Source organism: Piliocolobus tephrosceles, chromosome 15, assembly GCF_002776525.5.
Source record: "Piliocolobus tephrosceles isolate RC106 chromosome 15, ASM277652v3, whole genome shotgun sequence".
Taxonomy (NCBI): Eukaryota; Metazoa; Chordata; class Mammalia; order Primates; family Cercopithecidae; genus Piliocolobus; species Piliocolobus tephrosceles.
Window position 1 is genome coordinate 48,596,564 of NC_045448.1, and position 144,179 is coordinate 48,740,742.

Consider the following 144,179-nt stretch of genomic DNA (forward strand, 5'->3'; position numbering starts at 1 on the left):
ACTCAGACCTTTCCCAAACATACCATGGTCCCTGCTGGTGGCAGAGGGTGCCAGCAGATCGCAACCCCACCTCCATGACCTGGTTGCTACCCTGGGTAGAAGTGGTCACTTGGCAGGGGCAAAAAGAGGGAGGCTGGGCAGGGTTTTGGCTGCCGGAACATGGTAGAGCCAGCAGCTGAGAACCCCTCCTGGGAGGCAAGGAGATGGCAAGAGGGGGGACATGTGTGAGCCAAGGTTCCAAGCCCCCATCATATGCTCCATTGTCCCATCAAACTTCACTTAAAAACACGAATTCAAAGATAAAGGTTACAAAGATTTTTAAGGAGACTGCAGACATTAAACCCCAAAAGCAGGGCCCTTCTGAGCACCAGGTTCTATGGAACTGTACTGGTTACACCTATGAAACCGGCCCTATCTACTGAACTATATAGTTACTTCCTGGGCATGACAAAAATGAGATCACAGATACCTGTGTATATTTACAGGTATGTGTTTATATCTGCTCTGAAATGTCTTTTTAGATGAAAATACTATGACTGGTAGGATTCAAGATAAGGTACAGTGCCAACCAGTCAAAATGATGAACGTAATTCTTCCATAAACATACAGCTTTGATAAAGAAACAGATGGGAAAACCTTGTGTACAAAAAAACTTTAAAACTTCTAAGCATTTTTTGCTATTACATGAAATACAGATAATTATGTGTCTGATTTTTGGAGTCTCTCAGTCAGTTCTTCAGTCACAAGGAGTCATCAATTTATTCTACTACCTAAAATGTCATTTCTTTTTCTCTTCCACATTCCATTTAGTAGTAATCCTCACCAATCCTCAATGCCCAATCAAATTTCACCTTTTCTTCAAGGCCTTCTCCAGCTATCCCAGTGTTATCCTTCGTTTGTTTGTCTTTTTTACCACTGGTTATTGCTGATTACCTTCCAACAATATGTGTGTTGCGTTTCCAAACCAGACCTTTACTTTCTTTGAGGAGAAAATTGAGATTCTCTAGTATTCTCTGTGTTCTTTATTTCTTTATCTCCCTACGCAGGGTTTAACAGTCTGTCCTGCATTGTGTATACCTAATCACATTCTTTTTTTGAATTAGGGCTCCAAATTGTCTACATTGTTAAGAACTTGCTTAAATGACAGCAAACTCTCTATTGGAAATAAGAGGCCAGCAGGAGATGAGGCTGTATGTGAACATAAAACCTTAGACCAAAAATCATATTAAGCAAAAATGTGATGCAATCTAAGAGAACATGATCCAGTCTCTCACACAAAGGGCCAGCACCTTCCACTCCATCCTCTCCCCATGGCTCTGAGCACATGCTGTGGTGCCAATGCCTGTTTAACCCTGTAGGCAATGTACTTGACCTCCAAGCACTTCTGAAACTCCACTTTCATGCTAACTATGAATGCTTTCCTTTTGCCTTCTTTTCTCAAGGCTTTGCTCACTGTTTATTAAGGAAACTAACCTCAATAAGTGAGTTAATGAAAGATGGAACAAACCCTACCGATTTCTCCCTTTTTAGGTGATGTCATACATTTGTAAAAGATGTTTTGGGGAGTCAGATTCTTCACCCAAAAGGAGCACTTTCATTATGCACTTTTATGGTCCCTCTCCCAACACTTACCTTGATTACTTGAACAGGTCCTTATTAATTCTGCTAATCCAACACCTAACATTTTTCTTATGTAACCCTGCCATGGGAAGCCTCCATTTTTGCTCCATGCCTACCTTAAAGTAAACATCAGAACATGTTCAAATTCCTTCAAAAGAAAACCCACCCTTCAGCCGGGTGCAGTGGCTCACACCTGTAATCCCAGCACTTTGGGAGGCTGAGGCGGGTGGATTGTGAGGTCAGGAGTTCGAGACCAGCCTGGCCAATATGGTGAAACCCCATCTCTACTAAAAATACAAAATTAACTGGGTGTTGTGGCACACACCTGTAGTCCTAGCTACTCGGAAGGCTGAGGCAGGAGAATCGCTTGTACCTGGGAGGCAGAGGTTGCAGTGAGCCGAGATCATGCCATTCCACTGCAGCCTGGGTGATAGAGCAAGACTCCATCTCAAAAAAAAAAAAAAAGAAAACCCACCCTTCAAATATTTATAAACAATGGAGATTTTACTGAAGATTTTGAAAAGGAGCCAAGGGAGGGCTTTATAAACCACACTCTACAGTATACAACTTTATTAATACCCCCTTCATTTTTCTTCTTTTCCCTGTTCCACCAGTGGGGTGGGGTGGGTAGAGAGTTTCCTATATTTTCCCATAAGGGCCAATTCACCAATCATCCCCTATGCGCTGCTATTCCCTTTCTCTCATTTCTTCACTGCAATAGTCCCTACACAGGCCACTGGCCTGAGGATGAGTGCCTCTCAGCCAATGTATCAGACTAGGCAGTCCTAAAAATAATGCATATTTGGAAATAAAGTTCTGTTCTGTTCACAAATTGGGGATTGCTAACGACTAGAAAAGGAGTGGAAATGGTATAAGTACTATCATACAACATGACGAAGATGAACACTTAGGTGAGGAAATGTGCACATCAGCTTAAAGTAGAGTTATATTTAGGACATATGGGAATTTTTATGTTAGTATGAAGAAGAAATTAGAAACAGGAGTAGAAAGAAAATGGAAAACCCCTCAATTCATGTAATTATTTGCTTTCTTAAATGATTGTCAATTTGGCTTAGTCTTCATTCAAATAAGACAGCACAACAAACACATGTAAAACTAGTAAACACAAAACTAATTAATTGAATCAGCAAATATTTGTTAGGTGTGTATTATAAGCCAAACAGTGTTCTAAATGTTTGGAACGCATCAGTGAAGCAAATAAACACTGTAGCCCCTGTGAGGCTTATGTTTTAGGAGGGGAGACAGAATTAACCAAAATATAATAAATATGCTACATAATGTGTTGAAAGATGATTGCTGTAGGAAAAACAGAGTACAACAAGGAAAGGGGATTGAGATTCCTGGGTTGTGGTTGCAGGTATTAATAATTTGTAGTATTAAATAAGAAGGGCAAGGCAAGCCTTATTGAGTAAGTAAAATTTGAGCAGAGACTTAAAAGAGATAAGAGGGTTAGCTAAGCAGGTATCTGGGGGAAGAACATCCCTGGCAGAGAACATGGCTCATCTGGCAGGTTGTGCATGGCACTGTCAAGAAAGAGCAGGGAGGCCAATGGTGTGGGGAGAGGTAGTCAGATCATGTAAAACTTTATGGGCTACTACAAGGACTTTGGTAATATCGTTCTCAGTGAAATGGGGAGCCTTTGAAAAGTTTTGAGCTGAGGAGTGACATGAACTGACAGATTTTAAGAGGATCACTCTGGCTGCTGTGTTAAGAAAATACTGCCTGGGGGCAAAACTAGAAGTAGGGAGTTAGGAGGCTATTCAAGTGAGAGGCTATTCAGGTGAGAGATGACTGTGGCTTTGATAAGGGTGGTGGCAGAAGAGGTAGGAACAAAGGGTCAGATTCTAGATATAATGTATTTTGAAGGTATGAAAGAAACCAAGATGGCTCCAAGGTTTGAACCTTATACAACCAAAAAGACAGACTGAAGCATTTGACCATCATTACTAAGAATGCCTTACTCTAAATAAAATGCAACATCACTGTGGAGCAAAAAGTTGTATTTGTTATAATTTGAAATCTCTTTAATACTCACTGCTTTTCCTGAACATTTAGCCAGGATTCAAACCCTATTCTGTCTAGGTCGAGGGCTTTTAAAAAACTGCACACACAGTCTCTCCATTTGACTGCTAATTATGGAGGGACCAGAGAAGGGATATTGAATTTTAGCATTTTGTTGTCCCTAAGATTTTAAATGTATATACTTTAAGTTCTGGGATATATGTGCAGAATGTGCAGGTTTGTTACATAGGTATACATGTGCCATGGTGGTTTGCTGCACCCATCAACCTGTTATCTAGGTTTTAAGCCCCGCATGCATTAGGTGTTTGTCCTAATGCGCTCCCTCCCCTCGCCCCTCACCCCCGACAGGCCCCTGTGTGGGATGTTTCCCTCTCTGTGTCCATGTGTTCTCATTGTTCAACTCCCACTTATGAGTGAGAGCATGCGGTGTTTGGCTTTCTGTTCCTGTGTTAGTTTGCTGAGAATGATGGTTTCCAGTTTCATCCATGTCCCTGCAAAGGACATGAACTCATTCTTCTTTAGGGCTGAATAGTATGCCATGGTGTATATGTGCCACATTTTTTTTATCCAATCTATCATTGATGGGCATTTGGGTTGGTTCCACATCTTTGCTATTGTAAATAGTGCTGCAATAAACATACGTGGCCATGTGTCTTTATAGTAGAATGATTTATAATCATTTGGGTATATACCCAGTAATGAGATTGCTGGGTCAAATGGTATTTCTGGTTCTAGATCCTTGAGGAATCACCACACTGTCTTCCGCAGTGGTTGAACTAATTTACACAGCCACCGACAATGTAAAAGCATTCCTATTTCTTCACATCCTCTCCAGCATCTGTTGTTTCCTGACTTTTTAATGATCGCCATTCTAACTGGTGTGAGACGGTATCTTATTGTGGTTTTGATTTGCATTTCTCTAATGACCAGTGATGATGAGCTTTTCTTCATATGTTTGTTGGCCACATATGTCTTCTTTTGAGAGGTGTCTGTTCATATCCTTTGCCTACTTTTTGATGGGGTTGCTTTTTTCTCGTAAATTTCTTTAAGTTCTTTGTAGATTGGATATTGGACCTTTGTCAGATGGATAGATTAAAAAATTTTCTCCCACTCTGTAGGTTGCCTGTTCATTCTAATGATAGTTTCTTTTGCTGTGTAGAAGCTCTTTAGTTTAATTAGATCCCATTTGTCGGTTTTGGTTTTTGTTGACATTGCTTTTGGTGTTTTAGTCATGAAGTATTTGCACATGCCTATGTCCAGAATGGTATTGCCTAGGTTTTCTTCTAGGGTTTTCATGGTTTTAGGTTTCACATTTAAGTCTTTAATACATCTTGAGTTAATTTTTGTATAAGGTATAAGGAAGGGGTCCAGTTTAAGTTTTTTACATATGGCTCGCCAGTTTTCCCAGCATCATTTATTAAATAGGGAATCCTTTCTCCGTTGCTTGTTTTTGTCAGGTCAAAGATCAGATGGTTGTAGATGTGTGGTGTTATTTCTGAGGCCTCTGTTCTGTTCCATTGGTCTATATATCTGTTTTGGTACCAGTACCATGCTGTTTTGGTTACTGTGGGCTTGTAGTGTAGTTTGAAGTCAGGTAGCATGATGGCTCTGGCTTTGTTGTTTTTGCTTAGGATTGTCTTGGCTATATGGGCTCATTTTTGGTTCCATAGAAATTTAAAGCAATTTTTTCTAATTCTCTGAAGAAGGTCAGTGGTAGGTTGATGGGAATAGCACTGAATCTGTAGATTACTTTGGGCAGTATGGTCATTTTCATGATATTGATTCTTCCTATCCATAAACATGGAATATTTTTCCATTTGCTTGTGTCCTCTCTTACTTCCTTGAGCAGTGCTTTGTAGTTCTTGAAGAGGTTCTTCACGTCCCTTGTTAGTTGTATTCCTAGGTATTTTAATTTCTTTGTAGCAACTGTGAATGGGAATTCACTCATAATTTGGCTCTGTTTATCTATTATTGGTGTATAGGAATGCTTGTGATTTTTGCACATTGATTTTGTGTCCTGAGACTTTGCTGAAGATGCTTATAAGCTTAAGGAGTTTTGAGGCTGAGACGACTGAGATGATGGGGTTATCTAAATACACATTCATGTCATCTGCAAACAGAGACAATTTGACTTCCTCTCTTACTATTTGAATATGCTTTCTTTCTCTTGCCTGATTGCCCTGGCCAGAACCTCCAATACTATGTTAAACAGGAGTGGTGAGGGAGGACAGACATCCTTATCTTGTGCCGGCTTTCAAAGAGAATGCTTCCAGCTTTTGCCCATTCAGTATGATATTGGCTATGGGTTTGTCATAAATAGCTGTTATTATTTTGAGATAAATTCTATCAATATCTAATTTATTTAGAGTTTTTAGCATGAAGGGACGTTGAATTTTATCAAAGGCCTTTTCTGCATCTATTGAGATAGTCATGTGGTTTTTGTAATTGGTTCTGTTTATGCGATCGATTACTTTGATTGATTTGCATATGTTGAACCAGCCTTGCATCCCAGGGATGAAGCCGACTTGATCGTGGTGGATAACATTTCTGATGTGCTGCTGGATTCAGTTTGCCAGTATTTTATTGAGGATTTTCGCATGATTTTCATCAGGGATATTGACCTGAAATTTTGTTGTTGTCCCTCTGCCGGGTTTTGGCATCACGATGATGCTGGCCTCATGAAACAAGTTAGGGAGGAGTCCCTCTCTTTCTATTGTTTGGAATAGCTTCAGAAGGAATGGTACCAGTTCCTCTTTGTACCTCTGGTAGAATTTGGCTGTCAATCAAGTCTGGTCCTGAGTTTTTTTTTTTTGGTTGGTAGGCTATTAATTACTGCCTCAATGTCAGGACTTGTTATTGATCTATTTAGAGATTTGACTTCTCCTGGTTTAGTCTTGGGAGGGTGTGTGTGTCCAGGAATTTATCCATTTCTTCTAGATTTTCTAGTTTATTTGCATAGAGGTGTTTATAGTATTCTCTGACGGTAGTCTGTATTTCTGTGCGGTCAGCGGTGATATCCCCTTTATCATGTTTTATTGTGTCTATTTGATTCTTCTCTCTTTTCTTCTTTATTAGTCTGACTAGTGGTCTATTTTGTTAATATTTTTAAAACACATTCATTGATTTTTTGAAGGGTTTTTCGTATCTCTATCTCCTTCAGTTCTGCTCTGATCTTAAGTTCTTTTCTGCTGCTAGCTTTTGAATTTGTTTGCTCTTGCTTCTCTAGCTTCTTTTTTTTTTTTTTTTTTGTGATGGAGTTTCACTCTTGTTCCCCAGCTGGAGTGCTGTGGTGCAGTCTTGGCTCACTGCAACCTCCGCCTCCTGGGTTTAAGCAATTCTCCTGCCTCAGCCTCCTGAGTAGCTGGGCTTACAGGCATGCACCACCATGCCCAGCTAATTTTGTATTTTTAATAGAGACAGGTTTTCTCCATGTTGGTCAGGTTGGTCTTGAACTCCTGACCTCAGGTGATCCACCCGCCTTGACCTCCCAAAGTGCTGGGATTACAAGCATGAGCCACCGCACCCAGCCTTCTCTAGTTCTTTTAACTGTGATGTTAGGGTGTCAATTTTAGATCTTTCCTGCTTTCTGATGTGTGCATTTAGTGCTATAAATTTCCCTCTAAACACTGCTTTTAGTGTGTCCCAGAGATTCTGGTACGTTGTATCTTTGTTTGCATTGATTTCAAATAACTTACTTATTTCTGCCTTTTTTTGTTATTTACCCAGTAGTCATTCAGGAGTAGGATCTTCAGTTTCCAGGTAGTTGTGTGGTTTTCAATGAGTTCCTTAATCCTGAGTTCTAATTTGATTGCATCATGGTCTGGGAGACTCTTTGTTATGATTTCCATTCTTTTGCATCTGCTAAAGAGTGTTTTACTATCAATTATGTGGTCAATTTTAGAATAAGTGCTATGTGCTGCTGAGAAGAATGTATATTCTATTGATTTGGGGTGGAGACTTCTGTAGATGTCTATTATGTCCACTTGGTACACAACTGAGTTCAAGTCCTGAATATCCTTGTCAATTTTTTGTCTCGTTGATCTGTTTAATATTGACAGTGGGGTGTTAAGTCTCCCACTATTATTGTGTGGGAGTCTAAGTCTCTTTGTAGTTCTCTAAGGACTTACTTTATGAATCTCGGTGTTCCTGTATTGGGTGCATATATATTTAGGATAGTTAGCTCTTCTTGTTGTATTGATCCCTTTATCATTATGTAATGCCTTCCTTTGTCCTTTTTTATCTTTGTTGGTTTGAAGTCTGTTTTATCAGAGACTAGGATTGCAAACCCTGCTTTTTTTTTTCTTTCCATTTGCTTGGTAAATTTCCCTCCATCCCTTTATTTTGAGCCTATGTGTGTCTTTGCACGTGAGATGGGTCTCTTTAATACAGCACACCGATGGAGTGTGCTGTATATTTTATCCAACTTACCAGTCTGTGTTTTTTAATTGAGGAATTTAGCCCATTTACATTTAAGGTTAACATTGTTATGTGTGAATTTGATCCTGTCATCATGATAATAACTGGTTATTTTGCACATTAGTTCATGCAGTTTCTTCATACTGTCATTGATCTTTATGTTTTGGTATGTTTTTGCTGTGGCTGGTACTGGTTTTTCCTTTCCTTCAGGAGCTCTTGTAAGGCAGGCCTGGTGGTGACAAAATCTCTCAGCATTTGCTTGCCAGTAAAGGAGTTTATTTTTCCTTCACTTGTGAAGCTTAGTTTGGCTGGATATGAAATTCTGGGTTGAAAATTCTTTTCTTTAAGAATGTTGAATATCGGCCCCCACTCTCTTCTGGCTTGTAGGGTTTCTGCAAAGAGATCCGCTGTTAGTCTGATAGGCTTCCCTTTGTAGGTAACCTGACCTTTCTCTCTGGCTGCCCTTCACATTTTTTCCTTCATTTCAACCTTGGAGAATCTGACAATTATGTGTCTTGGGGTTGCTCTTCTCGAGGAATATCTTTGTGGTGCTCTCTGTATTTCCTGAATTTGAATGTTGGCCTGTCTTGCTAGGTTGGGGAAGTTCTCCTGGATAATATTCTAAAGTGTGTTTTCCAATTTGGTTCCATTCTCTGCATCACTTTCAGGTACACCAATCAATTGTAGGTTTGGTCTTTTCACATAGTCCCATATTTCTTGGAGGCTTTGTTCATTCCTTTTCATTCTTTTTTCTCTAATCTTGTCTTCACGCTTTATTTCATTAAGTTGATTTTCAATCTCTGATATCTTTTCTTCTGCTTGATCGATTCAGCTATTCATACTTGTATATGCTTCACGACGTTTTCGTGCTGTGTTTTTCAGCTCCATCAGGTCATTTATGTTCTTCTCTAAACTGGTTATTCTAGTTAGCAGTTCTTGTAGCCTTTTATCAAGGTTCTTAGCTTCATTGAATTGGGTTAGAACATGCTCCTTCTGCTCAGAGGAGTTTGTTATTACCCACCTTCTGATGCCTACTTCTGTCAATTCATCAAACTCATTCTCCAGCCAGTTTTGTGCCTTTGCTGGAGAGAAGTTGCAATCACTTGGAGGAGAAGAGGCATTCTGGTTTTTGGAATCTTCAGAATTTTTGTGCTGGTTTTTCCTCATTTTCGTGGATTTATCTACCTTTGATCTTTGATGCTGATGACTTTCAGATGGGGTTTTTGTGTGGGCATCATTTTTGTTGATATTGATATTGCTTTCTATTTGCTGGTTTTCCTTCTAACAGGCAGGCCCCTCTTCTGCAGGTCTGCTGGAGTTTGCTGGAAGTCTACTCCAGACCCTGTTGCCTGGGTATTACCAGCAGAGGCTGTAGAACAGCAAAGATTGCTGCCTGCTCCTTCCTCTGGAAGCTTCATCCAAAAAGGGCATCCACCTCAGGCCAGCTGGAGCTCTCCTGTATGAGGTGCCTGTCCACCCCTGCTGGGAGATGTCTCTCAGTCAGGAGGCACGGGGGTCAGGGACCCACTTGAGGGGGCAGTCTGTCCCCTAGCAGAGCTCAAGCACTGTGCTGGGAGATCTGCTGCTCTCTTCAGAGCCAGCAGGCAGGAACATTTAATTCTGCTGAAGCTGCGCTCACAGCTGCCCCTTCCCCCAGGTCCTCTGTCCCATGGAGATGGGAGTTTTATCTATAAGTCCCTGACTGGGGCTGCTGCCTTTCTTTCAGAGATGCCCTACCCAGTGAGGAGGAATCTAGAGAGGCAATCTGGCCACAGTTGTTTTTCTGCGCTGCAGTGAGTTCCACCTAGTCCAAACTTCCAAGCAGCTTCCTTAACACTGTGAGGGGAAAACTGCATACTCAAGCCTCAGTAATGGTGGATGCCCCTCCTCCCACCAAGCTCGATTGTCCCTGGTTGAGTTCAGACTGCTGTTCTGGCAGCAAGAATTTTCAGCCAGTGGTTCTTATTTTGCTGGGCTCTGTGGGAGTGTGAACCTCTGTGCAAGACCACTTGGCTCCCTGGCTTCAGGCCCCTTTCCAGAGGAATGAATGGTTCTCTCACAGGGGTTCCAGGTGCCACTGGGGTCCAAAAAAAAAAAAAAAAAAAAAAAACTCCTGCAGCTAGCTTGGTGTGTGCCCAAACAGCTGCCCAGTTTTGTGCTTGAAACCCAGCGCCCTGGTGGAGTAGGCCCACAAGGGAATCTCCTGGTCTGCAGGTTGCAAAAACCGTGGGAAAAGCATAGTATCTTGGCCGGACAGCATAGTCCCTCATGGCTTCCCTTAGCTAGGAGAGGGAGGTCCTGGCCCTTGCACTTCCTGGGTGAGGCAAAGCCCTACCCTGCTACTGCTCACCCTCCATGGGTTACACCCACTGTCTAACCAGTCCCAATGAGATGAACAGGGTACTTCAGCTGGAAATGCAGAAATCACCCGCCTTCTGCATTAGTCTTGCTGGGAGTTGCAGACCAGAGCTTCTCCTATTTGGTCATCTTGCCAGGTCCCTGTCCCTAAGATTTATTGAATATTAGGTTTGTTTCTTTTGTTAGCAATTAGTATAGCTTTAAATGTAGCTGTGTTTTAATGACGTTTCATTGGTCACCTTCTGAGCCCTAGATGCTTTATTTACTTATTTTGAGATGAAGTCTTGCTCTGTCGCCCAGACTGGAGTGCAGTGTCGCAGTCCCAGCCCACTGCAACCTCTGTCTCCCACGCTCAAGCAATTCTCCTGCCTCAGCTTCCCATGTAGCTGGGATTATAGGCATGAGCCACCATGCTCAGCTAATTTTTTCATTTTTAGTAGAGAGGGTGTTTCACCAAGTGGGCCAGACTGGTCTCAAACTCTTGACCTCAAGTTTTTGAGACTCCCAAAGTGTTGGGATTACAGGTGTGAGCCACCGCAGCTGGCCGCTTTAAGTGTTGGGCTTACAGGTGTGAGCCACCGCAGCTGGCCGCTTTATTTTTGAGTTGAAAAATGTGATCTATATCAGTGATTCCCAAGTTTTTAAAAATGTGTACTCTTTCAAAACAGGATATATCTCATCCCTAACATGAATTCATTGTAGTAGTTCTCAATGAGGTGGAGCTGGAAAACAGCCTGGGAGTTTAACAGACCCTGGGCCTGAAGATTCTATTACTTCTGCTCATTCTGTGAGATCTGTGGTTTCCAAACTGCGTTCTTGGAGGAACACTGAATAGACATGCCTGGGCTTTTCCAGCCCTTCCCTGCCTTCCAGCATCCTCCCATCTTCAATCAGAACAGGTCTACTTTGATCTATTTTATGAATTGGGCTTTATGAAAGATTTCATTCAAAGAAAATGAAGCAAAACAACTCCTCCATTTTAAACCATCTGAAAACTACTGTACTAATTCATTGTTTCTCTTACTTTAATGTATATAGAATTGACAAAAATTTTCTGCTCGACCAAACTTCTTTCAGTATATTTGTACCCTTCCTTGTAAAGTCCATTTTTAGCAAAGAACTCTGCTAAGTCAGTTTAGCAAGAACCTCTCCCACCTTTAGCATCTGACTGGATTCCTCATCCTCTGCTATCCTCCAGAGGATGTCTGATTATCCTGGCCTGTCTATAGCAGAAGAAACCTTCTTAGGTCAGTTTAGCCATAATCCTCCTTACTGCCGATGTTTGCTCTTAGTAATTTTCCATCCACTGACCACCTACCTGCTCCTTGGCTATAAATTCCCACTTGTTCTTGCTGTATTCTGACTTGAGCCCAGTATCTCATCCCCACTGAAAATCTCATTGCAGTGGTCCCTATACCTATCACCATGGTTCTGAATAAAGTCTGCCTTACCATGCTTTACCAAGTGTCATTGAATAATTTTTTCTTTAACAGAATCATCTATGAGATTTTTTTAAATGCAGGTTCTTATTCACTGGGTCTAGAATGGGTCCAGGGATTTTGCATTTCTTTTTCTTTTCTTTTACTTTTTTTTTTTTTTTTTTTTTTTTTTTTTTGAGACAGGGTCTCACTCTGTTGCCCAGGCTGGAGTGCAGTGGCATGATCTCAGCTCACTGCAACCTCTGCCTCCTGTTCAAGTGATTCTCCTGCCTCAGCCTCTTTAGTAACAGGGATTACAGGAGCGTGCCACTACCATACTCGGATAAGTTTTGTATTTTCAGTAGAGACGGGGTTTCACTATGTTGGCCTGGCTGATCTCGAACTCCTGACCTCAGGTGATCCACCCGCTTCAGCCTCTCAAAGCGTTGGAATTACAGGCATGAGCTACCACACCCAGCCGGGATTTTGCATTTCTAATAAACTTCCTGGTGATGCCAATACTGCTGAGTGTGCTCGGGCCACAGTTGTAGTAGTAGGGATCTGAACCTTAGGGGTTTGTTTTGTTTTGCTTGAGACAGAGTATTGTTCTGTCACCCAGGCTGAAGTGCAGTGGTGCAGTCTCGGCTCACTGCAATGTCTGCCTCTCCGGTTCTAGCGATTCTCTTGCCTCAGCCTCCTGAGTAGCTGGGACTACAGGTGTTCACCACCACACCTGGCTAACTTTTCATATTTTCAGTAGAGATGGGATTTCACTATGTTGGCCAGGCTGGTCTCGAACTCCTAACCTCAAGTGATCCACCCGCCTCAGCCTCCCAAAGTGTTGGGATTACAGGCGTGAGCCACCATGCCTGGCCATGAATCTCACGGTTTTAAAAAACCTAATATTTTTTCTACTCACCCAGAGAAAGTGTTTCTTATCAAAGATTTCCCCACAGTGGTCTTAAATTTAACAAAATAGTAAATTCTAGAGTTTATTGTCTCCTGCCTGACCAAGTCTCAATCTATCTGCCTCTTTCTATTTATCTGTCTCTTTCTCTCAGTATCTTCTCCCTCCCTCTCTCTCTCTCTCTGGAAGGTAAACAATATTTAACCTTGTGGACATGCATTTAAAAATCTTTGTACATTCAGCAAATATTATGCCTCAGCCAGTTCATCTCAGCAAGAGCTATGCTTGGAGGGTCTGGGAAATTTGCCACAAGTGAGTTATTTAAAGGCAGTTACAGGTGACACGCACTCCTAAATTTAGCATCTTAATAAAGTTCTCCAGAGTAAGAAGTTACTGTCTTGCACCCTTTCACCCTTTGTGTAAAAAATGTAGCATACACTTGAGACTGATTATTTTCTTTCCTGTGTTAGCTTGCAACCTGTTCCTTTCTCAAATACTTCCTCAGCCACTGTTTCTTTCCCCAATATTATCCTTTTTTTTTTTTTTAAGAGACACAGAGGGGTTATCCACTTTCAGAGCTTCCATTACCATAGCTGACTCCCTGTAAATCTTTATACAGCTCTACACCTCCACATGACCTGTTTACTGCAGGGTCAGCAAACTTTTTCCTTTTTTTTGAGAGAGTCTCGCTCTGTTGCCCAGGCTGGAGTGCAGTGGGGCAATCTCGGCTGCCTCCCGGGTTCAAGTGATTCTCCTGCCTCAGCCTCCCAAGTAGCTGGGTTTCACAGGCATGCACCACCATGCCCGGGTTATTTTTATATTTTTAGTAGTGACGGGGTTTCACCATGTTGTCCAGGCTGGTCTTGAACTGCTGACCTCAGGTGATCCACCCGACTCGGCCTCCCAAAGTATTGGGATTACAGGCATGAGCCACCGTGCCTGGCCAGCAAACTTTTTCTGTAAAAGTCTCCATAGTAAATGTTTTCAGCCTACGGTCCATTGGTTTTCCGTCTCAGTTGCACAACTCTGTCTTTGTAGTGCCAAAGCAGTCATAGATAGTATGTTAATGAATGTGTGTGGCTATGTTCCATTAAAACTTTATTTACAAAAGTGGAAGGCAGGCTAGATTTGGCTCCCAGAGCCATAGTTTGTTGACCCCTGATGTACAAGCATGTAGAAGCTGCATCACTCTGATTACAGCTCCTGGGAATTTGGAAGTGGGACCCTGAGGCTGTGTTAGGTAATAACTGTGGGTTGCTAAGCAGGAAAGTTAGACAAAGTGGGTTGGTGGCAGAGGTGGAGAGCCAAGGCCCGTATCTGGGACAGCCATAATGGGCCACATGTAAGCATATAAGTGAGCAGAGAGTGAAACAGACATACAAAGAAAAGCCAAGACTAGATGATGAGAGAGAGAAAGGGGAGAGTTCTTGTAATGTTGGCTGTGCTTCCCACAGTTGTGTCTCACATAATCCCTACCTATTTTTATATTTATTTATCCTTTACTTTAGCCAGCTGGCATGAGTTTCTGTTTCTTGCAACCAGATAATCCCTAACTTGAGCAACCTTTTATATTCCAGACATTCCAAATGACTGGCAGTTCTCTGACTTGAATAATCATGCTCTTTCCCCACTAGGCTTTGCTAGATATGGTTCCACCCCTCCTTCTACCACTCCTATTCCTACCTCTACTCTATATTCTTCTCTCTTCAATCTTTGTTCAGACATCTCCCTGAGCTGAGTTAGGACTTGATTCCCATTACTACTTATGTGAAGCTCTATCACTGCACTTATATACCACTATTATATTTTCAGATTTGCTTGCCTGTAGTTTTAACTACTGTTTTCATCTCTGTACTAACTGCAGGGCTTGGAACATAGTTTGTAGTTAATATGTTTATTTAATGAATGAGGTAAAGGTACACAATCTATCTGTAAAATAGGGATAGATTCTAAGTAGCCTGAAGGCTCAGGATCCTCTGATACCCTTACCAGCTTCATGAGTCAAAGCAGAAATAACATAAACTAATGAATTTCTTCATATGTAAAGGACTAAAGAAAAGTATTCCATATGTCCTTATACTTAACTTTGCTAATAGCGTTGTTCAGACCTATAGTCACTGAATTTTTTGTCTGCCTGTTTTATCAGTAACTGAGTCTGATAACATCTCCTCCTAAAATTGTGGATTTTTTATTCCTTGTAGTTCTGTAATTTTTGCTTTATATACTTTGAGGCTATGTTATTGGAGGAATACAAATTTACAATATTTTTATCCTCCTGGCAAATTAAGTCTTCATTATTATGAAGTCTCCCTTTCACTCCAGCAGTACTTTTTTTTTTTTTTTGAGACCAAGTCTCGCTCTGTCGCCAAGGCTGGAGTGCAGTGGCATGATCTCTGCTCACTGCGAGCTCCGCCTCCCAGGCCCATGCCATTCTACTGCCTCAGCCTCCCAAATAGCTGGGACTACAGATGCCCGCCACCACACCCGGTTAATTTTTTTGTATTTTTCAGTAGAGACGGAGTTTCACCATGTTAGCCAGGATGGTCTTGATCTCCTGACCTCGTGATCTGTGGACCTTGTGATCCGCCTCCCTCTGCCTCCCAAAGTGCTGGGATTACAGGTGTGAGCCAGCGTGCCCGGCCCCAGCACTTCTTGTCTTAATATCTACTTAATTTAGCTATTCTAGCGTCCTTTTGGTAATTTTGCATGGTTTGCTTTTTTCCTATTTTTTACTTTTAAACTTTCTGTATTTTTATATTCTAGATTATGTCCCTTGTAAACAGCATGTGGTTGGGTTTTTATTTTTGCCCAGTTTGACAATCTGTGGTAGTTGGTTACGTCAATTGGTGGCCCCAGGTTCATCCCACTTTCCAGTATTTACACCCTTATGTAGTTTCCTCCTGACTCTAGGCCTGTTATTTCCTTTATCTGATAGAATGTAACAGAAGTGACAGTGCGTTAGTTCCAAGCCTAATCTTATTGGGAACTCTGAGCTTGCATGTAAGAAGTCTGCTATCTTTCTGGAGAGGCTACATGGATTTGCCATGTGGAAAAGAAGTCCTAGAACTACTTGTAGAAAAATGAAAGAACCCAATCAATTGTGAGAACCAAGGCCCCACATATATGATATCAGTCAAGCTGTTCTAACCCCTGGCCATTGGAGCCATCCTAGCTAGGTGCTAGACAAAGAAGTAAAGAAGCTATCTAAAACATTTCAGCCCCAGTGGACATCACCCAGAGAAGAAAGACCCTTCTCCATTATGCCCTGTTGAAATTTCTGACCCTTAGAATCTGGAAAAATAATAAAATGGTTTTGATTTTAAGTTACTAAGGTTTTTTTTGGAGACAAGGTCTTGCTATGTTGCCCAGGCTGGAGTACAGTGGCGCCATCTCGGCTCACTGCAACCTCCACGTCCTGGTTCAAGTGATTCTCGTGCCTCATCCTCCTGAGTAGCTGGGACTACAGGTGGGTGAAACCACATTTGGCTAACTTTTTTGCATTTTTAGTAGAGATGGGGTTTCGCCATGTTAGCTAGGCTGGTCTCAAACTCCTGACCTCAAGTGATCCACCTGCCTCAGGCTCCCAAAGTGCTGGGATTACATGTGTGAGCCACTGTGCCCGGCCAGTTATTCTTTATACTACTGTTCTTTACTTATTTTTTCTTTCTTTAACTTCATATTCTGTTTCTGATAATTCCTGCATCTGAAGTCTTTGATGATCTGATTATGTTAACTCTAGCTGGGATCATTTACTTCCTGCCTATGGAATGCCACTGTGAATGCTGTTTTGCTCCTTTGGAAATTCCTTAATTTTACTTTCTTTCTTAAAAAATATTTGTTTCAGCCCTTTAAAGTTATCATTCCATCATTTTCTGGCTTCAGCTATTTCTGTTAAAAAATCAACTGCAAGTCTAATTTTCTTTTTTTTTTTAAAGTCCTCTCTTTGGCTGCTCTTAAAGATTTTTCTTTTGGTCTTCAGATTTTAGCAATTTTTTCATGATGTGTCTATATATCAGCTGTGTGGATTAAAAAAATATCCTGATGGAGATTCACTGGTTCAAATATTATTTAGGCTGAATACTTTTTCCTTTCCTTTTGGAATGTCATTTATGTTCATATTAAACTTCCTTACTATATCTTCTATGTGTTCTACATTTTCCATCTTTTTTCCTTTTTGTGCTTCATTCTGAGTATTTTCTTCTGACTTACCTTCTAGTTCACTAATTCTATCTTTATCTGTGCCTAATATGCTCTTATACCCATCATTGAGTCTTTATTTTCAGTTAGTAATTAGTAATTTTTGTTCCGAAATTTTCCTCTGGCTCTTTTTTCAAGTTTCTAGTTGTCTGCCCAAATATTTAATCTTGTGTTTGATTTATTTGAACATAATAGGCATTGTTATTTTTAAATCTGTACCTGATAATTTCACTATCCGACCCCTTTTGGGTCTGTCTTTGTTCTCTGTTGTTTCTGCTATATTTATTTCCTTATGTAACTGACTTTAAAAAATTGTGTACAAGGCATTGTGGTTTCAATATTATCGTAGAAATTATTTGAGGCCTAGAATGATATTATTTTACTCTGGAAAGGATTTTAGTTTGCTTCTGCCAAGTGCTTGTGGGCATGAGCTCAAAGGAATTATCCTAATCCAGTTTCAAGGTTGAGGTGATCTGAAAATGAGCTACAGACCTTTTACTTTTATGATGGAGCCCTTTGAATTCCTAGTCCAAAGCAAGAGGCCTTCAACAGAGTCCACCTCTTTCTCCCTTAGTATGCCCTGAACTCAAATCTCTGTCCCCCATTCCTGCTCATCCTCTCAGCAGCCCCCTATGGAATGGACCTCCATCATTCTCCAGATCATGGCCTGGTAATTCCTCATTAACTTTTTAGCTTTCTCATGCCTTCAAGCTGATATCTTTCATATTTTGTTGAAGATTCATCCAAATTGCTCTTAATACCAAGGATTACAAAAATGTAGGTATCATTAAATATAGGTAGTTGCTTTTAAAAAATGCATTGAAAACAATCCTTCAGGAAAAAAAAAATTAGACTGTTATTCATAATTCTAACCTTTTAGCCCAAGTGGCAGACCAGTATTTAGGAATATTATATACTAGTTCTGGTATCGTAAAATTTGAGATTATTTACTTATTTTATTGACAAACATTACTGAACATCACCACTGTACCCGAAACTCTTCTAAGAAATTAGATTATAGAAAAACATGGTTCTTGACCTCAAGGGGCTTGAAGTCTTGACTCCTTATTGACAAACTGGTTTTTTTAGAATCATCAATTCATGATCAAAAAGTCTTCTGTTAAATTTATGTAGCATTATACAACGATAAATACATTTAAAACATAAACAAATATTTGAGCTTCTGTCACTTTTTAGCCTAAGCATGGGGGGCATTTTAAACAATATATTTTCTAATGCATTTGTCTTCCAGTAAAGTTTATCACTGAATATGTTTCTTTGAAATATTTTGGAGACAGAAGAATAGTAAGCTTCACAAGAGATCTTAGAGCCAGGATCATCTTTTTCCTAGAGTTCACTTCTTGTTTCCTAGCCTTTTTACTATTGCAAACTCCCGGGAAAAGTTATTCACTCTGACTTGTCATTATCTTTAATCAGGGTTTTTCCTCGGCAGATGTTCAAAGTCCTCTAGAACAACCTGTAGGTATACAAGTATCCCTGGACTGTAAACTAAGGGCATAACAGATTTGCTGAGACCTCAGCCTTACTCACAAAGATTATTTAAATATGCCCAGACTTTCTGGGTTGAACCAGTCGGTAAGAGGATTAGGAGAGGGAATTTAGAGAATGAAGGTATAGTAGATTCATCATTTGATCGTGGACAAATTACGTAACTTTTCTGGATTTGTTTTCTCATGATTGATTGAGTTTCTGGATGATACATCTCTGAAGTATCTTCCAGCTCTCAAATTCTGTGATTCTTCTACAGTTAAAGAGGACTGCTTAGCCACTTGATTTTTAAATAGATGGATGGCACGGTGCAGTGGCTCATGCCTGTAATCCCAGCACTTTGGGAGGCTGAGACAGGGAGATCACCTGAGCTCAGGAGTTTGAGACCAGCCTGGCCAACACAGTGAAATCCTATCTCTACTAAAATTACAAAAATTAGCTGGGCATGTTGGCGCACGCCTGTAATCCCAGCTACTCTGGAGGCTGAGGCATGAGAATCGCTTGAACCCAGGTGGCGGAGGTGGCAGTGAGATGAGATTGCGCCACTGCACTCCCGCCTGGGCGACAGAGCGACAGACTGTCTCAAAAAAATAAAAAACAAAAATAATAAATAAATAAATAGATAAAGAGCAATGAGGAGAAAGATAATTAAAGTTCAATATATCAAGTAAGATATTAGTAAAATAATTTGTAAGAAGATTAAGATATATTATGTGAGTAGCCACAACAATGGCTGGCAGAGATAAAACAAGACTGAGGTGTGAGGAGGCTGTGGCTCCTTTGTGGTTCTTTCAATCCTCCCTTCATTCTTTCCCCTGTTCCCTCTCTACTACACCCTCCTTCCAAGAATTTCCTTCAGTATGTCCTCATGAGTGGGCAACAATGATTGCTTCGAAGGCAGAAGTCACAACAACTCCTGCTCCAATTGAAGCACACTGTACATTTGCCTTGTGGCCTCCAAATGCAGCTGTGAGGCCCTTCAGGACAGTGCAAGGAAAGACAAATGGAACTGGTAGATGACTAAACAAATTACATAAATGCAGCAGCATTCCATCTGTGGAATGACGGGATCAAATGTTTACATTTTAAAAATATATTCTGATGTCCATAATTCTTCTGTAGCTGTCAGCCCCATAGCCTGACTTGTTTTATTGTCAGCAGGTAGCTTGTTTCATACACAGCTCACCTTCTACTCAGAGGCCGCACACGCAGTGAACATGCTCAGTCAGTATCCAGGCTTCCTATACCTTTTCTTTTAGTCTACTTAACACCTTTGTGAGATAGGTGTCACTACTCTAGTTTTTGAAGATATTGATAAAGAAACTCAGAGATTTAATTATCAGGATCATATTCGCAGCAAACGAGAGCCTTAGTGCTGCCACTTCTCATACATTTGACGGGTCATTTTTCTAAGTCTCAGTTTCTGTATCTGTAAAGTTTCCACTTCTAAGCCTCAGTTTCAGTATCTGTAAAGTTTCCATGAGTTAGATAGGGTTCTCAGATTTAGTAACACAAACCAAAACAAACAGGAAGTATATCCCAAACGGGATATACTTATATTTTTAAAAAAATCTCTAATTATATGAAATTCAGGTTTAAATGGGCACTCCGGTATTTCATGTGGCAAGGCTATGTTATTATTGTGGATATGACAATGGATGTGAAGTCCTTAGCTTCTGTAAATATTATGCATACTAAATTTTGGTTGATCCCTAAGTCTTTTTTTCCCTACCGCAAACACACTGACTTGTTTTCACAGAACATTTCAGTCAAGCAAGAGTAACACTATTTTAAGTTACAGCAATGCTTTACCGTTCCTAAAGCGCTAAAGCGCCTGGGCAATAGCGGAAGGCTCTTGCGGAAACCCATGTAACTTGGGGTGTCGAGGCCGGTCTAAGCAGTCGGGGCACAGGCAACGAGGGCCGTCCTGCCCTGCGGCAACCTAGCCCCGCCCCGCGCCTCCTCGGCCACTCAGCGGCCGCGCCGCGCCGCCGCCGCACTCCTATAGGTCCTTCCTCGGACAGGCGAGGCCTTTCCATTTTCCCGCTTTCCCCTGCCCTGCTCAGCCCGAAACCCACACCGGCCTACAGCGCCTCCGCCCTGCTTTCCGTGTGAGCCCCGCCCTTCCGGACTCTGCATTTCACCCCCACCCCAGCCGCCGTGCCGGGCAGCCAGCCGGATCCCAGGCCCGTCCCTTCGGTAGGAGGTGGGCGGGAACCAGGAGCGGTCGGCCGAGCCCCCTTCCTCTGGGTCCCGGGAGGCGGGACTGGAGGGAGAGGCGGGGCTAATCTCCTTGGCGCCGCGTTGCCATGGCAGCGGGGAAGGGGAAGGAGAGGGAGGGGGAGGAAGCGAGCGCGAGGGGGATGTGGTGCTGCCGGAGCCGCCACTGCAGCTGCTGCTGCCTGCTCGTTGCCGCGTCTTCCCGGAGGCGACTGCTGGAAGCTTCAGGGAGCAGCTGCGGGGCTCTGCCATATTGTGTCTTCCCTGGCCCGTCCCTTGCCTCCCGGCCGGTCGGCCGAGCTGACGGTGAGTCCCGAGCGGAGCCATTCCCTCCTGGGTCGGCGCCGCCCCGGATCGGCGCTCCCCGCCTCAGCCCGCGGCGCAGCTCCCGGGCGCGGAGGCAGCGCAAGCGACCCGCGCCAGGCGTGGGGCGCGGAGGCGGCTGTCCCGTGACGCGCCCGGACATTTTTGTCCCATGAGGAATTTGCGCCGGCGCGGGGTTGTCCCCGGCGCGCGTATCGGGTGGTGTGTGGGCTCCGGGGGATGTCGAACTGAGGGGAGTGTGGCTTGTGAGGAGTTAGGAGTTTTTCCTGAGAGGTAATGACCTCCCGGGAGGGGCTGTCGCGCGGCGGAAACCGCGGCGAAGGGTGTCGTCTCTCCGGGAAGGGGTGGAGGGGGCCCCGAGGACCCTCAGAGCTCGGCTTGGGACTGGAATCTGCGGTTAGGAAAGTACCCGAAGCACCTCGGAGCCTTTGCAACGCCCCCTCTCCTGGCTTGAAGTGGAGCGAGACCTGCCGGGCTCGGAGTCCTCGTTCGGCCCCTGTTGGGACTGGGTGGGCCCCGCCAAGTAGTGCCCGGGGAGGTGCCGGAGGCGGCCAGGCGTTGTGGTGGGCAGAGGCGGGTTCTGGGTGTGTGTGTGGAGTGGGGCGACCCCAGCACCCTCTTGCCCCTCCACCGCCTCTTGGGGGCCTCCGAGGGTGGCTGTCTTGGGAAGGAGCTAATGTTTCAGTGCTGCAATATGGACACTTCCTGATCGCCGCCTCCTTTGGGGCCGTGGTTACCTTTGCCTTTCAGTCCTCTCTTTCCTGGCAAGGTGAGAGGTCAGCGGTGGGAGAGGCCCTTCAGCCTTCCGAGTTTGCCCCACTGCAGCAGCAGCCTGTATGGAACCCGGCAGGACGGTGGTAGTTAGGGGAAAGCAGCCCAGGTCCATGTGTTCCGTACTCCATCCTCCACTCCTCCTTAACTCCACCCCCTTTTGCACCTTTGCAAAATGCCTGTGTTCCCACCGCAGCTCTCGGGAGTTGGGGTGTCTGCTTCGCTGAGGAGCCAGAAGCAGCCACACTCTCGCAGTGTTCTTGCACTGGATTTCTGCTTTAAAGTCTCCTTACAGCAGTCTCTGAACTTCATTTTCTTCCTACTGGGAAAAGAGTTTTAGCTGCAAAGAAATGACACAGACTTTCTTCCACCCCAACTCCTAGGTGAGGGGAGGAGGGCGGTTAAGTATTTCCAGGTTAGTTGAAGCTGTTTCTCGTATCTTTTTTCTGATTGTGACAGCCACGTGGTCGGCTGAGTGTAATAGAGTGCACTAGCGGCACTAGGGGCTGAGGTTTCTCTGGTAGCCAGGGGCTTTGTAACTGTGCTGTCGCTTTGCTTGTACATTTATCTTGGTGCTTTCTTAGATGGCGAAGAGAAGGAAGCTGAGCCATTAATGCCTGTACCTGTTCCATCCGAATCTTAAGACTTACCTCTGTTACCTTGCAGAACTTCTAAGGTGTATACTGACGTTTTTTGCCATTCTCTGCTGTTTTGATGATCCATCTTTAAAACCTCAGCATTATTAGGTACCATCATGGAGTGATGGGGAATAGTAGATATAGAGCATTATGGAGTTTGCCAACTTTGGGAAAAAATATTACTTGAATTTCAAACCATTAATGAGAGATTCTAATGTAGTCAGAAATAATTGCATTATCTGGAGGATTTCTTTTTGATAGTTTTAGAAATATCTCAGGTTTTGTTTCTTTTTTACATAAAAATTGTGATCTAAACATATGTAAATAAAATTACCAGTGAAAATACTTTTTTAGGGATGAAGTAGTGATTTGATTGGTGTATATGTGTACTTTTTAAGGCTTTTTTTTGAAAAAATGTGAAGTTAGTATGAATGTTAACATGAACTGATTTTAAGAGAATGAAATATAATTTTTAGAATATATAAAAGTAGAAGGTCAAAGAGTTGAAGATAAAAAATAGACTTTTGGAGAGTTTGGAAAATTTTTGAATTTAAGGACAATCTTTGTTTACTAATGCATTGTTTCATTTTGCGAATGCTTTGGTAGATTTGAATTATTTCTGTAATGTATGTTTTTATTTGAATCAGTTTTACTTGAAGAATGTTAAACCACAGGAACCATTTAAAATCTGCGCAAGAAGAACTGTATAGAGAAGTTATAGCAACACCATTTTATTGGGATTTTAATTACCCCATAACAATGGTGCTCAATAGATAAAGATATTGAAGTGGTATCTAGGCCTCAGGGCAGAAAAGACAATACAATTGATAAATAAGTATATGTGCTAACCACTGAGAGCAATTTTTAGTTGAGAAAGAAAAGTAAATGAGGTCATAAAATACTTAAAGGCTAAGGCAGGAGGATCTCCTGAGATCAGGAGTTCAATTCCAGCCTGGATAATGTAGCCAGACTCTCATCTCTTGAAAAACGGATTGCTTAACTCGTGCCTGTAATCCCAGCACTTTGGGAAGCTGAGATAGGAGGATCACCTGAGGTTAGGAGTTTGAGACCAGCCTGGCCAACATGGCAAAACCCTGTCTCTACCAAAAATGCAAAAATTAGCTGGACCTCGTGGGGCGTGCCTGTAGTCCCAGCTACTTGGGAAGCTGAGGCAGGAGAATCGCTTGAACCTAGGAGGTGGAGGTTTCAGTGAGCTGAGATCATGCCACTGCACTCCAGCGTGGGCAACGGAGCGAGACTCCGTCTCACACAAAAAAAGAATTTTTGAAGGGTTGAGAACAAAGACTGATGCTTTGGAAAACTAACATTTAAAGGAGCTTTTGCTTTGGTCATATGTGACTTCAAAATTAATGCTACAGATGTGTGCAATGCTTATAGTAATGCTGGAGTGCAGTGGCGCCATCTCGGCTCACTGCAGCCTCCACCTCCCGGGTTCAAGTGATTCTCCTGTCTCAGCCTCCGTAGTAGCTGGGATTACAGGCACCCGCCACCACGCCTGGCTGATTTTTGTATTTTTAGTAGAGACCGAGTTTCATCATGTTGGCCAGGCTGGTCTCCAACTCCTGATCTCAGGTGTTCACCTGCCTCAGCCTCCCAAAGTGCTGGAATTATAGGTGGGAACCACCACGCCCAGCTTATGGTATTGTTTTATTAGTAATTTTATTTCATAAATGAGAATGCTATCCCTGTCCTTTCACTAAAGATAAAGGAATCAAAAGAATGTTTATTATTATTTGCTTCTAAGGGATTTTGATTCATATATACTTTATTTCCCTTATCCTAACTTTTCTATTTAAATAAACTTTTTATTTTAGAATAGTTTTATAGTTACAGAAAAGTTGCAAGCTAGTAGACAGAGTATACTTCACCCAGTTTCACCTGTTCAATTTCCTGCATTGCAATGGTACATTTGTCACAATTAAGGAAACAAAATTGTTACAGTACTATTAACTAGACTACATACTTTATTCCAGTTTCACTAATTTTTCCCTAATGTCTTTTTTTTGTTCCAGAATTTCACTTTCTGTGACTTTTCTTTGTTTTGATGACTATGACAGTTTAAAGAAGTACTTGTCAGACATTTTATAGAATATCCCTTAATTGAGATTTATCTGGTATTTTTCTGATGATTAGACTGGGATTATGAGTTTTAGGGAGGAAGATAACATAGATGAAGTGCCAACCTCATCACATCATATCAATGATACAAACTAACAACATGATAAAACTGATGATAATTACCTTGATCATGTGGTTGAGGTCTTTGTGGAGTTTCGCCCACTTTCCTGCCTCCTTCCAATCTACTCTTCTGGAAGCAAGTCGCTAAGTACGAAGCAAGTCGCTAAGTACGTGCCATACTCAAAAGCCTTAACCTAATTTTGATTCATGTGTTTTTTAATTTCCCTCAACCTAATTTTCCTTTCTATAAACGAATATTTAAAGTTGGACAGATATTTATTTAGTATCTATTGTATGTAGTTGCTAAGAATACAGTGGTGAGCAAGAGAGACATTTCTCTTCTTCTGGAGCCTGCCTGATTTAAATATCACATAGGATGTGTCTCCTCACCTTAGGTCCTGATTTTGTTGACAGTTTATAAACATAAAATTACTAAAGCTCTAAAAGGCTAAATAATAAAAGCTCTTGAGTAAACATTTAGAATATATGCTATTAGCATAAAGTTTAAACAGACGTACCATAAAAATAGACATCTCTTTGCTCCTAGCACAGATAATGGAAAATTACTTTGATTCTTCCCAAGTAGATATATTACTGTTAAATCACTGGGATAGTTTAATTACTGTTAACTATCTTCCTATCTTAAAAATGTTTACAGGTGTTAGAAGAAAATTCTTGCCTTCTTGCTAGTATTTTTACAGGTATTGGTGCTTCTGCCGCTCAAAAGCTTTTTTTTTTTCTGAGAAGTTTTTTGAAAGGTGTGTTGGAGAAAACACATGGGGAAAACAACAGGGACCCTGGTCTCTCTATGAGAAGCCATGCTTATTTATTTATGGAAAAAGAAAATGAGGCTGAGGAAATAAAAAACATTAACTAAAGTTTTCAAAGTGATAATAAACGTTTTTGGAGGGAATTTACTGCGTATTTAATAGAAGAGTAGAACAGTGCTGCCATCCTAACGTTGGAAATGTTTTTGGGAATGTTTTTAACTAAATAATACCAATTTTATTGGAGAATAAAATTTTATTAAAGACTTATTAAGTAAAGATTCCAGTTAATATTTTTCTGGTAAACTGGGTTAACTACAAAACACTCTTACTTTGAACTCTTAATTGAAATTCTTTCTAAAATATGTCATTAATACACTTTAAATTGTATAGCTCATTGAACAGAATTTTTATATATTTAAATTCTTTTTTTTTTTTTTTTTGAGGCAGGGTCACACTCCTCAACCCTGCTGGAGTGCAGTGGTACAATCACAGTGCACTGCAACTTCCACCTCTTAGGCTCAGGTTATCCTCCTGCCTCACCTACCAAGTAGCTGGGACCACAGGGACGCTCCACCACCCCTGGCTAATTTATTTATTTATTTATTTTTTTGTAGAGGGGAGGTCTGACTATGTTGCCCAGGCTGTTCTCAAACTCCTGGGTTCAAGGGATCCTCCTACCTCAGCCTCCCAAAGCGCTGGGATTTTAAGCGTGAGCCACCTCATTGGGCCAATATTTACATTCAAATTTTGTATTGATACCAGGTTAGTGTGGTTATTCTGAGTTTTGTATATAACCTTGGAGATAGAGAATTGTGGAAATTGACACATTTATATCCTTGTAGTTTTTTTCTTTTCCTTACAAGAGGAAATAGGAAAAAAAGGAGAAGAGATTTCTTATAATTAAGATTTTACTGATCCTTTTGACTGCACCATGCCTTTATCCAACCCTTCCATCCTTAAAAATTCAGTTTAAATACTACCTCTTTCTATGCTGATTGAACAACGATTATTAATAATCATAGCAACAACTGCAATCTTTATTGTGTCTGCTGTGTACTGGCATGGTTATATTATACTGGACACATGAGTATATAATTTAATTTTTTTTTGAGATGAAGTTGTGCTCTGTTGCCCGTGTTGGAGTGCAGTGAGTGGCTCCATCTCGGCTTACTGCAACCTCCGCCTCCCGGGTTCAAGCAATTCTCCAGCCTCAACCTTCCGAGTAGCTGGGACTACAGGCATACACCACTGTGCCTGGCTAATTTTTGTATTTTTAGTAGAGATGAGGTTTCACCATGTTGGCCAGGCTGGTCTTGAACTCCTAACCTCAAGTGATCTGCCCACCTCAACCTCCCAAAGTGCTGGAATTACAAGTATGAACCACTGCACCTGGCCATAATTTAATTATCAATAATGCTGTAAGGAGTGTCATATTCTCATAAACAGATAATGAGAAATTGTGTAAATGCAATACTGGGTATTTACCCAAATCTCTCAGACTTGAAAAAAAATCATTAATCTTTGTACTAAAATCTGAAGTCTTTAAAAAAATGAGTATTTGTTAGGATGAGATGCTTACATCTTGATCTGTTCCTAAGAAGGAGTAGGGAAGAATACAAGATAGGGAGAGAAACTAGTATTTATAGAATGCTTACTCTGTGGCAGGAATGTTGGTACTTTATTGTTTTAGCAAGTTAAGTAAGTGGTGTTATTCCCTGGGACTCAAGGAGGTTCAGTCATTTGTCAGAGATTGCATTAGTATGTTGGTGGATGGTCGGTCAATTTGACTTGAGAGCCTTTCTGTTTCACTTTTCTCTTTTTTTTTTAACTTGCCCCAAAGCAATGAAGATACCGTTTCAGTTTTCTAATACAGCATCTACTACATTTATTCATTGATTTAAACATTTAAATGTTCACTACATGTTATGGTCTGTACTAGAGCATATAAATGAATGTATTGAGTTCTGCCAACAAGGATTTAGATTCTAGTGTAGTATTTTTTAAATGGGTGACTGAATTGGGGTGGAAAATTGTGACCAGCTTTTCTTAAAAAACAATCTAAAAAAATTTTAGTACATTTTATGTGGTAAGGGTAAAAGTATTGTTTCATGAAATTGTGACCAGCTTTTATTAGAAAACAATCTAAATAAATTTTAGTACATTATATATGGTAAGGGTAAAAGTATTATTTCATGAAATTTTTGTTTTAGTTATATATGTATATATATTGTGGGTCTCCATGAAAAAAATACATTTCTTATTGTGGGATAACATTGAAAGTTTGAGAACTACAGGTCTAGTGGCTGAGATAGAACTGTAAGCAAATAATTATACATAATTATAATAGCAAGTAAGTTCCTTTTTTATTTTGAGACGGAGTCTTGCTTTGTTGCCCGTCCTGGAGTGCAGTGGCGTGATCTCGGCTCACTGCAATCTCTGCCATTGGGGTTCAGTCAATTCTGCCTCAGCCTTGGGAGTAGCTGGGACTACCAGAATGAGCCACCATGCCTGGCTAATTTTTTCGTATTTTTAGTAGAGTTGGGTTTCACTGTGTTGGCCAGGCTGGTCTTGAACTCCTGACCTCAGGTGATCTGCCAACCTCGGTCTCCCAAAGTGCCCGTATTACAGGTGTGAGCTGCTGTGCCTGGGCTAGAGGTAGTTTTAAATTAATGTCAGCAGCAGTTTATTTTCCTAAATTTTTTTTTTTAATTGTAAAGTGAAACAAATGCAGAAAACCACACAAAACAAATGTGTAACTTAGTGAATTATAAGGCTAGCACCTGTGTAACCCTGTCCTTTAAAAAGTAAGCACTGTCCTGGTTTTTCTGAAAATGAATTACGTTTTTGGTTTTATTTTTCAAGTATGTATCCCTAGATGCTATAGTTAAGCCTGCTTTCTTGCTCATGCTCACATTCATGCAGATTCTTGCACTCCCCCCTCCTTTTTTTATTTTTCATTAAGCTTTCTTTCTTTACACCTTCTGTTTCTCTAAGATTTTATCCAATACATTTTTTCTCGTAATCCTTTAAGTCTTCATTTCTAAAATGATTTTTTCCCTTTTATTTTAAATTCTTTCTTGAGCACCTCATTTCTTCTGAGCTTTTCTAATTCTGATATATTTGATATATATATAATACTATGTATATCTGATATATGTATTTCTCATATAATTTTTTTTAAGTTTGCTTTGAAATAGGAGTTCATTTTTATCTCTTCTATGAGCATCTCTTTCAGACTTGCTTTTATTGTTTATAGGGATGTTATTTTATTCTCTGTTTCTTTTTTTTTTTATTTGTAACTTTGGGATTCAATCTCTTGAAAGTATGAATGCTTTCATTTATACTGTGCTAGGAATAAGATGCATGTAAGTGAATAATTGCATTATGAGACATATTCTTCTAAACATACATCAAAGGGTATTATGAGAACACAGAGTAGGCACTTACTTTCTCCGAAGTGTAGGGATTGGATAAGGTGGACTTTAGTCATAATGGAGGTTTATTATTGGTATATCAGTATTTTTTAAATATTGTTTTTTTCTTTTTTATAATATATTTTTCAGGGTACATGTGATATTTTGGTACATGTTTACAACATATAATGATCAAATTAAGGTAATTAGAGTTCTCTGTCACCTGAAACGTCACGGTAGTTCTGATTTTAGTTTTTGAGGAACCTCTATACGGTTTTTCATAATGGCTGTATTACTTTACATTCCCACCAACAGTGTATGCTCATTCCCCCTGTCTCCACATCCTTGCCAGCTTTGTTATTTTTTGTCTTTTTGATAAATAGCTTTTCTGACTGGTGGAAGATGGTATCTCATAATAGTTTTAATTTGCATTTCTCTGATGGTTAGTGATGTTGAGCATTTGTTTTCATGTTTGTTGACTGCTTTATGTCTTGAAAAGGAACTGATCATGCCCTTTGCCCGCTTTTTGATAGAGTTGTGTTTTTCTTGTTGAGTGTCTTGTAGGTTCTGGATATTAGTCCTTTGTCACATGTATAGTTTGCTAATATTTTCTCCCATTCTGTGGGTTGTCTCTTTATTGATTATTTCTTTTGCTGTGCGGAAGCTTTTTAGCTGATTAAGTCTCATTTGTCTGTTTTTGATTTTGTTGCAGTTGCTTTTGAGTTCTTAGTCATAAATTCTTTGTTGAGGCCAACGTTCGGAAGAGTTTTTCCTAGGTTTGCTTCTAGGATTTTTATAGTATAGTTTCAGGTCTTACATTTAAGTCTTTTCTATAGCTAATTTTTGTATGTGGTGAGAGATGGGTCCAGTTTCATTCTTTTGCATATGGCTATCAAATTTAGTAGTGCTTTTTATACAAATTAATTTACTGTTGACTTCCTTCAATTACTACTTTGAAATACTGTTCAGATGGAATTAAAATAATATTTTAAAAGTTTTCTTTTGCTATACTATTGTCAGATATCATCAACTATCTCGTAAGTAGAGACCTGAAATTTAGAAAGTGAAAAGATCACAAAGTAGAACGGAAAACATAGTATAATGCATAGTATTCTGTACGTGAATGATAAATTGCTCAGTAATTATTATTTATTTATTTTTGCGACAGAGTTTCACTCTGTCAGCCAGACTGCAGTACAGTGGCACGATCTTGCTCGCTGCAACCTCCTCCTACTGGGTTCAAGCGAGTCTCCTGCCTCAGCCTCCCAAGTAGCTGGGATTACAGGCACCCACCACTTTGCCCAGCTAATTTTTGTATTTTTAGTAGAGACAGGTTTTGCCATTTTGGCCAGGTCTTGAACTCCTGACCTCAAACGATTTGCCTGCCTTGGCCTCCAAAAGTAAATATTTTAATGAATATCATATTTCATCTTTCAATTTTTTTTTATTTCATGTAGTTTGATTAAAATGGCTTCTTTGATTAGTTAAAACTTGATGTGGTATGGTTTGGGTATAATTTTTCTTTTCTATTGAAATTGGCAGCAAGTTAGCGCCAGGTTGTGCTTGCTTTTGAAGTACTCTGTTTAGGGATATTGAGTCCATTGTTTTCTATTTTCTTTCTTTGGTTAACAATACTTTTGACTTGGTGTGTATTAAGTATCTTATAAAATAACTTTAGTGTTTCTGAAGTGATCTCATGTCTTTTGTTTCTTTTGCTCTCTTAACATAAATAACTACAGTAAAAAGAAGAAATGTAAATGTAGTTCGAACATGGAGAGATTTAAAGACTCTAACAGAAAAAAGCTGGGGGTGGGAATTACGTGGAGGAGTTGTTACTAGACCTTAAATATTAGGGTTTGACTGAATGATGATAGGGAAGGTATACAATCCAGTGGTTAGAATATCAAAAGCAAGCATGTAGAGAAATGTATTTGAACAGAATTAGTATAGTTTGGACTGACTTCTAATACAGAAGCATTAGCTTGAGGATGTAGATACTGAATCATACTGATTTTTGCTTGTTTGTTTTTGGTCTTTGGTACTTATAAAGCAATCTAGGCAGGATGTCAGGCTAGTGTAGTAGTGAATAGTGTATACTCTAGAGCCATACTTCTTTGGAGCACACTGTTTAATCTTTCTCTGTATGTGTTTCTGCATATAAAATAGACACTAATAATGGCAACTACTTGACAGGGTTGTTATGAATAAGATTAAAAGAGTTAATACTAGTAAAGTATTTACAACAATGCCTGTTACCAATAAGCATTCAATGAGTTTTTTTTAATTTATGAAAGTACTAGCTCTTTCATTCTCTGTGTGTGTGTATTTGTAATGTACACATACATGTGTGAATATGTATGGACTATAACGTGAGTGTATGTGGAATAGATACAGAGGGGAAATGTAGATCTCACGTGTATGTATCTATAGGAAAGCTAGTAATATTTGAATTTCAGTTTTGATTAGAATTTATATTATTATAATAAAGTCTAACATCTCATTTTACAGATGGCAAAATTATGTACTAGCAGAACTAGAGCCAAGATTTGCCAGACAACAAATATTTGAGCAATAAACAAAACAGACAACTAGCTCTGCCCTTATCAAGCCTTCAGTTAGTCAAGAAAGATATGTATTAAACCATCTCATCTGTGGCAATTGTTATCAAAAAGTTAACGCACTGTGGGAGAGTAGAACTGGGGCTCCTCCATACTCTGGGATTTTAGAGAATTCTTCCCCCAAGATTTCTTTTTTTTTGAGACGGAGTCTTCCTCTGTCACCCAGGCTGGAGTGCAGTGGCGCGATTTTGGCTCACTGCAACCTGTGTCTCCCAGGTTCAGATGATTCTCATGACTCAGCCTCCCAACTAGCTGGGATTAGAGGCACATACCACCATGCCCAGCTAGTATTTGTATTTTTAGTATAGATGGGGTTTTTGCCATATTGGCCAGGCCAGTCTCAAACTTCTGGCCTCAAATGGTCTGCCTGCCTTGGCTTCCCAGATTGCTGGGATTACAGACATGAGCCACCGTGCCCGACCTTCTTCTCCCAAGATTTCCAAGCTGTGGTGCGAGTAATAAATAGCAGTTAGCCAGGGTTAGGTGGAATGAAGAGTGTTCCAGGCAGGAGTAGGATGTGTATAGGCTCTGAGAGAGGAGAAAGCATGGTGTATTCAGATATCTGAAATGAAAAGAACAAGGAAAAGGGTGGCAAAAAATGTGTCCTGAAAAGTTAGAGCATGGCTAAAATCGCAGGGTCTTGTATACAAGGTTAAGGATTTTGACCTAAGGGTCCCCTTGATGGATTAAGCGGGAAAGGGACATTGCTAGATTTGCATTCTGCAGTATTACATTAGCTATATTACAGAGAACAAATTAAGAGAGAGTCTGGCATAAGTGTAGGGAGACTTAATTTAGGAAGATACTGTAGGAGCTACTGTGTGTGGTTGTGCAGAACACACCATAGGAGTTTCCATTCATGTATACTGGTTGAGCATCACTAATGCAAAAATCCAAAATCTGAAATGCTCCAAAATCTGAAGTTTTTTGAGTGCCAACATGATGCCACAAGTGGAAGATTCCACCCCTGACCTAATGTGATGGTTTGTAGTCAAAATGCAGGTGCATGGTTTATTCAAACCAACACATGGTTTATTCAGCATCTCTAAGGGAAAAATAAAATTACCTTCAGGCTGTTTGTATAAGATATATATGAAACAAATGAATATTATGTTTAGACTTAGGTCTCATCCGTAAAGTATCTCATCATGTATATACAAGTAAATATTCCAAAGTCCCCAAAAATCCCAAATCCAAAGCATTCTGGTCTCAAGAATTTCTGATAAGGAGTGAGTATTCAACCTATACTACCTTTGCAGTGGTCTGGATGAAAGATAATGTTGACCTAGGCTATAGTTGTGACAGTGAAAATGGAGAAAAGTGGACAGATTTGAGAGATATTTCAGATTTAATGACTCCAAAAGTTATCTCCAGACCAGATCTCTTTCCTGAACTTTAGATCATGTATATCCCAAATGCCTGTCCTACTTGGATATCTCACGAACATCTCAAACTCAACAGGTTTTTTAAAAAACAAAAAAAAAACAAAGCAAAACAAAATACTGCAAACATTAATCTGTCTCCAAAAAGAAAAAAAATTAGTCGTTTTCTTTTCCAGTATTTATAGTAGCAAATAGAACTAACATCCACTCACTTGCTAACCATGTCTGCTTAGTAGTGACCACTAGACTACTTAGCTATATGTAGCTGCAGTTGATAATGGCTTTTTAGAATTTAGGTTATATTCCATTCCATGTAAGTTTATTTAGAAACATTTATTTTAGAAAGTGTTACTTTCTAAAATGATCTGGATATAGTCTTTTTTTTTTGAGATGGAGTTTCACTCTTGTTGCCCAGGCTAGAGTGCAATGGCGTGATCTTGGCTCACTGCAAACTCTGCCTGCTGGATTCAAGCAATTCTCCTGCCTTAGCCTCCCAAGTACCTGGGATTACAGGCATGCGCCACCACACCTAATTTTGTATTTTTAGTAGAGACGGGGTTTCTCATGTTGGTCAGGCTGGTCTCGAACTCCCCACCTCAGGTGATCCACCTGCCTTGGCCTCCCGAAGTGCTGTGCTGGTATTACAGGTGTGAGCCACCGTGCCCAGCTGGAGATAGTCTTTAATAACATGAATATCTTTAATAATTTTTTAGCATAAATATATTTTTAAGTCAGGGTACGTATGAGGTTAATGTAACCCTATTTAAAATCAACTTAATTTTGTGTTAATTATATTTTTGTTTTGTTTTTAGAATTACATATAAAATCAATATATTAAACCAATCAGTATAGAGTCCTAAGTTTTACTCTTGCTTTCCAAATTTGACATTAGGGCTGTTAGTAAGATATTGTCTGCATTTATTAGATTTATTTCTGATCATGAATATACTTTTAAAAGATGCTTCTTTTCAGTGGAGCAATTCAATTGGCTATAGATGATTTAATGCATGACAATGACTTATATTGAAGGCATTGAAATATTATACATAAACAAATTTTGATGACAAGACCGCTTGTTTATATTCAAATGCCAATCAAATTTGTCCTTTAGGACATTAGATCTGTTGACTTTTTAGGTTTCTATAACTTTGTTCCTTTCAGTGTTGTTTTTCAAATGCAATATAGTCATCCGTTGATATCATGGGGGATTGATTCTGGGACCTCCTGAAGATAGCAAAATCCAGAGATGCTCAAGTTTCTTGTATTACCTGGTGTAGTATTTGCATATAACCTACCCACTTCCTTCTATATACTGTACTTTAAGTCTCTAGATTACTTATAATACCTAATACAATGTAAATCCTACATAAGTAGTTGTTATACTGTATTGCTTAGGGAATAATGATAAGAAAAAAAAGTCTATATCTGTTCGTTACAGACACAACCAACCTTTTTTTCCCCCAAATATTTCTGATGTGCAGTTGGTTGAATCCATGGATACAGAACCCACAGATGCAGAGGGCTGACTATACAAGTCTGTCAGAAAACCAAAGTGCTGGTTGGCTAATAATTGGTCACTGTATGACTTAGAGTACAGGTGATATTACTTCTGATTCTAGATGGTAAGTATATTTTTCTCCTTATATTTTTGTTCTTTGATTTCTGTGCTGTCAGTTTTTTTCTGCTTTTAACTTAGTTGTGTTTAGATGTGGCATTGATAGCAATCCTGAAGTTTAAGTAGATGGGTTTTCTAAGTCAGATTTACTCTAAGAGCTAGTAGTGGTTCTTTTTTGTCATATTTAGTAACATGTCGGGTATATAAGTGCTATGTTTGAGATAATAGAAGTTTATGAATTATTTAGTTGCCAATTTTTTTTAACATTTATTAAAAATAACCATTTTTCTTAAAACAGTTTTCACTCAATTTCGATCTTTTGTGGTACTGCTTTTTGAAATCCGTGTTTCTGTGAAAGGGAGGAGGATTATGTGCTAGGGACTCATTTTAATGTTTTGGTCTTAATGCAGAAAACATCAGGTTGGTAGGTTATTGGTTCATTTTAACTTCCCCAAGAAAGGGACGAATGACTACACTTTTCTTTTTGAGACAAATACTACAACATTGTGTAGAGGAAGTCTATATACTATGTACAATTGACAGAAAATTATTAATATTTAAATAGAAGTGGCATCTAAACACATGGTTTACAAATTGAATCTGGGCAAGTTAGTATAGGAGAAAAGTGAATTCAGTGAAAGGTTGCCACACATATTTTTTTTTCTTTTGTTTTAGTTTTAAGGGTATCTGCTTTTAGTATGAGTTGGAGAAAGGTTTTCCCCCCACTCACTTTTATTTCATTTTTTACTCTCATTTGAGAAGCAATTTCTCCACGAGACAGATCTTTGACCCTTTTGTATTCTGCACTCCCATCCCCCTTGACTAGAAAATGCAGCTGCACACATTTTTTGTTTACAGACAATGGATCACATGCTGTGTCACCTAAATCTATGACCAAGAGGCAGTTTTATCCCTAAGAGACCATAATGCTTCAGTTCTCCTGGATGCATGACATCATGTAGCATTATAATCAAATATACATCTTTTTGCAGTACATTTGGGATTTGATTTTACCCTGTAATCTCAGTATTGGATTTTATGGGGATAGACATTATTTATAATGAAGAATCTTAATCAAAACAAAAATGTATTGTTAAATCAGTAGGAAAGGTTGTGAGTTCCTTCCTTTTATATAGCTTTTTTTCTTACATGAGATTTACCAATGTTTTTAGATATTCTGAGATTATAGAATATCTTTAAAGCTGTAGTGGTTGTTAAGTTTATTACACAATGCATTGCAGATAATGTACGTTCAGTAAATACTAGACTTTATTTTTGCTACTGACTCGACAAATTAACAGGAAGAAAATTGTTTTCCTTTTTTGAGTGTGAGAACCAACCTTAATTACAAGGAAAAAAATAAAAATAAAAAATTGTTTTCCTTTTTAAAAATGAGGAAGTCTTCAGATTTAGAAAATATTAGTATCTATAAACTGCTAAAATATATTATGTCAAGTTTATTGTAATCTGATTATACTTTTGAATAAATCTGGGAAATACAGTGCTGTGGCTTCCAGGCTTGAGAAATGGTACCTTATTATAATTAATAAATATGGTTCATTCCTAAGAATATTGGAGGTGAGGGAAGGAGAGGAAAATTGAATGGAAATTTATTTTATTACATATTAAATCTTAGTGGCAAAGCTTAAATAAATTGCAGTGAAGAATTGAACTAATTGCTAGGCAGTTTCCATAAAATTCACAAACATTTGGATTTCTGGGCTTTGCCATAGCTCTGTAGTAGACATTTCTTTTTCTGTGAAAAACATTGTTTAGTGATCTGAATTCAGTGAATGACTATCTCTTTCCCTTTACTAGGATTATCTTAGCCTAACTCAATTTGTTTTTTTAATATTGGTTACTTGAGAGTGATTGGATAAGAAAGCCACAAATCTGAGATGATGCCTGCCTTCTGGTTGCTCTTTTGACATTTGTGAAATTGATTGATTTGCTGATGACATGCAGTTAAAGTTTCCAAATATCTTAAAACCACCTAAAAAGAATTAGAGATTGTAAACTTTTAAATTAAGTATAACCAAAAAATCCTATTTTTAGATGCTTCAGGATTCACATGTTTAAGTATTTAATGAGACTGATTTTAAGTAAGAAGCTGGAGTAGTAGGGTCAAAATGGTGAGAAACAATTTTATCTGTAGGCTAGATGCAGCCATATAGTTTGAGGTTAATTATTTCTTGCTTAAAGCCTGGGACTGGCTACAGTCTTCCTCAGGCCTCTTGGTACAGTTATTCAAGTGTTGGTTTCAACTTCTTTCCAGTTCTAGTAGAAATAACAGATGGCATGGTTCTTTTTCACTCCATGTAGTAAAGCTTATTAGAAATAGCACAATTGATGTTCTTCATTACCCAAAGAGGTAATAAGGAAAGATATTCAGTGACTGGCCCAAGGGTACAAGGAAACACTAAATTTGCCTAAGTTTGCTTTGGGCTATCCAGAATTGACTATTGTATTTTGTTTTGATCTGAGTCTTTTCTCAGTGCTATATTTTATTTCCCAGTAAGAATTCTTAGACAATATAATGGATGAAATATAAATTTTAAAAAATTAAACAATTATTTAGAAACAACATAGATTTAGGACCCTAAGAACTATAGTATACGTAAGATAGAAACTTAAATAAAATTGAAAATGTGGCATGAAGAGATTCAATAATAAACCTTTAAAAGCACTTTTTAAAGGTATTGAACTCATAATTAATCGAACCGAGTTAATTGCAGCTATGCTTTATTTGCTGTGGACCTATGTAAGTTATTAAAGAGTACACTAAAAATCATTTATGTTGGCCAGGCACAGTGTTTCACACCTGTAATCCTTATAATTAGGGAGGCGCCAAGGCAGGAGGATCCTTGAGCGCAGGAGTTTGAGACCAGCCTGAGCAACATAGGGAGACCCTGCCTCTACAGAAGTAAGAAAATTAGCTGAGTGTGGTGACACACGTGTGTTGTCCCAGCTACTCAGGGAGCTGAGGTGGGAGGATCACTTGAGCCCAAGAGCTTGAGGTTGCAGTGAGCTATGATCATGCCACCGCACTCCATCCTGGGTGACAGAACCAGAAAAAAAAAAAAAGAAAGAAAAAAACTCAGAACCTTTATGTTCCTGAGAATTTCTGAACTGAGCTGGATTTTTTTTGGTCACTAAATAAATTTTATATTCGTATATCCATATTTTTAATGTACTCTAGCTGCTAGGCTGGAATTAACCATGCTATTTATATATTTTTCTTAGATCTGCCTCATTTGTTAAAAGTATTATCTCAAAAATGTATAGAAAATTATTTTGAGTATTTTAACTTAAGAATTCTGAAACAGAATAGTACATTCTAAATTAATTGGATACAAATGAATGTAACTAGGAAATATTTATATTCTTGTCCAGTTTTGATGATGCCATTACATTTGTTGCTGTGTCTTTTCTTTTTATTATTGAGAATGGCATTAATAGTGAAAACTCATGATTATTTCAGAGGTAGTATAGTTATTTTTATTGTTCATAAATTCTTTTGTGTGTGTGTGAGAATGTTGGGATCAGACAAAGCTGTTAATTAAGTAATTTAGACCTTTCTTGGCCATTAATAACAAAATATTAAAAGTTTGTATGTTTTAAGTTCTTTTGGATTATTTAAACTACAAGGATTAGAAGAAGGGTTCTATCATGTTGCATGATTGGCAAAATACCTGCAAGCAAAGTGCATGGAGACAAATATAATAAGGAAGTGAAAGTGGAATAATAGAGAAAATTATGAAACACGTATTGTGGCACTCTTCCAAGAAGTCCTGATCTCATTTGGCCACCTCGTCAGTGGATGTCATTGGTCGTGAGGGAGATCTATCCTTAACACTAGACAAATATTTTTTTAATTTCAAAACTTCAAAATACAAAGCCTTGTTACTGATTTTGTACCCTAATTTTTATATTTGGAGGTTATAATATTTATACATCTACTTTAGGAAGAAAGCTAATAATTTTAAAATTTATAATAGTAATAACCATCATTACTGTCTCTGCAGCTAGTATTCATTGTATACTTACTCTGTACCTCTGTTCTAAGTGCTTTCTTTTTGTTGTTTAATTTGTACTAAGAATCTTATGAAAGTAAGTAGTAGTATAATTCTAAATTGATAGGTCTCATAGCTTAGTGAAAGGCAGGGCTGAGATTTGAACCCAGGCAATATTTCTTCACAGCTCATGCTGATAATCCCTTGCTTCACTGTCTCCAGATGTAATTAATATCAAGATAAATGATTTAGATTTTACTTTTTGAATTTTTAAATTAATGAAGTTCCTTATCCTTCACAATTTCAACTTCAAGTATATTGCCTCCTCAAGTTTCTGCCCAATATCTCCTAGTATTATGTATGTTAATTCCTTTCTAAAGGAAGAAGGCTTTCATTTTATAAATTATATAATATTTACCATAGACTCTAACTATGACAACAGAGCCATGCATGTAGTAGATGCAAGAAGTTTCTGATTTGAAGTCTCTTAGAAAGGAACCAGAAGAGGTTCTTCAGAATAGTATATCTCTTATACATCTCTTTCTGTACCTATTATCTACATTACTAGATGCGGAGATACTATAATCGTGGTCCAATATAGCTAATACTTTATCTTTAGCATTTAAAATTCCTATATACATTTTATATAGATTTAAATTTCTATATTTAAAATTCCTATACACATTTAGGTACTTCTGACATTATAGTAATTCATAATACATTTCCTTATCAGGAGGTTACTTACTCTGTATCCTCAACTGTTAAACCACAGATAGACAAAAAAGAGACTTATAAGTATTTGTGGGGGTGGGGGAATCAGAAAGTTTATGCATTAAATTCATGTCCCTTAAGGTGGGCTCTTTACCCTTATTAAGATTTTATTCAGATCTGTGGTGTTATGTGAAATTTACCTGGCTTTCCATTCTGTAACAGATAATAAATCGATAAGTCCATTTCCATGATTTAGAAATCCAAAATCCTCTGGAAACCAAAAGTTTTCTTGACCCTTATAGTGGTAAAACATGATCTGAGTGGATATAAGGGTATTGGTGGTCTTTATTTACCCCCTTCTTAGTGTGAATATACATTTTGCCACAGAAATATTAACATATTTATTTTGGGGTATTGTCTTAGACTTCACTAGGATGTGAGAGAAATATATGTATATATATAGATATCGTATTACCTTTCTGAAATCCAAAATATTCTGAATTTTGAAATATATTTGGCCCTAAGGTTTTTAGATAAGGGATCACAGACCTGTATAATCAGATGCATTGACTACATACAGTACCATTGAGGACTAAGATATGGAAGTAAGGTTTTTTTGGTAACTTAAATATAGCAATGTGAGACCTTTCAGTATGGAGCAGTGCCTCTCTCAAATAATATGGATCTCTTTTAAAGAAAAAAAAATCTCATTTTGAGAATCTCCAACTTTAGTTCTTAGAGCAGTTTTCTTTAAAAATGTCTCTCACTTTTCTCTTTGAAAATGGCAAAATATATTTTTTATTATTGAAATGAAAGCACAAAATGAAAATTTGCAACACTTGGGGCCTGTAGAATGTATCCACTAATCTTTTACCTCCAGGGATATGTACTTTACCTACTTCCGATTGGGATTCATTGTCATAATGAGCAACTCTTGTTAGAAGTATGTCAGACTTCTCAAGTGTGCTGAGGCAGAAAGGAAAACATAAGAAACTATGTGCTAAAATAAAGGATAATGTACTTTAGTGACACTGTCATCAGAAATTAATGTAAATATCTGTTTCCAGCAGCATGGTGAACCACGTACCTGGATCAAGGTACCAAGTACCTTCAGCTTTCTGCTGAAAACAACCGAAAATGCTGGATAAAATAAAATCTTAAATGCATCAGTGCTCTGGCGCAAAGGGGAGAGTACTTAGGGCAGGCTGAGTTCTGAACCTGGCTATTGCCTTGAGGATATTTGCCAAATCAGGTGAGCTTCTCTGTTCTTGGCTTTGTGGGGCTCAGGGATCAGGAAGCAAAGCCTAGACCCAGTCAAGGTGGAGCATTTAGCAGGAAATAGTCTTCCTCATTAATTTGGAGCCCCATTGTACTGCACCTTTATAAGAGTGATACAGAAATTCTTTCCCTTTATGCCCCCAGGGTTTCTACAGGTAAATTTTTTTTCTCGAATATTGCTGTAAATTGAAAAAATGTCACTGAAAATGTGCTACCACAAACCAGCTCTCACACTAGTTGCAGCATGAATTCACACTAAACCTTAAGAATTTAAAATGATCCTGGGCTGTTACTACTCCCAAGGGCCTGATAAAACCTAACGTGTAATCATCATTATCAAAGAATTCCCATTGGTAAAGTTCTAATGAAAATAAGTGGCTTATAATAAAAACTACAGACCATCCAAGGAAAAAGGCATAATGTAAGAGAATCATTTGAGTCAGATCTGCAAATAGTTCACATTTTGGAATTATCAAATGGAAAATAGAAAATAAATACATTTAATATGTTCAGTAAGAGACTTAAAAATGAAAAGAGCAAACATGTTGAAACAGAACCAGAAATTCTGGAAATGAAAATAGTAATTGAAATTAAAATTCAGTGAATAGGTATAAAAGCAAATATACTGTTGAAAAGGTAGCATAATGAAAGGTAAATCTTAAGAAACTTAGAGCACAATATAGACAAGAAATTGGAAAATACAAAAGAGGTTTATAAAGGGAACATTTTTAAGAGAAAAGACATTACCTCCAAAGGAATATCAGGTTTCGATAACAGTAATGGAAATAGTAATGGACTATGAAATGATATGTGAGACAAAATAACAGTGTAGAATTCTATAGCAAAAACATCTTTCAAGATCATGGACAAAATAAAGACATGTTCATACAAGCAAAATGTGAAAGTTCACTGACTATTTTTTAAGCAGAAGTGAATGATCATAGGTGGAAAATCTGAGATTTAAGAAGAAACTATCAGAGAGTGACAATTATATGGGTGAATAAAAATGGACTGCATAAATAATAATAGCATCTTACGAAGTTAAGAAAAAGCTATATTGGCTGGGCACGGTGGCTCATGCCTATAATCCCAGCACTTTGGGAGGCTGAGGCAGGTGGATCACGAGGTCAGGAGATCAAGACCATCCTGGCAAACATGGTGAAACCCCATCTCTACTAAAAATACAAAAGAATTAGCTGGGCATGGTGGCAGGTGCCTGCGGTCCCAGCTCCTCAGGAGGCTGAGGCAGGAGAATGGCATGGACCCGGGGGGGCAGAGCTTGCAGTGAGTGAACATCGTGCCACTGCACTCCAGCCTGGGCAACAGAGTGAGACTCCGTCTCGACTCGAAAAAGAAAAAGCTATATTATATTATAAACAAGGAGAAGGTGATTGGAGCTAGCATGTAAAGATCTTTTTATTGTTGCTGGGCACAGTGGCTTACACCTGTGATCCCAGCACTTTGGGAGGCCAAGGTGGGCAGATCACTTGAGGTCAGGAGTTCGAGATCAGCCTGGCCAACATGGTGAAATCCAGTCTCTACCAAAAATACTTTCTAAAAAAATCCGGATGTGGTGGTTCACGCCTGTAGTCTCAGCTACTCAGGATGCTGAGGCAGGAGAATGGCTTGAACTCAGGAGGCGGAGGTTGCTGTGAGCTGAGATTGTGCTACTGCACTCCAGCCTGGGTGACAGAGCAAGACTCTGTTTCAAAAAAAGAAAAAAAAAAAAATATATATGTATATGTGTATATATATGTGTATATGTATATATATGTGTATATATATGTATATGTATATATATGTATATGTATATATATTTATTGTTATTTATTGTTTAGGAGCAGACTAGAGATAACGAATTTTAGAAGTATATATCAAAAATGATAAGGTAACATTTCAGTGATAGAAATATGTATATAACTTCCACAGTAATAGAGGGTTAAAAGAAATGGAATGAGAAAAAACAATCATCCCAAAGAAGGCAAGAAAAGAAAGAGAAAAATTAACATGGAAAGAGTGGGATACCAAAAAGGATGGTAGAAGTAAATCCAAATACATGCATGCCTTTAAAAACAATATTCATTTATATGGGATATAGGATAGAGACTACAAGAAAACAAAAATGTTGAAAGTAAAATGATGGAAATACATACACCTGGCAATTTTTTTTTATTTTTTTAAATTTTAGTGTATATATTAGTAGTATATAGTAGGTGTATATATTTATGGGGTACGTGAGATGTTTTGATACAGGTATGCAATGTGAAATAAGCACCTCCTGGGAAATGGGGTATCCATCCTTTCAAGCATTTATCCTTTGAGTTACAGATAATCTAATTCTATTCTTTAAGTTATTTAAAAATATACAAACAAGTTATTATTATTGATTATAGTCACCCTATTGTGCTATCAAATAGTAGGTCTTATTCTTTTTTTTTTTTTTGTACTCATTAACCACCCCCACCTCCCTCCCACTAATCCCCCACTACCTTTCCCAGCCTCTGGTAGCTATCCTTCTACTCTTATGTTCATGATTTCAATTCATTTGATTTTTAGATCCTACAAATAAGTGAGAACATGTGATGTTTGTCTTTCTGTGCCTGGCTTATTTCACTTAACATAATGATCTCCAGTTCCATCCATGTTGTTGCAAATGATTGGATCTCTCTCTTTTTTTTATGAGACTGAGTCGTCTCCCTTTGTTGCCTAGGCTGGTGTGCAGTGGTGTGATCTCAACTCACTGTAACCTCACTTCCCAGGTTCGAGCGATTCTCCTGCATCATCTTCCCAAGTAGCTGTGACCACAGGCACACACCACCATGCCCCACTAATTTTTGTGGGTTTTTTTTTTTTTTTTTTTTTGGGTGCATATGGGGTTTCACCATGTTGGCCAGGCTGATTTTGAACTGCTGACCTCAAATGACCCGCCCACCTCTGCCTCCCAAAGTGCTGGGATTACAGGCGTGAGCCACCACCCCTGGCCTGATCTCATTCTTTTTCATGGCTGAATAGTACTCCATTGTGTATACGTACCACATCCATTCCTGTCGTTGATAGACACTTAGGTTGCTGCCTGGCTAATATTAATGGGAAGAAAGCTAGTGCATCATTTCAAATAGACTTAAAGACAAAAAGAATTGATACATAATGGGAAATGGCTAATTAGGTAGGAATATATATGTTTTAAAGTTACATGCAATTAATAACCATAGCCACAAAATGAAGCAAAAAGTTAACAGATGTACAAGGAAAAAATTGAAAAATTTTACCAGTATAGCAGGAGATCGTAATATATCTGCCTAAGTATTTGATGTAGAAAGCAGATCCCAAAAAAAGATTAGTAGGAATATAGAAAATTTAAACAGTACGATTAACAAGTTTCATCCAATGGACATATATTTCATCCACACACCTTAGAAACATCAAGTGAATCATTATGAACATTAATCATGTACAGGGCCATGAAACAAGTTTCAACAAATTTTAGAGAATTGATACCTTATACACTATTGTAATACCAACTCAGTTAGGTTAGAAATAGGTAACCAAAAAAAACACTTTTTTAATCACATGGAAATTAAAAAAAATTTTTTCTCAGTATCTCATCGATGAGAAAAGAGATGTTGGAAGTTGGCCTGTTCTTTAGTAGATGTTAAATCATACCTCAGGTTTGCTTGCAGCAGACAAAAACTGAGAAATGGCCCAGATAAAAGGCCTTGCATTCTTAACAGATGAAAGTGTGCAGGGACGCTAAGGACTAGTGGTGGATTTGTTCTTCTAACAAGAAGAATGAATTTTTTTTTTTTTTTTGAGACGGAATCTCAGAATCTTGCTCTGTTGCGGGGGCTGGAGTGCAGCGGCTCGATCTCGGCTCACTGCAAGCTCCGCCTCCCGGGTTCACGCCATTCTCCTTCCTCAGCCTCCCAAGCAGCTGGGACCACAGGTGCCCGCCACCACCCCTGGCTAATTTTTTGTATTTTTAGTAGAGAGAGGATATTTCACCGTGCTAGCCAGGATGGTGTCCATCTCCTGACCTCATGATCCACCCGCCTTGGCCTCCCAAAGTGCTGGGATTACAGGCATGAGCCACCACGCTCGGCCTGAAGTTTTTAATAAAGGGTGCTGGAACAATTTTATGTTTATATGTGAAAGATGAAATTGGATAAAAAATACATGTATACATTTTTGGTGAGTTGAGGAGGCAAAAACTAAAACAAACTGCAGACCATAAAGAAAACGGTTAATAAATTCCACCATATGAAAGTACAGAAGTTTCTTATTAAAAGGCAACTAATAAAGAGATTGAAAAGACAAGTCATCTACTGGGGAAAGATATTTGCATCACATATAAGTATTAGTATCCAAACATTACAAATCATTAAGAAAACCCATAGAAAAATAGGCACAAGGCTTCAATAGATGCTTTATGGAAGAGGAAACCCAAATGGTATATAGATAGATATATATTCATAGCTGTATGTTCATATATATCTATATATTCATATTCTATATATCCATATACAGATATAAATGAATGAAAAGGTGTTCCACCCTGTTACTAATCTGGGAAATGCAAATTAAAACTACAAGGAGATAGAGTTTCATAGTTGATATGGTCTGGCTTTGAGTCCCCACCCAGATCTCATCTTTAATTGTAATCCGAATTGTAATCCCCACATGTTGAGGAAGGACCTTGTGGTAGGTGATTAGATCATGGGGGTGGTCCCTTCAAGCTGTTCTTGTGATAGTGAGTTCTCACGAGATCTGGTGGTTTTACAAGGGGCTTTTCCCCAGTTTGCTCAGCACTTCTCCTTCCTGCCACCATTTGAAGAAGGATGTTTTTGTTTCCCCTTCCGCCATGATGGTAAGTTTCCTGAGGCCTCTCCAGCAATGCAGAACTGTGAGCCAATTAAACCTCTTTCCATTAGAAATTACTCAGTCTCCGATATGTCCCTCTAGCAGCTTAAGAATGGACTAACACAGTAGTCATCAGCTTGGCAAAAACCGATTTTGGCAAGTACATGAAGCATTTGGTATATACATTTCTGATTAGTGGTAACCGATTCAGCATTTTTTTGGTAAGCAGTTGGTCATCAATTAAAGTTGAAGACTATTCTGTGACCAAATAATTCTGCTTCTTGACATATGTTCAACTTTTAGATGTATACTCGAGGAATTTTTGGCACTTGTATTCCAGGTGATATGAACAAAGAATTCTATAACAATAGTACTTGTAATAGTCCCAAACATAAACAATTAAATGTTCCTTAAGAGTATAAGAAATTATTGAATATTTATAAAATGGAATACTGGTCTCTCTAAAAATGAATTACTGCTGCAATAATGTTAATGAATTTGAAGAGAGAAAAAACAAATCTCGGAATGTCTTCCATGTAATTTTATTTTATATGATGTTTAAATGTGGAAGGCTAGATAATGTTTAAGGATTCTAACATCTGGAAAAACATAAAGAAAAAACCTTTTGTTAACTCAGTCTTTAATATAATCAGTTAAAAGTGTAGAAAAATAAGTCAAAATTCTGTTTGGTTAAACCAACGTTTTGTGTTTAGTAGGTTTCTTAGTTATTTTGGGCAAAAAAGGCTATCACTGTGACACATCTAATTCTCTGTAATGCAGCATATTGTGTTTTAGATAATGCTGAAAATTCTGTGGCTTTGTTTCCCTTTTCTTTTTTTTTTTTTTCTTTTTCTTTTTTTGAGACGGAGTCTCGCTCTGTCGCCCGGGCTGGAGTGCAGTGGCCGGATCTCAGCTCACTGCAAGCTCCGCCTCCCGGGTTTACGCCATTCTCCTGCCTCAGCCTCCCGAGTAGCTGGGACTACAGACGCCCGCCACCTCGCCCGGCTAGTTTTTTGTATTTTTTAGTAGAGACGGGGTTTCACCGTGTTAGCCAGGATGGTCTCGATCTCCTGAGCTCGTGATCCGCCCGTCTCAGCCTCCCAAAGTGCTGGGATTACAGGCTTGAGCCACCGCGCCCGGCTGTTTCCCTTTTCTTATGTAGTCTCTGAAGCATTTCTCTCTTACTGATGTTAATACCGACCTAAGCAAAAATGCTCTTCTATGACCTTTTGGGAAAAATAATCAGAGAATTCCAATATGTAATTTTATTTTTCTAATCCTCGAGTAGGGTATCACTATAACATTGAACATAATATGCAGATGTGCAGATCTCTGTTAGACACCTTCGGAGATGCATGAGCTGCACAACTGTGGGGAAAAAAATGGTACATTTAAATCCCAAGTTGCCTTCTCAAGATACCGCCATAGTACATTTAAATCCCAAGCCTTCTTCTCAAGATACCGCCATGGCAGGCACACAATCAAGCTCTAGATGGGTTCCAGAGTGATTCTACTGGGTTGGTTTGAACTCTCCACTTTTATTTTTATTTATTTTTCGTATTTTATTTGTTTATGTCTCCATAGAGACTATCAAAAATTGCCGGTGCTGACTATATTGCAAGTAATTGCAGTGGGGTATTGGGGAAAGTTTCCAGTTAGCAATAATTGTACTCAGATAAACCTCGTTGGCTGCGATACTGCTACTGCACAAAGCTTTAACTCTCCACTTTTAAAAATCCTTGTGAATAATTCTTTCTCTTTTTTAGAATGTAGAAGATGGGAACCTTAACACAAATTTGTACTTTGCTAAAGTGTATAGTCCATTTATCTACTTTTTTGGATAGCAGTGTCTTGGCTTTAGAAATTTGTTTATTAGTGGTTGTATTAATTACTTGGATTAAGCTAGTTACACTCCTAAAAATTAGAATATATATTTTAAATCCCACATCATATTATTTTGGCTTTTTTAAAAGTAATATTTGTTATGTACCACAATTTTATATGGTTCGTTGGAATACTGTTCTTAAAGGAGTAATAAAATGTTACGTTACAAGCCCAGGTTTCCTTCTATTTATGCATTTGGCTTTATGAAGCAAATTGACCATGCATATTATTAATGCTCTGCTAGTGAACGGTTTCATTTCATTTTAAGATGCAGTTTCGCATAAGACTATAATTTTTAAAATAAATAAAATTGAAAGTTTTCTTGATTTTATTGTGAAATATACAGATCTTTTTGTAGTAATAATGCATATTTATATATTCCTGAAAACACTAAAATTGTGCTCAGCTGATGGGCCAACTCACTCAAAAGTGAAAAATATGCAGCTTTGTATCCAGAATACTAACAAAAAAATCTTAATGAGAATACTAGAGTATGTTAAAACATATATGAAATTTGTCACAAATAAGTAATATGGTCAGTTTAAGATTTTTAAAAGAAGATGAACACTGTGCGAGGAAGGGTTGAAGCTACAGGGTTAGGAGGCCAGGGTAAAATGCATAAAGATTTGGAAAGAAGAGCTCATTAAACACTTGCAAGAAAGAGCATGTGGCCAAACTGTGCCAAGAGGAAGAACATGGGTTGAATGAGAATTGTGTACCATACTGTCTTTTCAGCAGCTTGCTGCTTTCCACTGTGTTAGCCTATTTTGGGTTCAGCTGTTATTTGGTAGTACAAAAACACAGGCTGAGAAGAATCATGTACAAACCAATACGACTTACATTGTACTAAAATCGTTCCTTTATTTACCAATGGGCTAATTCATATTATGTAAGGTTTGTAACAGAACAGGCTGTACTAAGAATACAAGAGGTGGCTTCTGTTTTTGACTTGAGCTCTCTGATAAGTCCATGACCTTTTTAAGATTTGATTTTTGTGTGTGAAATGGAAATACTACAACTAAAAATAATGTAGCACAGCCTTTTCTCCCTTGAGCTTATTGTTTTAATTTTAAACTATCATAAGCACATTAAAGAAAAACTGGAAAACAGAACAACAAAGATTACTGTTAGTAATATAAACCACTGTTTTCTTTTTTGTATGTATTTTTTACTTTTTCACCAGTTTTTAATTTATTCACATTCTTCAAGTCAGTCATTTTTAATGGCTACCAAATATTAGATTGAATAGATGGGCTTTACCTTACCATTTCTCTGTTACAGAAAATGTAAGTTGTTTATAGTTTTCCATTATCTTTAATAATTTTTGGATGAATATCTGTGTGTCCCTCCACACGTCGTGGGCTACGAAGGGAGTATCTTTTTCCCTACATAAGATTATTTCACAAAAGTGACACATTTGGAATTGTTGGTTCAAAGAATGAAATTTTTAATAATTCTTGATACACATTTCCAGTTAGCTTTCCAAAATGGCCCTAGGTCCTTGCCCAAAATTGTTTATATTTTTTAAAATAAGTTTTTTATATAATTTTTTAATTTATGTATTTGTTTGCTATTTGTATTTAATATGTGAGAAAAGATCATTTGCCTATTTATCCATTGTGGTAGACTTAGTATTCTAAGTGGGTAGTGCTCTGTCTACGGTCGTAGCACCCTGAACATGTCTGATCTCATCTAAATGGATAGTTCTCTAAAGTGCTATATAAGGATAGTTTAGAAACAGCTTTTTTTACTTCTTGCAAACACAATGACAGTTCAAACCTTACTAAGATGATGTCAGTACTTGGTTTTTAATAATGTCAGTACTTGGTTTTTTAAACTTTGCTTGGATTAACACTCTGTAAGTCTTTGGCTTATTTGTTGCCATACTATTTCTTTACATCTTAAAGTAATGAAATTTTATTATAAACTTGTAATTCAGAGGAATAACATACTTGCAACCATTTAAATTACTTATGAGAAAATTTAGTCAATAGTTATCAAGAAACTGATTTTTTGAGTATGTTACATTAATAAAACGCACTATTTCTGTTTTAAGTAGTATTGCTAAAAATGCAAGTTACTTGAGCGGTTGAGAGTGACTCTAATGGCCAGAAATTTGAATATTGAACTTAGCCTTGTTTATAATTTTGGCTCTGCTTTTTATTAGCTTTAGTACCTTAGGGAAATGGCTTACTTCATTTCCATTTCCTTATTCTTAACAATGAATTTCAGTTTTTTTTATTGTTACCACTTAGGATGTTTCCTACCATTAAGCATTCATTTCCAAAATAAATTAACTCTAAAAGGCAGTTAGTGCAGCATTTTATAAAATAGACATGCAATTTGTATTATGAGTTCATTTCTCTCTGAAATAATTATGATTTGAGTGTCTACTCATACGCAACATTTTGATAAGATTCATTAGGAATACAAAAGCAAAAGACTCTTATCCCAGCTGGGCATGGTGGGTCATGCCTGTAATCCCAACACTTTGGGAAGCTGAGGCGGGAGGATTGCTTGAGGCCAGTTGTTTGAGACCAGCCTGGGCAACCATAGCAAGACTTTGTTTCTATAAAAAATTTAAAAATTAGCTGGGCATGGTGGTGTGCGCCTGTAGTCCCAGCTACTTGGGAGGCTGGCACAGGAGGATCGCTTGAACCTAGGAGGTGGAGGTTACAGTGAGCCATGATACCGCTACTATACTACAACCTGGGTGACGGAGTGAGACCCTGTCTCTTAAAAAAAAAAAAAAAAAAGACTTACTCCTCATGGAATTCACAGTTGGAAAGGAAGGACGTATATTGAACTAAGGAGTAGTTCAGGGTAAGTAGAGATGATGCATTTTAAAGCCTATGACATAGAATCTGTAATGTAGTAAAATCTCAGCAAATGTTAGCCACTGCTGTTTGGTACTTCCTAATTTTTAGATGTAATGACAGATAAATGGAGATTTAAGTGACAAGGCAAAAGTGAAACATTAGAAATTAATCACTCCCTTCTTTAATTGAACACTGGGTACACTAAAGAGTGGGTTTTTTTGTTTGTTTGTTTTTTAAGGAAACAAGACACTATTCAACCAATTCTCATTCATCATGTTTTTAAGTCTCTATGAGTAGAGAGACTTTGGTGATAAAATGAATAATTTGATCACTTATATAGTACAGGATATCAGTTCTGAATACATTGTGTGCTCATATATATGAATGCTTATGTATGTGGTTTTCATAAGAGATTGAAACAGAAGCCAAATCTGTTATCGTTTGATGTTTTCCTTTTTACAGTGTGGTGATGTTTCAAGTTATGGGTGCACAGGAGAGAGATAAGAACTGGATATGGAAAGAATGCTATTAAGATTTAAAATGAATAGGATTTGAGTCGTTGGTGCTCATAGGTGTTGTGTACATACTGTTGCCAGCACATATTGTGGTTAGAATTTTGTTTCTGGAGTCATTCTGCCTGGATTTAAATTCTGACGGTTCCACTTATGCTTAACCTCTCTGATTAATTTTCCTCATCAATAAACTTGAATTAATAGTAGTGCCTACCTTATAGGGTTTAATTGACAGTTAATTGAGATATCATATGTAAATTATTCAGCAAAATGCCTGGGCGCTAAAGTATTATCTAAGGCTGTTGCTAATGGAGTGCTCTGAGGCTAACTACTTCTGGTGGTAGCTCCCAGAATTCAGATAAACTGTTCTACATCTAAAATTAACCAGTTTTCTCTTTTACATAACTGACATAAAAAATAGAAATAAAATAAAATTAGCCGTTTTTCAGAATTCTTGAAGTAACCTGCCATCTATGTTCTAAGCAAAATAAAACTCTGGAGGTACCCCCTCCCCCCAATTATTTCAGTTACACAAGCATAAGTGGGTTGAATAGGTAATAGTTGGTTTTTCACTGAATTTAGAAATGAGTTATCTTTGTGAGCCATTGAAAATTAATTAAATAGCACATTAGCTTATTGCTTTCTTCTCTGGTCTGTTATTCTCTCATGATAAAGTTTTTGAATAGAACGGTGTTTAAAATGCAAAACAAAAATCATTTGAGAAAATAGAAATGAAAAAAGAATAGTAACAGCTATTTTTCGCTCTCCTTGAAAGTACAGGGACAGTTCAGACCTTACTAAGAGAATGTCAGCCTTGAAATGTCAGTACTTGAGATGATATAGAATGCAGAGTTTAAAAGTACTGGAATTTTAAAAAGAAATGATAAACTTATAGTGAATTTAATTTAGCTAATAATAAATTTAGTGAATAAGAAATGTTATCTTGTTAGACTTTCAGAAATATAGAATAGAATGGTTGGTAACCAGATATGGGTGGTGGGGGTAGGAGGAGGGTGTAGGGAAGGGGGAAATGTTAGTCAAAGATTACAAAGTTATGGTTACACAAGAGGAGTAAGTTCTAGTGACCTATTGCATAGCATGGTGACTATAGTTAATAATAATGTGTATTTCAAAATTCCTAAAAGAACATTTAAAATGTTCTCACTACAAAGAGAAATAAGTATGTGAGGTGATGGATATATTAATTAGCCTGATCTAATCATTTCACAATATATACATGTATCATAATATCACATTGTACCCCATATATATATATAAGTATTATTTGTCAATTAAAAATAAATAATGAAATAAAAATGTTATCTCTTTTTAGTATGATATGCTGTAAAAATAGTATACATAGTTCCTTTTTATAGTAAATATTTGAGATTTGAGGAAAGGGTTTATTTTAAAATATTGCTTGAAATTTCAAATGTATTATTTTCAGGATTCAACTCTTTGTAAAATCATAGATTTTTAAGATACATATGAAGTCTTATAATTCAAAGAAATAGCCTCTTTAAGTATTTATACTGTTTTAAGTATTAATAGCCACTTCCTATTAGGCGATTAGTGTGGGCTAGGTACTTAAGTACTAAGTATTTAAAATGCATTGTTTAATTGTGTTACTATCACCCATACACCTGGTCCTATAAAGCTGTACTTTATTTATAGCCATTTCAACTAATATAAGTTATTTTCCTTGTATTATAACCAGTAGTATCTTCATTATACAAATGTGATGCTTAAATATTATGTGGGATAATTGATAGCAAAATTTCTCTGATTTGGGGATATTTACATATGTATTTTCTTTTTCTCAGAGTTTAAGAATCTAAAGTATTACATTGATAATTGTTTCCTTTGTTGCAGAACTATAAGAGTAAATGGGTCCAGTAATTGGAATGACTCCAGATAAGAGAGCTGAAACCCCAGGAGCTGAAAAGATTGCAGGATTAAGCCAGATTTACAAAATGGGAAGCTTGCCTGAAGCTGTTGATGCTGCCAGGCCAAAGGCCACTCTAGTGGACAGTGAGTCAGCAGATGATGAGCTCACAAACTTGAACTGGCTTCATGAAAGTACTAATCTTCTAACAAACTTCAGCCTCGGAAGTGAGGGTCTTCCAATTGTTAGTCCATTGTATGACATAGAGGGAGATGATGTGCCATCCTTTGGACCAGCTTGCTACCAGAACGCAGAAAAAAAATCAGCAACTTCAAAGCCCCCATACTCCTTTAGTCTTCTCATTTATATGGCTATTGAGCACTCTCCAAATAAATGTTTGCCTGTCAAAGAAATTTATAGCTGGATTCTGGACCATTTTCCATATTTTGCTACTGCACCAACAGGCTGGAAGAATTCTGTTCGACATAATCTGTCCCTGAATAAATGTTTTCAGAAAGTGGAAAGAAGCCATGGCAAGGTCAGTGTTTATGAATTACATTTGAGAGGTGGGGGAACTAATTAACATGGAGCCCTTAAAATATCTGCAAACCGGGGAGACAAAAAGTAATCAAGTCGAATCGCTTCAGCTGAACTGAATTATATTAGTTCATCATTTATTTTTGCTTGAGATGTTTTAAAATTTCTTAAATATTGATATAAATTTAGCAGAATTATGTTTTGTCTACTATAGGTACCTAGATTAGTCTTTTTATTATTTTAGCTCTTTGTTTCTGGTTTCTGTAGTGTTCCTGTAACTATCAGTATTTGATTCTTTATTCAATATGATAATCCCTGCCTTATAATCAAAGTATAGATCATTTAAATTAATGAAATTGATATGGTTGGGTTTAAATCTATCACCTTGTTATTTATTTGATTTTCTTTTCCACTTTTCCTGCCTTTTTTGGGTTGAGGTATTCTTCATTTTGGGTTTTGCTTTTTTGGTGTTTTTCTGTTTTTTGTTTTTTGTTTTTTGTTTTTTTGAGACAGTCTCCATCTGTTGCCCAGCCTGAAGTGCAGTGGCACAATCTCTGCTCACTACAACCTCCACCTCCTGGGTTCCAGCGATTCTTATGCCTCAGCATCCAGAATAGCTGGGACTACAGGTGTGTGCCACCATGAGCAGCTAATTTTTGTGTTTTTAGTAGAGATGGGGTTTTGCATATTGCCCAGACTGGTTTTGGAACTCCTGACCTCAAGCACCACCCACCTTGAGCTCCCAAAGTGTTGGGATTACAAGTTTGAGCCACTGTGTCCGGCCAAGGTGTTTGTGTGTGTGTGTGTGTGTGTGTGTGTGTGTGTGTTATGCTTCAATTTTATCTCTACTCTTGGCTTATTATTTATTTATTTATTTTAGTGGTTGCTATATGGTTTTCAGTATACATCTTTAATTTATCATTGGTCCACCTTCAAATAATATTACACCATTTCACTTAACTGGCTCTTTACAGAAAAGGTTGCTCGGCGCCTGATGCCCTACTGGATTAATTCCTTTTGCCTGGAGAAGGTTATTTAAAATTTCTCATTATTCAGTTTTGCTGGCAATGGTTGTTTTAAACTTTTTTTGTGGTGTGCGAGTTTAGAATTCTAGGTTAACATTTTTTTATTCTGTGTATTTTAAAGATGATTTGTTGTCTTCTGGCTCCCATAGTTTCTGGTGAGAAGTCTGCTGTCATTCCTATTTTTGTTCCTCTGTATGTAATGTTTCTTTTTTTAATTGCTGTCTTCAATATTTTTTCTTTATCTTTTTATCACTGCTTTTCAGCAGTTTGATTATAACGGGCCTAGTTGTGGTGTTCTTTATTTTTATCTTGCTTTGGTTTCTCAGTGGTTCTTAAATATATGGTTTATTGCCTTTCATTAAATTTAGGAAATTTTTGCTCATTATCTCTTCAAATATTTCTTTTGCCTCACTCTTACTTTTAGGACTCCAAGTAAAAATATATTAGACCATTTGCTAGTTGTCTTACCTCTTGATTGCTTTGCCCTTCCCCAACTCTTTCTCTCTTAGTTTGGATAGTCTTTATCGATTTTTCTGTAGGTCCACCCTTTTTGTTCATTGTGTTTATTCTGTTGATAAGCCCCAGTGAAGGACTTCTTCACATTTTTAATTTCTAATGTTTTCATTTTCCTTTTAAAAAAGTTTCTGTCTCTGATAAAATTCCCCACTAGATCCATAAACATATTAATTATAGTTATTATATAATGTCTGTCAGTTTCAATATCTGGTCTGTCTCTGGGTCTGGTTTTGTTGACTGTTTTAATCTCTTGTTTTTGTGTGTGTTTTATAATTTTGGATTGAATATCAGACATTGTAAAAGAATGGCAGGGACGGAAGTACATAATATTTCTACCCAGAAATAGGCATGCCTCTACTTCTGTCAGGCTGTTAGTGTGAACAGGTATTGGTCAGTCTAGTTAGTAATTGAGAAGAGTTTTGAGTGTTTGTGGTTGCAGTAATCACCGTCAGTACACCACAATCTTCACACTCTTACAGAGATGGACTGCCAATACTTTGTGTTTAAAAGCGAGGTCTGGAGTAATAGATGATTTTTTTGTCTCGGCATTACTGCTACAACTTCATCTTCCAGCTTGTGCCACATTTGAGTGGGGAGAGAGGTAAGATAGTTCTCCCTGTTGCCCTTCCTACAGCACTAGATTGCTATTGCTTGTTACTTGGAGCAAGGCTTTTGGAGGGGGCAGAGTGGGATCCTTGGTTCTTCTCCAGCATTAGTCTTAAACAGGCTCAGGATGCCTGTGCTTCAGGTGTGAGTCTTTCTCTGCCTTCCCCAGGAGCAGATAGTCTCTCCATCTACTCAGTATAGAGTCTAGAGCTGCATTCTTCAGTAGCAAAACGTAAACTGTTTCATGCCAGGACCATCTCACCACTGCACTTCAGCCTGGGCAATAAAGGGAGACTCTGTCTCACAAGACAAAACAAAAAACACTGGATTCAACTTTGGCCAAGTGCAGTGGCTCACACCTGTAATCCCAGCACTTTGGGAGGCTGCGACAGGTGGATCACTTGAGCCCAGGAGTTCGAGACCAGCCCGGGCAACATGGCAAAACCCTGTCTCTACTAAGATTAGAAAAAATTACCTGGGCGTGGTGGTACACGCCTGTAGTCCCAGCTACTCAGGAAATGGAGGTAGGAGGATTGCTGGAACCCCTGGAGATTGCAGTGGGCCGAGATTGTGCCACTGCACTCCAGCCTTGATGACAAAGTGAGACTCTGTCTCAAAATAAAAAAATAATCTGGGCGTGGTGGCTCACACCTGTAATCCCAGCACTTTGGGAGGCTGAGATGGGTGGATCACCTGAGGCTGAGAATTCAGCTGAGAATTCTCACCTGAGGCTGAGAATTCAAGACCAGCCTGACCAACGTGGAGAAACCCCATCTCTACTAAACATTCAAAAAATTAGCCAGGCGTGGTGGCACATGCCTGTAATCCAACCTACTGGGGAGGCTGAGGCAGGAGAATCGCTTGAACCTGGGAGGCGGAGGTTGTGGTGAGCCTAGATTGTGTCATTGCACTCCAGCCTGGGCAACAAGAGTGAAACGCTGTCTCAAAAAAATAAATAATTAAAAATAAAAATAATAAAATGTGACAGGCTCCATCCTGTGAGGTGAGATGTAATATATGAACTCTTACCTTTGGCAGAGCACAGAAATGGCAGTCGTAAAAGAATGTAATAAAAAAAAAAAACACCCAAATTTTAAATCAAATTATTAAAGACCAAATGTGAGCCATCATGACAGCTTAGAATCCCTGACATTCCCAGAAGAAGAGTCTGCATCCACTAGCTAGGTCTTTTTCCAGTGGCCTCCATCTGGTGCTCCAGAGGACTGCAGGCAGGCCCAGAGGTGTAGGAGAGAAACCCTTATGGATGAAGACAGATGTACAGAAACTGCCAAGGTTTAGGCAAAGATAAAGTCTAGAGTTGCATTCTTCAGTAGCCATTTGTCCACATGTGGCTAGTGGTTGGCATATTGAACAGCTATAGGATATTTCTGTCATCATAAACAGTCCTTTTAGACAGTGCTGTTTTAGAGTTCAAGCCAGTTTCCTGCTCATTCCCATTATGGTAGAGAAACTCAGCCTATTATTAGTGGGAGGTCTTGGGCAAAAGTGAGTGACCACTCCTTTTCCCAATGGCAGCAGTTCTCTGTATCATCAGCATATTTGAGCATGAGCAGATTTTCTGCCTTTCTTCTAGTGGCACATGGCACATTGCCTTATTAAATATGGGGATAGCTAGGTTTTATACTTTTCTTTTAGCAACAGCCATCCTTTGCCTGGGACTAAAATGGGCGAAGGATTTTGCCTCTTCCTCAGTGGCAGACAGCTTTTGCTTTGTATTAGAGAGGAATCTGGGATATAGGCAGATTTGTGTCTATCCTACAACACCACCTAATCTTCACCTTGTGCTTGTTCAAGGTCTAGAACATGGATGATCTTTGCCTAAACTTTGGCAGATTCTGTATATCTGTCTTCATCCATAAGGGTTTCTCTCTTAGGCTTCCTGGCCTGCCTGCAGTCTTCCTCTGGAGCACCAGATGGAGTCCAGTGGAAAAAGACCTTACCTAGTGGAGGCAGACCCTTCTTCTGGGAATGTCAGGGATTCTCAGCTGTCATGCTAGCTCACATTGGTCTTAAATAATTTGAATTAAAATTTGCGTGGTTTTTTTTTCTTACATTTTTTTACTACTGCCATTTCTGTACTCTGCCAAAGGTAAGCTTTCATATGTTACATCTCACCTCACAGGATGGACCCTGTCACAATTTATTTTATTTTTTAATTTTGAGACAGAGTCTCACTTTGTCATCAAGGCTGGAGTGCAGTGGCACAGTCTTGGCCCACTGCAACCTCCGGGGATTCAAGCAATCCTCTTACCTCCATTTCCTGAGTAGCTGGGACTACAGACATGTACCACCACGCCCAGGTAATTTTTTCTAATTTTAGTAGAGACAGGGTTTTGCCATGTTGCCCTGGCTGGTCTCGAACTCCTGGGCTCAAGTGATTCCCTGTCTCAGCCTCCCAGAGTGCTGGGATTACAGGTGTGAGCCACTGTACTCGGCCAAAGGTGAATCCAGTGTTTTTTGTTTTGTTTTGTAAGACAGAGTCACCTTCTATTGCCCAGGCTGAAGTGCAGTGGTGAGATGGTTCCTGGCATGGAGTTTCAGTTTTAAAAAGTAAGGAGGCAAACAGTTAATCATAATACAAAATAGAAAAAAATATAATAATAGTAACATGAACGAAGTCAGAGAGGAGTTGATTAATTATTACCTAGTACAGTGGTCCCCAAACTTTTTGGCAGTATGGACTGGTTTTGTGGAAGACAGTTTTTCTGCAGCCTGAGGTGGGGGCATAGGATACGGTTTTGGGATGAAACTGTTCCACCTCAGATCATCAGGCATTAGATTCTCATAAAGAGCGCACAACCTAGATCTCCTCACATGTGCAGTTCACAGTAGGGTTCCAGCTCCTGTGAGAATCTAATGCACGGAATCTGACAGGAGGCAGAGCTCAGGTGGTAATGCTTCTCAACTTCCACTCTCCTCCTGCCCTGCGACCTGTTTCCTAAGACGCCACAGACCTGTACCAGTCTGCGGCCTGGGGGTTGGGGACCCCTAACCTAAAAGATTTGGGAAATTTTTATGGAAAAGTTTGCCTTTGAAGCGTGCTTTGTGAAAAAAAGAACAGGTTTTAGAAGGGTAACATATGCCAGAGGGCAATGGTATATTCTGCTGGGAGTTTGGGGCAGTAGGCATATTCTCTGTAGGTGAGGAGTGTATGAAAACAGGGTGGAAAAGCAGAGCGATCCAGAATAGAAGTGTGGTGGATATCATGCTAAATTGTTTGGACTTCAGTTTTGAGAGCAAACCAGTGAGAGTTTTCAAGCCAGGAGCATGATAGAGTTTCCCTGTATTTGACTTGTGACAGTGTGAATGATAGAGCAATCTTAAACAATATCTGAATTCATTTACCAAAGGAATGTCACAGCTACTAGTACCATGCAAACGGAGATAGTTTCAGTGAAGATGTGGGATTTGAACACTTTATAATCACTGCCCTCTTTATGTCTAAATCCACTGACTTCTTTTCTGTTCTTATTTAACCTAAAACTGCGTTATATGATATGATTAGCTCTGGGAATTCATCTTTTCTTTGATTTGTGTAACACTGTGCTTAATTCTTTGTTTACTTGCCTGACTCTCCATCTTTTTCTTCTACCACTTGCCATTTAAACTTTAGTGTTCACTATTTTGTCTTTTTTGCTGATTTAGTGTTTTCTTAAATAATCTCATTAATTCCCATGGCTTAATATGTCATCTGTAATCTTTTTTTCTTTTTTTCTTTTTTTTTTTTTTGAGACGGAGTCTCACTCTGTCGCCCAGGCTGGAGTGCAGTAGCCGGATCTCAGCTCGCTGCAAGCTCCGCCTCCCGGGTTTAACGCCATTCTCCTGCCTCAGCCTCCCGAGTAGCTGGGACTACAGGCGCCCGCCACCTCGCCCAGCTAGTTTTTTGTATTTTTTAGTAGAGACAGGGTTTCACCGTGTTAGCCAGGATGGTCTCGATCTCCTGACCTCGTGATCCGCCCGTCTCGGCCTCCCAAAGTGCTGGGATTACAGGCTTGAGCCACCGTGCCCGGCCTGTCATCTGTAATCTAATGACTTCTAGATCTTTCTCCTGAAGCCCAGACCTGAATTTGCAACTAATTATTAGATCTGGAGGTATCTCAAATTCAGTGTGTCCAAAATTGGACTTTAGTCCTCTCTCTTCTCCTAGGATCTATCTGGGTCTCTGCTAGAAATCTGACTCATCTTGGGTGCCTGTTCTTTGCAATGCCTAAGTTATTTGAATGTCAAATTTGAAAGGATTGTAGGTATTATCCTGATGAACTTCCTTATTTTATAACAAAAAAGTGAGATAGGTGGTATTAATTGATCCTGGTCTACAAAGCCTGTCAAAGCCAGGGGTTAGACTCTAGAAAAAACAGTGTCTAGTAGCACCTATAAATACCTACAAGTTACTTTCTGATTCTGGCCTTTTTTTTTAGTTTCTACCATAACATTGGCCTTAGTTCAGGTCTTCCCCTCATTTCTCATCGAATTGAACTATTATATAAGTTGAGGAGTCAGCATGAAGGATTGGGTTCGGTTCTGTTCCTAGATCCAGATAGATGTGTGACTTGGTAAAGATAGACTCTCTGAGCCTCATTTTTATTTCAGTTTTTGTAACTAGTAAAATTTAGTAAATATGACATACTAAATAAAAGCCAGACTTGTTAATATGGTTTTCAAGACCCTCCCCAGTTTGGCCTCTGCCTGTCTTTGCAGCTTTTTTTCTTCACTACTCCATGATCTGCCCCCACAAGACTACTTGCTATTGCAGTATACTATAAATAGTCCTTGTTTATTTTGTTCCTCTATCTACACTGCATTTTCGTAATTCAGTGTCAGTGGAGATAACACTTCCTCAAAGCCCAGCTCAGAAGTCACCTCTCAAGCATTTCCTGCTTTTGTGTACTCATTTTGTGTTTTTATAGCATTCTGTTTGTTACCTTTATAATATACATATCCCAGTTATGTATAGATTTGCTTCTCCCGCTAGGGAGGATATGAGAGCTCTCTGAGGTCAAGACCTTAGTAGAATAGTCACGTGTGTGTGTGTGTGTGTGTGTGTGTCAGAAAGAGAAAGGGGAGAGTGATATTATTTAATAACCTTTTAAAAGCTCAGCATCTTTTTTTTCATCTTAATGCATAATTCTCTTTAATTGTGATGTGGATGAACATTTAGGTTTCTAATTTTTTTTTTTTTTTTTTTTTTTGAGACAGAGTCTCACTCTGTCGCCCAGGTTAGAGTGCAGTGGCGCACTCTCGGCTCACTGCCAGCTCTGCCTCCCAGGTTCACGCCATTCTCCTGCCTCAGCCTCCCAAGTAGCTGGGACCACAGGTGCCCGCCACCACACCCGGCTAATTTTTTGTATTTTTTTAGTAGAGACAGGGTTTCACTGTGTTAGCCAGGATGGTCTCGATCTCCTGACCTTGTGATCCGCCACCTCAGCCTCCCAAAGTGCTGGGATTACAGGTGTGAGCCACCACACTTGGCTGGTTTCTAATTTTTTGTTATAAACACTGCTACAGTGAAAATCATCTCCTTATCCTTCATTCTCTTTGCCTTCTTTGAAATTGATCCCCCTTTTATTCTTTTTCCTCTTATTACTTTGGTATTATTATCCTTTTTTTAAAACACTATATGTATTTCATAATTATTTTGTATAGTCTCTGTTTAAATTTACCCTTATAGTTACCAGTGTCATTGTTTGCTATTGTTTATGCATTTAGAATTTCCTTAGTGATTTTGTTCTTGAATTGTGTCACTTAATTCTTTTATACTTTTAGAACTATTGTGTTTATACTTATGATGGTACATAAAAGGTAACCATCTACTAGGTACTTAGAAATATAGGCAGGGGTAGAGGTGATGTGGCGAGATTACAGCTCTAAGTTTGGAATTTATCAGCATTGCTTCTGAGTGGAAGAATCTAGGAAAAAGATGGTGTAATGAAGCCAAGGAAGCTAAGCTTAAGTGTGAATAGCCAAGAGTGTCAAATATTGCAGAACACTTGAAAATGATTGGCTAAGTTGTTGAAAAAGTAGCAGCCAAAGGATTAGGATTCAAAATACATAATAAGTGTTCTGCTGGTCAGGCGCAGTGGCTCACGCCTATAATACCAGCACTTTTGGAGGCCGAGGCGGGTGGATCACGAGGTCAGGAGGTCAAGTCCAGCCTGGCCAACGTGGTGAAATCCCATCTGTATTAAAAATACAACAATTAGCCGGGCGTGGTGGTGCGTACCTGTAATCCCAGCTACTTGGGAGACTGAGGCAGGAGAATCGCTTGAACCCAGGAGGCGGAGGTTGCAGTGAGCCGAGACCGCGCCACTGCACTCCAGCCTGGCAACAGAGTGAGACTCCGTCTCAAAAAAAAAAAAAAAAGTGCTGTGCTGATAAATGTTTTAACAACTGTATAGGGATGGGCTGTTTAGCTTTTGCAGATTTCCATAGTGTAATATTTCCATCATGGCCAATTTCAAACTACCAACATCATGTCATTAAATGTGGAGTTGAGAAACGATGTTTACTATCAACAGTATACCATTTCATAGAAGAAACTCATAATTCAGTAAGAAAATGAAAATCTAATAGAAAAATGGGCAAGTATATGAATAGGCAGTTCACAGGGGAGGAAACAAATAGGCAATAAACATAAAGATGTTTATCTTACTAGTAATATGTGTAAGGGACATACAAATTAAAAGAACAAAAATGCTTTTTTATCAGAATTCAAAAATTTTAAATATTTGATAATATCAAATCAGATGGGGACATGAGTAAATATTGATACTTTCACACCATTGATAGGAGTATGTTAATATGGCCATTCTTGAGGGCACCCTGGCAGTAGTTACTAGAATTAGAAATGGGCTCTCCTTTGATCTAGCAGATCATATTCTGATTTCTCCCCTAGAGTAGCATTCATACTTGTACACAAGAAGATGTGTGTGAAAATATTCACAGTGGTATTATTTTTAGTAAAATTTACAAAACCATATGTCCAATGGTATGATTTGTGGTAGTACTCAAAAGGGAATTGGTCGCTTCCATACTTTTTAAATGTATACATTTTTAATGTAATTAACCTGAGTGTTTTGAATTTTCAGAGAAAGGAAGAAATTAAGGAAGTAAGAGCTAGAGAATGGGAAAGGATGTAGTCCAGAGTATAGGTAGAATTTGATAAAGAAAAGGAGAGAAATCATCTTACAATTTTAAAAAAGGGATAAATATAGAAATGGTAATATATTGGCATAAAAATTAGCAAGCTGTCACCACAAGTCAGGGTCGGGGGGAAGGAACTTGTAAATCGTCTTCAAAAAAATCAGTTAACTATTTTGCCTAAATGTCTGAGTTTTAGACAGAAAGAGATACATTCAAGTAGATTTGGGAATACATGTGGATTTTATTTTTATTTTTATTTTTTTGGTGAAACGTTTCTTGGGTCAGTGACAGAATGACAGTATTTTTCTTCCAATCTGTGGAAGTCAAATAAATTATACTTAGTTGCATTAAATGTTAGAATTGGATTTGGCAAGCTTGACAACACTTTTCTGATGAATGGCTGTTATGTAGAGATGATAATCCCAATCGAAGGTAGAGTGGCAAGGTCTAGATCAAACTCTGAAGTGGTAATGATACTCAGCCAACTGATACAGCTGCTGATTAGATTTTTTTCTCCCTATCATCAGTACCATTTTTACCCTTCTGAAAAGACAGTCTAATAATCCTGGTTTGGTATTTATTGGTCTCTGGATTTTAGATTTGTTAAAGTTACATATGGTTGTCTTTTGTTTTGGTTCAGCTTGCTTTGGTTGGGGCTTTATGTTTTAAATGTTAGCATCTGGCTGGGCACAGTGGCGCATACACCTGTAATTCCAGCACTCTGGGAGGCTGAGACACGAGAATCACTTGAACCTGAAGGCAGAGGTTGCAGTGAACCAAGATCGTGCCACTGCATTCCAGCCTGGATGACAGAGCAAGACTCTGTCTCAAATTTAAAAACTAAATAAAAATAAAAATTGGCCCGTCGTGGTGGCTCACACCTGTAATCCCAACACTTTGGGAGGCTGAGGTAGGTGGATCACTTGAGGTCAGGAGTTCGAGATCAGCCTGGCCAACGTGGTGAAACTCCATCTCTACTAAAAATACAAAAATTAGCCAGGCATGGTGGTGCACACCTGTAATCCCAGCTACATGGGAGGCTGAGGCAAGAGAATTGCCTGAACCTGAGAGGCGGAGGTTGCAGTGAGCTGAGATTGCGCCACTGCACCCCAGCCTGAGTGACAGAGCAAGGTTCTGTCTCAAAAAAAAAAAAAAAAAAGGTTAACATCCAAGTCTTGTATGTATTCTTCTAAATTTTTATAGAGCCCAACTTAAACATTATTACTGTGAGATTTTAGCTGGGAAACATAGAATTAAAATTTTTCCTAGTGTGGTAAAATTTTAATCAGTTAATTATTTTTAACTCAGAGGTTCTAAAAGCCACTGAAAATCATTACCACTTTATAATTTTGTCTAGGCCTTGCCATTTTGCCTTCTTTTTGGTATTAGACAAGGTGAGCAACTCTATTAAAATACACAGATATAATGAACGTTGCCTCTTCTCCCAATCTAGTCTTTACAACTTCTGTGAAGTCTTTTCAAAGTTCACCTTTTAGTATATTCAAAATTTCTTCAAAACCTTTAGCAGTTCTCTACTAAGTAAGTTCAGAAGTCTTAGAGTTCTAAAATGCGAAATAATAAAATGAGAGAATGCTCATTTCCTGTTTCCGTTACACAGAAGACCATTTTGTTACAGGCAAATTTAGTTTTAAACAGTACTTCTAAAACTTTTATTATTTGTATTCTCTCATCTAAGCTCAGTAATATAGGAGCAAAGGTTTTAAGTGGAAAATTAGTTAAAAATAAGTTTCTTTTTGCTGTGGACTCTAAAATGTAGATTAGCAAATACAGAGTTTTATCTCTTGTTCGTGATAGTTCATGAACAGACCCAGTGAAAGGAAGTGCTGCCATGGTAACATAAACCAGACTGTTACTTGAGACCATACTCAAGATACTTAACTGCCCTGAAACTGCACGTTTTCAATACCAGTTTTTCCAACTTGCTGTTTCAAGGAAATAGCAACTCTACTGTGATCAAAACAATTTGCAGTCCCCTCACAATAGAATTTGAAAAGTGGACTTGAACTAAACAATTTCTAGGAGTGTAATCTCAGGAATTCCAAGGTAGAGCGTGGCTAGCATTATTAAAATAATTGTCTTGGTCTGTGTATGAAAAGTAACGCATGCGTATCTTTTCTATATGAAACTGAATTGGCTTTGGGGCAAAAGGTGTTATAGGTGCTAACAAAAGGTGTTATAGGTGCTAACTTTTTAATTCTTTTTTTTTTTTTTTTTTAAGACCCTGTTTCCCTCTGTCACCCAGGCTGGCCTCAGCCTTCTGAATAGCTGAGACTGTAGGCGCACACCACCACACCAGGCAAATTTTTCTATTTTTGTAGAGACAGAGTTTTGCTATGTTGCTTATGCTGGTCTTGAACTCCTGAGCACAAGCAATCATTTGCACCGGCTTCCCAAAGTGCTAAGATTACAGACGTGAGCCACTACACCTGGCCTGGTGCTAACATTTTCCCTGTCATCAAAACACATTTATCATTTGGTCCAGGTAACTGAACATATAGCTAAGTTAAGTTTCATTTAATCCAAAAATATATTTGTAAAACTTGTCTTTTCTTGAAAAAGAAAAAAAAAGAAAATGTCAAATACTTGTTCAGTATAGTTAATGTGATATCTTGCTGCTAAACACCAGAGAAAAGTTTCTGCTGATAATCCGGTGTGTTTCTTTCCTTATGACAGTGTGGTATGACAGCCATGGTTTTTCTCTTTCTTCATGACAGTGTGGTATGACAGCCATGGTTTTTCTGTTTACAGACATTGCCAGCATGGTAAAAACTGCCTTACACTCAATTGCTACACCTTTCCACAGGCAAAAGGTTTTATTCTCTCCTAAATTTATTTTATCCCTTGTTTTTTTACCATCTAACTTTTGCCTTTTTTTGCAAAACTAATTGGTTTTTTCTTACCGTTGGTTTTTTTTCAAAATTCCCTCCTCTGTGGAAAGTAAAGGAGTAGGAATATACCATTATTCAACCAACATGCTGCAAACCCTTACGTATGTCACTTTCAGAATGGCCCCTTAATATTCACCTATTTTCCAGCTATGTGTCTCTTGCGGATAAATCCTCTTATTTGAATCTCATTACAATTCAGTGAAGTGGACTGCATTGTTTTACTTTACAGGTAAAATGTAAATGAGAAGTCTGACTCTCAAAAATTAAATGATTTGCCCAATATCACATAGCCAGTCAATAAGTAGTGATAGGGACCTCGGTTTTTGAACCTATGTAACAGTGTTCTTTCATTTTGCCATTCAGCTATAAAAATTATGACACAATATTCAGAGATAAAAGAGCCTCAGTAATAGACTAATATTACCTTGAAAAAGACTTTGGGAAATGGAAGGACTCTGGAGATCATCACATTAAATCTTAATAGCAATCATAATAGCTTATATCATAGGAGATTTCATACACGCAAAAAGGAGTGTGAGAATGGGAAACAAGTAAATTTTGTTGTTATCCAAATCATTGTTAATGTAGTCGTAAAGGTAATTTAAATTTTACGAAAGAGTTTTTGAAGTAGAAAAGGCGTAATATAAAACCAGAAACTAATAACATTTGAACCTCACTAATCTTGTGAGTCAGAGGAAGGTGACTTTTAGTCACTACAGTGCACACATAGCAAGCTCACTTCAACCTTAGTTTCATACTCAAAAGGTACTAGAGATTATTTCCCCCTGCACGTTTATTTAAAACATTTAGACACTGATTGTTTATGTATAAAAGTTCCTAGTTATTCTTGTGCATTTTATTCTAGGTTAATGGAAAAGGGTCCTTATGGTGTGTTGATCCGGAATATAAACCCAATCTTATCCAGGCACTGAAGAAGCAACCTTTTTCTTCAGCATCTTCGCAAAAGTAAGGATCTTCCATATAACTGTCAGTGGTGATTTATAGGATTTCATTGTGTGAGACGGAGAAACTTAAAGGTCTAGGGTATTTTGTTTCTGTTTTTTTATTGTATAAAGAAGTATTTATGTTTTATTTAGTTTTTAGTTTTTGTTTCTGTTTTTGTTGTTTTGTGAGACCAAGTCTTACTCTGTCACCTAGGCTAGAGTGCAGTAGCGAGATCTCGGCTTACTGCAACCTCTGTCTCCCAGGTTCAGGTGATCCTCCCACCTTGGCCTCCCTATTAGCTGGGACTAAAGGCACGCACCACCACTCCCAGCTAATCTTTGTCTTTTTAGTAGAGACAGGGTTTCACCATGTTGACCTGGCTGGTCTCCAACTCCTGACCTCAAGTGATCTCCCATCTCTGCCTCCCAAAGTGCTAGGATTACAGGCATGAGCCACCATCCTTGACCCGTTGTTTCTTTTCTTTTCTTTTTTTTTTTTAAGAAGTCTTTATGGATAAGACATTAGCCTAAGTTAGTTTTCCTTATGGTCTAATTTGTGTTTCTAGAAAACAGGAAATTGGTTAGTTGAGAACATACACTCTGGGAAATATAGTCAGTACTGAATATGTTATAAGTAAACCCTAAAGAAAGTTGTAATATAATTTCAGCTACAAACAGATCAGATCATTTTAATTGTCTGCAATACGAATGCTAACCTAAAAATGAAGGAAATTAAAAATATATTTAAAATTTTTTAATAAGATGATTAAGTTTGTCATAACATTTTATATACATATGTAGGTTTCTTTTTCTATTTTAAGGTTTTTTTTCATAGTACTTATAATACTTGAAAAGTATGTTCAAGTCTAAAATTGTTAAACGTTTGGCAAATAAAATAATGCTTTGAACTTTGTTTTTATTTTTTCTGGTAAATATAATTGTACTGTATTTGCTTATAATTTTCCTTGGCTTTGTTTTCAATCCCAGTAACCCCTATTGATCATCTAGCTTCCTCATTTTAAGTTAAATCTGAAAATACCCTGACCTTCTTAAATCTGATTTTTGTTTCCTTTTTCTAAAGCAGACTTTAGAGTCTTCTGCAATTTATTATCTACCTTCATTTGAACTGAAAATCCCAGATTTGGTTAAATTACTTTTAAGGGTAGTTTATAATGGCTAACTTGTTTTTTTAAAAATTTAAAAAGATTATTAATAAAGTAATAAATGGAAATTTTTAAACATATGCACAAAAGTAGAGAGAAAGTTATGATGAACTCCCAGCTGCAGCAATCATCAACATTTCATATAGTGGTTAATTTGAATTATTAAAGTATCATTAGATAACTTGCAGAGGAGTGGTTGTAGCTGAAATACAGTAAATAGCTGGGAAGGCTAAAGTTGAAATATCAGTAGTATGTTCACTCACTGAGATTTTAAGCTTCTTTACCATATTTGTAGATTAGATGGATCATTATCAAAAGAATAACTGAGGATTTATCTTTATGAAATGAAACCTAGAAAAGAAGTTACCAGATTTTATATTCTCATTTGGAAATTGGTATCTTTATTAATTAATTTTGGTTATTATGAGGCATTCTAAATAATAATTTAGAAACTAATGGTAAGTTCTATTGATGTTCACCTATGTGTTTTACGTAGCTGCGTTGGTTTTTTCTTTAACTGAAGATTAAGCCTGGGCAACATGGCGAAACCCTGTCTCTACCAAAAATACAAAAATTAGCTGGGCATGGGTAGTGCACACCTGTGGTCCCAGCTACTCAGGAGGGTGAGGTGGGAGAATCGTTTAAGCCTGGGAGGCAGAGGTTGCAGTGAGCCAAGATGGTGCCACTGCACTGCAGCCTGGGTGACAGACTGAGACCCCATCTCAAAAAAAAAAAGAGATTATATGAAAGAATTGGCACCATTTTTTCTAAACCATCACAAATATATTTTGCTGTCTTTGATATATTGCACTTTCATGTTTCTATCTTTTAGCCTTAATTATAAGTTTAAATGTTAAAAGTGATCTTGTGGCTTTAAAACAAGATAAAAACTGTGGTTGGGCGAAGTGGCTCAAGCCTGTAATCCCAGCACTTTGGTAGGCCGAGGCCAGTGGATCATCTGAGATTGGGAGTTTGAGACCAGCCTGGCCAACATGGTGAAACCCTGTCTCTACCAAAAATACAAAAATCAGCTGGATATGGTGGCACGTGCCTGTAATCCCAGCTACTCGGGAGGCTGAGGCAGGAGAATTGGCTTGAACCTAGGAGGCAGAGGTTGCAGTGAGCCGAGATGGCGCCACTGCACTCCAGCCTGGGCAAGAGAACGAGACTCTGTCTCAAAAAAAAAAAAAAGATAAAACCTACAACATAAGGGTTATATATAACCATTGACTTTAAACCCTTAATATAAAATGAAACATTTTCCCCTTCATGTTGTTTGGCAAAAATAACAGTTCCATCTGACATGCTTTTTTGTAGCCTTGCATATAAGAATTTGTAAGTCTGAGGAAAAGAGTGAGATACAGTATATGTAAAACTATGAATAGGAAATAAACTTTTAAGTTAGTTAACAAATAGATTTTTTCATACTATCATAAATTCCAAAGAAGAGAAGTAGTTTTTCCCAAAAATATTTTAATTCCTGGATTTAAGAAAGAACTGTTGATGTCTTCCCGTGAATATAGAAAGTTTAATTTTATATTTATTAATAAAATCAGGAACATACCTGTTTGCTGTCAATACCAAGTGTTCCTTAACCATGTGTTTTGGTAAATGCTTTTATTTCTTTTTTTTTTCTTTTTTTTTTTTTTTTGAGACGGAGTCTCGCTCTGTCGCCCGCGCTGGAGTGCAGTGGCCAGATCTCAGCTCACTGCAAGCTCTGCCTCCCGGGTTTATGCCATTCTCCTGCCTCAGCCTCCCGAGTAGCTGGGACTACAGGCGCCCGCCACCTCGCCCGGCTAGTTTTTTGTATTTTTTTAGTAGAGACGGGGTTTCACCGTGTTCGCCAGGATGGTCTCGATCTCCTGACCTCGTGATCCACCCGTCTCGGCCTCCCAAAGTGCTGGGATTACAGGCTTGAGCCACCGCGCCCGGCCGGTAAATGCTTTTATTTCTGTGGTAATACCTGTATTAGTATTATATCAAACTTAAGCATCCAATACAAAACCACACAGTAACTATTATGTATTATCTATTGTTCCAGGCATTTTAAATGCATTATTCTTATTTAATTATCACAACAGCCTGTGTGGAAGATTTAATTATTCCTGTTTTACAGATGAAAAAACTAAGAGATTAATTATTTTGCCTAAGAACATCCAAATAGTTGTGATTTAATTTTGGCTCCTATGCTCTTTCTGCTTTGGCAGACTTTCTAAATTGAGTAGTATTAGCAAAGAAAACAAGGTAATAGTTTGTTTTTTATGGTACAAATTAGCTGTATTTGTGACTTAAGTTGTGTAACAAGTGAAATAGTTGGGTGCAAGTGGTTCATGCCTGTAATCCCAGCACTTTAGGAGGCCAAGGCAGGTAGACTGCTTGAGCCCAGGAGTTTGAGACAGCTTGCACAACATGGTAAAACCCTTTCTCTACCAAAAATATACAAAAATTAGCCAGACATGGTGGTGCATGGTCGTGGTCCCAGCTACTCAGGAAGCTAAGGTGGGAGGATCACTTGAGCCCAGAAAGTTAAGGCTTCAGTGAGCTAAAATCACGCCACTGCACTCCAGCCTGGGCAACAGAGTGAGAGAACCTGTCAAAAATTAGGGGAAAAAAAGTGAAATAAAAATTTTTATAAGCACATTTGCTTTTCTTTTTGTTTTTCAGTGGTTCTTTATCACCTCACTATTTAAGCTCTGTACTCAAGCAGAACCAGATGCGAACCCTCAGAGGTATGTGTGAATATCAGTACAGTCATGCACCACACAACAATCTTTTGGTCAACAATGGGCTGTGCATATGATGGTGGTCCCCTAAGATTATAATGGAGCTGAAAACTTTCTATTGCCTGGTGACCTGGTAGCTTGTTGTAACATTGTGGCACATTTACTGAAGTTTGTGGTGATGCTGGTGCAAGCAGACTCACTGCACTGCTAGTCATGTGAAAGTATAGCACGTAGTTATGTACATACATTAATACTTGATAATGGTAATAACAACTGTGTCACTAGTTTGTGTATTTACTATTCCTTTGACTGTTATTTTTGAGTATACCCCTTCCACTAATTAAAAAAAGTTAACTATAAAAGCCTCACGCAGGTCCTTCAGGAGGTATTGTAGAAGAAGGTATTGTTATAGGAAGATGACAGCTCCATGTATTTATTGTCCCTAAAGACCTTCCAGTGGGACAAAATGTAGAGGCAGAAGACAGTGATATTGATGATCTTGACCCTGTGTATGCTCAGGTTAACGTGTGTATTTGTGTCTTTGTTTTTAACTAAAAAGTTAAAAAAATGTTAATTTAAAAATAGAAAAAAGCTTATAGGTTATAAGTAAAATATTTTTATACAGCTGTATTATGTATTTTATGCTGTTATTACAAAAGAGTAAAGCTTAAAAAATTAAAAAGTAAAAGCTTACAGTAAACTAAGGTTAATGTATTGTTGAAGAAAGAAAATCAATTTAGTGCAGCCTAAGTGTATAGTGTTTATAAAGTCTACAGTAGTGTACAGTAATGTCCTAGGCCTCTACATTCACTCACCACTCACACTCTCTGACTCACCCAGAGCAATTCCGTCCTTCAAGCTTCATTCATGGTAAGTACCCTATACAGGTGTACCATTTTAAATATTTATGTAGTGTTTTTGTTGTACCCCCTTTTTTTCCCCTGGCAGAAACTAATACAGCATTTACTGTACCTTTTCTATGTTTAGAGACACAAATACCGTTTGTGATACAATTGCCAATAGTATTCAGTACAGTAATGTGGTGTACAGTTTTGTAGCTCAGGAGCAATCCTAGGTGTGTAGTAGGCTATACGATTTAGGTTTGTGTTAAGCACACTCTAGGATGTTCACACAATGACAAAATCACATAACAGTACATTTCTCAGAACATAGTCCCTTCATTAAACAAAGCATGACTGCGTTTTTTTTTTTTAAGAGATGGCGTCTTGCCGTGTTGCCCACACTGGTCTTGAATGCCTGGGCTCAAGTGACCTCCTGCCTAAGCCTCCCAAGTAGGTGGGACTACAGGCACACATGACTGTATTTTAAATCATAAAAAATTCAGATAAAAATTCGGGGTATTTTGTTGTTGCCATTTAACATTTTTCTATTTTAAAAAGTATATATTTGTTATAGGAGATTTGGGCAATAAAAACATTTATAAAAGAGAAAGTAAAGTCATTTATACCATTGTTAATTTTTTGTTTTATTTTTATTTATTTATTTATTTTGAGACAGGTTCTCACTCTGTCACCCAGGCCAGAGGGCAGTGGCACAGTCCATGACTCATCACAACCTCAAAATCCTGGGCTCAAGCCATCTTCCCATCTCAGCCTCCCAAGTAGCCAAGACTACAGGTGCCATCACACCTGGCTAATTTTATTGTTAACATTTTGATATAGTTCCTTTGGGGTTTTTTTGATGCCGTATATGTGAATAGATACATTTGCATGCATGTATGTACAGGGACACACACATAAACACACACATACTTTTTCTCCAAATACTAGATTCATACTGTGTATATAGTTTTGTATCCCATTTCCATTTATTTTTATGTGTATTTTACATTGAAAATAGGATTCAATTTTTTAGTATTACCTTTTCAGGTCTGTCTTAGACTAGAATAGGGGTTGGCAAACTATGGCCATGACCATATTATTCCAAAATTGACCACATAATTGGAAGTAAAGCACTCCTCAGCAAATGTAAAAGAACAGAAATTATAACAAACTGTCTCTCTGACCACAGTGCAATCAAACTAGAACTCAGGACTAAGAAACTCAATCAAAACCGCTCAACTACATGGAAACTGAACAACCTGCTCCTGAATGACTACTGGGTACATAACGAAATGAAGGCAGAAATAAAGATGTTCTTTGAAACCAATGAGAACAAAGATACAACATACCAGAATCTCTGGGACACATTTAAAGCAGTGTGTAGAGGGAAATTTATAGCACTAAATGCCCACAAGAGAAAGCTGGAAAGATCTAAAATTGACACCCTAACATCACAATTAAAAGAACTAGAGAAGCAAGAGCAAACACATTCAAAAGCTAGCAGAAGGCAAGAAATAACTAAGATCAGAGCAGAACTGAAGGAGATAGAGACACAAAAAACCCTCCAAAAAATCAATGAATCCAGGAGTTAGTTTTTTGAAAAGATCAACAAACAAAATTGTAGACCACTAGCAAGGCTAATAAGAAAAGAGAGAAGAATCAAATAGACACAATAAAAAATGATAAAGGGGATATCACCACCGACCCCACAGAAATACAAACTACCATCAGAGAATATTATAAACACCTCTACGCAAATAAACTAGAAAATGTAGAAGAATTGAATAATTTCCTGGACACTTACACTCTCTCAAGACTAAACCAGGAAGAAGCTGAATCCCTGAATAGACCAATAGCAGGCTCTGAAATTGAGGCAATAATTAATAGCCTACCAACCAAAAAAAGTCCAGGACCAGATGGATTCACAGCTGAATTCTACCAGAGGTACAAGGAGGAGCTGGTACCATTCCTTCTGAAACTATTCCAATCAATAGAAAAAGAGGGAATCCTCCCTAACTCATTTTATGAGGCCAACATCATCCTGATACCAAAGCCTAGTAGAGACACAACAAAAAAAAAGAGAATTTTAGACCATATCCCTGATGAACATCGATGCAAAAATCCTCAGTAAAATACTGGCAAACCGAATCCAGCAGCACATCAAAAAGCTTATCCACCATGATCATGTGGGCTTCATCCCTGGCTGGTTCAGTACATGCAAATCAATAAACGTAGTCCAGCATATAAATAGAACCAAAAACAAAAACCACATGATTTATCTCAATAGATGCAGAAAAGGCCTTTGACAAAATTCAACAGCGCTTCATGGTAAAAACGCTCAATAAATTCGGTATTGATGGAACATATCTCAAAATAGTAAGAGCTATTTATGACAAACCCACAGCCAATATCATACTGAGTGAGCAAAAACTGGAAAAATTCCCTTTGAAAACTGGTACAAGACAGGGATGCCCTCTCCCACCACTCCTATTTGACGTAGTATTGGAAGTTCTGGCTAGGGCAGTCAGGCAAGAGAAAGAAATAAAGGGTATTCAGTTAGGAAAAGTAGAAGTCAAGTTGTCCCTGTTTGCAGATGACATGATTGTATATTTAGAAAACCCCATTGTCTCAGCCCAAAATCTCCTTAAGCTGATAAGAAACTTCAGCAATGTCTCAGGATACAAAATTAATGTGCAAAAATCACAAACATTCTTATACACCAGCAATAGACAAACAGAGAGCCAAATCATGAATGAACTTCCATTCACAATTGCTTCAAAGAGAATAAAATACCTAGGAATCCAACTTACAAGGGATGTAAAGGACCTCTTCAAGGAGAACTACAAACCACTGCTCAGTGAAATAAAAGAGGACACAAACAAATAGAAGAACATACCATGCTCATGGATAGGAAGAATCAATATCATGAAAATGGCCATACTGCCCAAGGTAATTTATAGATTTAATTCCATCCCCATCAAGCTACCAATGAGTTTCTTCACAGAATTGGGAAAAACTGCTTTAAAGTTCATATGGGACCAAAAAAGAGCCTGCATTGCCAAGACAATCCTAAGTCAAAAGAACAAAGCTGCAGGCATCACGCTACCTGACTTCAAACTATACTACAAGGCTACAGTAACCAAAATAGCATGGTACTGGTACCAAAACAGAGATACAGACCAATGGAACAGAACAGAGTCCTCAGAATTAATACCACACATCTACAGCCATCTAATCTTTGACAAACCTGAGAAAAACAAGAAATGGGGAAAGGATTCCCTATTTAATAAATGGTGCTGGGAAAATTGGCTAGCCATAAGTAGAAAGCTGAAACTGGATCCTTTCCTTACTCCTTATACGAAAATTAATTCAAGATGGATTAGAGACTTAAATGTTAGACCTAATACCATAAAAACCCTAGAAGAAAACCTAGGTAGTACCATTCAGGACGTAGGCATGGGCAAGGACTTCATGTCTAAAACACCAAAAGCAACAGCAGCAAAAGCCAAAATTGACAAATGGGATATGATTAAACTAAAGAGCTTCTGCACAGCAAAAGAAACTACCATCAGAGTGAACAGGCAACCTACAGAATGGGAGAAAATTTTTGCAATCTGCTCATCTGACAAAGGGCTAATATCCAGAACCTACAAAGAACTCAAACAAATTTACAAGAAAAAAACAACCCCATCAAAAAGTGGGCAAAGGATATGAACAGACATTTCTCAAAAGAAGACATTCATACAGCCAACAGACACATGAAAAAATGCTCATCATCACTGGCCATCAGAGAAATGCAAATCAAAACCACAATGAGATACCATCTCACACCAGTTAGAATGGCAATCATTAAAAAGTCAGGAAACAACAGGTGCTGGAGAGGATGTGGAGAAATAGGAACACTTTTACACTGTTGGTGGGATTGTAAACTAGTTCAACTATTATGGAAAACAGTATGGCGATTCCTCAAGGATCTAGAACTAAAAGTACCATATGACCCAGCCATCCTGTTACTGGGGATATACCCAAAGGATTATAAATCATGCTGTTATAAAGACACATGCACACGTATGTTTATTGCGGCACTATTCACAATAGCAAAGACTTGGAATCAACCCAAATGTCCATCAGTGACAGACTGGATTAAGAAAATGTGGCACATATACACCATGGAATACTATGCAACCATAAAAAAGGATGAGTTTGTGTCCTTTGTAGGGACATGGATGCAGCTGGAAGCCATCATTCTCAGCAAACTATCACAAGAACAGAAAACCAAACACCGCATGTTCTGACTCCTAGGTGGGAACTGAACAATGAGATCACTTGGACTCGGGAAGGGGAACATCACACACCGGGGCCTATCATGGGGAGGGGGGAGGGGGGAGGGATTGCATTGGGAGTTATACCTGATGTAAATGACAAGTTGATGGGTGCTGACGAGTTGATGGGTGCAGCACACCAACTTGGCACAAGTATACATATGTAACAAATCTGCATGTTATGCACATGTACCCTAGAACTTAAAGTATAATAATAATTTTTAAAAAAATAGTTTGGTTTGGTATGTATTTAGAGTAAATTCACCTGTTTAAAAATATTACTGAGCTGTTCTAGACACCAAGGTACATCAGTGAACAAAGCAGACAAAAATGGAACTCACATTCCAGTTAGTAAATTTTAGTAGTTGTGCTAACTACTAAAAGCATCTGGTATACTACAAACAGATATAAAATTAAGGTAGTTGATGGTGATGTTAGGGCTACATGTAAATCTAAGATTTGTGTCTTATTGAAATGAAACTAAACCAGTGGTCCAGAGAGCTTAAAGTGTTGGTAATTTATTGAAACTGTTCTTCTACTTCAGAGAATTACAAGAGACAGCTTCTCCATCTGGATGCTCTGCAAATGTATATATTAATTTTGATAGAGACAATAAATCCTTTTGTAGTTACTACAAAGCTTATACCATTTAAATTATTTCTATAATTCTCATATCATTCCTTACACAAATGGACTGAGAATCAAACAACAGAAATATGCTCGACTTACAACCTTACTCTCATATGGCTAAAACTGGTGTCTTTTAATTGTTTTAATTATTTTTAATAATTTCCCAACATCAAGGTTAAGGAAATAAAGATCAACAGGCACAAATTAACAGGTTTTTTAAATTGTTGTTTATTTTTTGTTTTTTGAAATGGAGTCTCGCTCTGTCATCCAGGCTGTAAGTGCAGTGGCACAATCTCCGCTTGCTGTAACCTCCACTTCCTAGGTTCAAGTGATTCACCTGCCTCAGCCTCCCAAGTAGCTGGGATTACAGTCACGTACGACCTCACCCGGCTAATTTTTGTATTTTTAGTAGAGACAGGGTTTCACCATATTAGCCAGGCTGGTCTCAAACTCCTGACCTCAAGTGATCCACCCACCTCGGCCTCCCAAAGTGCTGGGATTACAGACCTGAGCCACCCTGCTTAGCCAAATTCACAGTTTTGACACGGTTTTGTTTGAACCAGTTATGAAATCAGTAGCATGTTTGAAACTACCAAATTTTGGTTCCTTATGAACTGGATATGTTAGATAATACAGCTAATAGTGATATTGTTTTTAAAAACAGAGCCACCTTTAAAATAGCATAAAGTACTTTTATCAATGAAAAAATACCATTATGAAGTGTTTTCAAATGTGACAATAAACAAATGAGTCTTCAGTTTAAATTTAATAGCAAAATTGACTGAGCACGGTGGTTCATGCTCGTAATCCTAGCACTTCGGGAGGCCGAGACGGATCCCTCAGGAGTTCAAGACCAGCCTGGGCAACATAGTGAAACCCCATATCTACAAAAAATATGAAAATTAGCTGGGCGTGTCGGTGCACACCCGTGGTTCCAGCTACACGAGAGGCTGAGATGGGCAGATCACTTGAACCTGGGAGGTGGAGGTTGCAGTGAGCCGTGATTGCACCATCGCACTCCAGCTTGGACAACAGAGTGAGACCCTGTTGATAAACAACAAACCAATCAACAAAAACAGATTGAGTACTATAATTAAAAATTGTTTGTAAGTTCTACCCAGAGAATTTTTATTCCCTTTGTTCTACGAAGTTCAATATTGTACCTTGGACAAATCATTGATAATCAGGTGTTCTCAATTATGGTGTTTTGGGTTATTTCTCTATTGCTTATTTTTAATGTTGAAGTTAAACTGTTTTTCACAGTTAATTGGCAAGGCATTGTAGGAAGCATATTTATAAATGTTTTAAATAAGATACAGGCAAAATTCTTTTGTAAAGAAGTGTTTGGTTTCACAAAGTTAATTTCATGTTGGAGAATTCAAATTAATTTAGCTATAATAAGTTATCTACAATAAATAAATACATTTAAGGAGTATTTTTCATACCATTCTACTGTTACAGAAACAGTACTTAATTTTGTTATCACTTTAAAATATTCAGAAATGGTGTTCACGTAGCTTTCTTATGTTATCAGGATAAACCTCTTAATCAGTTTTAGGTGTTGTGTTTCAAAAATATGTTCCTTGAATCATAATGGATGCTTGTTAAAAGAAGTCAAGTTAGGCCGGGCAGGGGGCTCATGCCTGTAATCCCAGCACTTTGGGAGGCCAAGGCTGGTGGATCATCTGAGGTCAGGAGTTCGAGACCAACCTGACCAACATGATGAAACCCCATCTCTACTAAAAATACAGAAATTAGCTGGCATGGTGGCAAGCGCCTGTAATCCCAGCTACTCAGGAGGCTGAGGCAGGAGAATCACTTGAACCCAGGAGGCAGAGGTTGCAGAGAGCTGAAATGGCGCTGTTGCACTCCAGCCTGGACGACAAGAGTGAAACTCCATCTCAAAAAGAAGAAGTCAAGTTAGAGATACACTAATTTTTTAGGAAGTAGATTTTATAGGTGCTTCATTTATAAGACAAAGTTTCTGTAATTGGCTTCTCATTATAATGTATTTCCTTGTTAGATTATTTTACCATCAACATCCTCTTTTATAAAATTGGAAACAAGGTAGATCCTTTTTTATTAAAAAGAAGAATTAGGCTGGACACAGTGGCTCACACCTATAATCCCAGCACTTCGGGAACCTGAGGCGGGAGGATCACTTGAGCTCAGGCAACATAGTAAAACCGTGTCTCTACAAAAAATAAAAATAAAAATTAGCCAGGTGTGGTGGTACATGCCTGTGGTCCCAGCTACTTGGGAAGCTAAGGTGGAAGGATTGTTTGAGCCCTGGAGGTTGAGGCTACAGTGAGCCATGATTGTGCCACTACACTCCAGCCTGGGTGACAGAGGAGACCTTATGTCTTGAGAAAATAAAAGAAAAAAAAAAAAGAAAAATTAGTTTATGGAGAAGTAATCTCTCTGTTGGGGCTTTTGCATAATGCCATGCATGTTGTGCCCTCTGCAAGTTCACCTAGCTTAAGACAGTGAGTGGGGCCTGAAATTCAGCCCACACTCCATTCTTCGAGCTGTGTGCCTTGAATAGGGAACCATTCACCTAGAGGAAGATTTGCCTTTTTTCCAACTCACACAGAGACACATTACGGGCTAGTGGCTGCATCTTTTCTTCTTCAGATGTGATAGAATACTGAACTCAAAACAAATTGTCTCAGCCTTCATCCTAAAAAACAGGAATTGGAGAGGTCATTGTTTTTGCTAATCTCTTGGATGTGGCATGTGGACATCATTGATTCAAATCCTTTGTACTTTCTCTTCTTTCTGCCTAATACTCTTTTCCCTCAGATATCATTCTTTCCCTCCCTGAGGTCTTTGCCCAACTGTAGCCTACCTTCTCCTTCAGGATTTCTCTGACCTCTATATTTAAAATTGTAACCACTTTCCCTAACACTCTATTTCCCGTTCCTCTTAATTTTTTAAAATTTCTTGGCCATTTGTATGTCTTCTTTTGAGCAATATCTGTTCTGATAATTTGCCCATTTTGAAATTAGAGGGTTTTGGTTTGTTTCCCTGTTGAGATGCTTGAGTTCCTTTTATATTATAGATGTTAATCCTCTGTCAGAGGAGTAGTTTGCATGTATTTTATAACATTCTGTAGGTTGTCATTTCACTGTTGATTGTTTCCTTTGCTGTGTAGAAGCTTTTTAGTTTGATATAATTCCGTTTATTTTTGCTTTTGTTACCTGAGTTTCTGAGGTCTCATTCATAAAATCTTTTCGCAGACCAAAGTCGTGAAGTTTTTCATCTTTGTTTTCTCCTGGTAGTTTTATTGTTCCAGTTCTTACATTTAGGTCTTTGATCCATTTTTGAGCTGATTTTTGTATAGGGTGAGAGGTGGGAGTCTCGTTTCATTCTTCTGCATATAGATATATATTCAGTTTCCTTTGTGTCATTTATTGAAGAAACTGTCTTTCCCCCAGTTAGCGTTCTTGGCACCTTTGTCAAAAATCACTCTGCTGGGGTGGGCACGGTGGCTCATGCCTGTAATCTCAGGACTTTGGGAGGCCAAGGCAGGCAGATCACTTGTGGCCAGGAGTTTGAGACCAGCCTGGCCAACATGGTGAAATTCCATCTCTACTAAAAACACAAAAATTAGCCAAGTATGGTGGCACACCTCTGTAATCCTAGTTATTCAGGAGGCTGAGCACAAGATTTGGTTGAATCTGGGAGATGGAGGTTGCAGTGACCCAAGAACACTCTTCTGCCCTCCACCCTGGGTGACAGAGTAAGACTCTGTCTCCAAAAAAATACATATTAAAAAAAATTACTTGGCTGTAAATATGTGAATTAATGTCCAGGTTCTCTCTTCTGTTCCATTGATCTATGTGTCTTATTTTTATGCCAGTACCATGCGTTTTTGGTTGCTACAACTTTGTAGTATATTTTGAGGTCTGTTAGTATTTTGCCTCCAGTTTTGTTCTTTTTGCTCAAGACTGTTTTGCCTATTTGGGGTCTTTTGTAGTTCCGTATAACTTTTAGGATTTTTTGTATTTCTGTGAAGGATATCATTGGTATTTTGATAGAATTTATAGATTGCTTTGGGGGTAGTATTGTCATTTTAACAATACTAATTCTTCCTATCCATGAGTATGGGATGTCTATTTGTATTGTCTTCAACTTTTTTGTAAGTATTTTAATTTTATTTTTTGTAGCTATTGTGAATGAGAATGCCATCTTGATTTCTTTTTCATCTGGTTTGTTTTGTGTATAGCGATATTACTGATTTTTGTGTATTAATTTTGTATCTTGCAACTTTACTGAATTTATCAGTTCTAAGAGTTTTTTGGTAGAATCTTTAGTTTTTTCTATATATATGGTCCTGTTGTCTGCAAACAGGAACATTTGACTTCCTCTCTTCCAACATGGATGCCTTTTCTTTCTTTCTCTTACCTAATTGCTCTGTCTAGGGCTTCCAGTACTATGTTGACTAAGAGTGGTGAGAGTGAGCATCCTTTTCTTGTTCCACTTCTTAGAGGAAACGCTTTCAGCTTCTCCCCATTCAGTAAGATGTTAGCTGTGGATCATGAGGTCACATTTTACTTGGGGAAAAAGAGGTATAATATTATGTGCTGTCTCATAACGGCCAACATCTGATTTACTTAAGCCTGTTAGTGTTATCAATAACAATAGCATTTCCTGCTGAAGAGAGTTTATGGTCTAGTTGGAGAGAAAACAAGTCAGTATCTTCATGGCTTTGTTTATCTACAATACCTTTTAAATTAGACATTGAAAGTAAATAGGAAATCTTTATGCTAATAAAAATTTCCACCTTTGAGATATAGATTACAAATTTCATATCTGAGTCTTATTTTAAATGTCTTTTTGTAAGCTAAAATGTATAAATATTTTCTAACTTTTCTAATTATTAATGGTGTAATTTAGATTATACCATTTTACTTTTCTTTAGTTATTCAGACAAACATATCACCAAGATGAAGAACTTACAGCAGTAAATATAAGTAGATATGAGAGCATAACTTTATCTGTTGTAGAACCTGCTGATTTTACGAGTCTTTTAAAGCCCATTTTTAATGGAGTATCCATTTGACTTCATGAATATTATATTTATTTGTGGTACTTGCAGGCTTGTGTATAATTATGACTAAAACAACACTAATTGTTTTTGTTTCTGCATATTCACTTAGCATTTATAGGTTTACATGACCTAGACTGACGAATTACATATTTTTATTTCCTGCAACTGACATGTAATTAACATAGTACTTCATAACTGCAGATATGCATAGGTAATGATAGTATTCAAGGTAAAAATGCAAAAAATAAAAATAAAAGGAGTAATGATGTACATTCTTAGCTAATTTAGTCTGTTTAAGGGGAAACCTTACTGAAATAACAGTTTAAGTTTTCGTTTTCATTGTGAATGATTAAAGAAGAGAACTTGTATTTCTGGTACCTTTCCATTTATTTTGTACAGTGCTGTTCGCAAAACTGTTTCATGATTTTAAGCGAACAAAATCAGACTTCAGAATAATATATAATACCTCATTTTTGTTTAATGTATGTTTATGCTTTCTTGAATATACACCAAAATTGTAACACTGGTTATCTTTGGGTGCATGCAAATACTTACAATAGCCTCTCTTTTATAAAGAACATTAATATTATTACTTTTTCCCTTTTCAGAATCTGATATCGATGCTGCTGCTGCAATGATGCTTTTAAATACTTCTATAGAACAAGGAATTTTAGAATGTAAGCAATTGTGCCTTTTTTAAAAAAAAAATTTAGTGCCTTTTCAAATTTAACCTAGACTATAAAATAACTATTACAAAATTACTTCTTTCCAACCAAATTTTATTTTGATCTGAGTAACTCAGTTTCTGTTTTATTATACTTTCATTAATTTATGTGAGCAATTGAGAGATTGAAGTTAATGCTGTGATTTTTCTTACATTGACCAAGAAATGAAGAAAAATATATTTAGAAAAATGAGCTCGAAGAGCTAAAAGTAAAAATGAAAACTATAAACAAGAAAATATAGTAAGTAAAATATATTTATGAACTTGGACTAGGAAAAACTTTAAGATACAAAATGCAAAATCCATAAAGGAAAAAAATGGGTAAATTTAATAAAACATCAGAATTTTAGCATTCTGGTCAGGCATGGTGGCTCACGTCTGTAATCCTCGCACTTTTGGGAGGACAAGGCAGGTGGATCACTTGAGACCAGGAGTTCCAGACCAGCCTGGGCAACGTGGCAAAACTGTCTCTACAAGAAATACAAAAATTAGCCAGATGTGGTGGTGCATGCCTGTAGTCCCAGCTACTCAGGAGGCTGAAGTAGGAGAATTGCTTGAACCTGGGAGGTGGAGGTTGCAGTGAGCCATGGGCATGCCACTGCACTCCAGCCTGGGTGACAGAGTGAGACTCTGTCCCCCCCCCCCAAAAAAAAGAGAGAAAAGCGTCTGACAACAAAATACTTCTAAGAAAAGTGACATAAAATGCTGACGTGTTTTTCCTTATATAACAAAGGATTAACATCAAGTATATACATAAAAGGATTCTACAAGTAAGAAATAAGAAAACAGTTCAACCGAAAAGTCAGCAAAATGTATGACTAGCTGGATCTTAGAAGAGGAAATATATGTGGGCAATACACATGTGAAAAGATGTGCAACTTCTCTAGAAATTGGGGAAACACAAAATGAAATAATATTGAGATAACTTTTTTGTCCATAAAATTATAAAAAATTTAAGTAATTGAGAATGGTGTTAAGTAGGGAATAAGTTCTATCATACACTGTTGGGAGTAAAACCATTTTGGACGGCAATTTGAGAATACCAATTATAATTTTAAATGTGTATATCCCTTAGCAATTTTTTCATATCTCTTTTGAAAAATTACTTGCATATATTCAAGAAAAGGCATCCAGAAGGATTTGTATTGCAGCATGATTTATACTAATGAAAAATTGGAAACAGGCTAAATATTAACACAGAAGTGATTAAACAGTGGTACATTCATATTGAGGCATTCTTTGTAAGCAATTCAAAATAGTTATATGTTCTATGGAAAAGTCAAGACATTGTTAAATTTTTTTTTTTAATGTTTCAGATTAATGCTTGCAGAATGATGTGATCTGGGTAAAAAAATAAAAAATCTACAAAGCATCATTAATCTAAAACATTTACTGCTCAAGAGTAATGTAGTAGTTTAAAATTGGTCTGTTTTTGCAACCAAACACATTTGACCTATTGATGGAACTTTTATTTTCCACAGGTGAGAAACCTCTTCCTCTTAAAACAGCATTACAAAAAAAGAGGAGTTACGGCAATGCATTTCATCATCCCAGTGCTGTACGATTACAAGAGAGTGATTCTTTAGCCACCAGCATTGATCCAAAAGAAGATCACAATTACAGTGCAAGTAGCATGGCAGCACAGCGTTGTGCATCCAGGTCTAGTGTGTCTTCCCTGTCTTCTGTGGATGAGGTATATGAATTTATCCCAAAGAATAGCCATGTGGGAAGTGATGGCAGTGAAGGATTTCACAGTGAAGAAGATACAGATGTTGATTATGAAGATGATCCTCTTGGAGACAGTGGCTATGCATCGCAGCCTTGTGCAAAAATCTCTGAAAAAGGTCAGTCAGGCAAAAAGATGCGAAAACAGACATGTCAAGAAATTGATGAGGAGCTCAAAGAAGCAGCTGGATCTCTGCTCCACCTTGCTGGAATTCGTACATGTTTAGGTTCCCTAATAAGTACTGCAAAGACACAAAATCAAAAGCAACGGAAAAAATAGAAATACTTAAGTGTGGCAATACTCTTTCACTTAATTCTTTACAAGGGATATCAAAGCCATAATGGACTTCATTAGTTTTAGGGTAGGGAAGGGATGCGAATTACTTATTTCTTTCAAAACATTTTTGGTTTTTGGTTTTTAAAATTTTTATTAAACAATTGCTGTTAGGATCATGCCTGATCAGAAATATATGATGTGAAGTCCTGAAAGCATAATTTTTGTGATAAGTGTCTCCAAGATTTGGAAATTTTTGTATAAGAAAATCCCCAGCCTCTATCTTAAACTTGTGGGACAAAAATCCTTTCTTCTGTTAATATGTCAGAATGTAAGATTTGGCAACTCTATACATTTTTTTCATTTTCTTTTCCAATCTGTAACTATAGTTACTGAACCAGCTAAAAATTTTGCTAATGTATTTTTCATATACTTCTCTCCTGACACACAATCCGGTAACATAAGATTGAAATTTTTTAACTTTGTTTTAATTTGTTTTTAATTTTTTTGTTGTTGTGGTGTGGGCAAAGACAAACATAAATTGAAAAACATCCTGATGTTTAGAAAAAGTTTCTTTTGGTTACATAGGTAGAGAATGCAACAAAGAGTTCTAAGGTTTAGAAAAGACAATTTTGTGGTGTTATTTCATCCAAGAACACTCCCAATTCCTATTACAATGGTAGCTTTGAAGTGTTTTTACTTCACAGATACTGCATAGCATTTATTGGGGCCTTTTATTCTTACCCAAAGTGCTTTGCAAACATTAAGTTTTAGCCACTAGCTGCCTTTGTTGAGTATAAGTTATCCAGTGAGAGGTATAGCCAATTAAGTGTGTTATGGAGTACACCCATTTTGACACACTTGTAATAAGAGAATCTTTCATTTGCCTGCCACATGTACTGCATTCTGAGAATCTTGTAATAGGAATGGAGTGTAATGAAACATTCTGAGTACTAATTGCATATGTATCATAAAGTAGGTCATTTAGGAAAAAACTTCTGTCCAAGCTTTGTATGAATTAAATTTATAAGTATAACAAATTAAATCTTAACAGATTTAATGCAATTTTACAAACAAAATTACCTTCACGAATTTCAAAATTCATATAAAATTAGATCTTATGCAATACACCCTTTTGAGGAGGCAGTGTAATAACCTAGAGTGCCATTGATCCATGAGAAAAAGATTTTCTGGTACTACTCCAAAAGTGCTTTGAGTATCTTATTTGAACAGTCTGCTTATATGAGACAGTTTTTCATAGTATCATTTGTATAATTTGATTAGATTATTCAGAAACAACAGGATGCTAAACTACACTTAATCATTGTATCTTTTTTTTTTGTTTTTGTTTTTTACAATGATGGAAGCAACTTTCCAGAAGTTCAGTCTTATGCTACATCCTAAGTCATAGACAATGACCTTGTTTTCATCATTCTGATAGATTGTATACATATGTACACATACATATACACACATGCACAGTCAAGGTCATGATGTTGATTTGCTGTTTTCAGCTGTTTCTATGATTATAAAGCATTTTTTAAGAGACAGATATTTTAACTTTTAATTTTTATTTTGGCAAAACTGTCAAATGAGAAAAATGATTTTAAAAACTCTTTTTTTCAATTGACAAGACTTTAAGTCAGGGATAACAGTATTAATGTTCTCTGTTCCATTTCCATGTTTAATTTAACCTGGATAGCCACATTAATGAATTGGTGCTATCAAAATGTAGTAATTTTTAAATTTGTTAATAATGAAAAATAACCCTTAAGCATGCAGGATGAGGTATTTGGGTTTTTTCTTCGTATCGATCACATCTACAGAAAATGGCTAAACCAAGTTAACTTTTATTATAGACAGTGAATAAAACACCAAAAACCCAAAAATGCTTTAACCACAGTGTAAATAATAAAGAGATTACACACATCATTTTAATAACTATTTTTAAGTTTTTACCATAGCCTTCTGGATAGACCTTAGGAACAGTGTTTCAGTGATCTGGCACCAATTTATTTTGTTCTGCTGAAATTCTGTATCACAAATGTGCTACCTGGTTTCTGTCCATGAGACAATTACTCTTTCTTTATACGAAAAGGAAAGTCATCTAAGAGAAGCAGAGTTAGTTCCAGCTCTAATAGGGATCTTCAGTTATTTTGTCTTGATGTATGTAACAGTAATTCTTTATATCTTTTGATTTTTCTCTTCTTTTTAATTCACTCTTCCCACGAATTTACATGTTTAAGTTATATTCATCACTAGCAAGGACGATAAACACTTCTGCACTGAAAGCTAACAGGGAGAGATTACACAATATTTTACAGTTTCTTAAACTTAATTTAGTGCATCACCTTCCACTTGCTAACATACCAAGCCAGCTATTTTCCAGGGGAAGCACCTTTTAAATTATGGTCCTCCAGTTACTACTTCCATTGAGAACATGCTCTCATTCCTCAGGTGTTTTGAGAAACATGACTAGTAACCATATAATTAAGTAGAATCATTCCAAGTTCTATGGCCTGGAAATTGTATTCCCGATAATATACAAGTTTTCCTATAATAAAGTCAATTTAGAAACTCCAAGGTGATTACATGTTTTCCAACATATCCTAAAACTGTGATATAAGCTAACATATATTTTGCCTTGCGTCAAAAGAATGTTTTGTTGCAGCTGATTCCAGTTTATAATAGATCCCTAGTAAAAAGCTTTGATTCAGCACGATTGTTCATCTTCACATCCCAAACAGAAGCAGTGTTTCTTGAATATATATTTTTGAAGTTTTTTGTGCAATATATTACTAAATCAGTTATTATTTTACTTTTCAAATTCAGAGAAAGAAAACAGATTACCTGAATTCATGGAAAAGGTGGATCACCTCCCTTTTTCCACCTTCAAAGCTTTTCCTGTCCTCATAGCCAGCATGACTTCTTTTAACTTGGATTCCTTTGTATATAGTAAAGTTTAGTATATATATTTTTTCTTTTGCTACTTTCGGAGGCATTATGTAAAGGGCTCATACTAGATGTTCAGTTAAATATACTTTAGCACAAAGTCAAACTAAAGAATGTGTTAAGGAGGGAATGTATGTGTCTTGGTAGACCAGGAGGCCTTTCCCAGCAATTTAAGCAACAGATGTGAATACTTCACAAAGCTGTAAAGACCATTGTCTTAAATACTGCAACAACTTAACACCCTTTTGTGAAGATCATAGCATTTATCTAAGAAACTTTGAGGCTTTCTGGTTTACATATATCTTACAGGTTTTTTTTTTTTTTTAGTTTGAAATGTGTAAGCTTTGATTTAAACCAAGTTTACTTCAGTATGTTAATGATGTAGTAAAAATATTTATTGAAAGGCGAATTAGAGTATTTTAATGTTATACCTGCCATTTTTTTCTTAAAGCATATTCTTTGCATCTAACTGCCAGTGCCATTGTCAAAACTTATTTTTTAAATCGTTGTACATTTCTTATTAAACTAAGTGCTTAATTTTAAAGTATTATGTTGCCATCATATAGTGTATACAAATGTATAATTGCCAATTGATTAACTATTATTTATTTTTAAATGAAAGTGTAAGAATGCTTTCTGATTCAACAAATTTGTTATCAAACTGTTTCCTTATCCTCTTTTCTGATGTAGCATAAAAATTGTCCCAGTTTGAGTTATAACTGCCAGTAGATGACCAGTCACAAGTGAACCACTTTTCAGTTGCCAGTCTTTGCTCATATTAAAAACAACTTACAAATGCTTAGTTTTTGTATCTAATCTCTGATTATTAAAATGTTTATAAAGTTTATTTTTACCAAAGAGATGCAATTCATTATGACAAAGTATTGCATAATAAATTTGTTTTATAACATTTTTTTGTGCTCTGATCTTTTGTAGGATAGGGTGGGGACAGGAGAAGGGTGGTAGGGCAGATGTGATGGCTTATACTTCTACACATACTTTCCATCCAAATTAGAGTTAGGGAAATGAAAAATACAGTTGAATTTCAAAAAAAATTTTTTAAGTTTTTCTTATGGTTTTTAGATGTTATCTTAATTACTGAAAGCTAAAACAACATTAATTAAATTACTGTCTTCCTAAAGTTGAACTTCTTTTCCTGTTAATTTACATGTATCTGAAATATTTTGAAATATAACTGGGAAAAATGGAGTAGAATATGAAACCAGCATGGCCAACATGATGAAACCCCATCTCTACTAAAAATACGAAAATCAGCCAGGTATAGTGGTGAACGCCTGTAATCCCATCTACTCAGGAGGCTGAGGCATGAGAATTACTTGAACCTGGGAGGCAGAGGTTGCAGTGACCTGAGAACCCACCACTGCACTCCAGTCTACGTGACAAGAGTGAGACTCCGTCTCAAAAAAAAAAAGTCATCAAGAGCTTTATGCCAATAAATTCAACAACTTTGGTGAATTAAAAGGCAACAATAAGAAAACCCAATCTAAAAATGGGCAAAATACCTGAACGGACACTTCACCAGAAAAGAAAACAGATCATACTCATTGATACTTACCCAAATGAGTTGAAAACATGTCCAAACAAAAACCTGCACACAATTGTTATAGCAGCATTGTTCATAATTGCCGAAACTTGGAAGCAAATAAGATGTCCTTCAGTAGGCAAATGTATAAACTGGTACATCCAGACAGCAGACTGTTATAAAGCAATTTTTTTGAAAGCTATCGACATCCCAAAGAAGATACATAAATGGCCAAAAAGAACATCAAAAGATCCTCAACGTCGCTAATTATTAGGGAAATGCAAATTAAAATCATAATGAGATACCTCCCCATATCCACTAGAATGGCTACTATTCAAAGGTTAAAAACACCACCAAAACTAAATGACAAGTGTTGGCAAGGATTGGAACACTTGTGCAGCCACTACGGAAAGCAGTATGAAATTCAGAATAGTACAGTCACTGAAAAGCAGTATAGAAGTTCCTCAAGAAATTAAAAATAGACCAACAATTTTACTTCTGGGCACATACCCAAAAGAATTGAAAGCGAGCAGCATTATTCACAATAGCCAAAAGGTGGAAGGTACACAAATTTTCATCAATAGATGAATGAATAAAATATGGCACATACAATGGATTATTATTTCACCTCAAAAGGGGAGGGAATTTTGACACAAGCTTTACAACATGGATGAAACTTGAGGACATTATTCTAAGTGAAACCAGTCAGAAAAAGAAAAAAAGACTACTGGTACCTACAATAGTCAAACTGATAGAAACAGAAAGGAGAAAGATGTTTGCCAGGGGCTGGAGGAAGAGGGGAATGGGGAGTTGTTTAATGGGCATGGAATTTTGAGTTTTGCAGAATGAAAGAGATGTAGAGATTTTTTGCACAACAGTGTAAGTATACTTAACACTATTGAACTGTACACACAAAAATAGTAAATGTTACATATATTTTACCACAATTAAACAAAAACGAAAAAATGAGATATCAAGCTATGATGGAAATTTAAACACATATTACTAAGTGAAAGAAGCCAATCTTTGACTTAGTTGAAAGGTTCACTTACTGAGCCTTAGAAGTCTCTTTTCTGTGATTCCAACTACAATCTTATGTCGCTTACCAACAGGAATACCTTCTGTGTCAGGCAATTTTCTTATTGTGGGAACATCATAGGGTGTACTTACACAAACTTAGATGGTATGGCCTACTACACAACTACACAGCTAGACTATATAGTAGACAGCCTATAGCTCATAGACTACAAATCTATGCAACATGTTACTGCCCCAAATACTGTAGACAATGGTAACACAATGGTATTTGTGTGTCTTAACCATATCTACACATAGAAAAGATACAGTAAAAACACAGTATAAAAGATAAAACATGGTACACCTATATAGGGAACTTATCATGAATGGAGCTTGCAGGACTGGAAGTTGCTCTGGGTGAGTCAGTGAGTGTGAGTGGTGAGTGAATGTGAAAACCTAGGACATTACTGTACACTACTGTAGACTTTATAAACACTACTCTTACGCTATACTAAATTCATTTTAAAATTTTTTCTTCAATAGTAAATTAACATTAGCTTACTGTAACTTTATAAACTTTAATTTTTTTTAACTTTTTGACTCTTTTGTAATAACACAGCTTAAAACACAAACACATTGTATAGCTGTACCAAAATATTTTTTCTTCATGTCCTATAAGCTTTGTTCTATTCAAGTTTTTCTTCTTACTTTTTAAACATTTTTCTTAAAAACTAAGACACAAACACACACATTATCCTAGGCCCACACAGGGTCAGGATCATCAATATTACTGTCTTCCACCTCCACATCTTGTCCCACTGGAAGGTCTTCAGGGGCAATAATATGTGTGGTGCTATTATCTCCAATGATAGCAATGCCTTTTTCTGGAGTATCTCCTGAAGGACCTGAGTTTGTTTTACAGTTAGGTTTTCTTTTTTTTAATAGGAGTATACTGTAAAATAATGGTAAAAAGTATAGTAAATATATAAACCAATAGCATAGTCATTTATTTTCAAGTATACTGTACCTTATTTTATGTGCTATACTTTTATATGACTGGTAGTGCCGTAGGTTTGTTTATACCAGCATCACCATAAACACAGAATATATTATGATAATATGAGGGTTAAGACATCACTAGGTGATAGGAATTTTTCATCTTCATTATGATCTTATGGGACCGCTGTCGTCTATGTGGTCTGTCCTGGCCTTCAACTGAAACATCATTATGCAGCTCATGGCTGTATATGACATTCTAGAAAAAACAAAACTATGGAGACAGTAAAAAGATTGGTAGTTACCAGGGGTTGTGGGGGAGCATGGGCTTTTTAGGGCAGTAAAACTATCCTTTATGTACTGAAATGGTGTGTATATATCATTATACATTTGTCAAAACCCACATAAATTAAAACCAGAGTGAACCCTAATGTAAACTATGGATTTTAGTTACTAGTGATGTATTCATATTGGTTCATCCATTGTTGTAAGTGTACCATACTAATGCAAAACATTAATAATAGGAGAAACTGGGGCTGTGGTAGGGGGCACAAAAGAGAGTATAAGAGACCTCTTGGTACTTTCCACTCAATGTTTCTGTAAACCTAAAACTCCTCCAAAAAAATTAAGTCTATTAATTAAAAAGCAAAACCTAAAACAACTGGCACTTGAAAGTACTTCCAATGGCCAAAGCTAGAACAATATGAGCACCAAAATAAAAATGCAGTCTTCGCTGGGTGCAGTGATTCACACCTGTAACTCCAGCACTTTGGGAGGCCGAGGAGGGCAGATCACAAGGTCAGGAGTTCAAGACCATCATGGCCAACATGGTGAAACACCGTCTCTACTAAAAACACAAAAATTAGCTGGGTGTGGTGGCACGCATCTGTAATCCCAGCTACTCAGGAGGCTGAGGCAGGAGAATTGCTGGAACCAGGGGTTGCAGTGAGCCAAGATCATGCCACTGCACTCCAGCCTGGGCTACAGAGCAAGATTCCATCTCAAAAACAAAACAAAACAAAACAAATGTAGTCTTATATCTTAATGTATAAAATAAATATCTATGAGTCCATACTGATATAAATAAATGATTGAATATGTTAATACATGAGGGAAAAGAGACAAATCTCCCATGCAGAAGAATAACACATAAATTATACAGCTACTCCACCCTAAAGGAGGAAGCATAACTTCCCATTTCTTAAATGTGGGCTTGCATAAGGGCTTCCTTCCAGAGTTTAGTGTGGAAGGGACAGTGATGGGGTTAGTACCTTCATGGTGGAGAAACCTGACAGACACTACTTCAGTCAGGCATCCTAGGTCAACATCAGCAGTCATGACTCATGTTGATAGCACGTGTTGTTAATATTATATACAAATGGACTTTACCTCTGTGATCTGCCTCTCAAAACTAATAGCCTAATTTTTAAAAAGAGATCAGACCAATTCTAGTAGCTTGGCATCCTACAACAAGCCTGATCAGTATTCCTCAAATCTGTCAAGATAATTGAAAACAATCAAAATCTGAGAAACTTTCATAGCCAAGAGGACCCTAAAGAGACACAGCAACTAAATGGGATGTATCCTGAATGAGGTCTTGGAACAGAAAAATGGTATTAGGTTAAAAACTAAGAATACCTAAATAAAGTATAAACTTGTGTTAATAATAATGTATCAATAGCAGTTCGATAATTGTAACAAATGTACCATACTAGTGTAAGAGGTTAGCAGCAGGGAAAACTGCAAGGCAGGGGGCATATGGAAAGTATCTGTATTATTTGCTCAAATTTTTTAACTCTAAAATGGCTCTTTAAAAAGTCTAGTTTAAAAAAAAAAAAAAAACTCATAGCAAGCTCCAAGTCCAGATGGCTTCACATAAATTATATTTATTATTTAAGGAAGAAATAATACCATTATACCCAAATTCCTTAAAAGCAATAAGAAAAAAAGAAGACAAGAAAATATGTCATAACTTGCTTTATGAGGCTATAGGTTTAGCATTAACCTAATACTAAAACTGAATAAAGACATTACCTGCTGGATGCGGTGACTCATACCTGTAATCCCAGCACTTTGGGAGGTAGGGGCAGGTGGATTGCTTGAGGTCAACAGTTCAAGACTAGCCTGACAAACATGGCGAAACCCTGTCTCTACTGAAAATACAAAAATTAGCCAGGTGTGGTGGCACATGCCTGTAATCCTAGGTATTTGGGAGGCTGAGGCAGGAGAATCACTTGAACCCGGGAGGCAGAGACTGCAGTGAGCCGAGATCGCACCACTGCACTCCAGCCTGGGTGATAGAGTGAGACTCGGTCTCACAGGGGAAAAAAAAAAAAAAGACATTACCAAAAAACTACAGACCAATACGCATCACGAATGTAGACACAAAAATTCTTAACAAAATATAATCAAATAAAATTCAGTAATATACAAAAGAGACAATAACCAATGGGGCTGGCCCTAGGAGTGCAAGTTGGTTCAATATTAAAAATCATCATTATAATTCACCATATCAACAGAGGCAAAAGAATAATGTTGGGAACTGGCTCCAAAACTGGCTATAAACAAAATCTCTGCAGCACCGTGACATGTTCGTGATGGCCATGACACCCACACTGAAGGTTATGGGTTTGCCGGAATGAGGGCAATGAACACCTGGCCCACCCAGAGTGGAAAACTGTTTAAGGCATTCCTGAACCACAAAGAATAGCATGAGTGATCTGTGCCTTAAGGACATGTTCCTGCTCCAGATAACTAGCCAGACCCATCCCTTTGTTTCAGCCCATCCCTGTGTTTCCTGTAAGAAATGCTTTTAGTTAATCTATAATCTATAGAAACAACACTTATCACTGGCTTGCTATCAATAAGTATGTGGGTAAATCTCTGTTGAGGCTCTCAGCTCTGAAGGCTGTGAGACCCCTGATTTCCCACTCCACAAGCTCTATTTCTGTGTGTGTGTCTTTAATTTTTCTAGTGCCGCTGGGTTAGGGTCTCCATGACTGAGCTGGTCTTGTCAAGCGGTGTCCATATGTGGGGCTCAAACCCAGGTTGAACGGTTACCAGAGCGACAGTTGGAGAACATGGAACTAAGCTGGAGGACACCTGAGTAATCTTAAGCAATCCCCACAGTGAGTAAGAAGGGGAGCTCGGAAGCATCAGGGTAACAATGGGACAAGTGTGGGCTCTGGTTCATTCCACCTTGGAACCTTTTCACATTGATCATGAGGAGGAAGGAGAGTATAATGAAGTAACACAGCAGGTTTGTTTGCCAGCTAAAGCTAAACTGGCAAAGGAGGGAGAGGTTCATTCCTACCCTTCTGCACCCCCTCCTTATTTTGAAGAAGAAGAGTGGCCTGACCCTCCAGATCTTTCTTTTCCGGAGGACTCTGGGCAAAAGGTAGTTGCCCCAGTGACTGTTCGAGCAGCATGTCGAGTGACCACTCTCAGTTCTATTCAGGCAGGAATCCAGCAAGCTAGAAGAGGGTGATTTAGAGGCTTGGCAGTTCCCTGTTAGAATACACGCCCCAGATCAACAGGGAAATATTATAGCTACATATGAACCTTTGTCTTTTAAATTAGCTCGGTTACAGGAGTCTCTTAAAAAGGTGATTGCAGGCTGGGTGTGGGCTCAGTGGCTCATGCCTGTAATCCCAGCACTTTGGGAGGCCAAGACAGGCAGATCATGAGGTCAGGAGACTGAGACCATCCTGGCTAACATGGTGAAACCCCGTCTCTACCAAAAATACAAAAAAAAATTAGCTGAGGGTGGTGGCGGGTGCCTGTAGTCCCAGCTACTCAGGAGGCTGAGGCAGAAGAATGGTGTGAACCCAGGAGGTGGAGCTTGCAGTGAGCCGAGATTGTGCCACTGCACTCCAGCCTGGGGGACAGAGTGAGACTCCATCTCAAAAAACAAAACTAAACTAAACTAAAGTAAACTAAAGGTGATTGCAGATTGCAGATTTGGCTGCTCAGGATATAGTGGTGCGGTTATTAGTTTTCAACAATGCTAATCCCGATTGCCAGGCTGCTCTGCAACCTATTAGAGGGAAAGCACATTTAGTTGATTATATCAAGGCCTGTGATGGTATCTGCATCAGGCTGCTCTGCTAGCCCAGGCAATGGCAGGACTGAGAATGGATAAAGGAAATACATCATTTCCTGGAGCTTTTAACTGTTTTAACTGTGGGAAGCATGGGCATGCTAAAAAATGTAGAAAAAATCAGTGAGTCAGGCTACCAGATAGGGGAAAAAAGAAAACTGCTGAGCCTGAAGAATGTCCAAAATGTAAAAAAGCAAAACATTGGGCTAATCGGTGTCATTCTAAATTTGATAAAGATGGGAACCTCATTTCAGGAAATGTCATGGGGGGCCTGTCCCAGGCCCTGTTCCAAACCAGGGCATTACCGGCTCAGGTGATTCCCTCACCCCTGTACAATGTCTGCCCCCTGCCACAGCCGGTAGTGCTGCAGTAGATTTATGCTACATGAAAGCTGTGAGCCTTTTGCCTGGAGAATCCCCGCAAAAGGTCCCATCAGGAGTCTATGGACCCTCGCCAGTGGGTATGATAGGATTACTTCTAGGAAAGTCTAGTTTACATTTAAAAGGAGTACAAATACATACAGGAGGCATTGATTCAAATTACAATGGGGAAATTGACATTGCTATATCTACTTCTGTTGCCTGGAAAGCAGAGCCAGGAGAGCATATAGCACAGCTCCTGATTATGCTGTATGTGGAAATGGGGAAAAGTGAAATTAAATGAACAGGAGGATTTGGAAGCACAAATAACCAAGGCAAAGCAGTTTATTGGGTAAATCAAATTACTGATAAATGTCCTACCTGTGAAATAACTAATCAGGGAAAGAAATTTAAAGGTTTGGTAGATACAGGAGCGGACATTTTAACCATTTCTCTACAGCACTGGCCATCCACTGGCCAATTCAACCTGCTCATTTTAACATAGTTGGAGCTGGTAAAGCCCCTGAAGAATATCAAAGTAGTTATATTTTGCGTTGTGAAGGGCCCAGTGGACAACCTGGGACTATTCAACCAATTGTAACTTCTATACCTATAAATTTATGGGAGAGTGATTTATTACAACAATGGGGAACACAAGTTCTAATTCCAGAACAATTATATAGCCCTCAAAGTCAACATATGATGCATGAAATGGGGTATGTCCCTGGTATGGGACTAGGAAAAAATTTGCAAGATTTGAAGGAACTGCTTCAAGCGGAAAGACAAAATTCCCACCAAGGTTTAGGATATCATTTTTTATGGTGTCCATAGTTAAGCCTCCAGAACCTATACCTTTAAAATAGTTGACAGATAAGCCAATTTGGATAGAACAATGGCTGCTAAGTAAAGATAAACTGGAGGCTTTAGAAGACTTAATTACTGAACAATTAGAAAAAGGACACATAGCTCCAACATTTTCCCCTTGGAATTCTCTGCTTTTCGTAATTAAGAAAAAACCAGGTAAATGGAGAATGTTGACAGATCTTAGAGCCAATAATTCAGTTATACAACCTATGGGGACATTACAGCCAGGATTGCCTCCTCCTGCTCTTTTTGGCCAATTCCAAAAAATTGGCCTTTAATCATTGTAGATTTAAAAGACTGTTTCTTTACTATCCCCTTAGCTGAGCAGACTGTGAATGGTTTGCACTTACAATTCCTGCAGTAAACAACCTGCAGCCTGCTAAGCATTTTCATTGGGAAGTGTTGCCACAAGGCACATTAAACAGTCCAACAATTTGCCAGACGTATGTGGGGCAAGCAATTGAACCTACTTGTAAAAAATTTTCACAGTGTTACATTATTCGTTATATGGACGATATAATTTGTGCTGCCCCCACTCGAGAAATATTACTCCAATGTTATGATCACTTGCAAAATTCAATTTCTTGCACTGGTTTAATTATAGCTCCTGACAAAATTCAGACTACTACTCCTTATTCCTACTTGGGGACCTTAGTAAATGACACTACAATAGTGCCACAGAAAGTAACCATACATAGGGATCAATTGAAAACATTAAATGACTTTCAAAAATTACTAGGAGACATTAATTGGATACGACCTGCTCTAGGCATTCCTACCTATGCCATGAGTAATCTATTTTCTATCTTTAGAGGAGATCCTAGTCTCACTAGCCCTGGGCAATTAACAAAAGAAGCTGAGACAGAGTTACATTTGCTTGAAAAGCAAGTCCATAAGGCTCAAATAAATAGAATAGATCCAGAGAAGACTCTAGATTTGCTAATTTTTCCAATTCAGCATTCACCTACTGGTGTTATTGTCCAAGAGCAGTACTTAGTAGAATGGCTTTTTCTTTCACATACTAATTCACAGACTCTAACTCCTTATTTGGATCAAATCACTACTAGGATAGGAAATGGGAGAACTCAGATTGTTAAATTACATGGATATGATCCTGGAAAAATTATTGTCCCTCTCATGAAGGCACAAATACAGCAAGCTTTTATAAATAGTCTTGCTTGGCAAACCCATTTAGTTGATTTTGTGTGTATTCTTGATAATCATTTTCCTAAAATGAAACTGTTTCAATTTTTGAAATTAACTGATTGGATCCTCCCTAGAATAACTAAATTTAAACCAATTGAAGGTGCTGAGAATGTTTTACACATTGGTCTAGTAATGGTAAAGAATATTAACACATTACTGGCATCCCATATAATTCTCAAGAACAAGTCATTATAGAACAAATGAATCTCTCCCTGAAACAGCAGTTGCAAAAACAGAAAGGGGGAAATAGGGATTATGGGACAGCCCATACACAGTTGAATCTAGCATTATTCACTTTAAATTTTTTGAGCCTGCCTAAAAGCCAGATGTTATCAGCAGCTGAACAACATCTACAGAAACCAGCTGCAAAGACAGAAGCAGAACAACTGGTTTGGTGGAGAGATCCAATAACAAAAAGTTGGGAAATAAGTAAAATAATAACTTGGGATAGAGGTTATGCTTGTGCAGCTGATTTGGATAGCATCAAGACAGCTGAAGACTTATCATGAGCCAGACGCCGAGGAAGAGATTCCAGGAGGATCCTGAGGACCCCCCCGTTGCGGCCATGTCGAGACTGATGCTGAGGAGGACCCCAACTGTCACGAGCAACACCCATCGAACACAGCCATCTACTTGGGGACAGATCAGGAAGCTGTCACAGATGGTGGAAGAAAACCTGAGGAAAAGTGGACAACCAGTCACAACGAGTAATTTAATGATAGCTATGATAGCGGTGATCACCATTGCTGTGAGTATTCCTTCAGCAAAGGCTGACACAGAGTACAGTTATACTTATTGGGCATATTTATCAATCTTGGCTGGCAATAATGCCTGGATGTAATCACTCTATGACACATTTACACATGCTTTCTGATCTCATTATTTACCATAATAAATCTGCTCCTATAATTGAGGCATACCGCCCTCAAAAACCTATTTGTAAACAGAATTGGACCTGGCCAGACAAAATGAACATACTTGTTTAGGAAGACTGCACTGCAGAACAGGCAGAGGTTCTGCTCAGTGATTCCTATGGAATCATTATAGATTTTTCCCCTAAGGGGATGTTTATCTTAAGTTGCACCACTCAGTCTGCATGCCATGGCCACACTATGTTCAGCTGGTCTGAACAAAATGGTCAGATGGTAGACATGGTAGAAATGGTAAGAAGTATGGCAAGAGTTCCTATTAATCTGGAAACATGGCATTATAGTGGCACCTCAACCTCAAATGGTATGGCCTGCTGTAGGAGCTAAACATGAGGATTTGTGGAAACTCTTAATAAGATCAAAATTTGGGAAACAATAAAAGAGCATCTAGAAGGACACTTGTCTTTGGATATTGCATAATTTTTTAAAAACTAATATTTAAAGCATCCCAGGCACACCTGACCTTAATGCCAGAAACTGGAGTGCTTGAAGGAGCTGCAGACAGATTAGCAGCTAGTAACCCATTAAAATGCATAAAAACACTTGGAAGCTCTGTGATTTCAATAATGATTGTGTTATTAATCTGTGTTGTTTATCTTTGTATAGCCTGCAGATGCGGATCCCGACTTCTGTGAGAAGTAGCTCACTGTGACAAAGCTGCCTTTGCTTTTATCACTTTGCAAAACAAAAAAGGGAGGCATGTTGGGAACAGGCCCCCAAAACTGGCCATAAACAAAATCTCTGCAGCACTATGACATGTTCGTGATGGCCGTGATGCCCACGCTGAAGGTTGTGGATTTACCAGAATGAGGGCAAGAAAAACCTGACCCACCTAAGGCAGAAAACCACTTAAAGGCATTCCTGAACCACAAACAATAGAATGAATGATCTGTGCCTTAAGGACATGTTCCTGCTGCAGATAACTAGCCAGACCCATCCCTTTGTTTCGCCCATCCCTTTATTTCCCCTAAGAAATGCTTTTAGTTAATCTGTAATCTATAGAAACAATGCTTATTACTGGCTTGCTGTCAATAAACATGTGGGCAAATCTCTGTTCAGGGCTCCCAGCTCTGAAGGCTGTGAGACCCCTGATTTCCCACTCCACAAGCTATATTTCTGTGTGTGTGTCTTTAATTCCTCCAGTGCCACTGGGTTAGGGTCTCCACGACCAAGTTGGTCTCGGCAAAATAAAAAATATGATCATTTCAATAGATAGAAAAGCTTTTAACAAAATTCAGTATCATTCATAACAAAAATTCTAACCAAACCAGAAATTAAAGGAAGTGTTTTTATTGGAAGACAATTTTCTATGGATGTCTTTTTTTGTTTTGCAATGTTTTAATTCTAGCAAAATATGTAACATAAAATTTTAATCATCTTGAAGCATACAATTCAGTAACATTAAGTACATTCATGATGTGATGCAACCATCACCGATTTCCATTTCCAGAACATTTTCATCATCCCAGACAGAAACTATATTCATTGAACAGTAACTCTCCATTCCCTGCCCCACCCCTGTAACCTCTTTTTACTGTTTGTCTCCATGAGTGTGCCTATTCTATGTACCTCATTGTACATGCAATCAATCATACAATAATTTCCCTTTTGTGTCTGGCTCATTTTCACTTGGCATAAAATTTTCAGGATTCATCTATGTGGTAGCATGTGTCAAAATTTTATTTCTTTTTAAGGCTAAATAAAACACCATTGTTTGTATACAATGTATTTTGTTCATCCATTCTTCTGTTGATGAACATTTGGGTTGTTTTCACCTTTTGTCTCTTGTGAATAATGCTGCTATTAACATTGATGTATAAGTGACTGTTGGAGTCCCTGCTTTCAGTTTGTTGGGGATCTATCTAGAAGTAGAATTGCTGGATCATATGGGAATTCTGTGTCTAACTTTCTGAGCAACTGCCAAACTGCTTTCCACAGCAGTTAGACCCTTTATATTCCCACCAGCAATGCACAAGTGTTCTACTTTCTCCATATCCTAACACTTAATTTCTGTTTTTAAGTGTTTTATTTTCATAATAATCATCCTAATGAGTGCAAAAGAGAGTGTCACATTTTTTCATGTCTTGCAAATAGAGGCACTGGCAGTAGTTTTTTTTCCAGACTATCTTTTCAAGGATGTTTGTATAGAAAACAGCCATGAAAAGTAGATACAGTATCTCTCTCCAGAGCAGATGACAAGTTTGTTTGCTGTCCAGTATCATAAAGATAATGGCTTCCTCTGGGGCAAAGGCTGGACAAGTTTGCTTGTACCCTTTGCAAAAATTTGGATTTCCTAAGCAGCCTCCAAGTGGGCTACTCCGCATAGCCCCAAAGGAGTGATGAGAACCAATGTGATCATGAAGCTGATGTTGCTTGCTGAGCTATAATAAATTCTTTGGTCTTTGACCCAGAAGTCTGATGTCTCTTGCCAGCATCCATGAAACTATTGCAGGCTAGCCTGTTAGCTTGAAAGTAATATAAAAGTTCACACCCTTCACAGTTCTGGACATTCTTCTGCCTGATAAAAGCCATCTATTGAAAATCTACAGTAAACATTATACTGAATGGTGAGAGACTGACTCCTCCTTCTCCCAATAATGGACCAGCCGAGTATGTCCATACTCACCCCTTCTTTTCAATATTGTTCTGGAGGTCTTTGCCACTGCAATAAAGTCAAAAACTAAAAAAGAAGGAGGAAGAGGAGGAAAAAGAGAAGCAGGAGGGAAAATAAAAGGCATACAGCATGGAAAGGAAGAAATAGAACCATCTTTATTTACAGGCACCATGATTATGTATGTAAAAATTCCTAAGGAATCTATAAAAGGCTATTAGAACTAATAAGTACATTTAGTAATGCCACAAGATACTAGGTCAGTGTTTTAAAAATCAATTGTATTTATATTAGCAACAAACTTTTGGAAAATTAAAATTTCAGAAGCAATGCCATTAACAGTAACATACAAAAAATGAAATACAAAGGGATAAATTTAACAAAATATGTGCAACACATGTACAATGAATGAAAACCACAAAACATTGCTGACAAAACTTTAAAAGATTTAAATCAATGGACAGATAAACACTGTGTCCATGGATTCAAAGACTTAAATATTGTCAAGATGTCGATTCTTTCTAAATTGATCTATACATTCAATTCAATCTCAATCAAGATCTTAGCTGGCTTTTTTTTTTTTGAAGAAATTGGCAAGCTGATTTTAAAATTTGTATAGAAATGCAAATGACAGAATAGCCAAAAATTTTTTGGAAAAAAGGAAAACAAAATTGGATGACTTATACTACCTGACTTTAAAATTTGCTATAAAGCTACAAAAACCAAACCGTATGGTATTGGCATAAATCTCAATATATAGATCAATGGAACAGAATAGTTCAGAAAATAAAAACTCACATATACATAAGCAACTGTTTTTTGACAAGTACCAAGTTAACTCAAAGGATTAAGGATAACTTTTTTTTCAACAAATGGTGCTAGAACAATTAGATATATATCAACAATGAGCCTTGACCCCTACCTCTCACCATACATAAACATTTATTTGAAATCAATCACAGACATATATGTAAAAAAAAAAAAAAGCTAACAGTGTAACACTTTTAGAAGAAAACATAAGAGAAAATCCTTCTGATTTTGAGGCAGGCAAAGATTTATTAGATAGCACACACACACACACAAATTAAAAATTAGCCAGACATGGTGGTTGTGTACCTATAGTCCCAGCTACTCAGGAGACAAAGGAGTAGCTGTGTAGTGAGCCGTGATCACACCACTGCACTCCAGCCTGGGCTACATACTGAGACCCCATCTCAAAACAAAACAAAATAACAATTAAAAAAAAAAAAAGAAAAGAAAAGAAAAGGTGAATAAACACATAATGCTGAATTCTTACAATGGAACAAAAAACTTTTAATTTTTTTTCAGAAATAAAAAGAAACAAACTGCTGATACAATGTATATGAAACCAATCTCAAAAGAACACACATATGTGATTCCATTAACATGAAATTTTTAAAAAGACAAATCTAATCCTCTCTACAGTGACAGAGAGCAGATCAGTGATTGCCTAGGACCCAGGCTTGGGTGTGGAGCATTAAGAATCATGCACATACAGCAGAAGGGAGAAGAGAAGAGCTTCTTGGTATTCTAATTCAGTGTCTGCAAAACAAAAACAATTTGTCCTGCTTGACCTGTAGAGTAAGAGAAATAATACAAATTTGCTATTACCATGAAAAATTGAAATAAATTGGACAATTTCTATTACTTTCAGAGCTGATGGTTGAATAAAAAAACTTTCAAGTCATACTAATGACTCCCATGTAGAATAGAGATGGATTAAAACGTGGCTGGGTGCGATGGCTCACACCTGTAATCCCAGCATTTTGGGAGGCTGAGGTGGGTGGATCACCTGAGGTCAGAAGTTGAAGAGCAGCCTGGCCAACAGGGCGATACTCCATCTCTACGAAAAATACAAAAATTAGCTGGGCATGGTGGCGTGCACCTGTAATCCCAGCTAATTGGGAGGCTGAGGCAGGAGAATTGCTTTAACCTGGGAAGCAGAGGCTGTGGTGAGCCAAGATCGTGCCATTGCACTCCAGCCTGGGGGACAGAGCAAGACTCCGTCTCAATAAATAAATAAAAAAGAAAAAGAAAGAAATATTAAAAGGTGAGGAGGGTTGGGTGGATGTGGGGAATCAGTCACTAGAAGTTTAATGGCCTTTTAAAAAAAAAACTTCATTAAGAATATTAATGGAATGTAGGCTGGGTGTAGTGGCTCACGCCTGTAATCCCACCACTTTGAAAGGTCAAGGCAGAAGGATCACCTGAAGTCAGGAGTTTGAAACCAGCCCAGCCAACATGGTGAAATCCCATCTCTACCAAAAATACAAAAAATAGCCAGGCATGGTGGCAGGCACCTGTAGTCCCAGCTACTCGGGAGGCTGAGGCAGGAGAATCGCTTGAATCTGAGAGATGGAGGTTGCAGTGAGCTGAGATCATGTCACAGCACTCCAGCCTGGGTGAGAGAGAGAGACTCCAACTCCAAAAAAAAAAAAAAAAAAAAGAGAATACATGGAATGGAATGGAAGAATAAGTACTACTTACTGATTATTTACCACTTGCCACTTGCCAAGCAGGGCAATCACCAAGCCAAGAATTTATATATTGTTTGTTATTTCATTTAATCCTCACATTGACACTATGAAGTTAATGAGGTAAATGTTACCATGTATAGATGAAGAAACGCAGACTGGAGGAGTTTCAATTGCCCATGGTTACACTAGTTAGTAAATGATTAAAAAAAACAAGTCTAATTCCAGAATTTGTGCCTTAATTACCAGGCTTTACCGCCTCTGGGTTATAGGAATATACAAGCATGAGAACAAGTTTGGCCACTGATTAATTTGCTAAACAAATCAGCAGGAAGCACTTTTTGTTGTTGTTGTTGAGATGGGGTCTCCCTCTGTCACCCAGGCTGAGTGCAGTGCTGCAATGTTGGCTCACTGCAACCTCCACCTCCCACATTCAAGCAATTCTCATGCCTCAGCCTCCCAGGTAGCTGAGACTACAGGCACACACCACCATGCCTGGCTTGCTTGCTTTGTGTGTGTGTGTGGTTTTTTTTTTTTGTATTTTTAGTATAGACAGGGTTTCTCTATTTTGGCCAGGCTGGTCTCGAACTCCTGGCCTCAAGTGATCCACCTGCCTCGGCCTCCCAAAGCACTGGGATTATAGGCATAAGCTACCGCACCCGGCCAGAACATGAAGCACTTTTTTTTTTCTTTTTGAGATGGAGTTTCACTCTTGTTGCCCAGGCTGGAGTGCGATGGTGCGATCTTGCTTGGCTCACCACAACCTCCTGCCTCCCAGGTTCAAGCGATTCTCCTGCCTCAGCTTCCCAAGTAGCTGGGATTATAGGCATACACCACCACGCCCGGCTAGTTTTCTTGTATTTTTAGTAGAGACGAGGTTTCTCCATATTGGTCAAACTGGTCTCGAATTCCTGACCTCAGGTGATCTGCCTGCCTTGGCTCCCAAAGTGCTGGGATTACAGGCGTGAGCCACCACGCCCAGCACATGAAGCACTTATTAAAGCCCCACCACTGTATTGGGCTTTGGCAGTTGGTAGAGAACAAAACAGACAAGTCTCTGCCCTCGTGGAGCTTATATTCTAGTGGGAGGATAATAGACAAAATAAGAAATTGAAATAAAATATCAGAAGTCATAAATGCTATGAAGAAAAATAAGGTGAGGAAAAGGAAGTAGAATCACGGTGACAGTTGCTATTTTAGATGAGTTGGGCATCTGAGCAGAGCAGGGAACAGAATGATGTGCAGAAGCCTGTCTGCCAGTATCTAGAGGAGGAGCCTCTAGGCAGGAACCAGGGAAGGTAAAGGAAATGCAGCCCTTTGATGTGTTCACAGGAACTGCAAGAGTAGGAGCTACTGTACCCAGAGGAAACTGCGAAGGAAAGACTGGTAGGAGATGACAACTGAGAAACATTCAGGTTCCAGGGACCATGTCATGTGTGGACCTCTGCAGGGGCTGTGGTAAGAACTTAGAACTTAAGATCAGGGGAGCAAGGAACCAAATGTACATTTCAAAGAGTCACTATTGTGTCATGAGATTCGAAGATTGCTCATAGCAAATCTTAAATACAAAATCTTGGTCAAATACCTTCTGACAAAACAGTATATCCTATGTACTATAAGCTGTTACAGTTACCCTTCAAGCCAAAATAACTCCTACATCACGAAACATATAATCCAGGAAGTTAAGAAAGATGGAGTTGTTTCTCTAAACTGGTATCCATATTACTGCACCTTATTTAATTATTTACTTATTTTTTTTTAGAGATAGGGTCTTGCCCTGTCACCCAGGCTGGAGTTCAGGGGCATGATCATAGTTTACTGTAACCTCACACTCCTGAGTTCATGCAATCCTCCCACCTCAGTCTCCTGAGTAGTTAGGCCTACAGGCATGCATTGCCATGCCCTGCTAATTTCTTTTTTATTTTCTTTTTTATTTTGTAGAGATGGGATCTCACTGTGTTGTCCAGGCTGGTCTTGAACTCCTAGCCTCAAGCGATCCTCCTGCCCTGGCCTCCCAAAGATTACTTTATTAACAAATGGTTTTATAGGGTAAAATCTTACCTATTCTCATTTGTATAAAGGTCAGCCTACATTATTGAAAAGTATATTAAAATATATACTTACTGCTTTTAAATGTAATTGGAACTAAACCATCCAAGTTTTTTAGGACATTAAGGGAACAGAGAAGAGTAACATTATAATTAGCCTATCTGATAGATTTCATTAAGCAATTCAAACATTCTCTTGAGGTCTTGCTTACAGTATTGCATCTCTTAATAAGTAGAGTAAAAGTAAGTAAAAAGCTGAATCTTGATCAAATTATAATACTATCAATTCTACAACAACATAATTTAGCTGAAACACTTACTAATCTTTCAAGTAACTGCCAGCCAGCACACACTTTAAGAACTCAGATGTTTTGGTGTCTTTCTAGTCAAATGAACAAGAAGCAGTAGGAAGTTTTCCTACAACTTCCCCTCACATCATATTGATTTAATTTAAAGGACTCCCACCCACTTTCTGTCTTCACTTGCATACCATTCTGAATTTTTATATTTTAAAATATAAATTTTTTCTCGAATGAAAATATTTGATGATAATTCTGTGTTTCCTTGTAATTTGATTCTATGTAACTACTATCTTTCCCTTCTTTTAAATGAATTTTCCCCCAGGAAATGTATGGTCAGCTTTAATCCACTTTAAGAACAATCGTTGATTATTCAAATGAGAAATTGCAATGTTTAAATACTTTCAGCCAGCTGTTGGAAGAGGCAATGGTGTACGGACACATTTCAGCTGATATACTACAGGCTCTTTATCAGCGGAGGTAAAAGCATGGCCATATATAATTCATTAGTATTCTCTCTCTCTCTCTAATTGCTTTCTAGTAGAATTGCAGAAAGGAATTCTCACTCTCTTCTGTTTCCCTTGGGGGTTTGCCTTTGTTACGACTCAACTATAAGCTTTATATGGAGTTGCAGCTTTTGAAATAGAGCATTAATTGGAAGCAATTATTCAATTATAGCAGCTGTGGCTATGCTGTATCCTGAATATTTACCAAGAAAAGAAAGCATTTAACAGATGATTTAATATAGCAGCTTGGCAATAATGAACCTGCAACCAACACTGCAATTGCATGACTAATATCTTCAATAGCTGAAATATTCAAGAGTACATGGTATAAATTTAAAAATAAAATAAGACTATCAGGCTTGATTTTCAAAGCACTGCAAAATGTGTGAAGTCAATTCAAAAGTAATCGAAGAACGTATGTTTGTTTATTATCTAAAAATGTGTGAGATTTCTCCAACTGCTTGATTTTAAAAGTAGATATGTTTTCAACTTTAATCGATTTTTTTTTCTTTTACTCTTTCGATGCCTCATGTATGTACTCTGAAGTCTTATTATAAGGCTGCCCTTGAAATTGATGCTTTGGAACCACTTTAGATACTTCTCAGATAAGCACCAAGAAGAACCTGCCCTGTGTGAAATTCCACTCTGTAACCAATGGTGTGATAATGAGCTGCCAGCTAGTCATTTTCTGCCTGTAATCTATTCAGCTTCTCGAGTGCTGACCAAGTGCTTGGCAGGGAATGGCTTTGGCTGGGCTAGGATTGATTAAATGGATGTGAAGACAATCCATATGCTGTCAAAAAATATTTTTATGGGCAAAAATCCACTACTAATACCTGCATTATTGGTTCTGAAAGAAATGGAGAAAATGTTTCATCAAATTTATTAGCTCTATGTTAAAGAAACGAAACAAAGGAACCGAAACACTTTGCTACCAACTCTTGAGTCATCTTATTGGTGCTGTCTTGACAAAGAGATGCCATTCTTTTATTTGCTATGATGTCACCTTTGTCCAATCATAACCTTCCTTATGAGAGTAGGATAACTCTGGAGACAAGGTGAGTGACAGCAGCAAGCAACGCAGCAGTCACTAGGCAACAAGATCCAGCCTTCAGTGGAAGAGAATCTTAAAACATTTAACCCTCACACTGTCTGGGTGTCTCATTGCTGAAATGGCAGTAATCGCTGGACAAAAGCCTAATGTGAATAGGCAGCTTGTTTCTAAAGCCATGTTTTTTCAGGCACTGTGAGGAAACTTCCTTCTTAGACTAAGAACATTACTCAGTTTGAAAAGATTGGTAGAGTTAGAAATCTTTAAAACTGCTTTTTCACAGGGTCACAGTTTAAGCCACATGAGGATCCCCCCAGTGTGTTTAGAACTGTTATTCAATTGCTCCCCATAAGGCAGGCTGCTGCACAGGTCTTGTAGTCTGTACTCTGCACAAAGTCACACTATAGAAGGGGTGAGTGGGAATGAAATCAGCCTGTACCCCCTTGCCAAGATATACCCTTGCTAGGGCAGTCTGGAGAAGGGTGTCTTTATCTAATTGGTTGCCCTGATGCGGCACCATTTTGTAATTTGTCTGCCTGGACGAGGCGCTTTTTCCTAATTTGCACAAAATTGCTCAGTGAGCTCTTAGGTGCGGGGCACTGCAAATACATCTTGTGTCCCCCACTAGTCAAAAGCTCTCCAAGATTGTCTCTCCTCTTTCACTTGACTCTTGCTGTAGAATTTAGCACAGGCTGGACAGACCCAGGTGTGGACTGGTGGTGGTGTTTCCAAACTGGATTTCCAGAATTGCCTCATTCCGATTGTTTTGGTTTGTTTCCAGAAAAAAAAAGTCACTTAAAATTTTTCTCATGAAGCAAATGTTTTGTCAGTTTTCGAGAGCTAATAGTTTAATATTATTTTCTGCCCCCAAACAGTTACACAGTATAATGATTTTCTTAAGATAAACCCTACTGTTTTTTAGTCAGATCAAAAAGTGATTTACAGGCATTTATTAAGTGGGCTTTTTCAGAACAGTGGGTACCATGTTTCTCTAACAGTGCCTGGCACAGAGTAAGTGCACATATCTCTTTGCATGAGTGCATTAATCAATTGATTAATTAATTGACAGTATTCACTTGGTGGAATCCAATAGTAGAGTTATATAATACTTTGGAATTATTAGAAAACCTACAGGGTTGTTCGGTTTCTTGTTTTTGAGAAAAGGTCTCATTCTGTTGCCTAGGCTGGAGTGCCACGGCATGATCATAGCCCACTGCAGCCTTAAACTCCTGGGCTTGAGCAATCCTTGCCCTTAGCCTCCAAAGCATCTAGGACTACAGGCATGTGCCACCATGCCCAGCTAATTTTTGTAGAGATGTGGTCTTACTATATTGCCCAGGCTAGTCTCAAACTCTTCACCGCAAGTCATCCTCTTGCCTCAACCTTCCAAAATGTTCTGATGAAAGACATGAGCCACTGTACCTGGCCAAGAAACCTCACAGGTTATCCAGTACAACAGTTGTTATGCAGTTGAGGAAACTGAGACCCAAATAACTAGCCAATTCGTACATCTAGTTAAAAGCATAGCCAAGTGTCCCTATAATTAGCACAATGTGGAGACTAATTTAGATTGTAATCACGTAGAGGACAAAGATCATTTCCATTGACTTTGCTATACGCCTAACCTGTAGTATCATTAAACCTGCATTCAGTGTTGGTGCCAATATAGTTCATGACTATAATGAGTTTGCAAAAATAAAAATTGGATCCTGTTCAGAAATAACCATGCCGTGGTTGGCTCATTGTGAATACTTTTCTTCTGGAATATAAAAATCTCATATTATAGTGATTATTGCTTTGCAACCTGTATTTTGTTCTGTCACTGAAAGTTTTTACAATCTAATTAAGGAGACAGGACTAACACAAGATAAATTAGAGAAAATACAGCCAAAGACTTACTAAACCAGGCATTTTATATCTTATCCTCACAAAGGGCAGATCCAGCATATCAAACCAGTTTTCTTATTCTGAAACATTTTTATCCTGAAACCAATACTTCCCAAACTTGTCCTTCATATTTTTCATACTGTCACCTGTGCTATTTCTTTAATATTTTTCTTTAGATTGACCCACTTTTATCTTAGTGTTATTCTAAGTCATAATGCTCCTTAATATGTATAACAAATACATATTTTTCCCAATGTACATGAATATATCTAAAAATGTTTACTTGTGTGCCTTCAGCAGTACAGGGTCACTCCTTGGGAAACAGCAGACTACACCGTGCTTTTAAATGTGCAATGACATTAAACATTATTGAGTGCCAAGCAATGCCATGCATTTTCCAAAAAGGAGGAAAGCCAGTACTGACTTATAACTGATTTAATTTGACCCTAACAAGATCTTCATGAAATTGTGTTAGATATCACAGTCTTATGTTCAAATTTAGCTGCTAGTTCAAGCTTTGCCATTAAATGGCATGATCTGGTATCCTTCTGTTTCCTCATAAGTCAAAGAGAAGATTGGATTAGACAAATTCTGAAGGCCAACATTATAGGAGCTCAAATCATCTGCATTACTCACTTGTCTCTCCAGTTAGACAAAGGATCCCTGTATGCTGAGAGATCCCCATGCAGGAACTTAAAATGTGATGGAAACACAGTGGCCATAGTAAGTGTGAATATGCTAAAGTTCCTATTAACGACTTTCAAATGATTTCTTTAAAGACCAAAATTAGGTAAGTTGTTAACAAGACATATTTAAACAAAATGAAAAACACTAAAAATAAAAATAATGGACTAGACAAACATAGCAAACAAGCATCCCCCTGCAAAAAATAAAGGTGGTAAAATTAATATCAGACAAAACAGCATCTAAGGCAAAATGTTAGAATAAGAAGGGGTATTTCTTTAGAATAAGGAGTATTTCTTTTTTTTCTTTCTTTCTTTTTTTTTTTTTTTTTTTTTGAGACTGTCTCACTCTGTCTCCAAGGCTGGATCTTGGCACACTGTAACCTCTGCCTCCCAGGTTTAAGCGATTCTGGTGCCGAGTAGCTGGGACTACAGGTGTGCACACAACACGCCAGCATTTTTTGTGTTTTTAGTAGAGATGGGGTTTCACCACGCTGGCCAGGCTGGTCTTGAACTCCTGACCTCAGGTGATCCGCCCACCTTGGCCTCCCAAAGTGCTTGGATTACAGGTATGAGCCACCGCACCTGGCCAGGAAGGATATTTCATTTTGACAAAAGTATAGTCCATGAAGAAGATGTTATAATAGTTGTGAATATTTATAGACAAAACAATTAAAGTAAAATTGTTAGAAATACGTAAAAAATTTGACTAAATCGCAATTAGAATGGAAATGTTAATAAATCTTCCTCTGGATTTACAGGATACATAGAGCAAAATAAGATAAAGAGAGTCTGAATTATGTATATACTTAGTAAGCTTGAAAATATATATATTCTTGTCAAACAAATATTTGAAAAGGTAAAAATTACACCTTTTTTACTGTCACATTCTCTGACTGTAGTGAAATAAAACACAAAATCAATAAGAAAAGGCAAGTTTCCCTCCCACCCAATTACATTACTTGGCAATATTCATACAAATTTAAGTCAAAGAGGAAATCAAAACTGAAATTATAGATAATTTAGACATTAACAAATGAAAATATACAGTAAAAGATATTAATCTATTCAGGGGAAAATCCATAAAGTTAAATGCATTTATTAATGAACATGAAATGTTGAAATACTTGAAAGAAAGTAGAAGGAACAACAAAATAACATGAAGGAGAAATTAAGAATTAATGAAAGGATCAAAGCAGAATCTGATTTATTAGAAAAAGAAAAACAGGCTTCGTATATAAAACCAGGAGTTGTCAGTCCGAAAAACAATGAAATAGAGAAACTTCTTACAAGTGTGATTATGAGAAACCACAAATACACAATGATAGAAGTGGCAAGAGAGTGTAATGATAGGCACAACAGAATTTTTGTTACAAGAATGTTTATAGTTTTATGCTGATAAATCTGAACATTTAGATAAAATGAAAAATTTAATAGAAAAATTGAAAATCCAAACAGACCAATTACCATAGACAAATGAAAAAGTTTGTCAAACACCTGCTACTTCCATTCCCAGCAAAACACCAGTCCAAGGGCTTCACAGTGAATACTACCAGTTTTTTCTAGGAGTTTCTCTCTTGTTTCAGCTGTTCTAAAGAATAGGGAAGGAAGGAAGGATGGAGAGTGTCTTAGTTTATTTTATAAAGTTATAAATACCTGGTACCAAAACCAACAAAACATCACAAAAATGCTACAGATCAATCTCCGGAACTGGTCTTTTTCACGTATAAAACTGGCATGGCCAATGTAACTTAACACTGGCTCCATGTTGGCAGGTGTACACAATGGTACAACCTTTGTGTCAATGAAATTTTGAGTGTTCACATTTAACCTAGAAATTCAATTTAAAGGAGTTTATCCCAAGAAAATAATAAGGCGAATGTGCAAAAACACATAAATATTTTAAAAGTTCATTGCAACATCCGTGATCTGTTAAGTGCAAAAGGAGATTATAAACAGAATGTGTAGCACTTACCTATTTGTTTAGAAAAAATCTAACAAATATGTGTGCTTATACATTAAGAAGTCATGCTCTAATTCCTGGAACCTATGAATGTGTTACCATTATATGGCAAAGAGGAAAGAAGGTAGCAGATGAAATTGTTAGCTAATCAATGAACTTTAAGAAAATTATCCTGGATTATCTGGGTGGGCCAGATGTAATCACAAGGTCCTTAAATGTGAAAGAGTGGGGCAGGAGAGGGAATGTCAGAGTGGTGTTATATGAGAAAGACTAACTCTGGCATTGCTGGCTTGAAGATGAGCCAACAAAGCCTCTAGAAGCCGAAAAGGGAAAGGAAACACACTCCGCTTAGAGACTCCAGAAGGAACACAACAGCCTCGCCAACACCTTGATTTCAACCCAGTGAGACCCCTTTCAGACTTCTCACTTCCCAATAATAAATTTACATTGTTTTTAAGTCATTAAGTTTGTGGTAATTTGTTATAGCAGCAATAGGAAACTAATATGATAAATGCCTTCATTTCTTAGTAAGAAAACACATTTTCTAAGATTTCCTCCAAGGGTATCCTGAAAGTATGGGACAGGATCACTTCTTTAGTGGTATTCTAAACGTTTTTCCAGTAGAGTTAATGCAAAAGATAAACACGTATTATCTGTAACCACCTATTTCAGGGATCTTAAAATGATCTTATGGCATCAAAAGAAATTATTTGCATGTTGAACTTTTCATTTTTCCCTATTTTCCAAAATTAATAACATTTTGCGTCAGCCAACGACACAGGTTGAAACCTTCCCCTTTTGCCAGTGGTAATTGGAACCCAGGTCCTGGCTGCCTGAATGTCCCTAAGATCCCTAAGGGATCTTTTTTTTTTTTTTTTTTTAAATGAGACGGACTCTCGCTCTGTCGCCCAGGTTGGAGTGCAGTGGCGTGATCTCGGCTCACTGCAAGCTCCGCCTCCCGGGTTCACGCCATTCTCCTGCCTCAGCCTCCGGAGTAGCTGGGACCACAGGCGCCACCACCTCGCCCGGCTATTTTTTTTATATATATATATTTTGAGTAGAGATGGTGTTTCACAGCGTTAGCCAGGATGGTCTCCATCTCCTGACCTCGGAATCCGCCCGCCTTGGCCTCCCAAAGTGCTGGGATTACAGGCTTGAGCCACGGCGCCTGGCCGGATCATCTTTTTTAAGTGAAATTGTTAGTATTGAAGTAGAATTGGGACAGACGTGGTGGCGTATGTCTGTAGTTGGGGAGGCAAGGAGGGTGGATCACCTGAGGTCAGGAATTCAACACCAGCCTGGCCAATATGGTGAAACCCCGTCTTCACTAAAAATACGAAAAGTAGCCGGGCAGTAGTGGCATGTGCCTGTAATCCCAGCTACTCTGGAAGGTGAGGCAGGAGAATCATTTGAGCCTGGGAGGTGGACTTTTAAATGTGTGTTGGCCATTTTCAGGACTGGGGAACAACATCACTTTGACTTGGGCTCCAGCCTCCTGCTATGATGCTGGGTCTTCTCTCTTCTTCCCTTGATTGCTCCTTTCCTCTTTAGTTCGAAGTTCTCCAAACCTCAAATTACTGCTCATTTCTCAGGGAGAACAGTTTACTTTCATCTCTGTCCCAACTTAGGCCACCCAGCTACCTTACAAGAACCTTATTTTATTTTATTTTATTTTATTTTTTGAGATAGTGTCTGGCTCTGTCACCCAGGCTGGAGTGCAGTGGCACAATTTCAGCTCACTGCAACCTCCGTCTCCCAGGCTCAAGTAATCCTTCCACCTCAGTCTCCCAAGCAGCTGAGATTCCAGGCAGCCACCACCATGCACAGCTAGCTTTTGTATATTGAGTAGAGATGGAGTCTCACTATGTTGCCCAGGCTGGTCTCAAACTTCTGGGTTCAAAGTGATCCCAGCCTCCTGCCTCAGCCTCCCAAAGTGCTGAGATTACAGGCATGAGGCACTCTGCCTGGCCAGCCTTTTTTTTTTTTTTGACACGGAGTCTTGCTCTTGTTGCCCAGGCAAGAGTGTAATGGCATGATCTCTGCTCACTGCAGCCTCCACCTCCCAGGTTCAAGCAATTCTCCTGCCTCAGCCTCCCAAGTAGCTGGGATTACAGGCGTCTGCCACCATGCCTGGCTAATTTTGTATTTTTAGTAGAGATGGGGTTTCTCCATGTTGGTCAGGCTGGTCTAGAACTCCCGACCTCAGGTGATCCACCCACCTCGGCCTCCCAAAGTGCTGGGATTACAGATGTGAGCCACTGTGCCCAGCCCAGCCTTATCTTTTTAATAAAACTTTTTGAAGAACAGATGTTCCAAGACAAGACATTTCCTCCTGAGGGAATTTTGTTTTGTCAGCTTGCTGCAACAGTTGTTCTTCTCTCGCTACCCAAGTGATTTAGTAATTTAAAATTTCTTAACACTTATACTAAATGTCTATTTCATAGTATATGGAACGTATCTCAATTTTTGAAGTAAAACAAAAATTAAAAAGAAAAAAAGATCTCTACTGCACTGGGGCTATTTCACACTAGGGCTATTTCACACTACAGCCCCAGGCCCCAAAGGAGGCATGGGGACTTTCACTCCCATTCGTGGTTAGGGGTACTTAAGTGGAAGCTTCAGAAGCACTGGTCTCTTTCTGTTTCACTTTTTCATAATAAAAGTTTTCAAGTGAATGCAAAAGTAAGTACAAAAAGATAATAAATTTTTATGTATTTATAACTCAGTTTCAATAATTATTAACATATGGCCAATGTTATCTCAAACAAATCCCCCTCATTCTCCACGCTCTCTCACACTAGATCATTTTGCAGTGAATTCCAGATGTTATATTCTGTCCATAAATACTTCATTATTTATATCTAGAAGATAAAGATACGGGACCCTAATTGTCCCATGAAAGTCATTTGACAGTTGTTGAGAAGCACTGTTTTCAGGCATTATGCCCTCTCACAATCCGAAAATGCATACATTGATTAGATCCTTTCATGGGAGTAGTTGGCACTCCGTGATGAAAAAGAGATATTGTTCGAAGACTAGTTCAGCTTTGCTTATTTTATTTTTTTCTTTTTCTGGAGCAAGACATCTCCAGAATAGTCTATTCTCCAGACTAGCTGAATGACATTTTAATTTGCTCCATGAGCAGTCTCAGCCTTACAAACAACCAACGAACGACTTAATCATACACAAGGCTTCCTCCACACCTGGACCCTCTGTTGCTGAACAGGGGAGGTTTTAGAGAATCTGTGCATTCAGGAGTCAAAGGAGAGAGAGTTGTGCAAAGGAAGGCCAGCCAGGGGGATGGACCCTCCAGAGAGGGATGACCACTACCAAGTCAAGGCTTCCTCACTACCTGAACTGCCCAGCTACTGTGCACCAGAAATCAAGTGATTCTACCCAGTGAAATGCAGCCACTGTTTGCTGTGAGCCCCCACGGGACAGATGCTTGTCTTGCTGACCTTTGTATCTCCAGCGCCTAGCTCCAAGTCTAGCAAACAGTGGACTCGTAAGAGACTGAAGCTCCAAGTTCAGCCTAGTATCTTCCTGAAACTGGCAGAATCAGGTACACTGGGGGAATTGGGTGCCTTGGTGAGGAGGACGTGTTGGTAAGGGTGGGCAATTTGAATTGCGCAGGCCTGGGGAATATGGCACAGAGAGGTGCCTCACAGCTCCAGCTCTTTGTGGTGAGGCAGTTAGAGGTGAAATATTGATGCAAAGTGAATGGTCAGAGGGATTTGCTGACAATGTTTGCCTGTTTTAAAGATGTGCCCTGATTTGGCTAATTTCCAGGGACAGAAATTTTTTCTTTATTCTCTCCCTCCTTATTTCAGATGTATGCTGTATGGTCTTTTGTTGTTAAATAGGCTGTTTAGGGATGGCCCTGGAACTGCCAGAATCAGGGTTGGTGGGCCAAACTGGAGAAGGCAAAAGCTGGGAATCCAGCCTGATATGTCAGATATGCAGGAGGAGTTAGTTGAGAATCCTCTGAATGAGAGTTAGAGGCCTTTCTCACCAGATGTAGAAATTTAGATGAATGTGCTATACTTTTAAAGTTTATGCCATTAAATGAGGTAATTCTAATACGGGTCCCAGGGCTAAAAAAAAAAAAAAAGCAAACAAAAATATCTTGGAGGAATGTAGCCTTTGCATCTTTGGGGATTGGTGCAGGACTTAACACATAGTAGGTGCTCAATAAATATTTGTTGAAGGGACAAAAGGGTAAAATTAAAGAATAGACACAGAAATGCATTTCAGTTCTCAAAGCTTTTGTTACATGGCAGATTTGCCTGTATTTGGCTATATTTGCTACAGTCACATGAACCAGTGAACAGAAGGTGGTTTGAAGTCTTGTGAGCTCTTTTAAGCAGCCAATAGATATGTAAAATGGCACTCATTGTCCAAACTAATCCCAGAGAAAACCTCACAATAAAAATATCATGGTAGGGTAATACACTGTTTAAGGACACGTTTGGGTGGATTAAGTCTAAAATATTCTTCAGATTTATTTATTTATTTATTTATTGAGATGAAGTCTCACTCTTGTCACCCAGGCTGGAATGCAGTGGTGCGATCTTGGGTCACTGCAACCTCTGCCTCCCAGGTTCAAGCGATTCTCCTGCCTCAGCCTCCCAAGTAGCTGGGATTACAGGCGCCTGCCATCACATCCAGCTAATTTTTGTATTTTTAGTAGAGATGGGGTTTCACCTTGTTGGCCAGGCTGGTCTTGAACTCCTGACCTCAGGTGATCCACTCACCTGGGACTCCCAAACTGCTGGGAGTACAGGCGTGAGCCACCATGCCAGGACTCTTCTTCAGTTTTATTAATTTTAGTCTGGTTGACTAAGGTTTCTTAGAAGTGAACCTTATAAGAAAAGTAAAAAAATAAATGCATAAAACAAAAACCTAATGTGCCAAAATGTATGGGAAGCAGCTAAAGCAGTGTTTGGGGCGGGAGCAGGGGGAAATTCATAGCTAAAAGCCTATATTAGAAAAGAAGAAAGATCTCAAATCAGTAACCTAATCTTCCATCTTAAGAAACTAGAAAAAGAAGAGCAAACTAAACTCAAAGCAAATAGAAGATGGGTAATCATCATGATAACAAGGGAAGGAAATAAAATAGAAAAACAATAGAGAAAAGTAATGAAATCAAAAGTGGGTTTTGTTTTTTAAAAGATCAAGAAAATGTGTAAACCTTTAGCTCTCCTGATCAATGACTAGAGAGACAGAGAGAGAGAGAGAAAAGACACAAATTACTGAAATCACGAATGAAAGTGGAGACATCACTCCCAACTTACAGAAATTAAAAGAATTCTAGAGGAATACTGCGAACAACAGTATGCCAATAAACTAGTTAACATCAGGAAACATTCCTAGAAAGATATGAATTACTGCAACTGACTCACGAAGAAATAAAAAATAAACGTGTGTACATGAACATTGTTTTCTGGAAGAGTATTTGCCCTTTAAGAATTATTTTTCTTCTAACATATGTACAATGCAGGTAAAGAAATGAAGTACAGATAAACAAAAAAGAGAAAATAACTTCATGACCAAAGGTAAGTACACTGATAACTATGTTTTTTTTTTTTTTTTTTTTTAAAGAGACAGGCTGAAGTGCAGTGGCACAATCATAGCTCTCTGAAGCCGTGAACTCCTGGGTTCAAGCAATCCTCCTGCCACAGCCTCCCGAATAGTTGGGACTACAGGTGTGCCCCACTACGCCCAGCTAATTTATTTTTATTTTTCGTACAGATGGAGTCTTTCTATGTTGCCTAGACTGGTTTGAAATTTGTGGCCTCAAGTGATTCTCCTGCCTTGGCCTCCCAAAACATTGGGATTATAGGTGCAAGCACCCAGCCTACTGACAACATTTTGAAATGAAACCTGCAAATATGTGAACCTGTAAATGTATATAACAGGGTGCTAAAATTGGACTCTTCTCGCTTACTTTTGGTAAAAGCTCTAAAGGCTGATAACAATACAATAGATACCCAAAGATTCCCACATCCTAAATATCCAAATTGGGTGCCTATTCCTCCTATGTAACCTATGTAGAGTGGACTTGAGAGATTATGAAACTGATTCTGCAGGAAATAAGCAGTCAATGAAAAGTGAGGGCTGAAGCATTAGTGAGTGAGGATTTCATGGACAGCCTGTGAGTGAGCTGGGTCCCACCTTCCTCCCAGGGGAAGAGGAGGGAACGCATGACCTCATCCCAAGCCAGTGAGAGGGCCTTCCAAAGACCCCCTTAGAGAGCTTCACATGGGCTCCCTGAAGTTTGGGGACTGGTGTCTGCCTTTTGCCAAGAGAAGCTAACAGGTGAGACTCTGGCTAGAGCTAAATGGGGGTGGCAGCAAAGAGATAGAAGTGGCTGACAAAGATGCATGAGTTTTACTGGGAAGCCACGCAGACCTGGGGAGGGAGCTGGCCTGGGTTGTTTTAAAGGAGAACCGCACAAGAGGACTCCTGAGGAGGGGGTAAAGGGCCAAAACAAGAGGGTTAATATAAGGGACGCTGCTGGAAAGCCTGGGCTGAGGGGAGAAGTGGAAGCTTCCAGCTGGAGGAGAGACAGCGTCCTCCATAAAGGATTTTGGGGACAACTTGCAAAACCACCTGCCAGAGAAAGAGCCTGCAAAGGTGCCTCTGTCACACCCTCAGGAACCAATGGTGGCTCAGGACAGTGCCTGCCAGGAAAGAGGGCATCCTTCGCCCCATCCCCATCCTCAGGGACCCACCTTGAGGGGCCAGAGACGGAAGGGAAGAGGACAAGCTGTGAGGGGGAGGATGGCAACCACTAACCCTAACTCCCAGCTTCTTCAGCCTGCAAGCTTGAAGTAGGTTGGCCTGGAGGAGGAGAGTCGCTTTCAGTTGAAAGCGGTTCAGATTGGGCTGGACATTTTAATGACTGAAGACAGTCCAGCTGACTGAAAGGGACCAGAAGGCTTTGAGATCTGCCTGAGATTTCATCCAGGGGCAGGAAAAGGGCAAATCCCGAGGGTGAATTTGAAATAAATGTAGGAGAAAGGAAATCGTTGCTTTATTATTGCATTTGTGCTTGTCTTGTTCAACAAAGTAGTAACAAATATTTTAAAAAGGTGTGTTTGTTTGTTTTTGTTTATTTTGAGACAGGGACATTCTGTCACCCAGGCTGGAGTGTAGTGGTACAATCTCAGCTCACTGCAGCCTCGGCCTCCCAGGCTCAGGTGATCCTCCCACCTCAGCCTCCTGAGTAGCTGGGACTACAGGCGCCTGCCACCACACACAGCTAGTTTTTATATTTTTAGCACAGATAGCTCTCGCTAATGTTGCCCAGGCTGGTCTCAAACTTCTGGGCTGAAAGTGATCTGCCATCTTTGGCCCCTCAAAGTGCTGGGATTACAGGCATGAGCCATGGTGCCTGGCCTAGAAAATATTTTTAAACAAGTTTTGAATCATACTGGGTTCTTATATAAATAAAATGACTTAGCATATATGTAGCGCTCCTGGCATGATGCTTGGCACATAATAAATGCTCCATAAATGTTAGTATTATTATTACTACTGTTTTGTAATCTGCCTTTTTTCACTTAATATATCCTAAATATATTTTTATGTCAATAAATACACTTATGGCAGATAACTAGAACAAGAGTTCCACACCGTTCCATTTACTAATATATCCTTCTATTTACAACAGTGATTGGCACATAGCAGGTAATCAATGAACAGTTGTTAAATGAATCATTTCAAGTGGATGCAATGTGGTGCTGTATGGAATGTACAATATTTATTTATTGATCGGTTATTTTTGGTTAGAATATGTTGGAAACAACCACATCAAGGTGGATTCCAATCTTTCATTATTATAAACCAGACTCTAACAAACATCCTTATTTTTTGCATCTTTGTGTATATCTTTAATTGTTTTCTTGGTATAAATTCTTAGGAGAGGAACTGCTAGGTCAAAGGGTATGAACATTTTATTCAAACTTGGAAAACTGTCACCAAATTGTCCTCCAGAGGGATTTTGAGGTTAAGGAAGAAATAGAAATTTATTAAGTATAGAGGTTATTTTTATTATCTTGGCATATCTCTGGATATTTCCTAGTTCCAAGAGTCTGGCATGGCTTTAGCCCAAAAAGGATTTCTGCAAGAAAATCCTTGCATAAATAAAATAAAAACATATTTCAGTAACTTTTTCTAGGGCATAGTTGATGGAATAAAATGGAAGGGAAAACAGAGCATTCAGCAACAGAAGCAGCTGTGAGTAACTCCTCAGCCCAAGAAACCTTAGCTCTGAAAAGAACAGAGTCCTCTCCTGGCATCACAGAGAAGAATTACAAGTCAAAATACAACTATTTATTGAGCACTTACTAGGTATGGCGCTGTGCGGCTGTCACGGACAGACAGTGCTTGCCACATTCCTCCCTCTCCCTCTGTGCTGACTTCAGAGTGCACTGGCCTGTCTGTGTTCCCACTCTCTCCCCTTGCCCCATGCCTGGACTGTAAGCTCTCCAGAAAAGGGAACTTGTTGGTTTCATCTTGCATCCCTGGCATGCAGCATTATATGTTTGCAAAACTGAACAGAACTACCCTAGGAGAACTCCAAAAGGATTGGTGCAAACTCTGGAAAACACACAAACTTATATGCATATGAATGACGAAAGTAAAAAGTGTGGGAGTCTAAAACACCGCCATCTTGATTTCTCACACAAGAGACTGAAGCAATTTGGGGGATTTTGAGCCCCTTATCCTCAGACGGGCCTGCTGTCCCAAGATTTAGTTTAGTACCAGGATCTAGTCACCATGGATCATGGTGACCAGATCCTTCCCTCTGCTTCCTTGCATAAAATAGCAGCCTAAGATTGAAGCCCACGTGAGCTTGAGCCCATAACTCAAGCAACCCAAAAGACTGCCTACCTCTCTTAGAACCTGTGAGTTGAATCTGTATTTGGGGGCTGCAGGAGGTTCCCCAGACATTGTCAGTGGGTGAAACAATGTGGTAGGGATGGCTAGCTGCCTACCCAATATCCCTTCACTTTGGCTTTCTCGCTATAGAGCCCAATATTATCAGAGACAGCAAAGCACCTAACTAAAAACTTCTATTTCCACGCCTGTTTTGAGGACAGGGATGGCCAATGAGATATAAAGAGAGTTGTTGGGTGGGATTTCCAGGGATACTCCTAAAGGAGGTTTATTCATCTACCAGGTGGCTTTGCTCTTCCTGCGTTCCTCCTTTTTTACTTCTTCCTACCTAGATCACAGATGCAATGGTTGGAGCTTCAGCAACCATTCTGTTACCAGGGATTTGAAGATGAAAATCAATGCTAAATAGGGATGTTAAAGCAGAAAAGAGAGGAGGCTTGGACAAACCAAGCTAAGACTGCTAACTGCCAAGTTTATCTTATTTGAGAGAGAAACAAACCCCTATCTTGTTTAAGCTATTGTCAGTTGAGGACTCTGTAGTAATGACCCAAGGTAATTGTTAAAGAATGGCTTTCCATGGGTTGAAGGACACTGTACTAAGGGCACCTTGGAATTTTTTTAGAGAGATTGCATTTTTGGTTGTCACAATGAATGGGAAAACTACTTGGATTTAACAGATGAGAGCCTAGGAGGTTCCGTCCCAGATGTTCATGTGGATTCAAAGCAACAACAAAGTGTTTATAATCAATTACCTGTGCCTTGAACCTAACTATATTTTCCATGTAGAAACAACATATTTTTTTGCACGGATTCAGACGTACCTAATTTTCCATGAATTTAACTGTCACGTAAAACAAATAAATCTTGAACTTTGCTTTTTGGACCTTTACTAGGATTTGTTCACTATTTACAGAGTTATATCACCACTGGCAACACTAGCTGCATTCAGTATAACACACTTGTATTCATCTGTGTTTATAGTTGTCCTGTTTATGGTGGATGTATGAATAAGTATAGAATTTGACCCCTTCATCATATCTTCTGGGGTAGCTGGTTCTAAGCATTTCTGTATTGAAATGCATATTACTTTATTAAAAATTACTTCCCTTTTATTTCTCCTTTGCATCTTTCCAGGGAAAGCCTTATGCTGATTCTCTTTTTGAGAAGGTATGTGTAGGTAGATTATATTATCTATAAATTTAATTTCAGGATCATAATAGTTGCCCTACAAATTTAGCAGGGAGAGCGCTTTGCTCTTGACCATGCCTGTTGTCCTAACTGATACCAATGAATAAACACTCAGCCCTTTGTCTGCCTTCTTTGCTGTAGTGCTAAGAGGCAGAAAGGACTGACAATAGCCAGCTAAGCGTTTGGGGTCTGTATTTCAAACAAAACAGGAGTGATTTTAAATTCATCTGTGGCAAGCCTGGGTTTGGACACAAATGCAAAAGATGCCTCCTATGCAATGTCATTGGAGAGCTAATTCTCTCTGAGGGTTAAGTATTAATCCAAGATCTTCCATGAACTATTCTGTACACATTAGTTTATTAGAGGACACAGATTGGGATAGGACTCTCTGCTGATACGGGGGAGGCAGGGCCGACACAGCTCTGGAACTCCAGGGGCTCAGAAAGGGAAAGAGGGGGAGGTGAAGAAACCACACTGGCCATCTGGGGGGAGGAAGGAGTGCCAGGGGAAGCAGCATGCACAGGGCCACTGAGAGGACCTGAGGCCAGTGAGGCCAGCCTCACCGTTTGCCTTGGTCAGCTCGCTGGGGTGACTGAATTAACCACATCTCTCTCTCCTTAATTGGAGCAGATAATTGGCAAGCTGGCTTTGTGCACAGGAAGTGTGTTCAGATAGATTTGGCGGAGTGTAACAGGAAGAATGGGGACCACCTGATTTCATCTTGTGCCAGGGAGGGCGACACAAAGCGGCAGTGTCTCCTATGGAGCCTGGCCCAGGCAGAGCAATGGGGGCAGAGAGCCCTGTGCAAACCCATAGGCCGGTGCTCCCTTCAGGAACCTCAGCTGGCTGGGCTGAACCGGGAGGATGCTGGAGCAGCTGATACCCAGGAGCCCTGGGGCAGGCTCTGTAATTCAGTTGCTTTGTGACTTTGGCCATGTAATTTAACCTCTCTGTCGGTTTCCTCGTCTGCAGAACAATTGAAAAAGAAATGTTATAACGCCTTTAAGATTATGTCACTCCACGCCATGCAACCTACAGATGCTGCCTGAACGCCTCCTCTGTGGGTAGAGCTGCTCTGGGAGCTCTGCCAACTTCCTGGTGATCCCTTTTAGGAGTGAGAGGAGTGTAAAACACAAATATAAACAATAAACAAATCACTGCAGGACCATTTAAATCTTCACCTTCTCCCCAGATAAGTCTTCAGCACTTTCACGTCAGGTTGGAATACATGGCCAGACCTCCTCCCCCAGCCCTTTGCCCAACTCTTTTTCAGAGATACCCCCAGGAGAGGGACTGTTTAGAGATAGTTGTTGCCCGGGTGACAGAAACCAAACACTGACAGAAGTGTCACTATTTCTAAGGATATGTTGAGTGAAGTGCTCGCCTGATGGTCGACCCCATGACTGCCAGAGGCTCTTTTCCAACTACTTTTTGGAATCTTTATCTTAGAAAACCCTTTGTTGTTGTGAAATGATCTCAGGTCCAGAAAGGAAGTGAGAGTCAGTCAGCAACGCAATCGCAACCCCCCAGCACACACATGCCTGTACTTGCACACAAACAGCACTGTGGAATAGCAACTGTTTTTGAAGGACTCATCTTCATTTGCCCCTGGCTTAGAGTCAGTCTGTGCGGGCTGTTTCCTGGGGATTTCCACCTGAACTGCAAAGAGCCCTGGCCCCAGCTCATGCCATGTGAGGCACGGAGACAGCTGTATTTCTTGTGTGACTTTCTCTATGAGACAAGAGGTAGATGAAGGGAGTCAAGGACAGAGCAAGTCTCTCTACAATCCCGAGCATCAACATAGCAACAGAAGCATTTTGTAACTTCTGTTCCTAAGGGTAAGTTTAGGACAAATTACCAAAGCGCATAGAATACACATTTGTAACTGACATTATTATTATTATTTTGCTTTTAGCTGAAGATTTATTCTTCATGATCTAGCAGTTATTCAAATGAGGATTTTCTTTTAGTAAAATCATTGGGCTTAGAGCTATCCATCTATTAATATTATCATTTATTACGAACGTTTGAATGCAGACATGCATTTGTATTTTTTTAAATTAATCTTAGTTATCACGGATAATTGGGTTTGAATTACAGATATTTGCAAGCTCATAAAAACTGTAAGGGGGATAAATTCATAAAATTTATTTTACAGATAAATAAGCTGTAAGAATCGTCAAATATCTCCAAAGGTAAAATGAATCAGGGAGTCACATGTCATTCTCATGACCAGCTTGTTAATCAGAGATTCCATAATTACGTTCTCACTGAGCTGCTGTTGTTGTGAGGCTTCAATAAGAATATCAAGTTATTGGTGCCCAGTAGGCATCTAATAAATGACAGTTGTTGTTAATATGTTTAATCCTCAAAAACAGACATACCTACAAAGACACACGCGCACACACACACACACACACACTTCTGGTCCTTTTACAGGAATTCCGTCTTTGGTGGAGACAGATGGATACCCCCTTCAGACTCTGAGCATGGACACTGAATATCTATTCTTTGCTTTTTTGGAGCCTGGGTCACCTGAATACAATAAATGTCCCTGCGAGCCTCTGTGAGTTCAGCCCTGGCTAGGTCAGCCCTGAACACATGCTACCAGGCTAACTGGGAAAACAAAACATCTAAGTATGAAAAACATCCCAAGACTGCATCTCAGTAAGTAATAACTATTCTGTGGCATAGGCGGGGTTTGAAGTTCAAGATCCACCTGGAATACAATTGCAAGTGCTGTGCGGAAAGACTCTGTGGAGTCAGGTGTGATGGCTCATGCCTAAAATCCCAGCACTTTGGGAGGCCGAGGCAGGCAGATCACTTGAGCTCAGGAGTTCAAGACCAGCCTGCGAAACATGGCAAAACCCCATCACCACAAAAAAATTAAAAAGTAGCCAGACATGGTGGTGACATGCCTGTCATCCCACCTGCTTAGAAGGCTGAGGTAAGAGGAGTACCTGAGCCCAGGATGTGGAGGCTGCAGTGAGCCATAATTGTGCCACTGCATTCCAGTCTGAGCAGCAGAGTGAGACCCTATCTCAAAAACCAAAACAAAACAAAACAAAAAACTTCCTCCTGGCCCTGATGGAGGAATATCTTCAACACTGCCTGGAAGTTCTGGCTCCTGTCTGGGGTACACCTGAACAGGACCCTCTTTTCCAACCCTGTCTGCTGCCTCTGCCCACATAACTGGTTCAACAGCCACACTCCTCATTTCTGTCCCCAAATAGAATGTGTGCTTATGGGCGTGGCTTTTCACATGCTGTACCCTGTGCCTAGAATGCCTTTCCTCCCATTTCCCCTAAAACGTCTATCAAAGCTTGGAGCCACCCTGAAATGCTCTCCTCTCATACCCCACATCCTGTCTGCCAAGACATCCAGCTGGGTTTCTCTATGCTGCCTTCAGAAAACACCTAGAATCTGCCTTCGAGTCACCATATTAGTAGTGAATACCTAATCTCTGAACATGTCCTCTCTTACCTGAAACACTGCAAGAACGTCCTAAATGTTCCCTGCCTCTGCCCTTGCTTCCCTGGCCCCGTCTACTCTCAACACGGCAGCCAGAGTGACCTCTTTGCAACACAGTCAGATCATGTCATACCTCTGTTCAGAACTCTCGAAAGCAGAGGTGGGCTGGAATGGCAAGCACTGGTTAGTGAGGGCCAATCCTGCACATCGCTTCCCTACTCTGTGGTCAGGAATGCCACACTCATGGCTTGAAATAGGCCAAGGTGGGAGATTTACACCACAGAAATTGGCAAATGCTACAAACCAGGGTTTGTTTTTTTCTTTTAGACCTAGTTTGCCAGCATATCGCTGCTCCTATGATGGCGCATTTCTCTCAGAGCCAAAGTCTAAGTCTTTAAAACTCCCCACAAGGCCCTCTGCAATCTGACCTTATCTCCTCCTTCCCTGCCCTCTGCTCCAGTCACACTGACCTTGCTGTTCTTCAAACATGCCAGCACATTGTGGCGACGGGGATTTTTGCCCTGGTTGCTCCCCGTGTCTGGATCACTTCCCCTAGATAACCATACCTGGGGTCTGCTGTTTTCTTCTCTTACGGTAAGTTCTTGCTCAAATGTCATTTTCTCCATGAGGCTTACCTGACCACCTCCCCAAAAATGCTAACCCGTCTCCAACTCTCCTGTCCTCCTTATGCCGTTCTATTTTCCCCTACAGCATTCTAACCTGCTATCGAATGCACTTACTTACTTATTCTGTTTTTTATTAATATTTATGCTTGGCACCCCCACCGCCACCCCACTGGAATGCCACCTCCATGTTTTCTTTCCCTGATGCATTCCAGCACCTATAACTTCCTGGCACCCAGAAGGCACTCAGTAAACATTTATTGGCTGACTGGCTAGCCTGATCTTCAATTGCCCACCTGCTCTGTAAATCTTCCGTAAACTTAGCACCTTCCTGTCTTCCTCCTCTCCACCCCCTGAAGATCCAGGCTCTTGTCCCCCTATGTTAGTGGAGTCCTCTTTGTACGTGAAGCTGCTAAATTGCTTCCGTTGCACCATAATGTTTTTCTTACTAACTGCCTCCCCCGTCAGCCGGCTGTGTCTGAGCTCTTCAAAGCCATCTCCAGCACCTATCCCAGTGCCTGGCACACACACCACCCCATCGCTCTGTTAAATGAACACATGAATGTACAGATGAACAGTAGCCAGAATTTAATTTTTCACATTGATTCCTTTTCTCCTCCAGAGGCCCCCTCTGGTGACAGCTCTGCTAGGAAGGCCTAGAGCAGGGAGGGACTGGGAGATATCATAGAGGGGGGCAAAAGGGGTGCTTCTGGACTCCATGCTCTGAGCAGTCTGGTTATGACTATCATGCTCCTGACACTTCTCTGCTCAGCCCTTACTCCTGCCTTTCATAAGCTCTGATCTCCCTTGATCCCAGGCTAGGGTCAGCTTTATGCACAAGGAAAGGAGACTGCTGATGGTGGTGTGATGCCAAGAGCTTCAGGAAGGTTCCTCACTCTCAAATACTTTATTTCCCCTTGTGCCACTTTCCTTGGGGTCTTCTTGGAAAGCAAAGCCTCAGCTACCTGGTGCACTGCTTGAGGTCGTGATGGATGTGTGGAGTATTTTCAGTTTTTCAAAAGGTTTTATGGAAATGCTGTCGTTTCTGTGTTGCTCAGAGTCTAGTGGGGGAGTCAGAAGCATGGGGTTACGGTTGTGGCAGAAGCTTCCAAGGAAAAACTCAGGATGCAGGAAGAACGCCTGAGGGGAGGCCTTTGGCTGGGAGCATGGAGGGGTCCAGGAGAGGAACTCTCCAGGCAGAGCCAACAGCACCTCGGTGAGTACAGGGCAGTCGGGACTCAGAGGGCTGGAGGACTGTGAACGCAGGCAGCGCAGAGTGGCACTGAGGAGGGAGGGGCTGATTGTGTAGGCCCCCTAGGCCATGACAGGGCATCTGCTTTTTACTGGAGGCCACAGGGAGCCATCCGAAGCTGCCTCCTGTAAAGGATTTTCTTGAGCGGGAAGTAGCAGGATCAGATCTGCAATTGAGAGAAACTCTCCCTCTCTCATCCTCCCCCTCAAGCCCTGTGTCCTCCGAAGGCCTGGCTCATGGAGCAGGACGGTGGTCTGGAGCCCAGCAGGCATTCAGTGCATGGCCGGAGGGAACGGGAGGCCCAGGGGTGTGCAGGAGAATGGGCGCCCGAGCCTGCAGAGTGCCTGGCAGTTTAGAGCGGTCCTGCCATCTTCAGGGTCCTCCCTGGCACAGAGGCTTCTGAAGGTCGAGGCCCCTCATCTGTCCCCAGTGACGCCCCTGTCCCCATGGGCCAGCTCACTCCTGCTCTGCCAGCCAGGCCTACTCAGGACAAAGAAGGGGCCGTGCCCCTGCAGAGAGGGGTGACTCGACTCCCTTCCCAGCCATCAAGTGAGGACGAAGGGTCCACACCCAGAGCTAAGCCCCAGGGGAAGACAGGATGTCCCAACACATCCTGTAGAAGCACCTAGTCATCTTCCAGTTACTAATTTGCCTTACTTGTTCTGTCCAAACAGGGTAATTGTTTCCCCAAAAAGACTCGGGTATAGTAGAATGAGGTCACCAGAGACGTGCCTAAACAATGACAAACACTGGTCCTGGGCGCGCCGAAACCCTAGTAACCACTTACTCAGACTGCGGGGCTGATTTTATCTTTCCTGAAGCAGCCGCGGAGCAAATTCAGTGAGGGCGCGCCCCCTGGTGGTGATACGAGGTTCTACCAGGCAGAAAGGACCGTTCTGGGAAGCGATTCCTCTGGGTGGAACGCAGAACGGGAGGAGGAGGAGGTTTCCAGACGTTCTCAGCGGCACATATTCATAGTTAATACTCAATAAATACTGATTTGTTGATTGAAATATGAAATAAAAGTGATTAATATAACCATTAGTAATCAAGGTCTTGGAATGTGAAAATTTTAATAAAAGGTAAATCATCAGCCAAGGCAGGAAGAAAGCAGGGAGAGTTGGTCTGATAAGAGAAATAACTTTGAGAGCGTCCATATACGTTCTGCTTTGACACTGTGGGTATTATATACTCTCTTTGTTTACCTAAGGCAGCCTATCTTTTTATTTTGAAATTTTTCAAATATATACAAAACAGTGAAAATAACTATAAATCCCCGTATACCTACCACCCAAGTTCTGGAATATCAAGTTTTTGTCACTCTTGCTTTATGAATCCGATTTTTTTTATTTTGAGACAGAGTTTCGCTCTCGTCCCCCAGGCTGGAGTGCAATGGCATGATCTCGACTCACTGTAACCTCCGCCTCCCAGGTTCAAGAGATTCTCCCTCTTCAGTCTCCTAAGTAGCTGGGACTACAGGTGCGTGCCAGTCTAATTTTTATATTTTTAGTAGAGACAGAGCTTCTCCATGTTGGCCAGGCTGGTCTTGAACTCCTGACCTCAAGTGATCTGCTCACCTCGGCCTCCCAAAGCGCTGGGATTACAGGCGTGAACCACCTTGCCAAGCCGGCATTTTCTTACATAGCCACATGCTATTATTTCATCAAAAACATTTTATAATTCCTTGGAGTCATCTAGATGAAGCTCATCCAACCCGTGGCCCGCGAGCCACATGCAGCCCAGGACAGCTTTGAATGCAGCTTGATGGAAATTCGAAAACTTTCTTAAGACATCATGAGATTTTTTGGTGTGATTTTTCTTTTATCAGCTCATCAGCTATCATTAGTATTAGTGTATTTTATGTGTGGTAAAAGAATTCTTCTTCCAATGTGGCCCAGGGAAGCCAAAAGATTGGACACCCCTGATCTAAGTGACTATATAAACAGTCTACATTTAGGCTTTCTTGAAAACTTATTGCAGTTATCTGGTTGTTAGGTCTCTCTCTCTTTCTCTCCCTTCCTCCCTCTCTCTCTCTCTCTCTTTCTCTCTCTCCACCTCCCATTCCTTGTCCTTCCCCTTCCTCCCTCACTGACTTATCCTTACATATAGTGAAATGCACAGGTACTAAGCACACAATTCAATGAATGTTGACAAACGCACACACCTGGTAACCCACACCCTCATCAAGATAGCCAACATTCCCACCACCTCAGAAAGTTACCACCTGTGCATTGGCAGCGACCTGTGTCCTCACCCCCCAACCACTTCTCTGATTTCTTTCACCATGGATAAGTTTTGCCTGTTCTAGAATTTTACATTAAATGCACACTTGCAGTATGTAGTCTTTTTGAGTATGGCTCTTTGTGCTCAGCATGATATTCTTGAGGTTCATCTGTGTTGTTACTGAGGTGCGTTCCATTGCTTGCATTTACTACAATTTGTTTATGCATTCTCCTCTTACTGAGCATCTAGATTGTTTCCAATTTGGGCTATTATGAATAAAGCTGCCATAAATTTTTTGCATAAATCTTTTTATGGACATATGTTTTCAGAGTGTATACTTATGTTCAGCTTTATGAGAAAACCTTGTCTCATCTAAAGCACTTCTTGGTCTCCCTTTTTGTTCAGCTGTCCAATAGTTCAATATTCTGCACATGCCCATCAGCTTCCTTGTGGTATTACTTACCTGGTCCCTCCTTTGATTTCTAGATTTTGTTTGTTTTTTTTGTGTGTTTTAGAGACATGATCTCACTCAGTCACCCAGGCTGGAATGCAGTGGTACAATCATACTGCAGGTTTAAACTCCTCCTGAGCTCAAGTCATCCTCCTACCTTAGCCTCCCAAGTAGGTAAAACTACAGGTGTATGCTGCCATGCCCAGCTAAGTTTCAGAAAAAGGTTATTTTTTGTAGAGATGGGGTATCGCTATGTTGTCCAGACTGTTCTTGAACTCCTGGCCTCAAGCAATCCTCCTGCCTCAGCCTCCCAAAGTGCTGGATTACAGGCATGAGCCACTGCGCCTAGTCAAAATTCTGAAGGAAAATGCTGGAGATTTTATAAACCGGAAGTTGGATCTAAAACCTGGAAGAGGGAGGCAGAGGTTGCAGCCAGCTGATATCGCATCACTGCACTCCAGCCTGGGTGATGGAGTGAGACTCTGTCTCAAAATAAAAAAATAAATAAATAAAACCTGGAGAAGATTCATGTTAGTCACTCTGGCAAGAATGACTCAGAAGTGATGCTATATAGTTTATTCTGCATCTCATCAGAAAGCACGTAAGTGGCATGCTTGCCCCAGTTGCAGTTAAGACAATAAGACTGATCAGCAGATCTAAGGAGTGGAGGCCTGATTCCTCACTGTACCCTGCATCGACCTCTCATCTTTTGACTTCAGATGATCTTTGTTTTGAATCAATTCCTTTGTTAAGAATTACCAAATAGTGGTTTTTAAAATTCTGTCATCCCTCCACATTTATTTTCTGGAATTTTTCTGTGAAGAAGCTTCCTTTATCAACTTTCCTTCATTGTCATTTGGCAAAGGCAGGAAAATGTGTAACTATTTGTCTTTAATTGCGTGTGCCACTAGCAGTTTTAATTCACTAGCAATTTTAATTGCTAGTGAAAATTTTTAACCTGGCTTATTGATTGTTAGAAACTTTCTAAAAGCTAAGACAAGAAAAGCTCTCACAATGAAGTATTATTCAAAATGTAAATATGAGGGCTCCCTCATCTTGCTTTAAGAAAAAGATACATAATACAGAGAAACATTGACGTATCAATGGACTTGGATCCACTCTGGGCTAAGCAGTTGTAACTGTAATGATAATAACTACTAACATTTAGGGAACATTTCTTATTGATTTAAATTAATTAATAATTAAATTGAATGAATGTTTATGATAACAGTTATCGAGAAGATAAAAGTGCTAGTCGTTGTGCAGTCTAGAGGGCTTTAATCAAGTTAGATTTAACTTTTCCCCTTGAGGAAATCATGGATTCGTTTCATTTAGTTGACATTTATTGAGCATTCACTTTGTTGGTAAAACAAAGATGAATTAGACCCAGACACTATGAGGCCTCGAGGGTCCTAGTAGATGAATTTTGTCTCAGTGGTTCCTGGGACTTGCTTTGGCCAGATATTTATGGTCTTTGTTGTGATATGTACAGAGAACACCCTGAAGCTCTTGGCAACACCCCAAGGTCAGATATCACCTGCCCTATATGCGGGTGACAAATAATTGGCTCTGGGATGGGGGAAGGGAGAAGGTTTGATTGGTATCATTTGCCTATTTCCATGGTGCAAATACTCCCACCTTGGCCTGTTTCAAGCTGCCAAAATGATGTCACTGAATGCAGAGTTGCAAAGATATGCATAGCACAGCATTATATAGTATTTCCACTATACAGATGCAATAGAGGTAAATGACTTCACAAGCACAGATAATGATTAGAGTAAAGTAAGGAACAGATGAGCTTTGAGTATTATCTTTGTAATATAACTTAATTGTAAGTTTATATAATTTAAGTTTTAATGATGACTATGTTTAACAAGTGGTTTGCACAATCTCTGAAAATTTAACAATTAGCTCTAGAGAGCCAGTATGTATGAGCCTGCTCCAGCACACCACTGCTTACACTCATTCAGTAGTGCAAGATAGACACTGTAATATACTCATGGAGCTGGGGACTTGGAACAATGTGGCTGGGATGACACTCTGAGTGGGGATGGTCAGTGGCCTTAGGGCATGGTAGAAGAGAGGAGCTGGGTACAGTAATATGGGTTATTTCCTTTTCTCTTCTGTGGGGGTTATTTAGTTTCCATCTACTGGTGTAACAAATTATCCCAAACTTAGTGCTTTAAAACAATACAAGTTTATTATCTCACAGTTCTGGAGGTCAGAAGTCAGACAGGGGTCTCAATGGGCTAGAATTAATGTGTTTGCAGGGCTGTGTTGAAGGCTCTGAGGGAGAATCCTTTTCTTTACTTTTATCAGCTTCTAGAAGCCACCCACATTCCTTGGCTTGCGCTCTCTTTACTCCGTCTTCAATGTTGGTAAAAAATTAGCAACATTGGTCAAGTCCTTTCCCATTGCCATCGCTTTGATTTTCAATTTGGAGAGCTGATTAGCAACCTTAACTCCATGTGCAAACTTAATTCCCCTTTGCCATGTAACCTGACACATTTTTAGGTTCCAAGGACTAGAATGTGGCTATCTTTGAGAAGCCATTATTCTTCCTAACACAAGGGTGCTGACAGATATCTCCAGCTGGCTCTGCACACACTGTACTCTGGGAGAACCTTCTGGAGAAGGTGCTTGGAGCCCTAGAAGGTAAGATACAATGAGAATCCCATGGAAGCTGCTGATTTGCCTTGGGTAATCAGCAAGTATAAATAAGTGTTAGGAAGAAAATAAATAGCAGGCAGAGAGAGAGAGAGAGATGGAGAAGTATTTTAGTAGATGGTAAGGGAAGGTCTCTGTGAAGTGTTGATATGTGAGCTAAGACCTGCCATGCCAAGATCTGGGAAAGGCCAGGCGAAGTATAATGGCACCAAGGAAGTGCTGGTTGGGGCTGGAGTTTAACTGCCTTAACCATCCTAAATAAGTAAAGCAATGTGTTTACTATGCACTCAACTTTTAAGCTAAGTCCGCCACCTCATTTCCTCTTCCAATCAGGTTTATCCTGTTAAATCTCTCCTAATGGAAATTGTGGCATGCCACTGGAGAAAAATGAGTACAAAGTTTCTGAAGATTGGCATGTTTGAAGACCAGAAAAAAAGAGCAGTGGAGATGAAGGCTAATAGCTTGTTATAATAATGGCACGCAGAGAATCATGCTTCCCTATGTCCACGCCCCTGTACAATTGATGTCCCGCTCTTTCTGTCAAGAGATATTATCTGTTTTTCCACCCCCTTAAATCTGGGTTGGCCTTGTGACTTGCTTGTTCAGTAGAAAATAGCAACAGTGGTAGTGTACAATTCCAGAGCCTAGACCTTAAGCGGCCTCGGGGCTTTGCTATCATCACCCTCTTTGAACCCTACCATGCCACGAAGCAGCTCTGTCTAGCTCACTGGAGAATAGGCGGACACAAGGAGAATAACTGAGGAGCCCAGCCAATAGCCAACACCAACTGCTTCACATACACATGAGGCTGTTTAGACCTTCCAGCCATAGGTGCACCATCAAGATGGCTGTACCTGTGTGAGTGCTTTTAGGTGAGGCCAGCAGAAAAACCTACAGAATCACAGGAAATAATAAAGCATTGCTGTTTTAAATCACTATGTTTTTTTGGTGGGGCGGGGGGGTTGTTATGCAGCAATAGATGACTGTTACATGAAATGGGGAGGTCTGAGGGACCAGATCACATAAAGGTTTATTAGCCATGGTAGGGAACTTGGATTTTATTCTAAGTACTCTGAGGAATCATGGGGTTTTAAGAAGGAGAGTGACTTCCTTTAAAAGATCATTCTGGACTGGGCATGGTGGCTCACGCCTGTAATCCCAGCACTTTGGGAGGCTGAGGTGGGCTGATCACTTGAGGTCAGAAGTTCGAGACCAACCTGGCTAACATGGCAAAACTCTCTCTCTACTAAAAATACAAAAAATTAGCCTGGCATGGTCGCAGGTGCCTGTAATCCCAGCTGCTTTGGATGCTGACGCAGGAGAATCACTTGAACCCAGGAGGTGGAGGTTGCAGTGAGCTGAGATTGTGCCACCGCACTCCAACCTGGGTGACAGCAAGACTCTCAAAAAAAAAATAAAAGCCTGGTGTGGTGGCTCACACCTGTAACCCCAGCACTTTGGGAGACTGAGGCAGATGGATCACCTGAGGTCAGGAGTTCGAGATCAGCCTGGCCAACGTGGTAAAACTCTGTCTCTACTAAAAAATATAAAAACTAGTCAGGCATGGTGGCACGTGCCTGTAGTCCCAGCTACTCGGGAGCCTGAGGCAGGAGAATTGCTTGAACCCAGGAGGTGGAGCCTGCGGTGAGCCGAGATCGCGCCACTGCACTCTAGCCTGGGTGACAAAGCGAGACTTTGTCTCAAACAAACAAACAAACAAACAAAGAAACAAAAGATTATTCTGGGGTCTATGTGGAGAAAGGATTGTAGTTGAGCAAGAATAAAAGCAGGGAGACGAGTCAGAAGGCTTTTTCAGGCATGCAGACAAGAGATGATAACAGTGGAGATGGAGAACAGTGGACAGATTTGGGTCCTGCTAATGGACTGGCTTAGGAAAGAAATAGTGAATAACAATCTTCTTCTTTGCAATTCAGAGCTATATAAATAAATGCACTTTGGACTGGGCTTGGTGGCTCATGCCTGTAATCCCAACACTTTGGGAGGCTGAGGTGAGAGGATCACTTGAGCCCAGGAGTTTGAGACCAGCCTGGCCAACATAGTGAGACCCTGTCTCCACAAAAAGTAAAAAGAAAAAAATTGTCAGATGTGATGATGTGTGCCTGTAGTCTCAGCTACTCCTCAAGAGGCTGAGGCAAGAGGATCACTTCAGCATGGGAAGTTGAGGCTGCAGTGCGCTGTGATTGTACTACTGCACTCCAACCTGGGGGACAGAACAAGACCCTGCCCCAAATAAATAAATAAATACATGTACTTTGCATTGTCTTTTCTTCCTTTGGTGGACAGGCAGTGCTTGACAAGTGACAGTAAAGAGAGAGAAACTTGGAAGCCTGATGAGCACTGAAGTTATGTTTTGAGATGCAGTCAACATTAACAAAAACTTTTTTTTTTTTTTGAGAGAGAGAGACTTTCATTCTGTCACTCAGGCTGGATAGAGTGCAGTGGTGTGATCTCGGCTCACTGCAACCTCCACCTACTGGGTTCAAGCAATTCCCCTGCCTCAGCCTCCCGAGTAGCTGGGATTACAGGTGTGCGCCACTACTCCTGGCTAATTTTTGTATTGTTAATAGAGATGAGGTTTCACCATGTTGGCCAGGCTGGTCTCAAACTCCTGACCTCAAGTGATCCACTTGCTTCAGCCTAACAAAGTGCTGGGATAACAGGTGTGAGTCACTGTGCCCCTCCAACAAAAAGTTAAAAATAAATTAAGTTAAAAAGCAATTGTCTTGTAAATGTTTTGCTCTGAAGGATCTGACAGGCAAAAGACACCAACGGGCTCATGGACAATACCACTGCCCTAGTAGATTGGGAAACCAGAGCCTTGGGAAGTGAAAGCCAAGAACGTATGGGGGAGGGAACACAGAGGAAGAAGATGAAGGGGAGAGAGATCAGAGGGAGAAGGTGAAAATGGAAACCCATTCAGAAGTGGGCAGAAACACAACGGGAAAAGTAAGAAAACCACCCTGTGTTTGTGGGAGTGTCAAGTGGCTGCTTTCTTTCTGATGATGGGCTGCCCTGTACCCCTCCAGATGCTGCAGGCATATTTGGGGCTTACTCAGACATCCCTGAGTATAGAGTGCTAAATAAGATGCAGTCCTAGATGAACATGGTGGCTCATGCCTATAATCCCCCCGGGAGGCCAAGGTGGGAGGATCACTTGAACCCAGGAGTTTGAGACCAGCGAGGGGCAGCATAGTGAGATCTCGTCTCTACCAAAACAAAAGACAAAAATAAATAGCCAGGCATGATGACACATGCCTGTAGTCCTAGCTACACAGGAGGCAGAGGATCCTCCTGGGAGGATCGCTTGAGCCTGGGCAGTCAAGGCTGCAGTGAGTTGAGATCACACTATTGCACTCCAGCCTGGGCAACACAGCAAAACTGTCTCAAAAAAAAAAAAAAAAAAAAAAAAAAGGTACTTCTCATTACTTCTCATGTTAAGAATCTTGAAGTTTAGTCAAGGGCACATGACTACACATGGTATAATAGGCATTTAAATGTAAATAATGGTCCACATTTTAAAAGTGCTGAAGTGCCAAATGATCTCCAAAAACGAGGAGGAGATAATGTTTGAGAAGGAGTTGTGGAGGTGACGGGGAACAGGGAAGAGGGTGTGTGCAAAGACACAGGGGTTGCCGGAGAAGCTGGTTGAAAATCAGAACTACTGAAGCTGAGTGCAGGAAGCAGGGTGGGGTCCAAGAATTCGGGTCTTTTTCCCGGGAATAGAAACTTGTTTTTAATCTATGAAGCTAGTAACCTGTGGCAAGAAAGGGGATGGAGTGGAATCAGGGAGAATGGTTAGAAGGTTGTTTCTAAGTAGACCAGCAGCCTCAGATGGAGTCTCATCATTGCTACTATTTGCAGAGCTGTGGAGTAAGGCAGTACCACCCTGCACCTAAAGAGCTACTTACAGAGTCCAAAAGACCTGTGCCCTCACTCTGCCTCTTTATGTGATACTGGCAAGGAATAAAATAGTGACATTTGTAGTAGAATAAGAAGATAAACCGTAGACAATGGTGAAGCATCTTTAAAGACTGAAGACACAAGTGGGTGGGTGATGAGAAATTGCTTAGTGGGTACAATGTATGTTATTCGGGTGATGGATACACTGAAAACTCAGACTTGGCCACTACACAATATATCCATCTAACAAAATTTCACTTGTACCCCTTATATTTATACAAATTTTTAAAAATCAGAAAACAACCCTGAGGACATAAACACACACATGAAAGTATATTCAATATATGCACTAGCATGTTCATCGCAGCATCATTCACAATGGCAACGAAATGGAATCAACCCAGGTGCCCATCAGTGGTGAGCTGGATAAAGACAGTGTGGTACATATACACCATGGAATGTTACCAGCCATAAAAAGGAATAAAATCTTGTTCTTTGCAGCAACAGGCATGCAGCTGGAGGCCATTATCCTAAGCGAATTAAAGCAGAAATAGAAAACCAAATACTGCACGTTCTCATTTATAAGTGGGAGCTAAACATTGGGTACACATGGACACAAAGATAGGAACAATAGAGGCTGGGGACTATAATACCGAGGAGGAAAGGAGGGCAAGTGTTGAGAAACCACATACTGTGTACTATGCTTACTGGGTAACAAGTTCAATCATATTTCAAACCTCAGCATCACACAATATACCCTGTAACAAACCTGCACATGTATGGCCTGAATACAAAATAAAAGTTGAAAATGTTTAAAAAGCATGTTCAATATTACTAATTTTCAGGGAAATGCAAATCAAAACCACAATGAGAAAGCACGTCTCACCCTCTAGTTCAGCTACTATTAAAAAAATTAAAAAGCATGTTCAGTATCACTAATCATTAAGGAAATGCACATCAAAAACCAGTGAGAAAACACTTCTCACCCAATCGGTTGGCTATAATGTGAACAGACAAACAAAAAAAGATAGCAAAAGAAAGTAACGAGTGTTAGTAAGGATGTGGAGAAACTGGAACCCTTGTACATTCCTGGTGGGATGTGCAGCCACTGTGGGAAACGGCACGATGGTTCTCCAAAAAAAAAAAAAAAAAAAAAAAAAAAAATTAAACATAAAATTACTATATGACTTTGCAATTTCACTTCTCGGTATATCCCCAAAACAACTGAACACAGGAACTTGAACAGATATTTGTACACCCGTGTTGATAAGAGCATTATTCCCAATATTCAAAAGTTGGAAAAAAACCAAATGTTCATCAATGAATGGATACACAAATATGGTATATACATACAATGGAATATTATTCATCTTTAAAAAGGAAAGAAATTCTGACACATACTACGACAGGGCTGAACTTTAATGACAATATGCTCAGTGAAATAAGCCAGACACAAAAGGACAAAACATTATATGAGTTCACTTCTATGAGGTCCTAGAATAATGAAATTCATAGAGACAGAAAGTAGAAGAGTGGTTGCCAGGGGCAGGGGGCAGGAAGATGACGAGTTTTCGTTTCGGGGATATGGCGTTTCAGTTTGGGAAGATAAAAAAGTCCTGGATGAATGGTGGTGATTGCACTACAATATGAATGTACTTGATGCTATGGAACCATACACTTAAAAATTGTTAAAATGGTAAAATTTATGTTATATATTTCAACATACACATACGAACCCCCTTCTATACACACACATAAACTGAGGACTATCCCCTACCTCCCCACTCTCAAGGGCCAAACTTAACAATCCCATACATTCTACCCTCCTCTATCTGATCTGGTCACTCATTGCTCCTCAATACACATCTTTTGCTTTACAGCCAGTAAGTAGAAAGAACAAAATCAGAGTTTAAGAGCCTAACAGTGGAAAAAGGGAAGGCATGACTCTTGCTTAAGTCATGCATAAGAAGAGAGAATTCTTTAATATCTAATTTTAATTCAAGATTAATATCTATTGGGTGTTGAACTATATAACAAACAGAGTGGCTCTCCAAAAGAAAACGGTGTGAATTTGGGAATAGAACATTGCAGTGGGAATACGTACGAATGCCATAGTTAACTATGTGTGTATTCAGGGAGATAAAGGAAGACAAAGGTTTTTAAAAGAAGAAAATGAGAAAGATTACACAGTTGTTTCAAAAAAATTATCTTTGGCTACGAAGATCAGTAACAAGGATAACGCCCTAACGCCAGTCAGGCCAAGTTTGGGCAGACAGTTGCTGGGCAGCCGTCCCCGCAGAACTATTTTTTGTTTAATGTTGCGATAGCATTTGTGTAAGGTCGTGGTTTTTCCAGAGTCTTTTTTGCTACCAGGTATACAAGTGTGAGAACCCTCTTTTCGAGGCCTCCCCGGTCTTTCTTTGTTAAGGTTTTTTGTTTTTAAGTACTAGTGACTCTGTTTTGATTGTGACAACATTCACATAGGTTATCAAGATTATCAAGATTAACACGTTTCTAGTATGTGCCCTTAATATAATATATTGAAAATTACACTTTATCTGTTTTTCCTCCAAAAATTCGGCCCCAGTAATCATATGGAAACATTAGCCAAATTCCAACTGAGGCATGCTGTACAAAATACCTGACCAATATTCCTAAAAACTATCCAGGTCAGCAAAAATAAGGAGAGTCTGAGAAACTGTCATGGTCAAGAAGAGAAAAAAGATGTCAGAAAAAAAAAACAGCAAAAACACCTTAGGGAATATGAATAAAGTATACACTTTAGTTAATAATTATGTAAAAAAGGGGGAGCTCGGGCTGGGCGTGGTGGCTCACGCCTATAATCCCAGCACTTTGGGAGGCCGAGGTGGGCTGATCACTTGAGGTCACAAGTTTGAGACCAACCTGACCAAATGGTGAAACCCCGTCTGTACAAAAAAAAACAAAACAAAAAAATTAGCTGGGCATGGTGGTGGGCGCCTGTAATCCCACTCAAGAGACTTACTTGAACCCAGGAGGTGAAGGCTGCACTGAGCTGAGATGGTGCCACCACACTCCAGCCTGGGCAACAGAGCCAGACTTCCATCAATAAAAAAGGACCGGGGAGCTCTTTTCTCTTAGAGATGTATACTGAAATATTTAAGCATAAAATAATGTCTGAGATTTATTTCAGATGAATCAAGTGGGGTGAGAGAACGTGGATGGAGTTATAGACCTAAAGTTGGGAACTGCTGAGACTGGGTAATGGGTACATGGGGTTCACTACACTCTTATTTTTATTTTTGCACATCTTTTAAAACTGTCCATGATAAAAAGTCATAAACTTAAAAAAATCTAGTATGCTAATTCATATAAATCTGGGTGCTGTATGTGGCTAATTCCTGCCATTAAATAGGCAGGCAGGAAAAAAAACCAGTTTTGGGAGAAGAGAATAAACAAGAATGAAGCAGAGATAGAAGGAGAGAAGTGGAGAGAGATGAAGTTAGAGCTGTAAAATGTTACTGTGTCTGCTTCCCACCCACTCCCTGAGACCCTGCTCTTGGATTTTGTGAGCACAAAAAGTACTGGATACTTTTATCAGCCCACCCTGATCCCCTGATCCCCTCCAAACATCCAATGCTATGTTTTTGTGAAGGTACAAGTTCAAACAAATACTGAGAAATATAAGGCTCGTTTGGCACTTCACCCCGGTCTAGAACTCATTCTTCTTCTTTTTAAGCTAAAGAGTAAAGGGTTTCCCACATGGGGGCACTTAGCCTAACTTAGGGAAAGTACAATCTGCAGTAGAGGTGGAGTACCTGGGTCCTGGTTTCAGTTCTGCTGTGCCGCCATGTGACTTTGGACAAGATATGTCAGGACTCTGTGCTTGCTCAGTTGGTCTTCTGCGTTGCTGTAACTGAGATAGGAAAAGCACTGGGGTAAAGTCAAAAAAAAAAAAAAAAGGTGCAAAACTTCAAAGTACTGAATTCCTATTTTTAGTAGGACTCCTCAAAGTTGCAAATCATCAGAATTTGTTCAGATTTTTGCCTCAGTGAGCACTTATTAAACCTGAACTTTGGAGCTAGTTGCTCAAGAGAAAATCACGTGAAGGAAAGTTCTTTTCTTCCTTGCCCACCCCTCTCCTCTTTTCCTTTCAATTTAAGATAGAGTGACATGCATTTTTGCACTGGATTAAAAACAAAAATAACAACAAGGACAGTATGTTGTAATAAAAAGCCCACCGGGTGCCTTCCTTAAATCTTCCCCTACGTCCTTCCATATATACATCTTAATTGTTCGTTAGCCCAGTAATCAAGTATGGTAACCAGCCATGGGGACTGTAAAACCAGGCCAGAGAAAATCTTTGCTTAGTTATTTTAGTGACTGTTTAGGGAAGTGCTAGCGGGGCTAACTGGTCTTCCAATATCACTGTAGTAGCTGCCACATTCAGTAAGTTACTATGAAGTAGAATGCATGATTTAAAGGACGTGGAGAGAGCCCTGAAACTTGAAAGAAGCTCTTGATTTTCAAGTGTGCGCAAACATGGAAAATGTATCCCACAGCCAAGATAGTAAACACACGACTCTACTGATGGCATAATCAATCATTGTTTGTGTGACCAAGGGAAGTTCCACACTGTTCTCAATCTATAAACAATTCGTTCTCATTACTTATAGTAGTTGTACTCTAAAAATTGCAGCAAACACTGAATCAGCAAATCACATTACTCCTAAGGAAAATACAGGGTTAAGTTCCTGTGACCCTCTGGTCATAACATTTTCATCAGCCGATCAATATATAACTTTGTTTTATGTGTGTTTCTGTTTAAAGATACCTTACTAATACATATTGTTAATTCATTAACATCAAACAGCACTATAACTCATGCCTGAATAGAACTTATCATACATCTGTATTTTCTCCATAAGGCACACCACAGCCTTTTGGTGCTTAGGAATACTGGACGACACTTCAGCACTTTGCTTGCAGGTCATTTTAAAGAGCAAAATCACCAACAGAAATGCAAAAAACATGATCAGCAAAAGGATCACACATTTACAATATGAGAGCTGAAACAAGAAAGTGAGCATCGTCTTCTCTGACCGCAGCTGGGAATGTGGGCTTCCAGTGACTCAAATCTTTTCACTGCTCTGTGCATGTCTACAAATGACCATGAAAGTACTGTGAGTATTGATTTGGGGGTGACAAATACATTTTAGCTGGTAGGCAAATTCGCAGATACAGAGTCCATAAATAATGAGGATTGACTGTAAACACTACATACCAGAGCCTGCTGTAAGTCGGCAAAATCCCATGTTTTGCCCCCAATAGGTGAATTTTTAGGGATGTGAGGGTTAAGTGTGCAATGTATTCAAATATGAGTCACTCACTGTTAGATTGGATAGATTATGTATCCAAATGGCATTGCATTTAAAATAGTCCTCAATTAAGAGTTCAAGACCAGCCTGGCCAACATGGCAAAACTCCATCTCTACCAAAAAAATAAAATAAAATAAAATAAAATAAAATAAAATAAAATAAATTTGCCAGGCCTGGTGGTGCACACCCATAATTCCTGCTACCCAGGAGGCTGAGGCACCAGAATTGCTTGAATCCAGGAGGTGGATGCTGCAGTGAGCTGAGACTGCATCACTGCACTCCAGCCTGGGTGATGGAGTGAAACTGTATCTAAAATAAAATAAAATAATAAAATAGTCCTCAAATCAGGAGCTATTCTTTCATCTTAAAGACTTGATACCCATCCTCCAAATCATGGGTTGCCAAGCTTCACTCAGTATCTCACTTTTCATCTTTGTATCAGCCATTATCTACGATAATAAAATAAGTATGTACCCTTCCACTACTATGCAGTTTTCTGTCTACCCACCCACCTGCCACATGCCTCAAAAGTATCCAATCTTTGTGGTATGGAACATCCTCCACATAAAAGTGAGGTAGCCTTTCAGACAGGACCTGGATGGTTCCCATCTTAGTCCCCTTTTCTGCCCCAGGGCCCAACTTAATCTTGTACAGTCTCCTATATGAGAGCTGGCAAGCTCTGTTCTCCATCACTATCCCTCCATGATGCATAAGGAACCAAGTCCTGTTTTATGCCAGATCTATTGTTCAGGGTGATATACGAACAATACAAGCAAAACTTTTTTCTTGCTCATGCTGTGTGACCACAATTGATTCATATTATGCTTAGGTATGCAGAGAAAATGCAGCCTTTCTCTGTGACAGATCTAGTCTTCCTCAAAAGTCTATACTCCACTGGAAGGGCAACGGCTAACTCAGTTAATACTATCCTAGTCTCTTCAGTGAAAACAGTTTTCTTTTGGTTTACAACGGTTCCTTCTTTCATAAATGCTCATTTGTTCTGAGTTGTCTTCACCCTCTCGCCTCCCAAGATGGCTTCTAGGTATGTGCCTTCAAGGGAAGGGCAGGGAACCTTGATCTGCATCATGCAGGGCCTGATGCTGCCTTCTGACCCTTGCTGGCCTCTGTGGTGGTGCGTTCCTTGCTTACCCTGGTGGCATCTGCCACAGAAATGTTCGTTCGGGGAAAGGGTGATCTAGTCTGTCTTGGCTTGGTCAGGACCTAGGGGTCCTCCCAGCTGACTTGCCTGCCTGTGTAACTAAAACCTCAAGCTAGATCTGACGGTTCCAGGGATAGGCACCTGACTGAAGCAGGGCCAATCACAGACCCTCCCTGAAATTTTTTCAAACTGGAGCTACGCAATCTGGTTCTTCTTTGGAGGGAATGGAAGCAAAACCATGAGATAGAAGGCTCAGTGCAGTGGGCAACTATGCTTGCTGCCCTGTAGAAGCTGATAATAGAGCTGCAAGAAGAGACAGAGAATGTGAGAGCTGAAGAAGCATTCAGATTTCTGGTCTAGGTTGTGTCTGAGGTCCTGTATCTCCTAATTTCTTCCTGTTTTTCTGCGAAATAGCCACACATCCTTCCAGTAAATTCCCTGAGTCCAAGCTAATTTGAGTTCAGCTGCTGACACTTGCAACTGAAATTTTAAAAGCCCAAGCAGTATGTTTTTAAATGACTTAATGACCATTCTAGCACTTGTGTATTTATAATTCCCATCAACCTTCCTTTACACCATTCCCCAAAGTATACTATGTTTATAGGTTGAAAATTATTGCTGGCAAACATGAGACGATTGAGATTTTTAAAACTTTCATTGGCCAGGTGCGGTGGCTCACGTCTGTAATCCCAGCACTTTGGGAGGCCAAGGCAGGCAGATTACAAGGTCAGGAGTTCAAGACCATCCTGGCCAATATGGTGAAACCCATCCCTACTAAAAATACAAAAATTAGCTGGGTGCGGTCGCAGATGCCTGTAGTCCCAGCTACTTGGGAGGCTGAGGCAGGAGAATCACTTGAACCCAGAGGTGGAGGTTGCAGGGAGCAGAGACTGTGCCACTGCACTCCAACCTGGGTGACAGAGTGAGACTCTGTCTCAAAATATATATATAGTGAAATGTAATACCAATACAAAAAACTACACAGAACATATATGTAACTTCTAAGGAATTATCATGAAGTTAACACAGCCGTGTCACTATTACACAGGTAAGAAATAGAACACTGCCTATACCTTCGAACACCATCTCATTCCCCATACAAATAGTTACCATTTCCTCCTCCCCAAAAGTAATCATGCTCCTGACTTTTATGGTTATCACTTCCTTACTTTCCTGTTTTATTACCCAAGCATGCATACTTGAACCTTTACTTGAGTTCTACCATTCTTTGAACACTATGTAAACAAAATCATACAATGTAATTTGTTTTCAAAGATCAGACTTTTGCTTTGGATTATTTGAGACTTATCTAAAATTTACTGCAGCTGTAGGTCAGTCTTTTTTGTTGCTGTTTAGTATTCCATAACATGAATGAATACTCATTTACCTATCCATTTTGTTGATAGACATTTGGAGGCTTTTTTGTGCATTTTTGGCTATTATGGATAATGCTGCTGTGAATATTCTTGGTGAATACACGCACATTTTTACTGGCCATTTACATAAGAGTAGAATTGCTAGGTCATAAGTACGTATCTTTTCTCTTTTTTGAGACACAGTCTCACTCCTGTTGCTCAGGCTGGAGTGCAGTGGCGCCACCTCTGCTCACTGCAATCTCCGCCTTCAGAGTTCAAGCGATTCTCCTGCCTCAGGCTCCTGAGTAGCTGGGATTACAGGTGTCCGCCATCACACCAGCTAATTTTTTGAATTTTCAGTAGAGACAGGGTTTCACAATGTTGGCCAGGCTGGTCTCAAACTCCTGACCTCAGGTGATCCACCCGTCTTGGCCTCCCAAAGTGCTGGCATAACAGGTGTTAAGTCACCGTGCCCAGCAGTATCTTTTCAAATAAGTAGATAACACTGATTATTTTTTGTAATTGACTGTTCCAGTTTACATTCCTACCAGCATTTTATTAGTTTCTC

General features: G+C 39.1%; 1 protein-coding gene, 1 long non-coding RNA gene and 1 other non-coding gene across 8 annotated transcripts; 2 read left to right on the forward strand and 1 right to left on the reverse strand.

Moving 5' to 3' along the window:
* The first annotated feature begins 20,808 nt into the window (after window positions 1-20,808).
* FOXN2 (forkhead box N2) lies at window positions 20,809-93,581 on the forward strand. 6 transcript variants are annotated; one of them, XM_023223836.2, is made up of 8 exons: window positions 20,819-20,994; window positions 34,285-34,425; window positions 40,210-40,394; window positions 52,365-52,915; window positions 65,997-66,097; window positions 69,903-69,967; window positions 81,417-81,485; window positions 83,014-87,395. In XM_023223836.2, exons 4-8 carry the CDS (start codon window positions 52,379-52,381, stop codon window positions 83,535-83,537), a joined length of 1,296 nt encoding a protein of 431 aa, XP_023079604.1. In that variant the 5' UTR covers window positions 20,819-20,994; window positions 34,285-34,425; window positions 40,210-40,394; window positions 52,365-52,378; the 3' UTR covers window positions 83,538-87,395. The 6 variants fall into 6 exon arrangements, with proteins under 6 accessions (XP_023079606.1, XP_023079604.1, XP_023079605.1 ...); XM_023223837.2 differs by having other exon boundaries at window positions 40,213-40,394; XM_031934155.1 differs by lacking the exon at window positions 40,210-40,394 and having other exon boundaries at window positions 20,819-22,198.
* Window positions 46,853-46,992, reverse strand: LOC111550468. Its single transcript, XR_002734044.2, has one exon. It is a non-coding gene; the product is annotated as a U4 spliceosomal RNA (small nuclear RNA).
* Window positions 93,582-93,865: 284 nt separating the features above from the next.
* On the forward strand, window positions 93,866-98,223 carry LOC111550456. The gene is made up of 2 exons (XR_002734037.2): window positions 93,866-97,315; window positions 98,103-98,223. It is a non-coding gene; the product is annotated as an uncharacterized LOC111550456 (long non-coding RNA).
* The last annotated feature ends 45,956 nt before the right edge of the window (window positions 98,224-144,179 follow it).

Coding starts and splice junctions, on each gene's coding strand:
- FOXN2 (XM_023223838.2), top strand. CDS start 52,379: ATGGGTCCAGTAATTGGAATGACTCCAGATAAGAGAGCTGAAACCCCA. Junction 66,098..69,902: donor TCTTCAGCATCTTCGCAAAA/GTAAGGATCTTC, acceptor TTTGTTTTTCAG/TGGTTCTTTATCACCTCACT. Junction 81,486..83,013: donor AGAACAAGGAATTTTAGAAT/GTAAGCAATTGT, acceptor TATTTTCCACAG/GTGAGAAACCTCTTCCTCTT.